Raw genomic sequence first — 122,695 nt, forward strand, 5'->3', positions numbered from 1 at the left:
GAAAATAAATCAACCATTGGAGATTTAGTAAAACTTTAGATATCAGAACCCCGTTAATTATTCTGGCCCAAACCCCTTTGGGAACTTGAGAAGGCTGAGTTAACAAGCCACCATCCGATACACAGAGGACGAAGACCAAAATGAATGAACCATTGACAGCCTAAGATGAGCTTCTGATTCATGCAACTCCGCCAAACACGTCCCCCACTTCTTAGCCTAATCCACGCTTTTCCAAAGACGGACAAATGTAGGTGTGTGGACTTCAACTTCCAGACTTCAAAGAGGTTTGGGAAACATCGGCGCAACTGGGCACTGGGAGCTGCGTTTCAGCTCCATTTGCGCCTGCCTCCCAGCAGCCTCTCCCTCCTTTGTCTGCCGGCAGAGGCACTTTCAGGTCGGGGGGGAAAGGCAGGGAAGCGACACCCCAATCCCGGCTCACCTACCCGGGGCGCCGGCCTTCCACCCAGAGCCGGCAGACCCCCTCCCCCCCATGCAGAGGCTCCCCTAGTGAGGGGAAACGGCCCCTCCCTTCGGAAGATCCCCCTTTCTCTCCTTTGCTCCCCCCCCCGGGCCCTTGCCGGGCCCGTGCATGGGAAAGGGCGGAAAGGGAACATGGGGCCGCGACTCCCACCCCGGGGGAAGACTTGGCCTTTCTCCACACTCGCCTCCAGCGCGGAAGCCCTTTGCACGTGCAGAGCCGCCACTCAAGGAACTGGGGACTCCCGTCGATATCCGGGTGCCCGCAAGAATTCCCGGCAGCCTCAGCGCCTTCCGCAAAAGCCCCGCCCCCGCCTCACAGCGGAGGAAGGGGGTGAATAGAAAGAGCAGCTACTCACCCCTCCGGGTGCCTGGTTCCAAAGAAGAGCCTCGCGCATGGGCAGTTACTACCTGAGGCTGAGAGCACTCCCTGTTGGATTCTGTGCGAACTAACACAATTACCCGAAAGGGCGGGAAAGCGGAGAGCGCCTGAGGGAAGTGGGAGGACAGGGTTGATGGGTTGTATGGTAGAAGGAAAGGTTCCCTGCCCTAGAAAGGTGTCGGCGTTTACAGAGGTGGCAGCTTCTCCATCTTCCTGTCCAGGAAGCGTCTGTGGAGATGGAGAGAAATCTCCCTGGAGGATTTGGACTCACTTAACCTCAAAAACAACTGCTCTGAAGGTTCTGCAGAGATCGGAAAAACCTCTAAAAAATCCTGTCAGAAATGGCCAGGTGGTCAAAAGATGAGGACCAGAAGCCTCTCTGGGAAATACAACTTATGTCTTGCTGTTGTCGCAAACTCCGGCCTGAAGGGAAAGAAGATTGCCAGGGAAGCCCCAACTGGAAAAATGGAAATTTCTCCTGTTTCTGGTTCTCTGCTTCTGTACCCGCAGCTTCCCTTGTCCAATTCTTGGCTCCGGGTGCCTCAGGATCACTGGGAAGGCCAAGCAGCTGCTTGTGCCCAAAGAAAGGATGCTGAAAGGAAGGAAAAAGCCACCCCAAGCTGGAGAGGAAAGCTGAACGTGGTGGATGTTCCAGAAATTTTACCTCACGAGGCTCTTATCTGTGACTGGAGAAAACGTGGAACTGTAAAAGCATGGAAAGCAACTACGGAAGAGAGAATATAATATTAAAACACCACAGCAGGCAAAAAAGAAGTGATTTTTATTTGGCGATTGAATAGCACACTCTCAGAAAATATGATTAGGAAACTTCAGACCTTTGTAGAGTTTAAGGCAACTTCTAGATAATGAATACAAAGAAAAATACAATTGTTCAATATGTAAATGGTATAAAAAGTTCCCTGCTTCTGCATTTGTACTGGCTGACTTAGGCCTCAGTGTTTCAGTGGACAGAAGAGTTGGATTATTTTTTCATATTCCTCCTCACACTCCACAGGAAGTTCCTATTCTCACTTCTGCTATAGAGGAAGAAAGATTTAAAAAGTTTTGTCTTGAAGAGATGCCTCAGGGAGATGCAGCTCCTTCTGCTTCTTGCGGAAGCAACGCCTATTAAATGTCTGCCTGATTACATCCCTCTTAAAGCAATCATTTTTCAGCTCAATACTGGGATACATTCTCAAGTGAGTCCCTTGCCCAAATTGAATAACCAAGGTAGAGACTGTAAATCCAATGAAGTTTTTGTAGTATTAAGTATAATTTAGAGGATCTGATGTTACACTGTCAGCAAATGTTGCCTTTTTGAACATTCTTTTAATTTAGCACAATATCCCAAGATGTTTCCAGTTTCAACAACTTGCAAGTCATTATATAACTTCGATTGACAGCTATGCAAAGCTTAACTGCAAAACAATTGCTACTTAAACTATTCTATTCATAAGGTATTTTCATTAGCATTACACTTAATTTGGTCATTTATATTTAGCTAAAAATTCTGCAGGTTTTTCCTGATTTATGCCTTTCCCATAGTATGCCTGAAATGACATTTTGTCAACAAAACCCTATGCTTCCTCTGAAAAATTAAAGTTTTATTGGGGATTTGGGCTTTCTTTATTAAGATCCAATTGACAATGGGATAAACATAAAAGAAAAAATTATGTTCTTATTCATGTGTATTGGCATTGGTGACCTTTAAATGACAGTACCTACAAAAATCCACTGTTCATAATTAAAACACCACATGTCTAGCGTTTGGTTTCCATTAGTAAATTCATGTCTCTGGGGCTTTCAGTTGTGAAGTTCATACTTGAAAAAACCCTTTGCCAATTCAGTAAATGCAGTTAGGTAATGCATATATTTCAACAATTAACCTCACATTTAAACAGATGTATATGGAACATTTGGCCACTGGTCCTCTTGAAGCTTTTTCCTTATTTCACAGATTTATAGGGCTTCTACACTGTGTGAGTCCTTTTATGGGAGTTAAGATAACTGTTTGTAATAAAGCCTTTTCCACACACCATACATTTATACGGCTTCTCCCCTGTGTGGATCCTTTTATGGGTGTTAAAATAACTGTTCGTAGAAAAACTCTTTCCACATTCAATGCATTTATAAGGCTTCTCCCCTGTGTGAATCCTTTTATGGTGGTTAAGGTTACCAGAGAGAGAAAAACATTTTCCACACTCCATGCATTTATAAGGCTTCTCCCCTGTATGTATCCTACTATGGTAAATAAATTGGGAGTTCTTAATAAAGCTCTTTCCACACTCCATGCATGTATATGGTAGCTTTTCCCCTGTGTGGATCTTTCTATGGAAAACAAGGTCACTGTTCTTAGGGAAGCTCTTTCCACATTCTATGCATTTATAGGGCTTCTCTCCTGTGTGGATTCGTTTATGAACAGTAAGAGAAGAATTTTCATAGAAGCTCTTTCCACACACTGTGCACTTAAATGGCCTCTCCCCTGTATGGATCCTGTAATGGGAAGTAAGAGAATTACTATATAAAAAGCTCTTTCCACACTCCTTGCATTTATGGAGGTTCTCTCCTGTGTGGATCCTTTTATGTAAATTAAGATGAGTTCTCTGAATATAAGTCTTTCCGCATTCCGTGCATTTATAAGGCCTTTCCCCTGTGTGGACCATTTTATGGAAAGTAAGTCTTCTCTGTTCACTGAATCTCTTTCCACACGCCATACATTCATAGGGCTTCTCTTCTGTGTAGTTCTTATGGCTTGTAAGTTGACAGTCTGTAGTAAAGTTCTTTCCATTGTCCTTGCAGTTATACATCTGCCGCTTGTGGGTCCTTTGATGGGAAGTAAGACTGCTGCTCTGAGTAAAGGTCTTTCCACACTCCATGCATTTATAGGGCTTCTCCCCTGTATGGATCCGGTAATGCAAAGTAAGGGAACTACAAGAAGTAAAGCTTTTTCCACACTCCATGCATTTATAGGGCTTCTCTCCTGTGTGGATCCTTGTATGTGAACTAAGATGACTTCTACAAATAAAGGTCTTTCCACACTCCGTGCATTTATAGAGCTTCTCTCCTGTGTGGATCCTTTTATGTAAATTAAGACTAGTTCTCTGAATAAAAGTCTTTCCACACTCCACGCATTTATAAGGCCTTTCCCCTGTGTGGACCATTTTATGAGAAGTAAGTCTTCTCTGTTCACTGAATCTCTTTCCACACACCATACATTCATAGGGCTTCTCTCCTGTGTGGATCCTTTTATGTAAATTAAGACTAGTTCTCTGAATAAAAGTCTTTCCACACTCCACACATTTATAAGGCCTTTCCCCTGTGTGGACCATTTTATGAGAAGTAAGTCTTCTCTGTTCACTGAATCTCTTTCCACACACCATACATTCATAGGGCTTCTCTTCTGTGTGGATCTTCTTATGACATGTAAGTTGACAGTCTGTAGTAAAGTTCTTTCCATCGTCCTTGCATTTATACATCTCCCGCTTGTGGATACTTTGATGGGAAGTAAGACTGCTGCTCTGAGTAAAGGTCTTTCCACATTCCATGCATTTATAGGGCTTCTCTCCTGTGTGGATCCTATTATGGGAAGTAAGACTGCTGCTCTGAGTAAAGGTCTTTCCACACTCCATGCATTTATAGGGCTTCTCTACTGTGTGGATCCGGGAATGCAAAGTAAGAGAAGTACTAAAAGTGAACGTCTTTCTGCACTCCACGCATTTATAGGGCTTCTCTCCTGTGTGGATCCTTGTATGTGAACTAAGACGACTTCTACGAATAAAGGTCTTTCCACACTCCATGCATTTATAAGGTCTTTCCCCTGTGTGGATCATTTTATGGAGAGTAAGATTTCTCTTTTCGCTGAAGCTCTTTCTACATTCTGTACATTTATAGGGCTTTTCTCCTATGTAGATCATTTTGTGACAAGTAAGTTGACTGTTCTTACTAAAGCTTTTCCCACACTCCATGCATTTGTAAGTTTTCTCTGCTCTGTGGATCCTTTTATGGTAAATAAGTTGACTGTTCTTAATAAAGCTCTTTCCACACTCCATGCATTTATATGGCTTCTCTCCTGCATGGGTCCTTTTTTGAGATGTACGGAAGCCATTTTTATGAGGAAGAGACAAGGTCCATTTATAATTTTTTCCATTGTCTCTACATACATAATCTTCTCCTTTGATTTGGATTTGATCATGTTTATTTACATCTAATTTCTTCATGAATGGTTTTATACATTTTCCAATATATTTGTTTTCTATTTTTCCCTGCTGGGCCACAGAGCCTTTCATTGGTGCATGAACAGAAGATGAACTTTCCTGATTGCAATTTGACTGGTTTTTCTCATGGCTTTCTACTTCCATCTGAATTGTAGGGTTCTTCATATTGTATCCACGAGTGATCATTTGGAATAGTTCCCAGGAATCTTCATATTCCTCCAGATTATTACCTTCACAAGAAAGAAAAATGAAAATAACTTTAGGAAAAAACAGGAAAGCATAGTAAGTATGAATATAATGAAAAACAAACTTCTTCAATCTTCTAAGATGCAGAGAAGGCATTCAAGAATTTGAGGTGGACTTTCTTGATTCAAATTTTGGAAGATAAATCTAGGTTTGTATGGCAAGGGAAAACCATGGATTAAATATCACATTCTTCAAGTTTCCAAGGAAACGGGAAGATGTGGTTTGCCCAATTTGAAATTGGACTTTGTAGTCTCCTGTGCGGTTGGAATAAGAAATGGAAGTTGATCAGAAATAAGAGAAATTTAGAACTAGAAAGGCATGACAGTGGTTTTGAGGTGATGGATATTTGTGGGAAGATAAATTGACTCTCACTTGTGTAGAATAGATGAATATGCAATTGCTAAAACCTCTAAACAGGCTGAAGAATATGAAAATCAACAGAAAAATATTGAAAAGTGTATAAATTTACCTCCAACTTATATTGGAAATGTGGACAAGACTGAGTGGATAATAAAGAAATTGGATTTTTTAAAATGTAAATCAGATTTTTTTTTTTTATTAAATTTATTTTAATAAAGTGCTTTTGGAGTAAAAATCTATCTAAATATAGTTTTCCATTTAATATGCATTAATAATGTAGTTTTTTCAGCATAAAATGGACTTCAGTTATTTGGCATGAGGCTGTATATTCTGCAATATTTACATTGTTGGTAAACTCATTCAATGAATCCAAGCTCTGTAAGCTGAGATAACATGCACTGCATTGATACATTCACACAGAATTAGAATTAGAAGAATTAATAATAAAGTTGGAAGAGACCTTGAAGGTCATCGAGTCCAACCCCTTGCCTAGGCAGGAAACCCTACATGATAGCAGTGTTCCAATATCTTAGGGGCTGCCACAAAGAAGGAGTCAAGCTATTCTCCAAAGCGCCTGAAGGCAGGACAAGAAGCAACAGATGGAAACTAACCAAAGAGAAGCAACCTAGAACTAAGGAGAAACTTCCTGACAGTTAGAACAATTAACCAGTGGAACAACCTGCTTCCAGAAACGGTGAATGCTCCAACACTGGAAGTTTTTAAGAAGAGACTGGACAGACATTTGTCTGAAATGGTATACGGTTTCCTGCCTGAGCAGGGGGTTGGACTAGATGACCTCCAAGGTCCCTTCCAACATCATCATCATCATCATTATTATTACTACTACTACTACTACTACTACTATTACTACTATTACTTTGAACAAATGGCTGTCCAGTCTCTTTTTAAAAACTTCCAGTGTTGGAGCATTTACAGCTTAGGGAGGTAGGTTGTTCCATTGGTTAATTGTTCTAACTGTCAGGACGTTTCTTAGTTCTAGGTTGCTTCTCTCCTTGATTAGTTTCCATCCGTTGCTTTTGTCCCGTCCTACAACAGGGGTGTCAAACTGCCAGCCCGCGGGCCGGATGCATCCTAGCGAAGCTGTGCCCCCGATTGCTGTCAATGGCAAAAAAGTCACGATTCATTGAGACACGCCATGTGACATTGTGAGTTTGACACCCATGCTGTACAATAATAGAATGATGGAATGATTGGGGAAGATGATAGAATTCTCAATAATGACTAAATTAACTCTGATTAGGCAAAGGATCGTATCTATATTTATTAGTGATTGTAAACCTGATGCACTTTTTGCTGAAAAAAAGAAAAAATGAACGTGTGATCAAACTTGTTTGAAGATTAGAAAGGATAAATTATGCAAAGAAGCAACAATAATGTAACCTTAGAAAGTGGAGACCAATTATAACTTCTTTATTACTTTGTCTCTTCTCTTTTCTAATTTTATACTTCTTTCTTATTCATTAATCACATTACACTATCTTCTTTATTTCCTCTTCAAAATTTGTAGTTTTTATTCTGATAAAATTTCTTGCATATTCTTACCCAAAGAGGCCACGTTCCTATGATTTTCCAGCATTACTTCCCGATACAGTGCTTTTTGGTCGGCATCCAGCAGAGACCACTCCTCGTTGGAGAAATACACAGCCACCTCCTTAAAGGACACAAGACCCTCCTGAATAAGAAGCAAACAGAATAAAAATCAGGAGGATTTTCAAAATCTATCCTCTTATTTAAGCGATTCCAAGCAAAGACATACATTTCAGGCTATTCAAGAAAAGCACTGCCACTTTTCATCTGGGTCTGTCTGTCTGTCTCTCTTACCTATCCATCCCCATCCATCAGCAAGACTTTCAGCATCTGGAGAGCATCAACTGGTATGTGACTTGGAATCCCCACCTGTCACTCATTCCAATCAAACCAATGTTTGCAGAAGAAAATGAGGGGATTGTGATGGTAGTTCTTTCTACCAATTCAGTAAAAGGCTTGTGATGTCCCCAGAGCAAACAATACTATCCATGCCCAAAACCTTCATTAAAGTTGTTTGAGAGGCACCCAGCGATTTACATGGGTGTCATCAATAGACAATGGCATACAAGCCCTGTTTCGGCTGCTCCTCAGATTACAAGGAATCCACTGCTTGTACTCCAACTCAATGGTTGAAGAAAAGAAACCTGCTTGGGAAAAGCATTTCTCATCCTTTCCAAAGCTGGATTGTTTGGCCCCAAATTCCAGGCACAAATCAAAGTATTAGAAATTCCTCTAAAGGCTGAAGGACAACTTGCCTCCAGAAGTTGTGAATCCTCCAACACTGGAAGTTTTAAAGTTTTTAAGAGACTGGACAGCCATTTGTCTGAAATGATATAGGGTTTCTTGCCTGAGCAGAGGGTTGGACTACTAGATGACCTCCAATCTCCCTTGCAACATCATAATCACTATCATCATCATCAATAATAGTAATAGTAGTAGTAGTAGTAATAATAATAATAATAATAATAATAATAATGGTTTTTCTTTCCAACATGCCATCAGGTACTAAGTCATGTTTTGCGAAGGAGTCAAATACTTATTTCACTCATTAAAATGCAAATCAAAGTATAACTTTTTTGAAATGCATTTTTCTGGATTTTTTTATTGTTATTCTGTCTCTCACTGTTAAAATAAACGTACTATTAAAATTATAGACTGATCATTTCTTTGTCAGTGGGCAAATATACAAAACCAGCAGGGGATAAATACATTTTTCTCTCACTGTATCCTACACTTAGGGTTCATAGAGATGCCAGAAGTCAAGGAGCTTAAGAAACTGGAATGGAATACAAAATGTTATCCCTGTTTCTTGTGCTTCATGTTATTTAGTCATTAGACATTCATTAAGGGTGTTCCACACTCTTGTTTTTAATTTTGTATGGTTGCGAATAACTGGAGCCATAGAGAAGAGACGAGGAAGTTCCAAAAATGGTTCATCCCAAGAAAGAAAGGTTTACCTTTTGTCAGTGAGGAAAAGGAAGAAGACCCCTAACACGGAATAATACTGAGTGAAATGATCCTGGGAAGGAACAACATTCTACCGATGCCATGGAAGTTGCGTTCACATCAAATGAAAGGACTCTGTTTTTCAGTGCTTGCTTTTTGGGAACAAAGTCATACTATAACACAAAGGCTGCTTCACACAACTGGTTAACCAACAATAAAGGCAAAGTTCACATAAAACATACCTTAAAATGTTGTTTACCCATCCTCTTAAGCGTGGAGGTAGTTTATTCTTTGTTTCCAGAAAAAGCAGGAAAGATTTGCAGCTTACAAATCCAAAATGGAAAACCAAAGAAAGTACCAGAAAAACAGGATGTCTAATTCAATTAGTGAAAATCCTTCCCTAAAGAAAAAATAACAAGAAAATCTTATATATCCACTAATGTCAGGGAAGAAAGTGGGGAATCCTATTAGGTACTTTAACTTCTCTGCAGGTGGGGCATATTCTGACAAATCCTTTGTGGGAAGTCAATTCCTTCTCCCCCAGAGAAGGAAATATTAAAAGGGCAGAAAAATATATTTCCTCAAAAGGATTTTAAAAGTAAAAACCAACCCTGCCCCCAAGTCTCTGTCCGAAGCAGAAGCCAGCTCTATACAAATGCAAATGTAAGCTATCAGGAAAGTTGGAGCTAGAAGCTAGAAGACAAAGACACCTAAAATCTGCATACCCCACCCAAGTTCTAGGAGTCATTAGCCCTAGCACCAGGGAAGCAGGATATATAATAGGATTAACCCACCAACAACAAGAATACCAGAAAGACACACTCAGGTCAGAATACGTGACACAGGAAATACAAAGCCTGAAATAGGAACAGGAAACTATTTTAAACAAATGGCTCCAGAGGGGTGTAAATACCTACTAGCCACATGTGCTCAAGCCCCTTTTTCCCCCTTCTTTCCTGCCAGAACCATCTTTCTGCCTGGCTCTTCAATAAACTGCAACCTTCTTTCTAAAGCAGTCGCCATGTTGCTTATTTATCCCTGGCTTGGATGAACCAGGATGAAGACTTTAATCCATCACCTTCTCGATCAACTTCTATCAAAGACTCAAAATACTGGACAAATACATTTAAAATATGTTTTGGATTTCTATTTCCCAGTTATTTATTCCAATAATTTCAAGAGAAAGAGTTAAGAACAATGCTATAAACCAGTGGTTCTCAACCTGTGGGTCGGGACCCCATTTGGGGTCGAACGACCATTTCACGGGGGTCACTAAACAAGGCTGTCCGCCATTTTTTCCCCCTTTTATTTGGCCATGCCCCTGGCATCCAGTGATGTATAAGTGGTTGGGGGTCAGCACAACATGGGGAACTGTATTATGGGGTCGCGGCATTAGAAAGGTTGAGAACTACTGCTATAAACAAATGTCTCAGGTCAGAAAACAGCAATTGAGATCTATATAAATCGATTTTATGAGAAAATAAATCAACCTTTGAACATACAATAATGGTTTAGACAGCAGGACTCCATTAATCATTCTGGCCCAAACCCCTCTGGGAACTTGAGAAGCCTGAATTAACAAGCCACCATCCGATACACAGAGGACCAACACCCGAATGAATGAACCATTGAGAGCCTAACATGACCTTCTGATTCGAGCAACTCCGACAAACACGTTCCCCACTTCTTAGCCTCATCCACGCTTTTCCAAACACTGGACAAATGAAGACAAATATGGACTTCAACTGCCAGGCTTGAAAGAGGTTTGGGACACATCGGCCCAACTGGGCACTGGGTGCGAATACTGCGTCCCAGCTCCACTTGCGCTTGCCTCCCAGCAGCGTTTCACTCCTTTGTCTGCCGGCAGAGCCCCTTTGAGCTCGTGGGGAAAGGCGAAAGCAGCACCCCAATCCGGGTCCTCCCACCCGGGCCCCCGAACTTGCACCTAGAACCGCAGGGAGATATCGGGCCAGCCTCCCCCTCCCCCCCATGCAGAGGCTCCCCCAAGAGATAGGGCGAAACAGCCCCTCCCTTCGGGCAATCCCCCTTTCTTTCCTTTGCTCCCCCCGGCCCCTTGCCCGGCCCCTGCATGGAAAAGGGCGGCAGGGTTCATGCTCACCTCCAGCGTGGGACCCCTTTGCGCGGGCAGAGATGCCACTCACGGATCTTGGGAGTCTCGTGCGGATCCGCGTCCCCGCAAGGATTCCCGGCAGCCTCTGAGCCTCCCGCAAAGGCCGCGATCCAGGCTCACAGCGGAGGGAGCGGGAGAACAGAAAGACGATCCTCTTGCTAGGATCATTCCTTGTGCCAGAGGAGGGACCCCGCGCATGCTCAGTTCCCTCCTGCGATCGAGAGCGCCCCCTGGTAGACTCTGCGCGATGTGCCAGGATTCCCCGAAAGGGCGGGAAAGAGAAAGAGCTTCTGAGGGGATGGGAAGGGCAAGGATGATGGGCATGGGAGTAGGCGGAAAGGTTCCCTGCTCAAGAAATGGAATGGGAATGGGAATGCGAATGGAAATGGGAATAATAGAATAGAATAGAATAGAATAGAATAGAATAGAATAGAATAGAATAGAATAGAATAGAATAGAATAGAATAGAATAGAATTCAATTCTCTATTGGCCAAGTGTGGTTGGACACACCAGGAATTTGTTTCCGGTGCATAAGCTCTCAGTGTACATAGTGATAGTGATAATAGTGTAATAGTGATAATCACGATCATATACAACATGAAAATACATTCATCATAAATTGTGAAATACAACACTTCATCATAAATCATAAGGTGCAGCACTTAGTGATAGTCATAGAGTATTAGCTAAGCAAACAACATAAATCATATTGGTACAAAAAAAATATAAATTGTAAGATACAAGCAGCAAAGTTATAGTCATAAGATAAGGATAGGTAATAAGAAATATAAGTATCATATTAATACAGCTTTACTAAGTATTTTCACAGTGTTGTAGGAATTAGTTAAGTAGAGGGACTGCATGGGGAAAAAAACTGTCCTTATGTCCAGTCGTTCTGGTGTGCAATGCCTTATAGGGTCATCTTGAGGGAAGAAGTTGAAATAGTTTATGTGCAGGATGTGAGGGGTCTATAGATATTTTCACAACTCTCTTTCTTGTTTGTGAAGTATATAGGTCCTCAATGGAAGGCAGGCTGGTAGCAATTGTTTTTTTTTTCTGCAGCACTAACTATTTGTTGAAGTCTATGTCTGTCTTGTTTGGTTGCAGTTCTAAACCAGACAGTTATAAAGGAGTCATCTCCAGGGATGGCAGTTTCCCCATTTTCCTGTCCAGGAACTGTCCTTGAAGATGGAAAAAAATCTCCCAGGAGTATTTGAACCCACTTCCCTCATGAACAGCCGCCATGAAGGCTCCGCAGAGATTAGAGGAGGCCTCAAAAGGGCCCTAATCCTGTCAGAAACAGCCAGGCAAAGACAAGGACCAGGAGCCTCTCTGGGGAACACAACTTGTGTCTTGCAGTTGTTGTGAACTCTAGCCTGAAGGTGAGGAAGATGGGACACTGGCAGGGAAGCCACAATCGGGAAAATGGAGATTTCTCCTGCATTTCTATTTCTCTGGTTCTGCATCCGCAACTGCCCTTGTCCAATTTTTGGCTCAGAATCACCGGGAAGGCCGAGCCTGCTTGTGACCAAGGAAAGGATTCTGAAGGGAAAGAAAAAACTGAAACTGGTGGATGTTCCAGAAATTTTACCTCACAATGTGGCTGCCATGGTTCCGATAGATGAAACTCTTCAAAAGAACTTCACGGCATTGTTTACCTTAAAGAATCTTTTATTCTAGAAACAAAGTATTGGCACTAGATAGTTGAAACCAGAAACTAAATTTCCCCCCTAGATACAAAGTAACAAAGTGCATTTCCTCCTCCAATAAACAGTCATAAATCCCATTCCCCAATTAGCTTGAAGCACCGGCTTTCTCCCCAGCTCTCCAGCCCGCCAAAACACTATCAGCTCTGGGCCCAATATCCTTAGGTTGCCACGATTAAGTTATTATTGTTATGGCTAGTTGGATTCTCATCCCTATTCCCCCTTCCAGCAGCAACAAATTCTAAAAACAATAGAGAAAATGGCTGCATTTCCATCTGTTATCAAAGCAAAAACATCCTTAGCAGTTGAAAGAAGCTCCTTGGAGAAGAAATGAAGTGGGGGGGAATGGCATGTCATCTGTAAATGAAAAGGTGGAATTGCAAAAGGATTGAAAGCAACTATGGAAAAGAGAATACAAGATTAAAATACCATGGGGGGGGGACTAAGAAGAAAAATGTTTTTTATTTAGGGGTTGAATACCAAACACCCTCAGGAAATACAAGTAGGAAATTTAAGATCTTTGTAGAATTTAAAGCAACTGGGATATCTCTAGATCAGATATGTCAAACACAAGGCCCGAGGGCCGGATGCGGCCCGCAAAGTGGTTTCATGTGGCCCGTGAAAGCATCCTGGAAACAGTGAGGGAATGGCCCCTGTTGCCTTGGCCCTGGCTAGCCAGGAGCCAATGTACAATTTTGTGGTGGCCATCTTGGCACTTGCCCCGGTGGGCCATGCCTTGATACTTACCCTGGTCCCACCCCCTTCTGCCAGAGACACTCAGATCTATCCCACTCCTGCCCAGGCCCCCACAGGCACCCTTGACAAGAATGATGTAGAACTGGCCATGCCCACCCAGTAGGCCACACCCACTCCATCCACGCCCACCCAGTAGGCTGCACCCTTCTGGCCACACCCACCTGGCCCCCCAAGGACAATCGCAATGCTGATGCGGCCCTCAGTGAAATTGAGTTTGACACCCCTGCTCTAGATCATGAATAAAAAGAAAAGTACAATTCTCTAATTTTGTATGATTGCCACCCTGATTTCCATTTCTTTAATGAAAAATTGGACCGAGTGATTTTTTTTTTGTCTATTTGCAGTTGTTAGGGCTTTTCTTATTATGGTATAGTAAGCAGATGTAAAGGTAAAATTTTTCCCCACACACAAAAAAATATTAGACACACTTAAACTCCAACTCCTTACTTGCAAACTGAATCTAACCTCACCTTTCTTATTTTACTCTTTCTATCACGATGGATTAGCAACTATTTTTATCTTACTTGAAATATCTATTTCTGTATCTTCTTTCTCTGTTTGTATTTGAAAACCCTTATCGCTCTCTGTACATTTGTCAAGGAGTTCCAAACATACATTTTCAAAAGGCAACTGGACTTTTTCTATTTTCTCGACATTTCCAAGAGGCTTCTTCAGAATAGAAGTTGCTTCTTAGATGAGAAGCTAAACATCTTCAAGAAAATACAAAAAAGTCTAGTATCTTTGGGATGACCTGGATGACAGAATCTCCATAGACATTTGTCAAGGGGCTTTCCTCTCCCTTCCCCATGCATAATCCTCTATTACTGGAGCTGCTTTGGGAAATTCTGCAGCCTGGCCGGCTGCATGAAGGACATTCCCCTAAATTTTCAGATGGTGAGGTATCATTCTTTTCTTGCAGTTCTTTCAGCTGTCTCTTAGCCACTCTTGGAGTTCCACAAATTGCATTTTTCCCTCATTGCCAACTTTCACCTTCTGTATAAATTCTCCACTAAAGGAGGGGTTGCAGCTGTTGTATACAACTCGTTGATACACATTTTCCTTTATGTTAAATGTAAACTTTTTCTTAGCCCTCATTGCACCATAGAAAGATAAATTATGGTCCTAATGATTGGGAAGCCATTTGCATATGCATTTCAGGGACTTCTCGTCATTCTGGCTCCTTTTTGCGAGAGGGGAACTCTTCAACGTGAAACTTTTTTCACACTCAAATTAATATCTATGTGATTATTCTCTCACATCATGGGAAGCCTTTGATCAAAAAAAGTTCCCTGCTTCTACATCTGGTTGACTCAGGTCTCAGTTTTGCATTGTGGATTGAAAAATTGGTGTCATGGTTCCCAAAGATGAAACTCTTCAAAGAACTTTGAGGCATTGTTTACCTTAAAGAATCTTTAATCGAGCAGCATAGCTTTGGTACTACATAGTTGAAGCCAAAATCTGACTTCCCCTCCCTTCAGCACATAGGTCAAAGCACAATTCCCTCCTACAACTAACAGTTATAAATCACATTCTCCAATTAGTTTGAAATGCTGGCTTCCCACTCAGTTTTTTCTCCCACCATTCTTTATCAGCTCTTGTTACCATACTATATGTCTAACTAACTCCCATCGCATTCCTCCCCCTCCTCAGATCATCGAATTTTAAGAGTAGAGTATAAGAAAGAAAAGGGCTGCATCTCCATCTGTTGTCAAAGCAAGAACATCCTATGTTAGCAGCATTGACAATTGGATTATTTTTTTACATCCTCACACTCCAGAGGAAGATCCCATTCTCATTTCTGTTATAGAAGATTTAAAAAGTTTTGTCTTGAAGAGATGCATCAGGAAGATGCAGCTCCTTCTGCTTCTTGGGGAAGCAACACTTACTAAATGTCTGCCTGATGACATCCCACCTAGAGCAATCATTTTCCAGCTCAATACTAGGATACATTCTCAGGTGAGCACCTTGTTCAGACTGAATACACTGAGGTGGAGATTGTAAATCCAGTGGCATTTTTATAGCATTAAGGGTAAATTAGAGGATCTGATGTTACACTGTCACTAGATGTTTCCTTTTTGATCATTCTTGTAATTTAGCACAATATCCAAGACCTTTCTTCTTCCAATTCAATATATAACTTCTACCGACAGCTGTGCAAAGCTTAACTGCAAACCAGTTGCTACTTAAACCATTCTGTTCATGATAACTTCTTCAGCATCACACTTATTTTGGGAATTCATAGATAGCTATAATTTCTGCAACTTTTTTGTCAGACTGGCCACAGTTTACTTCCTAGGAAAAAATGACCCTTGACTCCATGGATGTTAGAGAAAAGGTACTTTTACTAGAGATACTGAGTGCAGCGTGAGCGAAGCAAGCTCTGAAGAAAAACTGCGTGAAAACTGTATATTGAAAGCAATCCCCAAATCCCTCCCCCTGCCCAGAACAGTCCAATCCAATCCTGGTCCGATGTTTTGGGAACCTGGTCCTTAGGAGCGGTTATAAATTCCTTTTGCAGCATCCTTGAGGGCAGGCAGATGGCTCAGTTTGGCACCTCTGGTTCCTGTTAATGTCCATACTCAAATTCTCACAATATTCTTTCACACCTCTAGCACTCTTCCCCTGCGAAATGTCTTCCCTTAGTTATGGCAGTTGCTAGCGAGCTTCAAAGAAAGCAAAAATAGCTATCTGAAATCTTTCCTGATTTATGCATTTCCCATGCTATTCCTGGAATGACATTTTGCTACCTAAGGCCCTATCCTTGCTCTAAAAAATTAAACTTTTATCGAACTTTTATTGGGGATTTGGACTTTTTTTATTATGATCCAATTGGAATTTGGATAAACGTGAAGAAAAAAAAGATGTTCTCTTTTTTATGTGAAACGGCATTGGTGGCCTTCAAATGACAGTAGCTACACTGTTCATAATTAAAACACCAGATGCCTAGCATTTGGTTTCCATTAGTGAATTCATCTCTCTTGGGCTTCACCTTGTGTCAGTCAGACTCAAAAAAAAACCCTTTTCTAATTCAGTAAATGGAATTAGGAATTGCATATATTTCAACAATTAAACCTAACAGTTAGATTCTCACCCAAATGTATCTGTATATGGAATGTTCGGCCATTGGTCCTCTTGAAGCTTTTTCCACATTTTAGAGATTTATAGTGCTTGTATACTGTATGGGTCCTTTTATGAGAGTTAAAATTGCTGTTTGTAATAAAACCTTTTCCACATACCATACAGTTATATGGCTTCTCCTGTGTGGATCCTTTTATGGATATTAAGATAACTGTTCATAGAAAAACTCTTTCCACACTCCATGCATTTATAAGGCTTCTCTCCTGTATGTATTCTACTATGGTAAATAAGTTGGGAGTTCTTAATAAAGCTCTTTCCACACTCCATGCATTTATAAGGCTTCTCTCCTGTATGTATCGTACTATGGTAAATAAGTTGGCAGTTCTTAATAAAGCTCTTTCCACACTCCATGCATTTATATGGTCTTTCCCCTGTGTGGATCTTTTTATGGAAAACAAGTTCACTGCTCTTAGGGAAGCTCTTTCCACATTCCATGCATTTATAGGGCTTTTCTCCTGTGTGGATTCGTTTATGAATAGTAAGAGAAGAATTTTCACAGAAGCTCTTTCCACACTCTGTGCATTTATATGGCTTCTCCCCTGTATGGATCCAGTAATGGGAAGCAAGAGAATTACCATGCAAGAAGCTCTTTCCACACTCCATGCATTTATAGGGCTTCTCCGCTGTATGAATCCGGGAATGCGACGTAAGATAACATCTAAAAGTGAAGCTCTTTCCACACTCCATGCATTTATAGGGCTTCTCCCCTGTGTGAATCCTTTTATGGGAAATAAGTCTGTTGCTGTGATTAAAGGTCTTTCCACATTCCATGCATTTATAGGGCTTCTCTTCTGTGTGGATCCTTTTATGGGAACCAAGACTGTTGCTGCGAGTAAAGCTCTTTCCACATTCCGTGCATTTATAGGGCTTCTCCCCTGTATGGATCCGGTAATGTGAAGTAAGAAAATTACTACTAGCGAAGCTCTTTCCACACTCAGTGCATTTATATGGCTTCTCCTTTGTGTGGATCCTTTTATGGGAAGTAAGACTGTTTTTTTGAGTAAAGCTCTTTCCACATTCCATGCATTTATATGGCTTCTCCCCTGTGTGGATCCTTTTATGGGAAGTAAGATGGCTACTCTGAGTAAAGCTTTTTCCACACTGAGTGCATTTATAGGGCTTCTCCCCTGTATGGATCCGGTAATGCAAAGTAAGAGAATTACTACAAGCGAAGCTCTTTCCGCACTCCATGCATTTATAGGGCTTTTCTCCTGCGTGGGTTTTTTTTTGAGATGTACAGGACCCATTTTTATGAGGAAGAGACAAGGCCCGTTTGTAATTTTTTCCACTGTCTCTAGATATATAATCTTCTCCTTTGGTTTGAGTTTGGTAGTCTTTATTTACATCCAGTTTGTTTATGAATAGCTTTATATGTTTTCCAATAGATTTGTTTTTTATTTTTCCCTGTTGGGCCACAGAGGCTTTAGTTGGTGCATGAATAGAAGATGAATTGTCCCGATTGGAATTATTTTCCTGCTTTCTCTCATGGCTTTCTTCTTCCATTAGAACTGCAGGGTTCTTCGTATTGTACCCACGAGTGATCATTTGGAGTAGTTCCCAGGAATCTTCATATTCCTCCCCATTACCTTCACAGGAAAATAAAAATAAAAATAACTTTAGGGGAAAAGAGCAAGGCATAGGAAGTTTGAATATAATGAAAAACAAACTGCTTCAATATTCTTAGATGCAGAAGAATTTGATCTGGACTTTCCTGATTAAAATTTTGGAAGATAAATCTAGGTTTGTATGCCAAGGGCAAAAACCATACATTAAATATCAAAATGTACAAAATTCGAAGGAAAGACTAGGATTTGGTTTGCCCGATTTGAAATTGGATTTTGTACTCTGCTATGTGGTTTGGATAAGAAACAGTAGTTGCTCAGAATTAAGTGAATGTTATAATTAGAAAGGCATGACAGACTTCTGGTTCCGGGTTGCTGCGCTCCTAGTCGTACGAAGAGACTCGTCTCCTCGTCGGCTAGCCTCCCTCTGCCGGTAGACCCTTATGAGGGTCTAAAGTCGCCCTGGAGGGTGCGACTTCTGTTGAAGAGGCTTCACTCAGGTGTGGAGGAGCGGCGGCTCCTCCAGCTGTCCGGGCCAACTCTGAGGGCAGATGGAGAAGAAGATCGGCCAGTAAAATAGCCGATCACTCAGCCTCTAGAAACCGCAAGTCAAAGAACAGCTAAGCTTGAAAACCCACTGTGGTGAATCCGGGTGAGATCTTTTTTTTTCCTCCTCTCTTTATGCCTTTTTGCTTCTTTTTGCCTGTAAGAGCCCTGTTGGAATTATTTCCCTGGCTTGGAAAGGCAGCTTTTACATATTTGGGAAGAAAGGCGAACAAAAGAATAGAACAAACTTTAAAGACTACGATATATATAGAGTAAGTTTGGCTGAAGAGAGTTAAAGGAACTCGAAATAGCTATACCATTCTCTCTTTATTCTATGTTAGCAACCTATATATATATATATATATATATATATATATATATATATATATATATATATATATTAGAAATAATGCTAAAGATAAAGAATGACTCCTGGGTGTGTGCATATTGAGAAATAAAATGTGAGCACCAGGAAGAAGTAAAACATTAAAAGTTTTACAAAACGCTAAAAGTTTAAATATAAAACATTTAAAAGTTTTTAAAAAGCAGACCTAGCTTTCGTTGGCTCCTGCCAACATCATCAGGGTACAAAAGAATCAATGGGAGAGACATTGCAGGATCTCTGCAACAGGGAAGTCAGATAATATGAGTGTTTGCAGGATGTCTGCAACAGAACCTCGGAGCAGAGAGCAAGAACATGACGGTGATGGATGCTGAAAGGGTGTAGGGGAGAGGAAATCCAGCTGTGCAGAAGGTTCCAAGACAGTGAAAGAGCGGGGGAAGCAGCTTAATGATGATGATTACATACTGGATTGGGGAAAGATCAAATGCCCTCTTGAATTACAGAGGCGGAGAGGTGGGAAAATGAAAGCTAGTGTGTATATGGATGGGGGGAATGAAGACAAATTGGATGATGACTGATACAGGCACAATGATTGGCCGGTTAGGACCTGTTACACGATCCAGGAGCCGGGCGCAGGTGCTGGCCTGATTATAAATGTCTCTCCCATTGATTCTTTTGTACCCTGATGTTGGCAGGAGCCAACGAAAGCTAGGTCTGCTTTTTAAAAACTTTTAAATGTTTTATATTTAAACTTTTAGCATTTTATAAAACTTTTAATGTTTTACTTCTTCCTGGTGCTCACATATTATTTCTCAATATATATATATTGAGGAGTTGCTCAGAATTAAGAGAATGTTATAATTAGAAAGGCATGACAGACTTCTGGTTCGGGGTTGCCGCGCTCCTAGTCGTACGAAGAGACTCATACAACTAGGAGCGGGTATTTGTATGTAGGTCTTTGGTTATTCGGGTTTTCTCCCGCGTCAAATTGGAAGCAAGGAGCAATGTGAAATTGACATTGCTCCTAGAAGCACAAAGCCGAAAACACCAGCCTGAAGATGACGAATGAGACTTCATCGAAACGTCGCCAAGACACTTCCAATTTGACGTGGGAGAAAACCCGAATAACCAAAGACCTACACACACACACACACACACATATGTTTTGGGGTACAGGAAAAAAAAATTTCCTAAGAATTCTGCTATCAGTCTATGCTGCTCTGCCCTTTTTTTTTGGAGTATTTCTTCCTCCACCTTTCCCTGAAAAAACAGAAAAAAAAGGGAAAAGAAAAAATGACTTTTGAAAAAGACTGAGGACATCTACTGCTTAAAAGCTAATATTGTAAGTATTGTCTATCTGGAGAGGAGATGGTTTTGGTCTTCACACTGTTCTTCAAGAGAAAGATAATTTGATGTAGCTGAACAATTTTTAAAATGGAGTTGCACTCACATTTAAATTGTAAACTTATTTTGGAAAAGATCTATGAGGCTAAAAAAGAAATATGTGCTACAATGAAAGAGCTTACTACAGAATTAAGAACCAGAATCTCTCCTTCAAACTTCAAAATTGACTTTCAGACTACACCTGATTCTTCTATAAAACAGATTACACAAGAAGAGGACTTAACTGAGAATAAAGAGAAATTGATTTCACCTTATAAACAATTCACTTATGGTACAAAGGACCAGAAAAAGCAAAGACGGAGGCTTGAAATGTTAAAGCAACGAAACTTTATGGTTAAGAGAGTCAGAGGGCCACTCCAGAGGCCAAGATGGTTCTCACTGATCCAACTGATATTACAAGCAATAAAGAGAGACTTATCAGCTGGAAAGGAAGCTCTGTTATGGAAACCTACTTGGCATAAGAAGAAACCCAGAATAAGACTGAAAAAAAGTTAAAGTTAAAGTTTTATGTAATGGATTAAAGGCAACCTAGAATTATGGATTTAAGATTATGAGCTAGATGTAAGAGAAACAGGCGACTAATGGAAAACATATAAAGTTTATCTATATGAAAATTACTATTTCTAACAAAATGATTTATTTGTTTGATGTTCAATGAATTGAAATAACTTAAGGTTTGATGCTATCTTGTCAGCTTAAAGAGACTGATTGATGGATTAGATAGGTCTAGGGTAAATCAATATTTTAGCTTAAAAAGGAGATATTTTTAGGTAATGGATTAAAGGTAATCTAGAATTATGGGTTGATTTTAGGATTAAGATTGTGGGTTAGAAGTAAGAGAAAAAGGGGTGATTAATGGAATATATATTAAATTGATTAAGAGTGTGTTCTTTTTTCTTTTTTAGGACGATAGGGTTACTTGTAAGAAAATTATTATGTAATGTTGAGTTAATCTAATAAGATGATTTGATTGTTTGATTACACGGATGTTATAACCTATGACAATTAACTGGATGTAATTTGAATTTTGCTTAATGGATTGAAATGACTTAAGGTTTATTTTTTTCTGTCAGCTTAGAGAGATTGATTAATTGATGGACTAGATACATACAGGATAGATTAATATTTTATTTTAATTAAGGGATATTAGTGGAAGAAGAATTAAATAAGATTTATGATAAAATTAAGGAGCTAGAATATATTTGGAAGGGATACCCGAATTGATAATGTTTGTACTTAAAGCTAATTTGATTATGGTAGTGTAAATTTCTAAAGCTTTAAAATCAGGTATAGATTGAATAAATTTAAGCTAGAACTGGACTATTTTAAATAAATTATGTTACCTAAGGGAAAAAGAGAGGGAATACTAGATGTATTGACTGAATTATGTATATATGTTTTGTCTTTGGATGTTTGACTACCCTAACACCATGGTGTGTCTTGAGCATTTTGTATTAAAAACTAAAAAACCAATAAAATTTCTTCCAAAAAAAAAAAAAGAAAGAAAGAAAGGCATGACAGAGGTTTGTATGCCATGGATCCTTGCGTTATGATAAATTTAGGCTCAATCTAGATTTTAAAACCATATTAGAAATATATTGAGAATATGAAACAGACATAAAATCAAGCTGTGCCCCAAAACATCTTAATGACTCTCAGCAGAAAAAAAGCAACAGGAAAAGACAATGGATCACATGTCGAGAGCCATTAGAACTTGAGATATGGGAATCCAAATTAAGTCAAGAATGGCTAAAGGATATAAAGGGAAGAATAGTATTCAACAACATAAAGCAGAATTTGAATCTCAGTTGTGTAGAAAAGATGTGTAATTGTGAAAACCTCTAAGCAGGCTGAGGAATATTAACAGAAAAATATTCAAAGTGAATAAATGTACCTCAAACTAATATTGGAAATGTCGACAAGATAAAGGATCATTTTGTCGTGCTCTGGTGGACTTGTAAAAAAGCTAGAAAAGTTTTAATTCAAAGACATTCAGTGATACAGAGAACTTTAAAGATTAATATCCAATTAAAATCAAAACTTTATGTTGGCACTAATCAACAGTCATTGAAGATTGTTTCTGAGTATGACAGGCATAGTGAGACTATTATACACAAAAAGCTGGAAGGGCTCTAGAATAAGTAGAATGGTGGAATGGTTGGGGAAGATGATAGAATTCTCAATGATGACTAAATTGACTCTGATTAAGATAAGGATAGTATCTATATTAGTGATTGTAAACCCGATGGACTTTTTGCTGAAAAAAAGAAAAAAATGAACATGATCAAACTTGTGTTTAAAGATTAGAAAGGATAAATTATGTAAAGGAGGAAACAATGAGGGAACAAATTATAACTTACTTATTATTTTTTCTTTTTTAATTTTATACTTTTTTTCCTATTCATTAATCACATTATTCTATCTCTTTATTTCCTCTTCAAAATTTGTAGTTTTTATTCTGATAAAATTTCTTGCATATTCTTACCCAAAGAGGCCACGTTCCTATGATTTTCCAGCATGACTTCCCGATACAGTGCTTTTTGGTTGGCATCCAGCTGAGACCACTCCTCATCGGAGAAATACACAGCCACCTCCTTAAAGGACACAAGACCCTCCTGAATGAGAAGAAAACAGAACAAAAATCAGGAGGATTTTCAAAATCTGTCCTATTATTTAAAGTGATTTCAAGCAAAGACATACATTTCAGGCTATTCAGGAAAAATCCCTTTTCATCGGGATCTGTCTGTCTGTCTCTCTACCTACCAATCCCCATCTATCAGCAAGACTTTCAGCATCTGGAGAGCATCAACTGGTATGGGCCTTGGAAACGCCACCTATCACTCATTCCAATCAAACCAGTGTTTGCAGAAGAAAATGCGATGGTGGTGGTTCTTTTTACAATTTACGTAAAAATTTACATGGGTGTCATCAATAGACACAAGCCCTGTTTCCGCTGCTCCTCAGATTACAAGGAATCCACGGCTTGTACCCCAACCCAATGGCTGAAGAAAAGAAACCTTCCTGGGAAGAGCATTTCTCATCCTTTCCAAAGCTGGATTGTTTGGTCCCAAATTCCAGGCACAAATCGGAGTATTAGAAATTCCTCTAAAGGCTGAAGGGCCTTGATCTGCCCACCCTCTTTGGATTTTAACCGTCTGCTTCATCTTTTAACCTGGTGCTATTATTTTTCTTATCACTAAACAAGGCGTTTTAGAAGCTGTGAGGTGCCAATGTGATTCTTTCCGTTATTATTGCAGAATTCCGTGCCAAAGGATTACTAACAGGATTACTATTCAGAAACGCTAACATTGAGAACATTTTATCTTTTATTATACCTCTCTTACTTGAGTTGGAACTTCAACCACTCTTTCAGCACCACCATAGAAAGGAGTCAGATTCGTTCCATTCTTCCCTGTGAGGGAGACAGAATTTTTAAATGGATAATTAATAAAATGGCAGGAGGCCTTCTACAGAAGAGAAGAGAGAGAAGGTAAGACAGCTGGGACCTCTCTTGGGAATGGGTGGATTTTTGATTACCATCTGAGATGTCCTGACTTGTGGATTCCTGATAGATCCTCCTGGAAAACAGCTCCTGAGGAGAATTTGATGGATTCCCGATTCTCATAGGATCTCTGGTCTGCAGAGGGAAAGACTTGAATAAGACATTACACAACATGAAGTGGATTCTTGTTCTCTTAAAAACAAGTTCAATGCCCCAATATCAAATGTAAGAAAGAAACAGCTGTCTTCAGCCTACCAATAGTCACTGATTTACGACCACAATTGAGCCTAACATTTATGTTGTTAAGTGAGACATTTGTTAAAGGAGCTTTCCCTCATTTTATGACCTTTCTACCAACAGTTGTTAAGTGAATCATTGCAACTGTAAAGTTAGTCATACAGCTTCCCTATGACTTTGCTTGTCAGGTCACAAAAGCTGTTGAGATGACCCTAGGACAGTGGTGGAGAACCTATGGCATGGGTGCCAGAGGCGGAACTCAGAGCCCTCTCTGGGGGTATGCACACCGTCGCCCCAGTCCTAGGCCTTCAGCTGGGTTTTATAAAACCTTTTTGCTTTAGGCCTCCGCCACAGTGTGCAAAAAAAAAAAAAAAAAAGGTTCAGTCAATTTCAACTTCTCGCGGGAAAAAAAAAAGATCTTCAAAGTTGGAATTGATTGATTGAACTTTAGTCCCACCCAGACTGCCTTTACCACCGCAGCCACGCCCACCCAATGGGCCACACCCACCCGGCATCCGCCGATGCATAAGTGGGTTTTGGGTTGCAATTTGGGCACTCAGTCTCTAAAAGGTTCGCCATCACTGCCCTAGGACAGTGCAACCATCATAAATACGAACCAGTTGCCAAGCCTCTGGATTTTGATCATGTGACCATGGGGATGTTACAATGGGTGTAAATGTGAAAAATAGCCATAAGTCACATTTTTCAGCTTTGAACAGTCACTAAATGAACTGTAATAAGTTGAAGACCACTTGCATATTCTAGAATGCATAATGGAACAATGTCCTGCAAAAACTTACTAGTGAAACATCTCCACATATTATGAACACGAGAGAAGTATAGAAAGTAGTGGTAAAGAATTCAAACACATTTTTTATTCCCTTCTGGACTTCCAAGATGAAGGACCCTCACCTGCAATTCAACCTGCTCCTCTGACTGACTCAGGAGGAAGCCTTCCACCAGGGCCACCGCTTGGCAACTGGTCTCTGCTCCACACTCCCACAACCATTTTTCCACCTGTGGGGGCAGAAGGGCCAGCAGCTGCTCCAGAACAACCAGGTCCAACATTTGGATTTTAGTGTGCATTTCTAACCTCAGCCATTGACTATAAAAATTGTGGAGTCGGCTGCAAAGTCCTCGGGGACCTTCAGTCTCTTGGTATTGGATGTCTCTGAAGTTCCAGGGCTGAATCTCTGAAGGGATGATGGGTTTCTTCTCCAGCATCTTCTGCCCAGTTCTTGCCCAGATCTTCCCACAGCTGCCAGGCTCAACAGTAGAGGGGCCTTTTCCAGTTCCCTCACTTGCTAACGGTTGTTTTTGCATCCTTTGTCTGTCCTGGAAGGAAATTCCAGATAGGTCAGAGGAATCTTGTGGATCTCCAAACACCTTTCCATTCATAGGACTATTCCTGTAGCTGCAGGATTGACCTCAAAGGCTACCCATGCCGCTTCACTTAAGAGTTAACTTTTTGTTGTTAGGAAGGTTCTTGAGATGACTCTAGTTTCTGTCTCTGAGATGGAAAATAAGACAAATTCAAAGAATGAGAAGGTGTTGGAGTAAACCACTGAAAAAATATTCATCCTCATGGAAGGGAGTCCTTTCCTGAGCTGGTAAAGGATTGCAGTGGCATCGTATCAATGGATTCTCTGGGTGTTTGTGTGTCTGTCTGTTCATCAAGTGTGTTGATGAATTCTATGATTAAGTACGGTTCTAGTTTCCATCAAGAAGTTGGAATAAAAAACAAATGTTTTACATTTGGAAGATTTTCTATTTGTTTTTTTCTCAAAGGGAAGGCTATTTTTGTTTTCAAATTTAAGATCTACATTTACCCTACCTTTAGCTTTCATACAATTCCCCCAGCAAAGCTGACACACATAAGATAAAGACTTCACCCTTTTAAGGCTGGCACACCGTAGATAAGGAGGGAGAAAGCAGCAGTAGTTAGCATGTTCCCTTTTGGGTTTTCCCCAAGACACCAGATGTTCCTGGGTGGATTAAAATATTGGGTGTTCCTTTGCTACAGCGGGGGCCATCTGCACGTATTCACAATTGATACTGTCCCCTAAGTCTGGGTCATCAATAGATTTTAAACCAGAATTATTTTTGTTAGGAATAATAGAAGCTAATTATGAGAAAGATTGCAGATATCGAATACTACACATATTAACGGCAGCAAGAACTGTATTTGCCCAACATTGGAAAAATTAAAACTTACCAACGGAAGAAGTACTAATTAAGAAAATTCTAGAATGTGCAGAAATGGATGGATTGACTTTAAAAATTAAAGAGAAAGAAGACTCAGTGTACTTTAGAACATGGGATAATTTCTATCAATGGCTAGAGCAGGGGTTCTCAACCTTGACAACTTTAAGACTTGTGGACTTCAACTCCCAGAATTCCTCAGCCAGCTTTGCTGGCTGAGGAATTCTGGGAATTGAAGTCCACAAGTCTTAAAGTTGCCAAGGTTGAGAACCCCTGGGCTAGAGAGAAAGGAACATGATATGTGAAAGGGATCTTGGAGTCCTAGTGAACGATCATTTAAACATGAGCCAGCAACGTGCTGCAGCAGCCCAAAAAGCTAATACAATCCTTGTTTGTATTAACAGAGTCATAGAATCACGTGAAGTATTAGTACTGCTTTATAAAGCCTTAGTAAGGCCACACCTGGAATACTGCATACAAATTTGGTCACCACATTACAAAAAAGATACTGAGATTTTGGAAAAAGTGCAAAGAAGAGCAACTAAGATGAGCAACTAAGATGAGCAACTAAGCAACTAAGATGAGCAACTAAGAGCAACTAAGAAGAGCAACTAAGCCTGGAGACTAAAACATATGAAGAACGGTTGCAGGATTTGGGAATGGAGAGAAATTTAGAGAAAAGGACTAGGGGGGACTTGTTAGCAGTAATCTAGTATTTAAGAGGCTGCTCTTGTGGAAAACGAAAGGACTCTTACGAATTCCAGAGGGTTTTAGCAGAGAGATTTATTGCGCTGGTTCAGAAGCAATAGCAACAAGCAATTGTGAACCCGGAGGGGTTCAGACTTCAGTTTTATACTTTCCTTTTCTCAGGAACGAAGGAATACACATTGAAATACACATTGTAACACATTAGGTTACACACATTAGGTGGAGAATTTGCTACATACGCTGTATCCAAGTGCAATGCGAATTAGGTTTAGTCACATACTACTAACACAGCACTATTCCAGTAATTATGTAGACACACCATTATTCTAGTGATTGTTCATTATTCCACATTACTGCCACAAGGAGGAGGGGGTCAATTTATTTTCCAAAGCACCAGAAGGCAAGACAAAAACAATGGATGGAAACTAAGCAACGGGAGAAGCAACCTGGAATTAAGCAGAGACTTCCTAACAGTGAGGACAATTAACCAGTGGAACAACTTGCCTTCTGACATTGTAGGTGCTTCATCACTAGAGGTTTTTAAGAAGAGACTGGACAGCCTCTTGTCTGAAATGGTACAGGATCTCCTGCTTGAGCAGGGGGCTGGATTAGAGGTCTCCTCCAGCTCTATTCTTTTTGATTCTGATTCTTTTTGGGAACAAAGTGATACTACGACAATTTGCCCTGACCCTAAACTGGATAACCAGCCGGACAGGCAAAGCTCACATGAAATACAGGGCTGAAAGAACACACCTTAAAATGATGTTCGCCCACCCTATTAAGCTTGGAGGATCTGATCCTAGTTTATTCTTTTTTAATTTTTTTTAATTTTCTAATATTACATTAGCATATTCGAAAAGCAAGGTGGCAGCTGAGTACAATAATTCCATTACATTTAAATATCATCAATACAAATCTCAAAGTATTACGACAACTAATTTCCTCTCTTTCCCCCTTAATGTATACGGTCTCATATTCAAACCAATACAATTCGTATTCTATCAAACAGAAAATAACTTTCTAGCATTCCTCAATCTTCAGTTTATACATATTTTAATTAATTTAACATTCCACCTTTTTTCCCAGGCTTCAAAGAAGTTTGGGAAACACCGGCCCAATCGGGCACTGGGTGCGAATGCTGCGTTTCAGCCCCACTTGCGTCCCCCTCCTTTATGTGCCGGCAGAGCCCCTTTGAGATTGTGGGGAGAGGCGAGGGAAGCAGCACCCCAGTCCCGGTCCTCCCACACAGGGCCCCGGACTTGCACCCAGAGCCGGCAGGGGGACTTCGGGCCAGCCCCCCCTCCCCCATGCACAGACTCCTCCAGGAAATGGGGGGAAACGGCGCTTCCCTTCTGGGGACCCCCATTTCTTTCCCATGCTTCCCCTCCCTCCAGCCTTGGCCCTTGCATGGGAAAAGGCGGCAGGGGAACATGGGACCCCGGACTCCGAAAGAAAACTTGGCTCTTCTCCACGCGTGCCTCTAACGCGGGACCCTTTTGCACGGGCAGAGACGCCACTCACGGAACTCGGGAGTTTCGTCGGGATCCGCGTCCCCGCAAGGCTTTCCGGCAACCTCTGCGGCTCTCGCAAAGTCCCCGATCTAGGCTCACAGTGGAGGGAGGTGGAGAAAAGAAAGAGCAGCCTCTTCCCACGGACGCCTAGAGCAAGATGCGCCTTGTTCTATCTAGCAGCTGCTAGCAGAAGATCCAGCGCATGCTGAGTTCCTGTCTAAGATTAAGAGCACCCCCTGGTGGACTCTGCGCGACGTGCCCGGATTCCCCGAAAGGGCGGGAAAGAGAAAGAGCGTCTGAGTGGAACGGGAAGGCAGGGATGATGGGTATGGGAGTAGGAGGGAAGGTCCCTTTCACTGGTTCTCTATCCAAGAAAGGTTTTGGCGTCTCCACAGGTGGCAGTTTGGTGCATTCAGCTGCCCCTCTCAAATTTCTTGGCTTTAGATGCCTAAGAACCATTTGAAACACCAATTGACAGCCCATGGTGAAGAAAAATAATGCTGAAGGAAAAGAAATATGAATAGAAAACCCATTCCAAAATGCAGTAAAAGGTGAAACCGGTGGACGTTCCAGAAATTTTATCTCACAACGAGGCTCCTGGGTGGAGAAATGAGGAAATGGGGGAAACAGCGTCTCACCCGCGACTGCAGAAAAGGTGGGACTGCAAAAGGATAGAAAGAAAGTAGCGGAAAAGGGAAGACAAAGCTCAAAATGCTGTGAGAGAAAATGAAGAGGGGAAAAAAACCAAATTTCTTTTGTTTATAAGCGGAATAGGGGATTCACCTTGTGAAATGTGACTAGGAAGCTTAAAATATGGTTTTTGCATCAGCCCATGTTTAACATCTTTTAAGAGCAAATAAGGCAGAAGGAACTGAGTCATGGAGTGAAACATGAAACTTAAATGCGTGTATTACTGTCATAAGACAAGACATGAGTTATAAAGTGGAACATGAGTTTTAAATACGTGTATTAGTTAGAAGAAGAACAAAAGGTTCATTTGTCGGTCGCACAGAAGTGCTAAAGTTTGAAGCTCTGCTACAGCTAACCATATATGTCACTATGTCTCATCTAGCTAACCACAAGTACGTTACAGGAAATTTAGACAGAAGTTTAAGCAAGATATGTTAGCTACAGAAAAGGGGGCTATATGCTGTAAGGGGGCTATGATTCAAAGCAACCAATCCATGCTACCTGTTCCTTTTGCGTGTTTTGCTGTTTCTGACAAGAATATATAAGCTTGTGTTTTGTTATGAGAAGCTGTTCAGATGTGGCTACAAATATAGTGCTCTGAACCTTTTGTGCAAAAGAAAGCAACTTCTTTTGATTCCGTGGTCTGAGTCCTGTGATTTTCTGCAATACAAATACTTGGAAAATGAACGTGACTTAGAATAACAAGAAAAAGCAAATTGTCTGCAGTCCTAAAGCCAAGTCAGTTTATCAAAGCAAGCTAGTTGACAATTTTAACCACACAAGTTTGCACATAATAAAGAAACTAAATGTGTATTTCAGTTTCTTATGCCTATGCAGATGGGTTCCAAGAAAACAGGATATGGCTGCACAGGTCCTACACCTGTGCACCTGGACCTGTGGCATCCAGTGAGACAACTCTCCTCAGAGAACTACACAGCCACCTCATAGGACACAAGAGTCTCCTGAATGAGATGAAAATAGAACAAAAAGCAGGAGGATTTTCAAGATCTATTGCTTAAATTGTCCCAAGCAAATGTATACACTTCAGGGCCATTCAGTGAAAGGAACCACAGTTTCCTTCTGCATCTGTCTGTCTGTCTCCATCCATCAATCCATCAGCAAGACTTTCAGCACCTGGACAGAATTGCTTGGTAGATGGACTTTGGAAGCCCCATCACTGACTCCCATCCATCCTGAATTTTCAGAAGAAAATGTGGGGAGGGGATTCATTTTGCCATTTAAGTAAAAGCTTGTGGTGTCCCCAGAAGGAACAATCCTACCCATGTTCAACACCTTCATGAAAGTACTGTGAGATTTAAGTGGGGTACAATCAGTAACAGCACAAAAAAATTGCCTAGGAAGCACATTTCTTATCCTTTCCAAAACTGGATTGTTTGGCTCCAAATTCCAGGCACAAATCAGGGTGTTAGAAAATAGTTTGTAGGTTAAACGTGCCTTGATCTGGCCACCCTTTTTGGATTTTAACAGTGTGCTTTATCTTTTCACATGGTGCCATTATTTTTCTTATCACTGGTTATAAACAAGGCCTTTTAAAAAATTGTTAAGATGGCAATGTGATTATTTTAGTTATTATTGAGTAGCATTGAACTTTCCATGTCAAAGAATTACTATAGGATGAATGTTTAATAAATGCTAATACTGTAATAACTGAGCTCCATCATAAGTAGGAGTCAACTTCATTCTATTCTTCCCTGTGAGGGAGACAGAATTTCAACATGTATAATTAATAAAATAGCAGGAGGCATTCTAGAGAACAGAACACATAGAGAAGACAGCTGCGATCTCTGTTGGAAATGGGAAAACCATCTGAGTTGTCCTTACTTGGGTCTTCCTGAAAGATCCTCCTGAAAAACAGCAATTGGAGTGGCAGAAGGATATAATTGTAGCTTGGGGTTGAAATGAGGAGTCCTTGGTGTTCTCTGAGCTTGCTTGTTTTCTTGCAGACATTTCATTACCCAAACTAGGTAACATCATCAGTGCTAGTAAGGGAAGTGTTTGGAACATGGCTCAAGATCCCAAAACTCACTTAGAATTCCAGCAACAAAGTTTTATTAAAAAAAAAAAAGTGTTTGCAACTCAACACCCCTTACAGTATCTCACCCGACACCTTAATCCAGACCGCCTAAAACCACGGCCCTCCCCATGCCCTTTGTATATCTAGCATCATCTATTTTTCAATCAACAAAGCTTACTTCTCATCTGTCTGCGGTTATGCCTTGAGCTCTAAACTTTATATACAGTTGTTTTTCCTCTACTTGCGGTTTCAGTTAGCTAGCAACTCCTGCTTTTCACATTTGTACTTGTCAACGTTTAGATAAGATAGTTGTTGTTGTTGTTAGTTGCGAAGTTCTGTCCGATCCATCGCGACCCCATGGACGACGTTCCTCCGGGCCTTCCTGTCCTCTACCATCTTCTGGAGTCCATTTAAGCTCGTGCCTACTGCTTCAGTGACTCCATCCAGCCACCTCATTCTCTGTCGTCCCCTTCTTCTATTGCCCTCAATCTTTCCCAGCATCAGGCTCTTCTCCAGTGACTCCTTCCTTCTCATTAGGTGGCCAAAATATTTGAGTTTCAACTTCAGGATCTGTCCTTCTAAACAGCAGTCAGGGTTGATCTCCTCTAGGACTGACCGGTTAGATAAGATAGACAACCTTTATGATTTTCAGATGGCTTCTTCTAACAACCTTTAGGCTCATTAGAAATTTCTGAATAATACTTTATTCCTTCCAGAAGCAAACCCCACTCCTGACTTGCTGATGATGTTATCTAATTTGGGTAATGAAATGTCTGCAAGAAAACAAGCAAGCTCAGAGAGCACCAAAGATATAATTATCCATAGTTTTCATGTTGTCATCAGAAAAATCCAAGGTAGATAAAGGTAAGTATGGTATTCAACAATATAAAACAGAATTTGACTCCTACATGTATAGAAAGGATGAACGTGTAATTACTAAAACCTATGATAACCAGAGGGAGAGTAAATGCACAAAGTTGGAAGGGCTCTACAATAACTAGAAAGGTGGAATGGTTGGTGAAGATGACAGAATTCTCACAGGTAAGTAAATCAACTTCTTTGATTAAAGAAAGGATAATATCTATATTTATTAGTGATTGGAAACTTCTGATGGACTTTCTACCAAATGGAATGGAATAACTTGCAACCAACTTGGTTTGGATTATCTTGCCATGGAAGAATTCAACATGGGATAACTGAATGCCACATAAATGTATTGTTATCTGCCAGTTCCTCTGACGTTGTTTTGTCATTCACATTTGCCCCTCTTTTAGCATCCTTTCTTTGATTCTATTCCATCATTTCTTTGATTTTAGTGTGACTCTTGTACTACAGATTTTAATTTTTGTATTTCTTGATTCACTTAGTTCCTTTTATTTTTTATCAGAGTCCATTTCTTTAACCTTTGTATTAATAGTTTCATCCTGTTACTTTTATTATTGGTGACCATGGTTTTGTCAACATTATTTTATCTCTTGTATTTTTCTAACCACGTTCCCAATTTTATTATTATTTGAAATGGTTTTGTCAAAAACTAAATTTTGTAGTACACATTTTCAGTTAGTTGTCATCAACTCACAGTTGTGTTTTTAAAAATGTTTTGGAGTTTTGTATTGTGCATCTGACATGCTGTTATTTGAGATTGCTCACTGTACGGAATAATTTGTAATGGTACAAAATTTTATTTAACGTAACACTACATGCTGATCATCATGGGCCATGGGAGGCAAATTTATTGACCGGCACTGAAATAAACAGTGTTCAGATAAAACATTCATCACCAAAACACAAAATTCATCAATTTTTGATACCATGGGAAAAACAGAGAACTTGATTACAATTGTATATTTTTCTGAAGAAACTTAATTATGTACAAATTCATTTCCGCAAGCCAAACGCTGGAGGAACTGCACATCAGATACTGCTGCTGGTGCATAAGCTGCAATCTGTTCCTATGGACTTTGCATATCTAGAATACCCTTGGTAATTCGAATCTTCAATACATGCTTAAAATCAGTGTAGGAACTCACTTTGTTCCAAATACCCTCACTTGAGGCACACAAGAGTGCCTTTTGGGTGGTTGCAAATACACCCGCTACCATCAGATAAACCCATTTTTTTCAGCCGGATTCACTACGGACCACTTGGTTTTGATGTGTTTTTTTTTTTTTTATTGAAAATTTTTTAAATTTTACAAAACAAATCCCCTCCCCAAACCCCCCCTCCCATACCCTCCCCCAGCTCCCCAAACCTCCCTAACCCTCCCCTAGACCTCCCAGAGTTGATTACAGGCTTGTCCTAAATATTTCAAAAAAAAAAAAAAAGAAAAGAAAAAAGAAAAAAAAACTTAAAACACATATAAATCCTAAACAAGTCTAATTAAATTAGATAGATTATCTTCTCTAAAAAAATAATAATTGGAATCATTAAACACATTATAATATATTCTAAACATCTTCTAATCATACTTATACTATCCATCATTCTATATAAATTCCTTCCAAAACACAATTTTAAACACTACTTTCTTTGAACATCTATACCTACAATATAAAATCTAATATGAATAAACAAATCTGAATACATTTAGTTAAACAAGTTATACTCCCTCCAAAACACAAATTTAAACATTACTTAAAACTTAAAACATTAGAATAAACAAGTTATACTTCCTTCAAAACACAAATTTAAACATTACTTAAAACTTAAAACATTAGAATCCCCTTATACGCATTTAATCAAATTCCATCTTATAAATAATAATAATAATTACTGATATTATTATCATTCTTTATAAACTCCCTCCAAAACACAAATTTAAAACTTAAAACATTAAAATTCCCTTATACACATATCCACAATAAACACATTAAACATTTAAATCTTCACCAATAACAAATTCCGTCCACAAGAAACACAGTCCTTATCAGTCTCAATTATACTGATGTTATTATTATCAGTCTCAATTGTCCATTTTCATTCTCGATCCTTATCAATCTCTAATTTTCATTCTCCGTCCTTATCCTTATCAAGCTCGAAAGAAATGCTTTGAGATCTGCCTTTAAAGATTGCTCCAAAATTCCTGAATCTCCCAACGACTCCGAAGCCAATACATATGAGGATTCCTTAAACTCCTTATTCTGTTGGTCTTTACAATTATATGTTGCACGAGTTATCCTCTGCTGAGGCCCCTCAGACTGAAATTTCCCCTTTTCAATTAATATAGGCTCTTCACACTGCAATTCTGCCGTTAAGGGTTGCTCCTTGTCCTTCTTCTGTTGATTACAATTATATGTTACACAGATTGTCTTCTGCTCCTCCATCTCTGTTTGTTGAGGCCCCTCAAACTGAAATTTCCCAATTTTCATAAGTGTGAGCAATTCAGACTGCAATTGATCCTTTTCTTTACTATTATGTGTTGCACAGGTTATCCTCTGGTCCTCCATCTCAACTTGTTGAGACCCCTCCAACTGAGGTTTCCCAATTTCCATAATTATAGGCTCTTCAAACTGCAATTCTACCTTCTTTTCTTCCAACTTTTTAAACTTAATAGATGGCGATGAACATACCCCCAGGATCGAAGTATAAAAGTCTTTTGCTTGAGAAACAGTATTAAGTCTATAACGTATCCCCAAGTAGTTCACCACCATTCCAATCGGAACATCCCATCTGAACGAAATTCGTCTCTTTTTAAGTTCATCTGCTAAAAAGGCAAACTCCTTTCTTCTTCTTAAAATTTTAGATGGGATCTCCTTTAAGATTATAACATCTTGTGAAGCAATTTGGGATCTCTTCTTATAAAAAGCTTGTATAATTTCGTTGCGCAGGGATCTTTTCCCAAAATAAATTACCACATCTCTTGGCAAATTCTTTTGCAGTGCCACCACAGAATTGACTCTAAATAATTTTTCAATTTCACCAAGTATTTCCTCTTTTTCTTTATTCAAAATCACAGCAAAGTCCTTTGCAACCATCTCTCTCAGATCTCCTTGCAAGGACTCTCCCAAGCCTCTAATTCTTAGGGCATATTCCATTTGTCCATATTGAAGCATAAGAATCTCATTTTCCATTTCTTTTTCCATACTTTCAAATTTTCCCTCCATCAATTCCACTTTTTCTTCTATCTCTTCTACCCGAGAGTTCAGCTTTTCAAGAACAGAGGCAACTCCTTTTAGAGCCAGAACTATCTCCTGCCTCAGAATCTTATTATTTTCCTCTAAAATCTCTTTCATTTCTATCTTAATTTGAGATATAGCATTTCCCATCATATCTTGCAAATCCTTCACAATTATTGGCTGGCCCAAGGAAGATGGTGAAGCTATAGATTTAGATTGTTGCACTGATGATAACACCGAAGAAGAAGCCACTTTAGGAACTGTAGAGATCCCTGGACGCTTTGGAGCCATCTTAAAAAAAAAAAAAAATCTTTACTCCTTCTTAAAAATTACAAAAATTAACTCCAAAAAATAAAAAAAGGAGTTAAAAAAACAAAAGATGGAAGAAAAAGAAAGAAAAGATAATAATAAAAGCATAGAGGAAAACACCAAAAAGCTTGCCAATCACCATTTACTTTCCCTTTCAACTAAAGGGAAGCCTTTAAAAATAAACAAAAATAATAATGCTTCTAAAATCCATAAGTCTTTAAGGTAAAAATCCAAATAAAATCAAAGGGAGTTAAAAAAAAAAAAAAAGATCCATTCCATTTTAAACACCAGAAAGCCTGCCTTTAAAAATAAGCAAAAATAATAATGCTTCTAAAATCCAAAAAAGCTGATCGCCATTTTATTTTCACTTTCATCAAAGAAAAAAAAAAGGAAAGAAGAATAAAGCATCCATTCCAGTCATTAAAAAGAAAAGAAAAGAGAAAGGGAAAGAAAAACACCCAAAAACCTACCGATCGCCATTCTAGCTGCCCAAAAGGAAAATAAAATAAAATAAAATAAAACGCCGGAAAGTCTGCCGATCGCCATTTTGCTTTCCCTTTCAGCAAAAAGTAAAAAGTAAGAAGAGGGAATATAAACGTAAAAATAAATCTTTAAACTAAAAATCCATATAAAATCGAAGAAAGCAAAAGCTAATCCTCTAGTCAACTCTGTCCGCTTCTAAAAAACTCACCAGTTCCCTTTAAGTGCGGAGGTGATTGCAACGGGTTGTTTTGTCCCTAGGGACAAAAGCAGCTGGGAAGCGGAGACAGTCTGAACTCCGTGGGAGCACTCTTTTCACCCCCCCAAAAAAAGAATATTGGGGGTGCATAAGAGGCTCTACCACTATTCAGACCACCCTCTTCCCCCCCCCTTTGCCCGGGAGGGGGATTTTGAACCGCTGAACAGCTGATGTCCGCTGTTCATAGCGATTCATTACACTTACCCAGGAGGATGGCTACAAAGTAGCCGCCATCGCCCATGCAAATCCACCGGAAGTCGGTTTTGATGTGTTTTGTCATGATCATAGAATTCAATAACTAACAAATGTATCTTTGTGCTGATATAGCACATTTATTTATTTATTTTATTTTTAAAATTTATAAACTGCCCCACTCCCGCAGGACTCCTAGCGGCTAACAATAAAAACACCATGTAACATGACAAAACAGACAATACAATAACAGTCATCCAGGGTTCAGATTTTATAAACCCCAGGCCTGCCGGAAAAGCCAGGTCTTAAGCAGCTTGCGGAAAACCAACAGGGTGGGAGTGGTCCTAATCTCCTGGGGGAGCTGGTTCCAAGACGTGGGCGCCATCACAGAGAAAGCCCTCCCCCGCGGCCCCGCCAAATGGCACTGCTTGGCCGACGGGACCTGAAGGAGGCCCAGCCTGTGGGATCTAACCAGATGAAGGGAACTATGAGATAGTAGGCGGTCTCGCAAACATCCAGTTTTGCATCGCTGGGGAACCCTGAAAAGGGTCGAAAGTCGCCCCGTAGAGGTGACCAGCAAGGAGGTGCTCTTGCTGGATTGCAGGAGAGTGGTAGCTCTCCCGCTCCTTCCAAACCAAACTGGTGGACGAAAGACCAATACGGCTCATCACTAGGCTGCAGACAGCCGAAGTCACACTCACCATCTGGCAACTTCAAAGCAGCGTGGAAAGGATTGGGTGAGATCTACCTCTCTTAAATCCTAATTGCTTTATGTACCTTCACAAGCTGCTAAAGTACTTTCCCCCCTGTGGAGAGGGAAGGGGGATTTCAGTTCCCTCCAGAAGTAGCTGCGATTGACTACAGCGGTGTTTGTCTTCCTTGCCCTCTCCTGCCTGGATAACCTATGTAGCTGTCCTCGAACCAGTTCAGTAGAGGTTGCAGCTCTCCTGGCAGATATTCTTCTAGAGCAACAACATATTCTTCCAAGACCGGGACAGGCACAAATGCCAACACTGAAACCATTTTTGCCTTCACAGCAAACTCTGCATTGGTGTTGAATTCATGAGCAGCTCCAATTGCTACCAAATGCTTTCTCACGTTCTGGGTGAGGTGGAACAAACAGAGAATGGTCTGTGGTTGGATATAAGCCACCAGGATTTTCATAAATTCAAACAGCAATTTATATGTAGCGCAGTTTGTTTGGCAGAAGTGCATACAACACAGGATGCACACCTCCATAGTTCTTTGCTAGGATCACATAAACCTGAGCAAAGAGCTTGGGAACAATTGCAAAAGTGCCATCCAGTTGTCAGATGACTGCAGAATGTACAAGCAACTACTTCTGCCAAATATTAGGATCCTCCTCAATCCCTCTCCGAAATCGCCAAGTAAGAATGGCTCTTCTACGCCTGGAGTTGGTCAATAGATATTGTATTCCCTGGGTAATACGAGGTAATCCAAGCTCACTGTGTCCAAAGGTGCTGCCTGCATTTGTTTTCATGTCCGCTGGATAGTTTTTTGCAATGCTGAAGTTCTAGGTACTGCAGCATAGACCGCTGGGCTCACTTGGCCAGACAGGTATTAATAATTTGGGATATCCCTTTCACTGTCTCTTCAGCTCGACGCTTCATCCTAGTCACAAATCCTGCCACTTCCACATTCACTGTTGAAGGCCAATGGGAATGACTGTTGATCCTCTTTATTACTTCTCTGTTTCTGGTGTGAATTCTAGCCTTGCATTTTCTATACTGATCACAGCGCCAAAATGTAACGGGAAGAATCAACTTCACTCAGCTTATCGAATACACAGAGATATCCATCAGAAGCAAACTTTTCTCTTCCTCTCTTGCTTATAACAGCAACATCCACCTCGCACGTCAAAATGGGACAACCAGACACAGCCAACTTGCCGCAACCACCTCGCCATGGCCATCTTGGCACAGTCAACTCACCATACTTTGCTAAAAAAAGAAAAAATGAACTCGTAATCAAACTTGTGTTTTAAAAAAGACTAACTATGTAAAGAAGAAAACAACTGTGTAACCTTAGAGAGGATAAGTTATAACCTTTTATTATTTTTGTCTTTATTTTCTTTCCTTGTTTAATTATATTATACTTTTTTTGTGTTCGTTTATCACCCTATTGCCTTACTTCCTCTTCAAAATTTGTATTGTTTTGTTCTGATAAAATTTCTTTAATAGAATTATAATAATAAAAAGAAAGAGCTGAGGAGCCAAGGTGGCACAGCAGTTAGAGTGCAGTACTGCAGGCCACTTTAGCTGACTGTGTTCAGCAGGTCAGCGGTTCAAATCTCACCGGCTCAAGGTTGACTCAGCCTTCCATCCTCCCGGGGTAGGTAAAATGAGGACCCAGATTGTTGGGGGCAATGTAAATATATATATATACATTGCTTACTGGTGTACACCGCTTAGAGAGTGCTTGCAGTTAAAGCGGTATATAAGTCTCATAAATAAATAAATAAATAAATAAATAAATAAATCTAATAACAGAACGTCTTCCCAAATACACTGACTGGGGAGTAGTAAATTCTTACCCAGACAGTCCACATTCCTATGATTTTTCCAGCATGACTTCACAATGCAGTGCTTTTTTGGTGAACATCCAGCTAAGACCCCTCCTCCTCGGAGGAATACACAGCCATCTCCTCGAAGGACACAAGACCTTCCTGAATGAGAAAAAGTAGATAAGAAGAAATCAGGAGAATTTACAAGATTTGTCCAACAGTTTAAATCATCCCAAGCAAAGATATATACTTCAGTGTCATTCAATGAAAATAATCCCTTCTCTTTCTCTGTCCATCCATCCAGTCATCCAGCCCATCCATCACTGACAACAATTCATATTGTGTTTGCAGAAGAAAAAGAGCCGAGGTGGCACAGCAGTTAGAGTGCAGTACTGCAGGCCACTTTAGCTGACTGTGTTCAGCAGGTCAGCGGTTCAAATCTCACCGGCTCAAGGTTGACTCAGCCTTCCATCCTTCCGAGGTAGGTAAAATGAGGACCCAGATTGTTGGGGCAATGTAAATATATATATACATTGCTTACTGGTGTACACTGCTTAGAGAGTGCTTGCACTTAAAGCGGTATATAAGTCTCATAAATAAATAAATAAATAAACTGAGGGGGTGGGTGGGAATTCTTTTTACCATTTAAGTAAAAAGCTTGCAGTGTCCCCAGAATGAACAATTCTATCCATGATCAACACTTCCATGAAAGTGCTGTGAGAGGCAGCCCAGGAATTAAATGGGTTGCAATGAATAACCACACAACCCTGTTTCTGTGTCTCCTCAGATTGCAAGGAAGCCATTACTAGTAATCTAAGCAATTGGCTGAAGAGGAGAATGCTGCCTTGGAAGACCATTTCTCACCCTTTCCAAAGCTGGATAGTTTGGCTCCTCAAACGAAGCACACATTGGAGGATTAGTTTGCAGGCCAGAATGGCCTTGAGGTGGCCACCTTCTCTGGATTTTTAATAATCTGCTTTATCTGTTAACATGGTGTGATTGTTTTTTTTTTCTCTTATCACTGGTTATAAACAATACCTCTTAAAAACAGTAAGAGGCCAATCTTATTATTTTAGTTATTACTGAGAAGCCTTGCACAATTCCATGTCACAGAATTAATAACTGTCATGGTTCCGATAGATGAAACTCTTCAAAGAATTTCGAGGCATTGTTCACCTTATTTATTTATTTATTTATGAGACTTATATACCGCTTTAAGTGCAAGCACTCTCTAAGCGGTGTACACCTTAAAGAATCTTTATTTGAGAAGCATAGCATCAGCACTAACATGGTGGATTCCCCTCCCCTGAGCCCATAGTATCAAAGCACACTTCCCTCCTCCAATTAACAATCATAAATCACATTCTCCAATTAGTTTGAAATGCAGACTCTCCCTCCATTTCTCCAGCCCAGTTCTTATCATCTCTTATTTCATTAACCTGGGCTCATACACTAAGTCCAGTATTGTTATGTCTATCTAAAGTTAACTCTCATGCACAATCCTCCTCCCCCCCCAGCATCATCTAACTCGTCAAAGCAAAAACATCAGATGTTAGCAGTGTTGACATAATAGGATGACTATTTAGCAGATATGAGCCGAGGTGGCGCAACAGTTAAAGTGCAGTACTGCAGGCCACATTAGCTGACTGTGTTCAGCAGGTCAGCGGTTCAAATCTCACCGGCTCAAGGTTGACTCAGCCTTCCATCTTTCCGGGGTAGGTAAAATGAGGACCCAGATTGTTGGGGGCAATGTAAATATATATATATATACATTGCTTACTGGTGTACATCGCTTAGAGCAGTGGTTCTCAACCTTTCTAATGCCATGACCCCATAATACAGTTCCCCATGTTGTGGTGACCCCCAACCACTTATACATCACCGAGTGCCAGGGGCGTGGCCAAAGAAAAGGGGGGAAAAATGGCAGACAGCCTTGTTTGGCGACCCCCGTGAAATGGTCGTTCGACCCCAAATGGAGTCCCGACCCACAGGTTGAGAACCACTGGCTTAGAGAGTGCTTGCACTTAAAGCGGTATATAAGTCTCATAAATAAATAAATAAATAAATAAATACTGTGATCATCTTATTTTTTTTATGCTTCTTTTACTTGAGTTGGAGGTTCAACCATTGCTTTAGCTCCACCATAACTACAAGTCAACTTTGTTCTATTCTTCCCTGTGAGGGAAACAGAATTTTAACATGCACAATTAATAAAATAGCAGGAAGCAAAGAGAAGACATAGAGAAGGTAAGACAGCTGGAATCTCTGTTGAGAAAGGGAGGACCTACGATTACCATTTGAGGTGTTCTGACTTGGATCTTCCTGAGAGATCCTCCTGGAAAAAAAACCTCCCGCGGGGGATTGGATGGATTCCTCCTTTCCATACTATCTCTGATATCCATAGTGAAGGACTTGAAACAGGAGACAGGAGAAAATAAAACAAATTAATGGGCATTATACAACAAGAAATGGATTCTTAGTCTCTAAACACAACTTCAATTTCTTGAGTGTCCATCAGAGAGTCCGGAACGTAAGAAAGAAAGGGAGGGGCGAAGAATTTAAAAACGTTCTTTATTCCCTTCTGGACTCCCACGACGAAGATCCCTCACCTGCAATTCAACCTGCTCCTTCTGCTCCTCTGCCTGACTCAGGAGGAAGCCTTCTGCCAGGGCCAACGCTTGGGAGCTGGTCTCTGCTCCATACTCCCAAACCCAGCTCTCTATTTCTGGGGGCAGAAGACTCAGGAGCTGCTGCATAACAACCAGGGCCAGCATTTGCACTTTGGTGTGTTTTTCTGGTCTCAACCGTTGATTACAAAAGTTGTGGAGTCGGCTGCAAAGTCCTCGGGGACCTCAGCCTCCTGGTATTTGATGCTACTGAGGTTCCAGGGCTAAACCTCTGAAAATGTGATGGTTTTCTCCTCCAGGATCTGCTGCCCAATTCTTCCCCAGATCTTCTAATAGCTGCCAGGCTCTACAGCAGAAGGGCCTTTTCCAATTCCCTTGAGGTGGGCAGGCAAAGTTCATCAAAATATATCTATATCTTAACAGAAATGCTTGTTGCTGATAATAGTTAATAGATAATATTAAGTTTGGCTGTGCAATGTAACCTAAATCATATAATCTGTGTGTCATAATTATAGAGATGTGTTCATGCTATGTAGAAACCATTTTACAAGAAGTGTCAGTGTCAACTAAAAGTCACAGATGTTGTAAGATAGCACCCGTGCAGAAAGGTGTGGTAAGACAACCGTTTGTGTCAACTTCTCCTTTTACTTATGTAGCTTCAAGATATAAACTTCTCTGTTTTAGTGTGTCAAAGGTAGATAAGAGCCACCCTAAGGCTAAGGCGTGGGTGGTTAATGCTATAAGAATTACTCTCTGAGAATAGCTCAAGGTTCAGAATTTGTCATGTGAATGCTCTGAACCATTGTGCACAAATAAAGCCTGTTTTCTCCAACCCTTCGTGGTCTTGTCTTCTGATGTAAGCATCGTGGTTTTTTCCACAACACCCTCACTTGCTAATGGTTGTTTCTGCATCCTTTGTCTGCCCTGGAAGGAAATTCCAGATAGGTCGGAAGAATCTTGTGAATCTCCAAACACCCTTCAATTCATACGAATATTCCTGTAGCTGCAGAACTGACCACAAAGGCTATCCAGGCCCTTCACCCAAGAGTTAACTTTTTGTTGCTAGGAAGGTTGCTGAGATGACTCTAGTTTCTGCATCTGAGATGGAAAATAAAATAAATTCAAAGAATGAAAAGGTGTTAGACTTAATCACTAAATAACATTCATCCTCATGATAAGGAGTCTTTTCCTGAGCTGGTAAAGGATTGCAGTGGCATCGTACCAATGGATCCACTGGGTGTTTCTGTATTTGTCCATCACGTGTGGTGCAAAATATGGTTCTAGCTTCCATCAAGAACTTGGAATATAAAACGAATGTTTTAATTTTGACAATTTTCTATTTGTTTTCCCCCCCAAAGGAAATTCTAGCTTTTTTCAAATTTAAGATCTACATTACCCTACAGTAAAGGTTCATAGAATATTAAGGATGTTCCTCACCCTTGTCTTTAAATTTGTACTGTGTAAGTAACTGGAACCATAGGGAAGAGAAAAGGAGGAAGCTCCAAAAATGGCTTATCCCAAGAAAGAAAAGTTTACTTTGTGTTAGAGGTCTTAATGACAAAAAGGAAGAAGACCCCAACATGAAATAATACTGAGTGAAATGATCCTGGGAAGGAACAACATTTTAATTATATCCTAAAGCAGTGGTTCTCAACCTGTGGGTCGGGACCCCATTTGGGGTCGAACGACCATTTCACGGGGGTCACCAAACAACGCAGTCCGCCATTTTCCCCCCCTTTTCCTTAGCTGTGCTACTCCCTTTTATTCTATTGGCTTTTGAAAGCCAATAGAATAGACTCTCTTGAATAGAGTCTAATTCTATTGGCTTTCAAAAGCCAATAGGAATTGTCCAGGTTGTCTCTGCCCTGCTGAGCCCGCCAAAAGTCCCATTCTGCAAATGGTGCTGCACCAGTTGAGTAGTCCCCGACTTACGACCGGTTGAGTAGTCCTCAACTTACGACCGGTTGGGTGTCGCGGCATTAAAAAGGTTGAAAACCACTGTCCTAAAGGTTGAGTTCCCATCAAATGAAATGCCAAGGAAATGAACCTAGCTTAGGGTGCTCGTTTTCTGTTTTTCAGGGTTTGCTTTCTGGGAACAGGATAACACAAAGACAGCTCCACACACACGGGCAAAGATCACATGAAACAGAGGGCTTGAAAGAATGCCCCTTTAAGATGATGTCCTGGTTAACTCACTTTCCTAAGGCAGGTTGAACTGGGGAGGATCTGACCCTAGTTTTGTCTTTGTCTCCAAAGGAAACACCGAAGATTTGCAACTTATATATCAAAAATAATAAAAAAACAAAGATCCAGAAAAACAGGGTGACTAATTTAACTGAGAATCCATTCCGAAAGGAAAAAAAAATATCAAGAAGAAAATCTCATGAAAACACTAATGTCAGGAAAGAAAGTGGGGAATCTTATTAGGTAGGTTGACTTCTCTGCATCTGGGGGATATTCAGGAGAACACTCAATGAACTTCTTTCTATCAAGAACTCAAGCCACCATCCAATCATATAGGGCTAACACTCTAATGAATTAACCTTGTTGTTGTTAGTTGCAAAGTCGTGTCGAACCCATTGTGACCCCATGGACAACGTTCCTCCAGGCCTTCCTGTCCTCTACCATCTTCTGGAGTCCATTGAAGCTCACGCCTCCCGCTTCAGGGACTCCATCCAGCCACCTCATTCTCTGTCCTCCCCTTCTTCTATTGCCCTCAATCTTTCCCAGCATTAGGCTCTTCTTCAGTGACTCCTTCCCTTTCATTAGGTGGCCAAAGTACTTGATTTTCAACTTCAGGATCTGGCCTTCTAAAGAGCAGTCGGGGTTGATCTTTTCTAGGACTGACCGGTTTGAACGCCTTGCAGTCCAAGGGACTCGCAGGAGTCTTCTCCAGCACCAGAGTTCAAAGGCCTCCATTCTTTGGCGTTCAGCCTTTCTTATGGTCCAACTTTCACAACCTAATGATCGTCTAACCCAGGGGTAGGCAACCTCAGCTCTTTTATGACTCATGGACTTCAACTCCCAGAATTCCTGAGTCAGCTGACTCAGGAATTCTGGGAGTTGAAGTCCATGAGTCATAAAAGAGCCGAGGTTGCCTACCCTGACCCTAACATGACCTTCTGATTCATGCAACTCCTATAAACAAGTTCCCCACATCTTAGTTTAATCCACTCTTTTTCAAACATAGACAAATAAAGAGGTTTGGACTTCAACTCCCAGACTTGAAAATAGCCAAGTTTGAGAAACACTGGCCTAATCGGGCACAGGGTGCGAATGTTGCGAATCAGTCCCATTTACACCTCAGTCCCTGCAACGTTTCCCTCCTGTCTGCCGGCAGAGCCCCTTTGCGGTCGGGGGGGAAAGTTTGGGAAGCAGCACCCCATCCCGGTCCTCGCATACGTGGCCCCGGACTTGTACCCAGAGCCGGCAGGAGGACTTCTGGCCAGACTCCCCCCCCCAGCACGCAGAGGCTCCCCCAGGAAATGGGGGAAACGGCCCCTCCCTTCGGGCGCACCCCGCCCCCTTGCCTGGCCCCTGCATGGAAAAGGGCGGCAGGGGAATATGGGACCCGGACTCCCACCCCGGGGGAAGACTTGGCCCGTCTCCACGCTCGCCTCCAGCGCGGCATCTCTTTGCACGCCGCCACTTACGGAACTCGGGAGTCTCGTCGCCATCCGCGTCCACGCAAGGCTTCCCGGCAGCCTCTGCGCCTCCCGCAAAAGCCCCGCCCCGCCACAACGGGGGAAGAAGGGCAAGATGCGCCCCCAACCTCTTTTGGCAAGATCGTCGGGCAACACGTGCCTTGCGCCCGCGGAACAAGCCGGCGCATGCTCAGTTCCCTCCTGCAGCTGAGAGCGCCCTCTAATGGATTCTGTGCAAAGTGCCAGCATTCCCGGCAAGGGCAGGAAAGAGGAGCGTATCTGAGGGGAAAGGGGAGGACAGGGATGATGCGTATAGGAGTCGGAGGAAAGGCCTCTCTCATTGTTTCCCTGCCCCATAAAGGCTTCGACGTCTCCAGAGACGGTCGTTTCTCCATCTTCTTTTCCTTCCTGTCCAGGAACCATCTGTGGAAATGGAGAAAAATTTCTCTGGAGGATTTGAACTTGCTTCCCTCAAGCACAGCCACCCTGAAGGCTCCGCAGAGATTGGAGGAAGCCTCAAAAGAGGCTAAATCCTGTCAGAAATGGCCAGGCAGTCAGAAAACAAGGACCAGAAGCCTCGCTGGAAACACAATTTGTGCCTTACAGGTTGTTGCAAACTCTGGCCTGAAGTGGCGGAAGATGGGACAGAGGCAGGGAAGCCACTACCAGGAAAATGGAGATTTCTAATGATTTTTATTTCTATATTTCAATATATACAGTTGCCTTTCTCGAATTCTTGGTTCTGGGGACCTAAGAATAATTGGAAAGACCGAGTGGCAGGTTGTGACCAAGAAATTAATCCTGAAAAAAAAAAAAGAAAACCAGTTCCAAAATAGAGAAAAAGGTCGAAGTAGTGGATGTTGCAGAAATTTTACCTCAGACAAAGCTCCTTGGAGGACAAATGAAGAGGGGGGGGGGGGAAACGGCGTCTCATCTGTGACTGCAGAAAAAGTGGAATCACAAAATGAAGGAAGGAAAAAATTGAAAGGGAATATAAAGCTCAAATACTGAGGGGAAAAAAAGAAATGTTTTATTCATGGGTTGAGTAGGGAATTGACCTCAGGAAATGTGACAAGGAAGCATAAGAGAATTTAAGGCAAGGGGAAAATATTTAGATCATGAGTAAACAGAAAAAAATAAAAAAGCAAAAGAACTTTGATTTCAGGCACAAGACTTGAAGATACCACTAGTTTGAAAAGATTTATTTGCATTTGGAGCTCACAATGTCTGTGGGGAGGGAGATCAACGACAATGAGTGAAAAATTAAATGGAGGGGAAGTGTTTAAAAAGCAGTTTTGAAAGAATGGAGTTAATTTTTTATGTAGTTAATTTATTTATTATCTTTATTCCTTTGTTCTTCGTATTGATCTGGAACCATTAATGAGCAATATTTGAATAAACATTTTTCAACCCAGCAGGAGCCTCTGAAAGTCTAAAATATGCCTCCCAATCAAAACTTTCAAACATATTGTGTCAATTTTTAAGATAACCAAGGGAAAGATAACACTTGTTTACCCACAGCATCAAATGTAGACTTTTTATTAGCCTTTGTCACACCATAGAAAGGAAGAACACCAATGCTTGAGAAAGTCTTTTGCACATCTATTTCAGGGGCTTATCATTCTGGCTCCTTTTTTAAGAGGAATTTTCTTCCTGAAACTCTTTTCACATACTACATTGACTTCTATTTGATTATTGTCTAACATTATGAGAGTCCTTTGACCAAAAAAAGTTCCTTGCTTCTGCATTCATAGTGGCTGACTCAGGTCTCTGTTCTTCACAGTAGAAGCAAGTTGGACCAGTTTATTGTATTTTAGAATAGAATAACAGTTGGGATTCTGTAGGTCATCTATCCAGAAGTCCCCAACCCCTGGTGCGTGGACCGGCACCAGTCCGCAGCATGCCAGCAACTGGGCCATGCAAACAAGCGAAGCCCCATCCACGGGATGCAGGCAGCACACGAAACCATGCCCTCTCCGGTTGGCGGAAAAATCTCTCTCCATGGAACCCGTCCCTGGTGCCCAAAAGGTTGGAGTCCGCTGATCTATCCAACCCTCCACCCAAGCAAGAGACCCTACACCATTTCTGACAGATGGCAGTCCAGTTTCTTCTTGGAAGCTTCCAGGGATGAAGCTCCCACAAGTTCTATAGGCAATCTGTTCCATTGGTTGACTGTTCTGTCAGAAAAATTCTTATTTCTAGGTTGAATCTTTTGTTGATCAGTTTCCATCCATTATTCTTTCGTCAGGAAGGATTGAAGTCATTTTTCTGAAGTAATTTTTACTAATTTCATACTGTTTTATTTTGGTCCCCACAGATTTCCAAAGATCTCCCTTCTTGCTTGATCACTTGTAATGTCAGCACACTGGAGTTGTTTTCATTCTCATCCTCTTGAGTACCCCTAACTTGGGAGTAAAAGAAAAACAAAAAAGGAAAGAATTGTAAAATTATGAAAAAGAAGGAAAGTTTAAACCATGGGAAGTGTCTGTGGATCAGTTGAATTTTTACCTGCGTATCTGCTGTAGTGGAAGAAAGACTAATCGAGCTTTGTCTTGAAGAGATGTATCAAAGAAATGCAGTTCCTTCTGCTGCCTGAGGAAGCAGCACCTATTATAAACCTATCAAGAACTATAATCAACTGGAAACTAGGATAAATGTAAACTTTAAAAAAATATTTTATTGATGTGCAATAGCAACAGCCACTTTCAAATGGCAGTACTTTAAAAAATCCACTGTTCATAATTATAAACTCAACTCTTTCCTACAATCAAAGACGAGCATAAAGAGGGTTGGGTACACTCAATTAAGCATAATTATTTAAAAGTTAACATAATTAAAACAGACATACCCATGCTTTTTTTCCCATTGGTTAATTCATCTCCCTGGTACCATCAGCTGTGAGGGTCAGACTTAAAACCGTAGCTTCATTAGTTCAGCATACACAAATTGGAAATGCAGATTTAATCAAATCAAAAATTTACATAGATTCTCACCCAAATGGACCTGTGTATGGGAAATTAGGTCATTTGTTGTCTTGAAACTCTTTCCACACTCTTCACATTTATATTGCTTGTCCTCCGTGTGGATCCTTTTATGTCTCATAAGAGATGACTTTTGACAGAAACCCTTTTCACACTCCATGCATTTATATGGCTTCCCTTCTGTATGGATCCTTTTATGTTTCATAAGAGGTGCATTTTCACAGAAGCCCTTTCCACACTCCATGCATTTATATGGTTTATCACCTGTGTGGATTCTTTTATGGGAAGTAAGATTACTGCTTTGAGTAAAAGTCTTTCCACATTCCATGCATTTATATGGCTTCTCCCCTGCATGGATTCTTTTATGGGAATTAAGATTACTACTAGTACTAAAACCCTTTCCGCACTCCAAGCAGTTATATGGTTTTTCCCCAGTGTGGATCCTTATATGTTTTGTAAGGGATGCATTTTCAGAAAAGCTCTTTCCACACTCTGGGCATTTATAAGGTCTCTCCCCACTATGCATCCTTTCATGGGAGGTAAGATTACCCTGTTGACTGAAGGCCTTTCCACACTTCACACATTTATATGGTTTCTCTCCTGTGTGGATCCAATTATGGGAAGTAAGTTGGCTGCTATTAGTGAAGCTCTTTCCACACTCCATGCATTTATATGGCTTCTCCCCTGCATGGATTCTTTTATGGGAATTAAGATTACTACTAGTACCAAAGCCTTTTCCACACTCAAAACAATTATATGGTTTTTCCCCCGTGTGGGTCCTTTTGTGCTTCGTAAGCGATGCATTTTCAGAGAAGCTCTTTCCACACTCTCGACATTTGTAAGGCCTCTCTCCACTGTGCATCCTTTCATGAGAAGTTAGATTACCCTGTTGACTGAAGGCCTTTCCACACTCCACACATTTATATGGCTTCTCTCCTGTATGAATCCTTTTATGGGAAATAAGTACACTCTTTTTAGTAAAGTTCTTTCCACACTCCATGCATTTATATGGTTTCTCCCCTGTGTGGATCCTTTTATGGAAAGTAAGGGAACCACACCTACTGAAACTCATTCCACACTCTCTACATTTATATGGCTTCTCCCCTGTGTGGATCCTTTTATGGGAAGTAAGATGACTGCTCTGAATGAAGGTCTTTCCACACTCTCTGCATTTATATGGCTTTTCCCCTGTGTGGATCCTTTCATGTTTCAGAAGGGATGCATTTTCACAGAAGCCCTTTCCACACACACTGCATTTATATGGCTTTTCCCCTGTATGGATCCACTTATGGGAAGTAAATTGGCTGCTTCTTCTGAAACTCTTCCCACACTCCAAACATTTATATGGCTTCTCTCCTGTGTGGATCCTTTTATGGATAGTAAGAGACCCATTTTCACAGAAGCTTTTCCCACAGTCCATGCATTTATATGGCTTCTCTCCTGTATGAATATTTTTTTGAGATGTACCTGGTCTATTTTTATGACAAAAACTCCAAGTCCAATTGAATTTTTTTCCATTGTCCCTATACACCTGATCTTCTCCTTTGGTTTGGATTGGACAGTGTTCATTTACATCTAATTCATTTTTGAATTGTCGTATATGTTTCTCAAAATATTTTTTCTTCATTTTCCTTTGTTGGGCAAGAAAGTCTTTCATCAGAGCTTCAATCGAAGATAAGCTTTCCTGATTCCAATTTTTTAGTTGTTTTTTCTCATGGCTTTCTAGTTGCACTTGCACTGCAGGCTTCTGTGTGCCGTCTCCAGAGCTCACCATTGGGAATGGTTCCCCAGAATCGTTATTCTCCTCCCCATTATTACCTTCAAAGGAAAAGAGAAATGGCCATGAAAGTAGAGAAAAATATCAAATTATAGGAAGTCACACAGAATATAGAATAGGGTTAGAAGGGACCTTGGAAATCTTCTGATCCTGTGGCAGGAATCTTAAACCATTCCAGATAAATGGGTGTCCAATCTTTTATTGTTAAACCTCTACTGATAAAGCTCCCCCAACCTCTTATTTTATTTTCATTTTATTTTCTAATTATCTGCAATTATCAAAGTGAGTTACCCCGTATTTTCCGGCGTATAAGACGACTTTCTAAACCCCGAAAATCTTCTCAAAAGTCGGGAGTCATCTTATACGCTGGAATATACGCGTAGCTGTTCTCTGAATTTAAAACCAATTTGCCCCCTAGTGGCCAGCCTTATTTTTTTTTTTACAGAAATAAGCACTAACAGGACAAAGCTTTCTAGCAGCAAAGGAATGGAGCTCCTATTGTGCTCATCTATAAACAGAAATTCAATATTGTACTGTATTTTCTGGCATATAAGACGACTTTCTAAACCCTGAAAATCTTCTCAAAAGTTGGGGGTCGTCTTATACGCCCAGTCGCCTTATACGCCGGAATATACGGTACCTTTGAATGAAGCAAGACTCAAGGGAAATATCCAAGCAAGTATTAGAAAACCTAACATTTATTGAGGGGAGCCAATTTCAGCAGGGACTTGTAAAAACTATTAATTTTTCTCTTAGCAAAATCATATGGTTGCAAGGAAAAAAACAGTTCTTCAGTTAACCCTAAAAAACATATTTGCAATAGAAAACTGGCCCATTTTGCCCTTAATCCAAAGGCTCAGGGTAGATTGGAAAAGGGAGAAAAGTCATTAACACAAGAGCCTAAACATCATCTATCTCCTATTTACAACACAGTCCTTTCGACAGTTCCAAAAGAACACCCACTTGCACCATTCAGGAGACCCTGGGGGCCCAGATAAACTTCCAAGGGGCCTCAACAACTCTCAGACAGAGTGCTAACGACCAGATGACTGCAAGGAATATAAATCCTTTCATTCCCCACCATTCAGTCAGAACTGAAGAAGCTTCTTGGATGAGAAGTGAAAGATCTTCAAGGAAAAACAAAGAAAGTCCAGTTGCCTCTTGAAAAAGTACCTTTGGGACAACCATGACCGGGATGACTGAGAATCTCTCTAGATACCAAGAGCCTAAAGAAATGATAATCCTCCATAATATAGGTGTGATTTTTATTTATAGGTTCATTTGCTGCCCATTTGTCAAGTGATGGAGTGGAACATCACCTAAATCCAAGGGTTAGTTTCTTACTGACATGCTGAAATAGAAATGAAAATAAATCACCAGATGAGAAATGATACAGAATTCATCTAAACAAGAAGCCAATGACCAGATCTTCTTACTTCTCCCTCACAAGAGATAATATACGGTTGGAGAGTTTTAATAAAAAATAATTGATGGGACTACAAAATGTATTCTTAAACTCTATGATAGGAGAATAGCAAACCCATACACAGAGAGGCCACATTCCTTTGATTTTCCAGCATGACTTCCCAATGCAGAACCTTTTGGTGAGCGTCCAGCTGAGACCACTCCTCCTCGGAGAAATACACAGCCACCTCTTCATAGGACACCAGACCCTCCTGAACAAAGACAAAAAGAACAAAAAAGACCCAGGAGGATTTACAAGACCTGCCCTATTTTGTAGAAACTCCTAAAGCAAAGGTAACAAAGATTTTATCAACATAATATAGATTCTGCAGGATTTTTAATGCCAATCTATTGCCTAGTTTCCTTATCTCTCTCTCTCTCTCTCTCTCTCTCTCTCTCCCTACCTACCCACTCTATCTATCTATCTATCTATCTATCTATCTATCTATCTATCTATCTATCTATCTATCTATCTATGTCTGTCTGTCTGTCTGTCTGTCTATCTATCTATCTATCTATCTATCTATCTATCTATCTATCTATCTATCATTTTAATGTGAAAAAGAAAATACACTCTCTTTTTGTTCTGTGCTTTTACCTATCAGGACATAATAAAAATCATCTGGTCCTAAGCAGTTCTTAAAAGTAGTTAAATACAATCTCAGATGAATATCACATGGCATATTACACCATGCCATCATTTATTTTACAAAAGGAAAGCCAAAATGGAGAAGCCACGTGTGGGGGGAAAAAGCACACTCTATGATTCAATAGCATGTAGAACCATCTTTAGCAGCAATAACTGGAGGTAATCATTTTCTGTATGACTTTATCAGTCTCTCACTCCACGGTGGAGGAATTTCGGCCCACTCTTCTTTACCACATTGTTAACAGTTCATTGAGGTTTATGGGCATCTGTTTCTGCACAGCTCTTTTGAGGTTCTGCCACAGCATTGCAATTGGGTTGAAGTCTGGACTTTAACTGGGCCATTACAACACCTTGATTCTTTTTCAGCCACTCTGTTGTAGATTTGCTGGTGGACTTGGGATCGTTGTCCTGTTGCATGACCCAATGTCAACCAAGCTTTAGCTGTCAAACAGATGGCCTCCCATTTGACTCTAGAATACTTTGGTATACAGAGGAGTTCATAGGCAATTCATTGACTGTGAGGCTACGAAACAAGCCCAAATTTCTCTGAGCACTGCACGATCTGACCTTGGGGTGAATTTGCTGGGATGTCCACTGGGAAAATTCGCAAATGTCTTGAAAGTTTTCTATTGGTGAATAACCTCCCTCACTGTAGATTTTAAATTGTTTGGAAATAGCCTTAAACCCTTCCCAGATTGATGGGCAGCAACAAATTCTCTTCTAAGATAACTGCTGATGTCTTTATTCTTTGGCATTTTGTTAACACATACCGCAACACTGGAGACCAGCAAATTCATAAAGAGATAGTCATGTGGCCAGTGTGACTATATGCCAAAGCACATAGAACACTGCAACCTTCCCACTAAAGTGGTACCTATTTATCTTCTTGCATTTGCGTGCTTTCAAACTGCTATTTTAGCAAGATACTTTCTTGCATTTCAGAAAAAGGCTTATGGTGTCTTCAGAAAGAACAATCCTGTCCATGCTCAACACCTTCATGAAAGTGCTGGGAAAAATCAGCCAGGCTTTTAAGTAGGGTTTCTTCAATATTTAGAGCCACACAATTCTATATTCTTCTCCTCATTTATTATAAGGAAACCATTACTACTAGTCTAAGCCATCACGGCTGAATGGGAGATAAGATAGTGGGGAAAATTTTGCGGGAAGGATAATTTTCAGGCTGTGCAAAGCTGGATTGTTTGGCCTTCAAATCCAGGCACAAATCGGAGGATTAGAAATTACTCTGCAAGCCAAAGGTGTTTTGATAATGTGCTCTTGTAGGACAATATTTATTTAAAAGACTATTCCACCTGGCCACCTTTATAGATTTTAATAGTCTGCTTTATTTTTCAGTTTGATGCACTTATTTTTGTTTTCACTTGTGATAAAAAAGGCTTTTAAAAATTTTAAAGTACTTATTTTTCGGCAATCAAACTAAAGTACAAAAAGAAGGAATCTATTCAATAAGTGTACGGCTATAATAAAGTTATATATTAAATTATTATAAATTTTAATAATAGAAAGAGTAATTAGAAAAACGATATTTAACAGCTAGCCTTGAAAAATATTTCCTAGTAATAATCTAAGAATAGAAATTACAAACCACCAGATCCAAACAAACAACTTCAAAGAAAACTAAGCTGACTGATAGCAACTTGAATCTTCTATTCCCCTTTCCACTTGATCAGGAAAACAAAAATAATCCAGCCCAAACAAGAGGAACAACTGTAAGGAGAAAATGCTTTGTACATCAGTTTCACTTCCTGAAGAAAAGGGAAAATATAAATCTAAAAAAATAATTTTCCCCTCTTACTTGATTTGGAGGTTCAACCACTGTTTCATCTCCATCATAAAAAGCAGACAACTTCATTTGACTCTTCCCTGTAAGGGATACAGAATTTTAAAATACGTAACTAAAGGAATAGGATGAGATCTTATATATCAGTGGTTCTCAACCTGTGGGTCGGGACCCCATTTGGGGTCGAACGACCATTTCACGGGGGTCGCCAAACAACGCAGTCTGCCATTTTTTCCCCCCTTTTCCTTAGCTGTGCTACTCCCTTTTATTCTACTGGCTTTTGAAAGCCAATAGAATAGACTTTCTTGAATAGAGTCTAATTCTATTGGCTTTCAAAAGCCAATAGGAATTGTCCAGGCTGTCTCTGCCCTGCTGAGCCCGCCAAAAGTCCCATTCTGCAAATGGTGCTGCACCAGTTGAGTAGTCCTCGACTTACGACTAGTTGAGTAGTCCTCGACTTACGACCGGTTGGGGGTCGCAGCATTAAAAAGGTTGAGAACCACTGTTCTATATGATAGAAGACATAAAGAAGATGAGACAGCTGGAATGTCTCTGGGTAACAGGAAGACCTTGGATTACCTCCTGAGATATCCTGACTTGGATTTTCCTTAGGGATCCTCCTGAAAAGCACCTCCTGAGAAGGATTTGATGGATTTCTTCTTCCCTCATGATCTCTGATCTCCACCGCAAAGGACTTGAAATAGGAGGCAAGAGTAAAGAAGCAGAATTAACGGACATCCCACACCATGGATTATTGTTCTCTGAACACAACTTCAAAGTCCCCAACGTCAACAAGGAGGCAGTAAAGAAAGGAACTGCTATCCCAATTGATACCTAGTTTGTGTAATGAAACAACAGCAAGAAAACAAGCAAGCTCAGGAAGCACAAATGACTCCTCATTTCAACCCTGAGCTACAAATATTCTTCTTTATTGGTAATTTATCTACTACAATGGATAATGGAACAATGTCCTACACAAATTAGTGTGATATATCCACATTTTATGAGTGCAAGAGACGTCTGGGAGGGAAAGAGAAATCAAACCATTATTTATTCACTCCCAAGATGATGGTCTCTCACCTGCAACTCAGCCTGCTCCTTCTGCTCTTCCACCTGGCTCAAGAGGAAGCCTTCAGCCAGGGCCACAGCCTGGGAACTGGTTTCTGCTCCACACTCTCGCACCCAGTTCTCCACCTCTGGGGAAAGAAGGACCAGCAGCTGCTCCAGAACCACCAGGTCCAGCATCTGCGCTTTAGTGTGTCTTTCTGGTCTCAGCCATTGCCTACAAAAGTCGTGGAGTCGGCTGCAAAGTCCTCGGGGACCCTCAGCCTCCTGGTATTGAAGGCTCCTGAAGATCCAGGGCTGAAATCCTGAACAGATTATGGCTTCCTCCTCCAAGATCTTCTGCCCAGTTCTTGCCCAGATCTCACAGAACCCAGGCTGAGGAGCTGAAAGACCTTTTCCAGTTCTCTCACTTCCTAAAGGTTGTGTCTCCATTCTTTCTCTGTCCTGTAACACAACTCCAAAAGTGCCTAAGGAATCTTGTAGATCTGCAAATGCCTTTTCATTCATAGGACTGTTTCTACAGCCATTGGAATAACTATAGGCGGCCAATGAGCGCTCTTTTCTCAAGGGATAATTTTACATGCCAAGAAGTTCAAATGGCTTCCAGTTTCTGTATCTGAGATGGAAAAGAAAATAAGTAAATAAACTCCAAGAATAAGAAAGTGGAGACTTTAACCATTGAACAACAGTCATCTCCGTGGAAGGATTTTTCTAAACTGGAATGGGATTGCAGTGGCGTTGAGCAGATAGATCCTGTTTTTATGCATGTACGTGTGTATTTGTGTGAGTATGGTACACTATTTTTTTTCGTATATGGAAGGGCTTCCATTTTCATAACCTAAATCTACATTTACCTCGGAGGAGTATTCATACAACCTACCAAACACGTGAACAAACCATGGAAACTCAGTTCACATGAACTGAGGAAATGATTCTGGTCTGAAGATGCCCCTTTTCCCCTTCTCAGAGTGGTCTTTAGAGATCCGAGTCTCCCTCTGAGAGGCAGGCAGGTTCACTTCACACAATGTTGCCTCCTCCTCGCCCGGCCTCTCTCCTCTCCTGTTGGGCCTCCGCCAGGCGGACCCTCCCCTCCCCCCTCTTCTTCCCGGGACACGGGACGGGAAGGAACTCCCGGATCCCAGCCGTCTTCCCGGGATCACCTGTTCTTCTGCAGCTATTGCTGCTCTGGAGCTCTGCTTCCCCCCCTGCACGGAAGGGGCAGCTGGGGAACATGGGACCTGGGATCGGGCCAGGTATCCCCCTCTTCCGCCTCCCTCTGCATGGGAATAGTCCACCCACCTAAGACACGTGTGAATCTCTTCCTCCGCGAGACTGTCTCGCAACCTCTTCGCCTTCCGTGGAGCTCAAGGGATTGAGGAGAGCGAGTGCGGCGTCCTAGAGCGGCAAGCGTTTATAATGCCACGCCTTCTCTGCCAGGCCAGCTGTCACGTTTGCCCTCCAGTGGACCAATGGGAAGGCCGTTTAAATTTGCTTACCCAATGGGGAAACACCCGGTTTTCCCTTCCTTTGGCAAAGGGCGCCGCCTGTCGGATTCTGGACAAAGTGCCAGGATTCCCCGAAAGGGCGAGAAGGGGGAGAGCGTCTGAGGGGAAGGGAGAGGGCAGGGATGATGGGCATGGGAGTGGGAAAAAAGAGACTTCTCAATGGTTGCCTGTCTGAAAAAGGTTGCGGCGTCTCATGAGGGAGGAAAAATTTCCGATCAGGAAAATTAAAGTTTCTGACGGTTTTTATTTCTTCAATATATACAGCTGTTCTTGTCAAATTCACGGCTCTGTGTGCCTAAGAATAATTGGAAAGACCGAGTGGCAGCTTGTGACAAAGGAAATAACGCTGAAGGAAAACAAATATCGAAAGAAAATCAGTTCCAGAATGAGGGAAAATCTGGAACTGGTCAATGTTCCATAAGTTTTACCTCACAAAGAGGCTCCTTGGAGAAATGAAGAGAGGGCAAATGGCGTCTGGTCTGTGACTGGAGAAGAGGTGGGAATTCAAAATGAAGGAGGTCAAGTAGTGAAAAAGGAGGAAAAAAGAACAAAAATCTATTTTACTTTTGAGTATGGGATTTACCTCATAGGGAAATATGAGTTGGAAACTTAAGATCATTATAGAATTTAAGGCAACTGGAAGCATCTTCCCTTTTCTTCACCCAGGTGGATACCGTGCAGTGTGCAGAGAAGAGCAACAAAGATGATCAGGGGACTGGAGGCTAAAACATACGAAGAACAGTTGCAGGAACTGGCATTGCTAGTCTAGTGAAGAGAAGGACCAGGGAAGACATGGTAGCAGTTTTCCATATTTGAGGGGCTGTCACAGAGGAAGGGATTAACCTATTTTTCAAAGCACTTGAAGGTCGGACAAGGAATAATGGATGGAAACTGATCAAGGAAAGATTCAACCTAGAAATAATGAGAAAGTTTTTGACAAAACAATCCATGGAACAGATTGCCTTCAGACGTTAGAGTTTCATCAGTGGAAGTTTTCAAGAAGAGACTGGACTGCCATCTGTCAGAAATGTAGGGTCTCCTGCTTGGGCGGTGTGTGTTGGATTAGATGACCTACAAGGTCCCTTCCAACTCTCTTATTTGAATTCTGTGTGCAATGCAGGCATTCATGCAGAGAAAGAGAGCATTTAAATGGGGCACAGCAAGGAGGAGCCCCCCCCAGTTCAGGAAATTTTCTCAATATAACTTTTTTTTCAACTTTAAAGCCATCTTCACCATTCTATTTCTAAGAATGTTTCTGGAGAAGGTTACATCCCTGCTTAGAGGGCGGGAAGGAAGAGCCAGGAAATAGTATTCAGCAGTGTTTTGTAGAAGATAATCCTACTTTTTCTAAATTGGTATTAGGATTGCCATGGCACTGAACTGTCAAGTCCTTGTGTGTTTCTGTTATACAGAATTTTAGGCTTTATTATTAGCTTTTTTCCAGTAATTTTATTGAAGATTATATTATACAAAGTATATTGTACAGAAGTATGTTAAAAATAAAACTGCAGAATAAAATACAAAAACAATTTTTTTTCTTTTAGTCTCCAGCATGTATAATCAATATTAATGACTTATCACTTTTAAAATTCAGCTAAACTTCTTCATTCCATACCTCACCTTATTCCCAATAAGTCCATCTCTAAATACGTATCTCTTCATGTTAATCAGTAAAAGACCAATAAGAGTTATCTGAAATAATAACATAGGTATTACGAACTATATCTATTACAGGCAGTCCTCCATTTGCAACAGCAATTAGGACCAAAATTTCCATCTTTATGTGGTCTCTAGACATTACTGCATCTTTTAGCAACAGCAGTTCTGGCAGTCCTGGTTGCCATTGTTAACTGAATCTAATGGTCCTAAAGTGTGGCAACTTTGTGCCGGGTTCCCACAACCAAAGTCAGTGGAGAATCCTGCAGGAAGTTGTGAGTCACAGGCAAATCATGAGCAGGCCAACCAGCATACCCTCCCCTCAGTGTGGTGCCATTTGTGCACCCTTCCACTCCCTGAACAGAACATTTCTTGCGTATCCCTACACACCTACACCACATTTCCCATGCATCCACCTTGATTCTTCCCTACACTCCCACTCAGCCCCTTGCTCCTTCCCCCACTTATTTTGCCAATAACATTTGGGGGATTTCACTGGAGAAAGCAATTATGTTTGGAAGAGTTAACAGTAAGAAAACCAGGCCACCAAAGACGACAGTGGCTGAACATCAATACTGACATCACCCAGAGTATAAAACAACTCCAAAAAAAAGTGCAAGATTGGAAGATATGGAGAGACCTGGCCCATAGAAACACCAACAACTGAATGGATAATATCACCATCAACAAATGAGGCTGGAAAAGCAGATGGTAACAAGAATAAGCAGAGGAAGAAAATGAATCTACAAAGGGGATAGAGCAGGGGTGTCAAACTGCCACCCCACGAGCCAGATGCATCATGCCAAAACCGTGCACACCCCAACTCCAGCAATGGGGGAAAAGTTGTAATACGTTGCAACATGATAGAGGATTGAATGGGATAGAGGATTGAATGAATCTCTGCCTGCAAATTCCTGCTATAGAGAAAGGAATAATGATCAAGTTTTGTCTTATTGAGACACACCAGGTATATATTAATCAGACAGAACTCCTTCAACTGATTGGGGAATCTGCTCTTGTTAATTATTGGCCCAGTTACATCACTGTGAGGCCAGTTCATGTCTTTATCTCCACAGAACCTCATTTTTGCTTTGGAATCTCTCTCTTAGCAAAAATCAAAATCTCATTTTCACAAGGAAGGAAGGAAAGAAAGTTAAAGCACAAGTCTTAGTTGTCACTTTTAATTTAGTATCACCATTATTCAATAGGCAGTTCAATACAGGTAATCCTAGACTTAGGACTGGTTGTTTAGTGAACTTTGGAACCCCAGAAGCTACCACAATCCAGTTACAATGGCTGCCTCCCCAAAATCATGCGACCACATTCTGGGCACTTGGCAATCAGCTCACCTTATGGCCTTTTGTAGCATTCCATGGTCACATAATTGTGATTTTTGATGTTTTTGCTAGTTTCTACCAGTTGGCTGCTAAAATGGATTCATTTAATGATTACTCTTTGCTTAATGACAAGTGCCCCCCCCCAAAAAAACAACCACCCCACAAGAGTTTGGGCATATGATGACATGACTAAAATGTAATGATGTACAACCATCATTCCAGGCTCAATGACAGTCATAAATCAAGGACTATCTTATCACATTCCATTTCTCTGTATATTTTGATGGAACTTGAGTTCCCTTTGGATTGTAATATCCCTACAGACCACAGAAACCTTCTCCTGTACCTTTGCCAACTTGTTAGAACAAAGAAGTATACAGTCGTTTGATAAACTGAATGTATTGAGGAAGGGGAAAACAATTATAAAATGACTAGGCAAAAGAAGGAAAGTTTAAATTATGGGAAGGGTCAGTTGAATTTCTATCTGCTTGTCTACTATAATGGAATAAACATAGTAAAGCTTTGTTTTGAACAGCTGCATCAGGGAGATGCAGCTCCTTCTATTGCCTGGGGAGGCAGCACCTGTTAAATGACTGCCTGTTCGTATCCTTCTTAGAACCAGGATCAAGTGGGAAGAGCAAATAATTAACAGTAAATACTGTAGTGAGCCTTGTTAAGGAACAAGGAAATTCACATGTAAAAACACAATAAAGGCAACATCTTTCATAAAATTGCATGGCTCTCAATCTAAGATACTTAAAGTGGCCATTTTCTTGGAAGTGACCTCTAACTAGAACCTGCAATAAACATGAATTTAAGAAAAAAAATAATTCAGTTACTGATGTGGAATTGATACACAGGACCCAAAGCAAATAATCAAGAATCATTGCAGTAATTACTGATAATAGTGCACATTGGAGGAATTCCTTCTGGAAAATAGTGGCATACCTGCAGGCAAAAGGATGCACTATATTTAGAAAATTTCAGAAGGGATGAGAAAATGATAGAGTCATGCATATGCATAAGTAACAGATGATTTAAGCATAAATATTCATAATTAACAAACCTCAAGTCTTCGCTCTACTGTACTTTCTTCAATAAATAATAATTGTCTTAATGAAAAACATGAGTTATGCTGCCATATAAATGCCAATAGGACTTATAGAGAACGGGCTTTCTATGTTTCATTTACTAACAAGTCCCACTCATAAAAATTTGTTTTCCTCACAACCTTCAGATGACAATGCCTTCTGACCATTTTTCACACTTACCACCATTGCAGCATCCCCCTGGTCATGTGATCAAAATTCAGATGCTTGGCAACTGACTCATATTTATGACAGTTGCAGTATCCTAGGATCATCCTTTTGCAACCTCCTGACAAAAGTCAATAGGAAGGCAGATTCACCTAACAACGGTGTTTGTAACTTAACAACCGCAGCAATTCACTTAACAAATATGGCAAGAAAGGTCATACAATGGGGTAAAATTCACTTAGGTGTCTCACTTAGCAACAAAATTTTGGGCTCAATTGCGGTCATAAGTTGAAGACGACCCGTATTCATAATTAAAACAGCATGTGCCCATTCTTTTTATTTTCATTCATAAATTCATCTTTCTGTGGCTGCCACTTTTGAAGATCAGACTCAAAAATATCTTTCTTTCCTAGTTTAGTATATGTCAATAGAAAATGCATAGATATTTCTCTATTTATGAACAGATTATGTTCCGAGAAGCTGTTCTTAAGTCTGTTTTTTTATAAGTCCAAACAAACATAAAAAACATTTACAGTCCAGTTCTTCCCTTACCTAAGCAGTAGATTATGGTAAAACCTTACAACGATATAAGATCCTCTGTCAGAGTCAAAATGGCACATTTATCCATCTTCTTAAAGTAATGGTCCAGTGAACTTTTGACGCCTTGATCTTTTTTTTCCCCCATAGACACTGTAGTACTACACTGCACCACTGGATAGCTACAGACACCTTGGTGAAATGCTCAAAAGACCTGCATCACAAAAACCATGACAGTGCTTTCTTGATCAAGCTGAATTCCTCTGCCATCAACTTAGTCTGGGATCTCCAGTGGTTTGATCACTTTCTCGTTTTCACTGGTTTTGCAATTCCATGAGTTTGTTGCTGAATAGATACTCCATTTGTGTAGCTAGCAATTTCTTAAAGACCTCCAGGTCACGATGAAGCTCCTTATTGAAGGCAATTAAGTTGCTGTGACTCCGTCCCCCATTCAAACCTTTCAAAGTCATGAACAAACTGAGGGCACAGACGTTTCCACATCCTATTCATATTCTCAGAAGTGACCAGATGCCAGGCTGCATCAATATACTTGATAATAATAATATAAAGTTAGAAGGGACCTTGGAGGTAATCTAGTTCGACCCCCTGCTCAGGCAGGAAACACTATATCATTTCAGACAAATGGCTGTCCAGTCTTTTCTTAAAAACTTCCAGTGTTGGGAGTATTCATTGCTTCTGGAAGCAGGTTGTTCCACTAGTTAATTGTTCTTTTAGGAAATTTTTCCCTTAGTTCCAGGTTGCTTCTCTCTCTTTCCATCCATTGCTTCTTGTTGTGCCTTCAGGTGCTTTGGAGAATAGCTTGACTCCCTCTTCTTTGTAGCAGCCCGAGATATTGGAAGACTGCTATCATGTCATCCCTCGTCCTTCTCTTCATTAAATTGGACATACCCAATTCCATCAACCGTTACTTATGTTTTAGCCTCCAGTCCCCTAATCATCTTTGTTGCTCTTCTCTGTGCTCTTTCTAGAGTCTTGACATCTTTTTTTATATCATAGTGACCAAAACTCAATGCAGTATTCCAAGTGTGGCCTTGTATATTTCATAGGATATCCAAAACTGGCACATGGTCATCTGAACATGTGGCAAAGACAGATAATTTTTGAAGGTTACTATCACCCCTTTCTCACCTTCTCCAGCCATCCGGCACCTTTTAGGTTGGAACTGCAGGTTTGTTTGTACCACTAAAAATTTGTAACTCAAAAGTTCATAAGTAGAGGAATGTCCATAGATTTAACACTAAATCTGAATTTTCTCATTCAAATGGATCTGTGTATGGCAAATTAAGTCATTGCTCCGCCTGAAGCTCTTTCCACATTCAGAACATTTATATGGTTTCTCCCCAGTATGGATCCTTTTATGGAAAGTAAGGGAACCACTGTGACGGAAGCTCTTTCCACAATCTCTGCATTTATATGGTTTCTCCCCTGTGTGAATCCTTTTATGTCTCAATAGGGACCCATTTTCACAGAAGCCCTTTCCACACTCCACACATTTAAATGGCTTCTCCCCTGTGTGGATCCTTTTATGTTTCATAAGGGATGCATTTTCACAGAAGCCTTTTCCACATTCCCCACATTTATACGGCTTTTCCCCCAAATGGATCCTTTTATGGAATGTAAGAGAACCACTATGAATAAAACTCTTTCCACATTCTCTGCATTTATATGGTTTCTCTCCTGTGTGGATCCTTTTATGAGAAGCAAGGTGACTGCTCTGAATAAAAATCTTTCCACACTCCAAGCATTTATATGGCTTCTCCCCTGTGTGGATTCTTTTATGGGAAATAAGTTTACTCTGTTGGCTGAATCCCTTTTCACATTCCACACATTTATATGGTTTTTCCCCTGTGTGGATCCTTCTATGTCTCATAAGGGACCCATTTTCACAGAAACCCTTTCCACACTCTATGCATTTATATGGCTTCTCTCCTGTGTGGATCCTTTTATGTCTCATAAGAGACCCATTTTCACAGAAACCCTTTCCACACTCTATGCATTTATACGGCTTTTCTCCTGTATGGATCCTTTTGTGTCTCATAAGAGACCCATTTTCACAGAAGCTCTTTCCACACTCCATACATTTATACGGCTTCTCCCCTGTATGGATCCTTTTATGGGAAGTAAGATGACTGCTATTAGTAAAGCCCTTTCCACACTCTCTGCACGTATATGGCTTCTCCCCTGTGTGGATCCTTTTATGAGAAGTAAAGGAACTCCTTCGACAGAAGCCTTTTCCACATTCAAGACACTTATATGGCTTCTCCCCTGTGTGGATCCAGTTATGGGAAGTTAGTTGACTGCTATTAGTAAAAGATTTTCCACACTTCACACATTTATATGGCTTTTCTCCTGTGTGGATCTTTTTATGAGAAGTATGTTGACTTCTATTAGTAAAGCTCTTTCCACACTCCAAACATTTATATGGCTTCTCCCCTGTGTGGATCCAGTTGTGGGAAATAAGTTGACTGCTATTTGTAAAGTTCTTTCCGCACTCTCTGCATTCGTATGGCTTCTCTCCTGTGTGGATCCTTTTATGAGAAGTAAGATGACTGCTATTTGTAAAGCCCTTTCCACACTCTCTGCATTTGTATGGCTTCTCCCCTGTGTGGATCCTTTTATGGGAAGACAGATGACTGCTCTGAATAAAGCTCTTTCCACACTCCGTACATTTATATGGCTTCTCGCCTGTGTGAATCCTTTTATGTTTCACAAGGGATGCATTTTCACCAAAGCCCTTTCCACACTGTCTGCATTTATATGGCTTCTCCCCTGTATGGATCCATTTATGAGATGTAAGTGAACGGCTCTCACTGAAACTTTTTCCACATTCCATGCACTTATATGGCTTTTCCCCAGTGTGGATCCAGTTATGGGAAGCAACTTGACTGCTTCTTCTGAAGCTCTTTCCACATTCTAAGCATTTATATCGCTTCTCTTCTGTATGGTTCTTTTCACAAGATGTAAGGGATCCATTTTCATGATGAAGGGTGAAAGTCCAATTGTCTCTGGATATATAATCTTCTGCTTCAGTTTCTGTTGAATAGTGTTCGTTTACACCTAACTTGTCTTTCAACAGGTTTACATTTTTCCCAGTATATTTTTTCTTTATTTTTTCTGGCTGAACAAGAAAGTCTTGCATCTGAGCATCAATGGAAAACAAGCTTTCCAGATTCCAATCATTTTTCTGGTTTCTTTCATGAATTTGTATTTCCATTTCAACTTGAGACTTCTGTGTTTCATCTCCAGCATTGAATACTTGAAATGGTTCCTGGGTATCTTTATTCTCTTGCCCATTATTGCCTTCAAAGGAAAAGAGAAATGAAAATGCTACGTTAGGGGAAAAGATTAAACTGTAGAAGTCTTATGAATTTCCTAATGTTATTTTGGCAGATCCCAATATATTATATATTTGTTTATAATTATCCATACATATTTAAATTTCACCCAGAGTCAGCTTTGAGTTAAGAAAGAATCACAGTGCACATCTGAGGAGGTATTAGGAAAAAAATCTAATAATTATTGGATGGGTCAATTTCAGCAGAGATCTGTAAGAACTAAATCAGTTTTGAAACAAGTCTTTTTCTTCCCACCCAAACTACCTTCCTTCTACTATTAAATTAAAAATAATTAAAATTTAATTAAAATTAATTAAATTAAAAAACTTGTATTTTAGTGATTTACCTTTAACAATGAAAAGAAGATATTAACCAAAAATATGAAACAGAAAATCAAATAGAATTGATGGGAAAAACTGGGATTAAGATTGAGAACAAACTAAAATATTTGACTGTTACTATAACCAATAGGAACTCTATGTTATTTCAAAATAATTGCGTTAAGACTTGGAAAGAAATAAAGCATAAGTGAAGATAGGAGAAATTAAAATTGTCCTTGTTGAGAATATTCCTGTGACAAAAATGAATTTGTGGCTTAGAATGACACTTGTGTTTCAAGCAATGCCTTTTTTGAAAAGCGATGTAGCATTTCAGTAATGGCAGAACAACAGGTCCAGGTTTGTATGGGAAGGGAAAAACTACATATTGAATATCAAATTCTCCAAGATGCAGACGAAACAGGAGAATTGGTCTACCCAATCTGAAACTATACTTTGCAGCTTGCTGTTTGGTTTGGGTGAAAGATTGGGAGTTGCTGAGACATAAGATAATTTTAGAATTAGAAGTGCATGACCTGAGGTTTGGATGTCATGGATATTTGTGTTATGATAAAGTTAGGATTCATCTAGATTTCAAAAAACACAGTGTTAGAAATGCCATATTGAGAATATGGAACAGATGCAAAACTAGACTCTGTCCGAAAAACTTTGATGGCTCTTGGCACAAGAAACACATTACAGAAGAGAAGCAAAGATTAATGGATAATATGTTGAGAGCCATTAGAACATGAACAAGGAGAATACAAAATGAAATCAAGAGAGCAATTAACGGCAGAAGGATAGAGTTGTCATTTGTTTTCATATTGTTATCAGAAAAATTCAAGGTAGATAAAAGCATACATGGAATTCAACAACATGAGAGAATTTGAATTATAATTGTGAAGAAAGGATGAACATATAATTACTAAAACCTGTAAACAGGTTAAAAATGTACGATAAAATGGGCAAAGAAGTTTTGTCATAACATATAAATGTAAAAATGGGAAAATATGGGGTTGAAAGGAGTGAAGTGTACATTATATAATAATCCGGAAAGCTAGAAAATTTTGGATTGAAATACAGTGATGTAAAGAATTTTAAAGATCAATATCGAACTGAAATTAGAACATTTTATGTTAGTACTAATAAAGAGTGTTAACTATGATAACTGGAGCAACACTATTATATTCATAAAGATGGAAGGACTCTGAAAAAACTACAATGGGGGAAGGGTTGGTGAAGATGACAGAATTAACAGGGATGGCTAAATCAAATTCTTTGATCTGAGAAAGGACAATATCTACATTTATTAGTGACTGAAAACCCCTACTGGACTTTTTGCTGAAAAAAGAAAAAAAAAATCAGTTTGAAGATTACAAAGAATAAATTTTGGAAAGGACATGATGATGTAACCTTAAGAGACAAAGGCTATAATTGCATTTATAACCACTATTAAGAAGATTGGAAGCCACTTTATTACTTTTTCATGTTTTTTTCTTTTTTTCCTTTCTTCCTTGATTTTTTTTCTTATTCACTTATTACTTTATCTTCTTTATTTCTGCTTCAGTATTTGCATTGTTTTTATTCTGATATTTTTAATAAAACTAGAAAAATAAAGAGGTAGCTGCTGGCATCTAACTACAGAATGTCTTTCTGAACACTCTATTCGGGAGAAGTAAACCCCTTACCCAGAGAGGCCACGTTACTATGATTTTCCAGCATGACTTCAGAATGGAGCGCTTTTTGGTCAGGATCCAACTGAGACCACTCCTCCTTGGAGAAATACACAGCTACCTCCTCAAAGGATACAAGAGGCTCCTGAATAAGGAAAAAAAACAGAATAGGCCAAGGAGAATATACAGGATCTGTCCCACTGTTCACAAATTCCCACAGCAAAGATATGCACTAGGTTAAATGTTTGTGCTTGGTAGGATTCTCAAGTAGTGTTGGGAAAGAGGACAGAGCCAAAAGGCAGTGACTGAAGAAATATATTTGGCAGGTTTTATCAACTTAATTGATTCTGGCACACAATGAAAGTAATGCCACTTGCTGTCTGTCTGTCTGTCTGTCTGTCTCAGAAGCAACCTAGAACTAAGAAGAAATTTCCTGACAGTTAGAACAATTAACCAGTGGAACAACCTGCCTCCAGAAATTGTGAATACTGGAAACACTGGAAGTTTTAAAGTTTTTAAAGAGATTGGACCCCCATTTGTCTGAAATGGTATAAGGTTTCCTGCCTAAGCAGAGGGTTGGACTCCAAGGTCCTTCCAACTCTTGTTCTGTTCTGTTCTCTCTCCCCCCTCCCCCTCACCCCCCCTCTATATATAATCTATCTATCATCTATTTATCGATTGATCAATCAATCAATCAATCACTCTAATAATCCACCCACCCATCCATCCCTCATCAAAGATTCTGAGGATCCAAGAGACTTGCAAATGGGCCTTGGAAACACCATCTATCACTGACTCCAATCCTTTCTGTTTTTCCAGAAGGAAATGGGGGGGGGGAGGTGAATTCTTTCTAGCATTTCAGCAAAAGGCTTATGGTGTCAACTTGAATCTTCTATTCTCCTTTCCATGCTCAAGAACAAGAAAACATCCAAGCCAAAAGAAAAGGGAATAATGGAAAGAGATAATGCTATGTACACCAATGTGACTTCCCAAAGGAAAGGGAGAATACAAATTTCATAAATAATTTTCCTGCACTTACTTCAGTTGGAGGTTCAACCACTGTTTCAGCTCCACCAGAAAAATCAGAAAATTTCATTTTATGTTTCTCTGTGAGGAAGACAGAATATTGAAATGCACAATTAATAAAATAGTAGTAGGTATTCTACAGAAGAGAAGACAAAAAGAAGATAAGATAGCAGGGATCTCTCTGCGGAGTGGGAGACCATTACCTTTTGAGGTATCCTGATTTGGATCTTCCTCAGGGTTCCTCCTGAAAAGCAGCTCCTGATGGGGATTTGATGATCCCTCAGGATCTCCAATCTCCACAGCAATGGACTTCAAATAGGAGGAAGGAGAAAAAAAGAATTAACTGACATCAAACAACATGAAGTAGATTCTTGTCCTTTGAACATAATATCAAAGCTCCAATATCCATCAGTCAGGCTGAGGGAGAAATGAATGGAACAATGTCCTACAACAGTGGTGGCGAACCCATGGCACAGGTGCCAGAGGCGGCACTCAGAGCCCTCTCTGTGGGCACGTGCGCCGTCGCCCCAGTCCTAGGCCTTCAGCTGGCTTTTATAAAATCTTTTCACTTTAGGCCTCTGCCTCCATATACACACAAAAAAAGGTTCAATCAGTCAATTTCAACTTCTTGCGGGAAAAGATCTTGCAAAGTTGGAATTGATTGAACTTTTTAGTCCCACCCTGTCTGCTGTTACCACCGCAACCACACCCACCAGGCACCTGACGATGCATAAGTGGGTTTTGGGTTGCAGTTTGGGCACTCGGTCTCTAATAGGTTCGCCATCACTGTCCTACAAGAGTTAATAAAAATATAAATATCAATATTGTTGTAATATATTAATCAGCATTCAACTAGGGAGGACAATATGTGTATGTGTGTTAGTCTTTTAATGCATTTTTTTCTTTTTAAGGTCTTTTTTTTTTCAAAAAAATTGGTGATTTGTATTTTATATTTTTTTGAATAAAATAAAAAAGGATTAAAAAAAAGAATTAGTAAAATGCCTCCAAGTAGTCTGAAAGCTAGAGAAGTCTGGGAGGGAGGGGTGAACAATTCAAACCCATTCTTGATTCCCTTCTGGAGTCCGGAGACAAAGGTCTCTCACCTGCAACTTGACCTGCTCCTTCTGCTCCTCTGCCTGGCTCAGGAGGAAGCCTTCCGCCAAGGCCACCGCTTGGCAGCTTGTTTCTGCTCCACATTCCTGTACCCAGCTCTCCATCTCTGGGGGCAGAAGGGCCAAGAGCTGCTCCAGAACAACCAGGTCCAGTATCTGCTCTTTGGTGTGGTTTTCTGGTTTCAACCATCGCCGACAAAAGTCGTGGAGTCGGCCACAAAGTCCTCGGGGACCCTCAGCTTCCTGGTATTGGAGGCTCCTCAAGTTCCAGGGTTGAATTTTTGAAGAGATGATGGTTTCCTCCTGGAGGATCTTCTTCCCAGTTCTTGCCCAAATCTCCCCACAGCTCCCAGACTGAACAGAAGAGCCTTTTCTAGTTCTTTCACTTGCTAAAAGTTGCGTCTCCATTCTGTCTGTGTCCTCTAACATAACTCTAAATTTGTCCAACGGTTGTTGCGGATCTCCAAATGCCTTTTCAATTATAGGACCGATCCTATAGCCACCGGAATGGTCGCATCAGCTCCCCCCACCAAGAGATGATTTTACACACCAAAAGGGTCAAATGGCTTCCAGCTTCTGTATCTGAGATGGAAAAGAAAATAATTTCCTAGAATTAGAAAGTGGAGAATTTAACCATTGAGCAACAGTGGAAGAAAGTATTTTCCTAAACAGGAATAGGCTTGCAGGCATTAAGCAGAGAGCTCCTGTTTTGTTCATATACGTGTGTGTATGTTTGTGTGAGCGTGGTGCGCTATTTTTCCTTACAAGAAAGGACTTTCTTTTAAAAACCTAAATCTGTATTTACCTCCAAGCAAGGTTCACACAACCTGCCAAACCCCTCAAAAGTGAACAAACCCGGAAAGCTCTGTTCCCATCCAATGAAATGCCAGGAAATGACCTTGGCTGAGGATGCCTTCCTTCTTCTGGGTGGCCTTTGGGCCGCCGAGTCTCCCTCTGACACGCAGGCAGGCTCACACAATCTTGCTTCGCCCAGCTTCTCTCCTCTCCTGATGGGCCTCTCCCAAATCGGGTTCTTCCCAGGACACGGAGCGGGAAGCCCCCCACCCCCCCAATCCCCGCCGCCTTCCCGGGATCCCCGGTTCTTCTTCTGCTGCTGCTCTGGAGCTCCACTTCCCCCCCTGCATGGAGAGCGCGGCTTGGGAACATGGGATCCGGGATTGGACCCGGAGGAGGGCCGGGGCCCGGGTCTCCCCCTCCCCCGCTTCTTTGCACGGGAAGAGCCCCCACCCTCACCTGGGGCATGTCTGGAACTCTTCCCCCGCGAGACGCTCCCGCAGCCTCTTCGCCTCTTGCGGAGCTCCAAGGGTTAAAGGCAAGCGAGTGCAGCTTCCTAGAGCGGCAGGCGTTTGTGATGTCACTCACTTCGCAACCGCCTCTGGAAAGCCGACCGTGACCTTCGCCCTCTAGAGGCCCAATGGGGAAGCGCCTGGTGTTTCCTTCTCTTGGCAGTGGGTGCCCCCTGGTGGATTTCCTTTGCAATGCCAGGAGACTCTAGAGCAGGGGTAGGCAACCTTGGCTCTTTTATGACTCGTGGACTTCAACTCCCAGAATTCCTGAGCCAGCCATGCTGAGGAGAAATGGAGGGGTTTCCAAGCTGAGTCATGCTGGCTCAGGAATTCTGGGAGTTGAAGTCCACAAGTCATGAAGGGGCCATAGTTCCCCCATGTTGGCTCAGGAATTCTAGGAGTTGAAGTCCACGAGTTATTAAAGGGCCAAGGTTGCCTACCTCTGCCCTAGAGCAGTGTTTCTCAACCTTGACAATTTTAAGGCACGTGGACTTCAACTCCCAGAATTCCAAAGCCAGCAATGCTGGCTGTGGAATTCTGGGAGTTGAAGTCCACGTGCCTTAAAATTGTCAAGGTTGAGAAACAGCCCTAGAGTCTCAACATCTATTTTACATCCTGGTGACCCAAACTGGATGCAGTATTCCAAGTGTGGCCTTACCAAGGCATTGTAAAGCGGTATTAATACTTCACCTGATCTTGAGTCTATCCCTCTGTTAATGCAGCCTAGCACTGTGTTGGCTTTTTTGGCAGCTGCAGCACACTGCTGGCTCATATTTAAGTGACTGTCCATTAGGACTCCAAGATTCCTCTCACAGTTACTACTATTGAGCAAGGTACCCCCTATACTATACCTGTACATTTGGTTTTTCTTGCCTAAATGTAGAACCTTAATTTTTTCACCATTGAATTTCATTTTGTTAGATAGGGCCCAATGTTCAAGTCTGTCCAGATCCTCCTGTATCCTAAACCTGTCTTCTGGAGTGTTGGCTATTCCTGCCAGCTTGGTGTCGTCTGCAAATTTGGTGAGTTCCCCATCTATCCCCTCGTCCAGATCGTTGATGAAGATGTTGAAGAGCACTGGGCCTAGAACAGAGCCCTGGGGCACCCCACTACACACTTCCCTCCACATAGATGCAGTTTAATTAAATATTGAACTAAAGCAGTGTTTCCCAAACTTGACAATTTTAAGGCATGTGGACTTCAACTCCCAGAATTCCACAGCCAGCGTTGCTGGCTGTGGAATTCTGGGAGTTGAAGTCCTCATGCCTTAAAATTGTCAAGTTTGGGAAACACTGAAATTGTCAAGTTTGGGAAACACTGAACTAAAGAAATAAAAACCGACAGAAATCTTTGTATTTTCCTAACCGGAAAATCTTTCCTTCCTCAGGAGAAGCCGCTATCTTTCTCAGACAGGCAACCAAAGAGAAGCCCCTTTGTTCCTACTCCCATGCCCATCATCCCTGCCCTCTCCCTCCCCCTCAAGGTGCGCTCCTGTTTCCCGCCCTTTCGGGGAATCCCGGCACTTCGCCCAGAATCCACGAGGGGACGCTCTCAGCCTCAGGAGGGAACTGAGCGTGCGCCGGAAAGGAACGAAGGAAACACCAGGAGCTTTCCCCCACTGGAGGGTGAAAGTCACGGCTGTCTTTGTAGAGGAGGCCGGGAAGGAAATGACGTCACAAACGGTCGCCGCTCTAGAACGCCACACTCGCTCGCCTTAACCCTTCGAGCTCCGCGGGAGGCGAAGAAGCGGTGGGAACCAGACGTGCCCCGCGTGAGGGGGGAGGGGCTCTTCCCGTGCAAAGGAAGGCGGGGGAAGGGGTGATCCCGGGTCCCATGTTCCGCAGCCGCCCTCTCCATGAAGTTGGGAAGCAGAGCTCCAGAGCAGCAGCAGTACCAGAAGAACCAGGGATCCCAGGAAGGCGGCGGGGATCCAGGAGTCCCTTCTCGCCCCGTGTCCGGGGAAGCCGAGTGGAGGGAGGGTCGGGTCGGCCTGGCGGAGGCCCAGCAGGAGAGGAGAGAGGCCGGGCGAGCAGGCAGGATTGTGTGAACGCGTATCAAAGGGGGACACGGATCTCCAAAGGTCACCCAGAAGAAGGGAAAGGGGGCATCTTCAGCCAGGATCGTTTCCAGGCATTTCATTGGACGGGAACTGAGCTTTCAGGCTTTGTTCACCTTCTTGGGGTTTGGCAGGTTGTGTGAACCTTGCTTGGAGGTAAATATAGATTGGGGTTTCCTGTAAGGAAAAATAGTGTATCACGCAGACCCAATACACACATACAGTATATGCACAAAACAGGACCTACTTGCTTAATGCCACTGCAATCCTATAACAGTTTAGAAAAATACTTTCTTCCACTGTTGCTCAATGGTTAAATTCTCCACTTTCTAATTCTTGGAATTTATTTTCTTTTCCATCTCAGATACAGAAACTGGAAGCCATTTGATCCTCTTGGCGTGTAAAATGATCTCTTGGGGGGGAAAAGAGCTGATGCGACCATTCCAGTGGCTATATAGGATCGGTCCTATGAATGAAAAGGCATTTGGAGATCCGCAACAATCTTTGGACCGATTTGGAGTTATGTCAGAGGACACAGACAGAATGGAGACGCAACTTTTAGCAAGTGAAAGAACTGGAAAAAGCTCTTCTGCTGTTCAGTCTGGGAGCTGTGGGGAGGCGTGGGCAAAAAGTGGGCAGAAGATCCTAGAGGAGGAAACCATTATGCATTCAGAGGTTCAGTCCTGGAACTTGAGGAGCCTCCAATACCAGGAGGCTGAGGGTCCCCGAGGACTTTGCAGCCGACTCCACGATTTTTGTAGGCGATGGCTGAGACCAGAAATGCACACCAAAGCTCAGATGCTGGACCTGGTTGTTCTGGAGCAGCTCCTGGCCCTTCTGCCCTTGCAGATGGAGAGTTGGGTACGGGAGTGTGGAGCCGAGACCAGTTCCCAGGCGGTGGCCCTGGCGGAAGGTCTCCTCCTGAGCCAGGCAAGGGAGCAGAAGGAGCAGGTCAAGTTGCAGGTGAGAGACCTTCAACTAGGGAGGCCAGAAGAGGGTTGAAGGTACTAAATTGTATGTTTGAATTTTTCAACCCTTCTTACCACGCTTTTCTTGGCTTTCATAATATATGATGTGTTCCATTAATTCTTGTAGACATTGTTCCATTATACATTTTGGAAATTATATTTGGCACAACTGTTCCTTTCTTTCCAGCATCACTGACGTAACAAAGGGCTTTAAAGTTACGTTTGGAGAAAAAGAATCTAATTCATGTTGATTGAGGTCAATTAATTCCTCTCTTATTTTCCTGCCTCCTATTTCAAGTCCTTCAATATGGAGATCAGAGATCCCGAGGGAAGGAGGAATCCATCAAATCCCTTTCGGGAGCTGTTTTTCAGGAGGATCTTTCAGGAAGATCCAAGTCAGGACACCTCTGAAGGTAAACTAAGGTCCTCTCATTCTCCAGAGAAATTCTTTTTCTAATCTTCATTATGTTTCTGTCCTATAGAATACTTCTTCGTATTCCTTCAATTATGCATTTTAAAATTCTGTCTTCCTTGCAGTGAAACGTAGAATAATGTCTGGACTGTATGGTAGTGCTGAAACAGTGGATGAAACAGCTGAAACTCAAGTAAGAGCGGGAAATTTATTTTATTAGATTTGCATTCTCCCTTTTCTTTGTGAAGTTAGCCTAGAGTACAATCTCTCCTATTTTTTCCACGTCTTTTGGCTTCGATATTTTCTTTTTTCCGTAGCAAAATTGAAAGGGGACTAGAAGATTTAAGTTGCTTTCAGCCAGGTTAGCTCCCTATCAAGTGCCATTTGGCGGGGCCGCGGGGGAGGGCTTTCTCTGTGATGGCGCCCACGTCTTGGAACCAGCTCCCCCCAGAGATTAGGACCGCTCCTACCCTGTTGGTTTTCCGCAAGCTGCTTAAGACCTGGCTTTTCTGGCAGGCCTGGGGTTTATAAAATCTGACCCCTGGATGAATGTTACTGTATTGTTTGTCTTGTTAAGTTATATTGTGTTTTTATTGTTAGCCGCCCGGAGTCCTGCAGGAGTGGAGCGGTTTATAAATTTAATAAATAAATAAATAAATAAGTCTGTATTTAAGATACATTGTTTTGTTATTTCAACTCTAAGATTCTTAATAGGAATTTTTTAAAGACTGGTTCTTAACTCTCTTTGCACTAGCTACCCTCCCTACTTTATAACGTTTAATTTTTTTTAAAAGGCTTCAATGGATCGGAGCAGCATTATCATAAATGTAACAACTGCTAAACAAAGACCCATTCTTTTGCTAATTCTTTAACTTGAAATTGAACGATGTGGTTCAAAAATAACTAAATACTCAACAATGGCACATTTTTTAAAAGCCTTGTTCATAATCAGTGATAAGAAATGTCAAACTTGCAACGTCACATGACGTCGCGCAACATATCGGGCGGTTTTGCCATTGCCGGCAATGGGGTGGGCGCAGGTTCCAGATGATGTATCCGGCCCATGGGCCAGCAGTTTGACACCCCTGGATTAAATGATTATGCAGACTATTAAAATCCAAAGAAGGTGGCCAGCTATGGCTTGCAAAGTAATTTGTATTCCACTGATTTGTGCCTAGATTTGGAAGCCAGACCCAAGATCTCCCAGTACTTTCATGAAGGTGATGAACATGAACAGAACTGATCCTTCTCGGGACACCCTAAGCCAGGGGTAGGCAACCTTGGCTCTTTTATGACTCGTGGACTTCAACTCCCAGAATTCCTGAGCCAGCCATGCTGAGCGGAAAGGGAGAGGTTTCTAAGCTGAACCATGCTGGCTCAGGAATTCTGGGAGTTGAAGTCCATGAGTCATAAAGCGGCCTAGGCCTAGGCCAGAGGTAGGCAACCTTGGGTCTTTTATGACTCGTGGACTTCAACTCCCAGAATTCCTGAGCCAGCCATGCTGAGGGGAAAGGGAGAGGTTTTCTAGCTGAGCCACGCTGGCTCAGGAATTCTGGGAGTTGAAGTCCACGAGTCATAAAAGAGCCAAGGTTACCCACCCCTGTCCTAAGCCAGCTGTTTGCTGGAATGCTGGAAAGAATTCCCCTCCCCCGATTTCCTTCTGCATAGGAAGGACTGGTGTTTCTGAGAGGCCTGTCTGCAATACTTCATCACGTGAAGTATTAATGCCACTCTACAATGCCAAGGCCACACTTGGAATACTGCATCCAGTTTTGGTCACCACGATGTAAAAAAGATGTTGAGACTCTAGAAAGATTACAGAGAAGAGCAACAAAGATGATTAGGGGACTGGAGGCTAAAACATATAAGGAACGGTTGCTAGAATTGGGTATGTCTAGTTTAACGAAGAGAAGGACAAGGGGGGACATGATAGCAGTATTCCAATATCTCAGGGGCTGCCATAAAGAAGACGGAATTAAGCTATTTTCCAAAGCACCTGAAGGCAGGACAAGAAGCAACGGGTGGAAACTAATCAAGGAGAGAAGCAACATAGAACTAAGGAGAAACTTCCTGACAGTGAGAACAATTAATCAGTGGAACAGCTTGCCTCCAGAAGCAGTAAATGCTCCAACACTGGAAGTTTTTAAGAAGAGACTGGACAGCCATTTGTCCGAAATGGTGTAGGGTTTCCTATCTGAGCAGGGAGTTGGACTAGATGACCTCCAAAGTCCCTTCCAACTTTACTATTATTATTGTTATAAGTTGATTTTCTCCAGATCCTGAGAGAGTATGATAATTGATGATGGGTGATGGATGGATGGAGACACATAGATAATTATACAGACAAGACAGATAGACAAATTGATCCGTCCAGAAGGAAACTGAGGCTCCTTTCACTGAACGGTTTTGAAAGTCCTGCAGAATCAATCAATGAGGGGTCCTGGGTGGTCTCTGAGCTTGGTTGTTTTCTTGCAGATATTTCCTTACCAAACTATTTATTTATTTATTTATTTATTTATTTATGAGACTTATATACCGCTTTAAGTGCAAGCACTCTCTAAGCGGTGTACACCAGTAAGCAATGTATATATATATATATTTACATTGCCCCCAACAATCTGGGTCCTCATTTTACCTACCCTTGAAGGATGGAAGGCTGAGTCAACCTTGAGCCGGTGAGATTTGAACTGCTGACCTGCTGAACACAGTCAGCTAAAGTGGCCTGCAGTACTGCACTCTAACTGCTGCACCACCTCGGCTCTAGGTAACATCTTCACTAGCACTGATGAGTTTGTGTAGTGAAACGTCTACAAGAAAACAATCAAGCTCAGAGGCCACAAGGATCCCTCATTTCAACTCTCCTTTATTAGACTGAGACAGGTTGATAAAAACCTGCCTGAAATATTTCTTCAGTCAAAGCAGTGGTTCTCAACCTGTGGGTCGGGACCCCATTTGGGGCCGAACGACCATTTCACGGGGGTCGCCAAACAACGCAGTCCGCCATTTTTTCCCCCTTTTCCTTAGCTGTGCTCCTCCCTTTTATTCTATTGGCTTTTGAAAGCCAATAGAATAGACTCTCTTGAATAGAGTCTAATTCTATTGGCTTTCAAAAGCCAATAGGAATTGTCCAGGCTGTCTCTGCCCTGCTGAGCCCGCCAAAAGTCCCATTCTGCAAACGGTGCTGCACCAGTTGAGTAGTCCTTGACTTACGACCGGTTGAGTAGTCCTCGACTTACGACCGGTTGGGGGTCGCGGCATTAAAAAGGTTGAGAACCACTGAGTCAAAGGCTTTAGGCTCTGTCCGTTTTCTCACCTAAAGCTTGGAATTCAACCAGGCACAGACATTTAATTTGGCCCATATCTTTCCTTTGGGGATTTCTAGACTATGGAACAGATCTTGCAAATCGTACTGAGCCTGTTTTTTTTGTTCTTTTGTTTTGTTTTGTTTTGTTCAGAAGGGTCCTGTGTCCTTCGAGGAGGTGGCTGTGTATTTCTCCAAGGATGAGTGGTCTCAGCTGGATGCTCACCAAAAAACATTGCATTGGGAAGTCATGCTGGAAAATTATAGGAACATGGCCTCTCTGGGTAAGGCTTTGAAGAGATACTCAACTCCATCAGGGTGAACATTATTTGGATGGGAAGAAAAGGACTTGTTTCGGAAACAATGTAGTTCTTATAAGTCTCTTCTGGAATTGGGTCCCCTCTGATAAATATTAGCTTTTCACCTAATACCTCCTTGGATGTTCTTAAATCATGAACTAGAAGCTCATTAAAACTAGTTTATGGCATCAGCTGACAGATTTTAAGTACTGCTGCATAGAACCTGGCAACATATGTTTTAGCAGGATTAGTATATGAAGGCAGCAGGGTTTCTTCTCCAATTTTTCAGCATTAGGACGTAATCCAAATTTCTAAGGTCGTCCTTCAAGCCCTAAAATGTGTTATTAATGCCACCCCAAGATGGGAGACTGGCCTCATGAAAGTGCAGACTAGACTTGGTGGCTCAACTGTTGGCACATCTTTTCTTCTCTTTGGCCTTGCCTCATTAACTATGAGGGATGATTTTTCTGTCCATATTGAAAAAGGCAATAGTAACTAAACTCTTAACTTTGGGTGTCTCTCCAATCTTTTCCTCAGCATTAAATATGATTAAGACAAGGCATCCATTAAATGGGTGTAACAGACACAAAGTGCAATTGTCAATGAACTCAACAGGTACTCGGCCTCCACTATGGCATACTAAACCAACCTTGTAGTATGTTTCTCCCCCAAAAAGCCCAGGTCTTATATTTATTTTTTGTCCAAAAGACCCATTAAGGCTTATTTTCAGGGATGTCTTATTGTTTCACTACAAGGCATAGCCCCCCCAGGTGACTCAGGTTTCCCTCAGTGGGGAAAGGAAGGCTTTGGAAACTGCCTTTTCATTTATATTCATAAATATCGTAATCCGTCCCTTTATTTTTTAAAAGAAAATGATTTGTATTTATTGCTATTAGCCTCCTTGAACGCCAAAGGGAAGGCGTGGTGTGATTTCTGTGCATGAGCCACGGAAATACAGACAGTCGCATCCTCAAAGCTCATGCCACTTCCTGGTTCGGAGCACACCACTGCTTTGCAGGGCGTGTGCAGATCCCTACAGCAGCTTCTGGAGGCTCCGAGTGCTGTTTTTGGCACCGTGTGTGTGGGCACATCTGCCTCATTGTTTGCGATGGCGCTTCGGATCAGCTGCAGCACGTCGTGGAGAGGATGACTAAGGTTTAGGGGATGGTCTATCCCCATTCATAGCGTGGCCACTATCCAATCGCTGCACCACCTCTCAGGAGGGCAGCATTAGCTGCCAAACCAGTGACAGGGAAGGCGAAGGCAATTCCGCTGACCAGATCAGCCTGGCAGGGATGGGGTGGAAACCAAGCACTGCCGAAAACAGCGAGGCAGACGCATACACACATGCGGCACCAAAAACAACGCTTGGAGCCTCCAGGAGCTGCAGGGATCCATGTGCGCCCTTTGCAGTCATCCTCCTGCAATGCACAACCTCTCCCTGTAAGCAATCTGGCTCGCCCAGGGTCAGGTTGACCGTTGCGGGCAGCTTGTCCTGAATGTGCGGCAAACCTGGAGGATAGGGATGGACCATGCCTCCCATGATGGCCAACCTGATCCCGGGCGAACCGGATTGCTTCAGCCACAAGGAACTGGCCTAAGGTTTCCATTGCCCAGCCTTCCTGGAGATAATGGGAACAGCGGCCCGCTGCAGCAGAAGAGTTTAGCTGAGCCGCAAAGTTGAACGCACCTGTGAAGCAATGGTGCGCCCTGAACGAGAAAGCAGCGTGAGCTTTAAGGGTGCAAGTGTTTGTATTTCCGTGGCTCATGTGCAGAAACCATAACGTGCCTTCCTATTGGCATTCAAGGAGGCTAATCGTGGTAAATACAAATTATTTTTTTGAAAAATAAAGGGATGGATTATAATATGGATGATGAATATAAATGAAAAGGCAGTTTCCAAAGACTTCCTCCCCCACCGAGGGAAACCTGAGTCGTCTCCCAGAGTGGAACGTCTCAGGACACCCAGCTTTCTTCCCTGCCCTTCTGCAGAGGAAGAGAAAGTGGCAAAGCCTGCGGGGCAGTGCAGGCTGCCTCCAGAGGATGCATCGGGGTGAGGGTGAAAGAGAAAAGCTGATGGTTGAGGTCCCGGCCAGTCCCCACCCCCGTCTGCCCGCTGCATTCCTCAATCCAGGGCAGGGATAGAAAAAAGACAACCTCTGCTTGCCTCAGGCCCCAGCTCTCTTATCATTCAGGCCATCTCACAGCGGCGGCGCTGGCAGCAGGCGGGGGGGGGGAGGCACACGATCCGGCCTGCCAAAAAACCTATGGTAGGGTGAAGTAGGCGGGATCTTAAGTAGGGCTTATTTTTGGGGTAGGGCTTATATTAGACCCAACCCCAGAATTCAAGGTGGGTCTTATTTTCGGGGAAACACAGTATCTAACTGGACAACATTTGCTCTGACAAATGTCATGATTGCCTCTCAGCTATCCTTGAAGGCTAATGCAGGAAAATTCCCTACCTGGACAGACAATGTCCCTATGACTCTGCGCATGTGGAATAATACAACATGCACATCTCCAGTGCCTGTGCCATGTTTCCCTGAAAGTAAGGCCTACTCCGAAAATAAGCCCTAGCTTGATTTTTGGGGGTGGCCCTAATGTAAGCTCTACCCCAAAAATAAGCCCTAGTTTTCGAGTGAGGCACAAACCTAAAAAACAAGCTAGGGCAGGGGTAGGGATGTGGATCTGCCCCACATACCCTGCACCCACTTACCTAGCAGCCAGGCCTCTCCTCGCAGGCCCACTTCTTCTGCAACATCTTTTGCAGCCAGGCCTGCATTTTTCAGTCACAGGCCTTTTCAGAAGGCCTGTGCAGCCAAGAACCGAGCTATGGATTCAATCCTTAGCTGGGTTCTGCAAGACCTATATAGCCAAGGACCGAGCTATGGATTCAATCCATAGCTTGGTTCTTGGCTGCATAGGCCTTCTGGAAAGGCCTTATTGCAAAATGCAGGCTGGAATGCAGCTGTAGAATAAAGCTCCTTCAGCCCCAGAAGAAGTGGACCTATTGGGTGGGGCTGTCAGTGCTGGAGGTGAGTAAGACCTACCCCGAAAATAAAACCTAATGCCTCTTTTAGAGGCAAAAAAAAAGAAAGATCCGGTCTTATTTTCAGGGAAACATGGGTACCACAGAGACAGTCATACTAATTTAATTTCACCATTATTGTATAAATTTCAAGCACATAAGACAATTCTATATCTCGCTGCTGCTTGCAGATAAGCAACCCTGCTACAGTGTATAATGCAGCCATGTTCTGCGCAGTAGTGATTACAATATGTTAGATGATGATACCTTAGGCCAGTGGTGGCGAACCTATGGCACGGGTGCCAGAGGCGGCACTCAGAGCCCTATCAGTGGGCACGTGCGCTGTCGTCCCAGTCCTAGGCCTTTAGCTGGGTTTTATAAAACCTTTTCACTTTAGGCCTCCACTGCCGTGTACAAAAAAAAGATTCAATCAATCAGTCAATTTCAACTTCTCGTGAGAAATAAAAAAAGATCTTGCAAAGTTGGAATTGATTGAACTTTTTAGTCCCACCCAGTCTGCTGTTACCACCACAGCCACACCCACCCAATGTGCCACATGCACCCAATAGGCCACACCCGACAATGCATAAGTGGGTTTGGGGTTGCAGTTTGGGCATTCGGTCTTTAAAAGGTTCGCCATCACTGCGTTAGGCAATAGACTAGTTTTAATGAGCCTCTAATTTTTTATAGAATAATAATTTCTATTGTGATAGATTCATTTTGCCATATATTGTGTTCACCTCTCCCTTTAGATTTTTTTCCTCTTTAAACTCTTTAGATTTTCTATCTATTTCTTTTATTTTTTTTTTTAAAAATTAGACTTTCATCTACTTTTATGCTTTTCAATAGAATAACAGAATAATAGAGTTGGGAGGGATCTTGGAGGTTTTTCTAGCCCAACACACACACATACCACGTCGCTCAAGGAGGATATCCTATACCATTCCTGACAAATAGCTGTCCAACCTCTTCTTAAAAACCTCTAGTGATGATGGACCCTCAACCTGTAGACAACCCATTCCACTGATTATATGTTCTCGCTGACAGGAAATTTCTCCTTAGTTCTAGGTCAGTGATGGCGAACCTTTTAGAGACCGAGTGCCAAAACTGCAACCCAAAACCCACTTATGCATCGTCAGGTGCCGGGTGGGTGTGGCCCATTGGCTGGGTGTGGCCCATTGGCTGGGTGTGGCCCATTGGCTAGGCGTGGCCCATTGGCTGGGCGTGGCTGCGGTGGCAACAGCAGATTGGGTGGGAGTAAAAAGTTCAATCAATCAATTCCAACTTTGCAAGATCTTTTTTTTTCCTGCAAGAAGTTGAAATTGACTGATTGATTGAACCTTTTTTTTTTGGCACACGGCGGCAGAGGCCTAAAGCGAAATAAAACCCAGCTGAAGGCCTAGGACTGGGGCAATGGCGCGCATGCCCACAGAGAGGGCTCTGAGTGCCGCCTCTGGTACCCATGCCATAGGTTCTCCACCACTGTTCTAGGATGAATCTTTGATAAGTTTCCATCCATTACTTTCCCTCAGGGGCTTTGCAGAACAGGTTGTTTCTCTCTTCTTTGTGACTGCCCTTCAAACATTGAAAGATTGTTATGTCACCCCTAGTCCTTCTCTTCATTAGACATATCCAGTTCCTGCAATGGTTCATCATACGTTTCTGCCTCCAACCCCCTAATCTTCTTTGTTGCTTTTCTCTGCACTCCTTCTAGAGTCTCAATATCTTTTTTTATATCGCAGGCACCAAAATTGGATGCATATTCCAAGTGTGGTCTTACTAAAGCAGTGTATAGCAGTACTAATACTTCACATGACCTTAATACTATTCCTCTGTTGATGCAGCCTAGGATTGTGTTGGCCTTTTTGGCAGCTTCAGCACACTTCTGGCTCATATTTAAATGGTTGTCCCCTAGGGATCCTAAATCCCTTTCACAGTTACTGTTGTGGACTCATGTGCCACCTAGTCTATACTTGTGCATTCAGTTTTTCTTGCCTGTGTAAAACTTTACTTTTCTCGCCACTGAATTGCATTTTATTGCAGAGAGGCCAGTGTTCCAGATTGTCTAGATCCTTCTGGCTTTTGAGCCTATTTTCTAAAGTAGTGGTTCTCAATCTGCGGGTCGGGACCCCAATTGGGGTCGAACGACCATTTCACGGAGGTCGCTAAACAACGCAGTCCGCCTTTTTTCCCCCCCTTTTCCTTAGCTGTGCTACTCCCTTTTATTCTATTGGCTTTTGAAAGCCAATAGAATAGACTCTCTTGAATAGAGTCTATAGGAATTGTCCAGGCTGTCTCTGCCCTGCTGAGCCCACCAAAAGTGCCATTCTGCAAACGGTGCTGCACCAGTTGAGTAGTCCTCGACTTACGACCGGTTGAGTAGTCCCTGACTTACGACCGGTTGGGGTCGCGGCATTAAAAAGGTTGAGAACCACTGTTCTAAAGTGTCAGCTATTCCTCTTAGCTTGGTGTTGTCTACAAATTTGATAAGTTCACCTTCTATGCCCTCATCTAAATAGTTTATGATATAATCATAATCATTAGTAGATAATTAAATTAATAATTTAATATTTAATCCAGTATTTTTGTTCTTATGTACAAATTTTATATCTTTTAGCATTTTAAAGAAATTACTAATTGGTTGTATCTCACTCATAATGCTGGTCAGTGATTATAATAAAAGTTTGACCTGATTCCTTGGATGTTTCCCCATGATTCTTCCTTAATTCAAGCTATGAATAAGATTTGAATATATATGAATAATTATCAAGAAAAAGGATCCTATAGATCTTTTCAGGATGCTTTAGGTCTTTTCAGAATGTTTTAAATGTTTACAATTTTTTTCTGAGTCGTAAATGTAGAAATTATATCCATACCATGCCACTGCAAGCATGAAGAACTTAAAGATATTGGAATGATGGAATTTGGCAGAGTTCCGTAAGGAAATTCATAGGACTTCCCACAGTTTGATCTTTTTTCTAACCTTATTATCATTTTCATTTCTCTTTTCCTTTGAAGGTAATAATGGGCAGGAAAATGAGGATTCTGGGGAACCATTCCTAATGAACACTTCTGGAGACAACACAAAGAAGCCTGTAATGCAGACAGAACTAGAAAGCCATGAGAGAAGCCAGTCAATTAATTGGAACAAGGAAAGTTCATCTTCCATTGATGCTCCAATGCAAGACCTTCTTGCTGAATATGGGAAAATAAAGAAAAACGACTTTGGGGAAAGTGTAAGACTATTCAGTGATAAATTAGATGTAAATGAACATTATCCAATCGAAACAAAAGATGAGTATATATGTAGAGACAATGGAAAAAGTTACAATTGGACTTTCACTCTTTCTCATGGAACTGGATCTCTTACCTCACATAAACTGACCCATACAACAAAGAAGCCATATAAATGCATGGAGTGTGGAAGCAGCTTCAGTCGAAAGAGTTACTTTACTTCCCATAAAAGGATCCACACAGGGGAGAAGCCATATAAATGTGTGGAGTGTGGAAAGACCTTTATTCAGAGCAGTCATCTTACTTCCCATAAAAGGATCCACACAGGGGAGAAGCCATATAAATGCATGGAGTGTGGAAAGTGCTTTACAAATAGCAGCCACCTTACTTCCCATAAAAAGATCCACATAGGGGAGAAGCCATATAAATGCTTGGAGTGTGGAAAGGGGTTCGGTGACAATTCATCCCTTATAAGACATAAAAGGATCCACACAGGGGAAAAGCCGTATAAATGTGTGGAGTGTGGAAAAGTCTTCAGTCAAAATAGCTCTTTCACTTTCCATAAAATGATCCATGCTGGGAAAAGACCATATAAATGCACAGAGTGTGGAAAGACCTTTATTCAGAGCAGTAATCTTACTTGTCATAAAAGGATTCACACAGGGGAGAAGCCATATAAATGTAGAGTGTGTGGAAGGGCTTTTACTAACAGCAGCGATCTTATTTCCCATAACTGGATCCATTCAGAGGAGAAGCCATACAAATGCGTGGAGTGTGGAAAGACCTTCATTCAGAGCAGTCATTTTAATTCCCACAAAAGGATCCATGCAGGAGAGAAGCCATATAAATGCATGGAGTGTGGAAAGGGCTTCAGCTACCACAGTACTCTTACTTCTCATAAAAGGACCCACACTGGAGAGAAACCTTATAAATGTATGGAGTGTGGAAAGAGCTTCTGTGAAAGCGGGTCTCTTACTGTTCATAAAAGGATCCACACAGGAGAGAAGCCGTATAAATGTATGGAGTGTGGAAAGAGCTTCTGTGAAAGTGGGTCTCTTACTGTTCATAAAAGAATCCACACAGGGGAAAAGCCATATGAATGTGTAGACTGTGGAAGGGGGTTCTGTCAAAAGGCTTCGCTTATGAGACATACAAGGATTCACACAGGAGAGAGACCATATGTATGCCTGGAGTGTGGAAAGAGCTTTACTAATAGCAGTCATCTTAATTCCCATAAAAGGACTCACACAGGAGAGAAGCCATATAAATGCCTGGAGTGTGGAAAGGGCTTTACTAATAGCAGTCATCTTAATTCCCATAAAAGAACTCACACAGGGGAAAAGCCATATAAATGCCTGGAGTGTGGAAAGGGCTTTACTCAGAGGGGTAATCTTAATTCCCATAAAAGGATTCACACAGGAGAGAAGCCATACAAATATGCGGAGCTTGGAAACAGCTTCAGGATGAGCAATGACCTAATTTCTCATACACAGATCCATTTGGGTAAGAATCAATGTCAATTCCGGAATTAGTTGGTAAATTCTATGTATTTCCTTTATATACTGAACCTCTCGGGCATGGGTGTCAAACTCGCCACGTTACGTGGCATGACATATCATGATTTTTTTCATATTGCCGGAACTGGAGTGGGCGCAGCATCCATATGATTTATTTATTTATTTATGAGGCTTATATACCACTTTAAGTGCAAGCACTCTCTAAGCGGTGTACACCAGTAAGCAATGTATATATATATTTACATTGCCCCCAACAATCTGAGTCAACCTTGAGCCGGTGAGATTTGAACCACTGACCTGCTGAACACAGCTAAAGTGGCCTGCAGTACTGCACTCTAACTGCTGCGCCACCTCGGCTCTTGATCATGCACTTGGTCCACGGGCCGACAGTTTGACACTCCTGCTCTAGGAACTTTCGAGTTTTTAATCTTTTTAGTCTGGTCTATGCAATTTTATGAAAATGTTTTTATTGTTTTTTACAAGTGTGTTTCCTGCTCCCCAGTTGTTTGTTCTTCCCATCTAATCATGGTCTTGGGAGTGATCCACTATCATTTCTCATAGTTTAAACTTTGCTTCTTTTCCTTAGTCTTCTTACATTTATTTTCCCCTCCTTTTCTCATTCCTTAATATGTTCACAGTTTATCAGAGGACCCTACGCTTCTCTGTTTTCAGAAAATATTAGAAATGTTGTAGCAGAGATTCTGGGAACTGAAGCAATATTATAATTTAAAGGGAATTCAAATTCTATCGGTATACAGAGTGGGATGGAATGTGATATTGCATTTTCCCATTGAATAATTCTTATTAAATTAAAACTGACAACTAAAAGGATATTTGTGCTTTGAATTTTTCATAATTTTCTCTCTGTGTGTTTTCTGTCTCTCATCCCAAGTTAGGGATACTCAGTGGAATGAGAATGAAAGTGATTCCAGTGTGCTGACATTGCAAATGATCAAGCAAGAAGGGGCACCTTTGGAAATCAGTGAGGATCAAAACAACATGCAATCAAGAAACATTATTACAAAAAATATTTCAATTCTTCCTGACCAAATAGACAGAAATGAGAATGGGAACTTCCTCTGGGATGTGAAGATACCAAAAAACTAATCAAATTCACATCTAGGGCATAGAATTGAAACCTCAAACAACCAGTATGAATGCAGAAGCATGGAATCTTTTTCAGTCAAAAATCTCTTATGATACAGGAATATTGTCACATACATTTCAATATACAGTGTGAAGGACTTCAGGATGAAGAATTCTTTTCACAAAAGATGTCAGAATGAGAAGCCTCTGAAATACATACACAAAGAACTTTTTCAAACATTAGGGCCTTATTTCCTTTGTATATTGTGATGTGGGCTAAGATGTCTGTAGTTAATTTCAATAAAGTTAATTAAACATCAATGACACGGTTACTTTCCTGGCATGTATTAAATTCTTTTTGGCTGTATTAATTAGCAGTCAGTAAGAAGTAGGATTTTGAATTTGTACACTAAAACAGTTTTTTTGTGGGAAAAAGAAATGCTGTCTATGTTTGGATTGTGTATGATAATAAGAATTACCCTAACAATTACACATGAAATTTTTGGAAGTATTTGGGTGGGAGGCAAATTTCAGGGTTTCCAGGGCTATTTATTCAAATATTGCTCATGGATGGTTCTGGGTCAAACTAAAGTAAAAGTCACTAATTGGAAAAACCAAAGAGATCATTGTCAATTTTAGAAAAAGCAGGCACAGCGACAGTTCTCTGTGCATTAATGAGTCACCTGTGGAGATGGTTACCAGCATCAAATTCCTGGGTGGGAAGTTAACAAGTAGGCTGGCTTGCACAGCAGTATCTGCATTTTCTGCGTCGCAGAAAATCCTTACCACTTTCTTCAGAGAGGCGATCAAGAGCATCCTGTCATACAGCATCACGGTCTAGTTTAGAAGCATCACTGCTTCAGACAGGAAGGGAGTGCAGAGTGAGGATGGTTGAAAAGATTATTGGCAGTTCCCTCCCATCCAGGACATGGCACGTAAGCGTTGCTTGAGCAGGGTCCGTAAGATTGTCTGGGACACTACACATCCTCTTCATGACCTGTTTTCCTTGTTACCTTCTGGGCGGAGGCTCCGCAGTATCCAAAGCAGAACATCCAGATTCAGTCAGTTTTGTTCCATACAGTATTACCTTAGTACAATTGTCGTCTAATTTTGTATAACTGCCACTCTTATTCCTATTTCTCTAATGAAAATTGAACAATAACTGGCAGAAAAATGGAATTGGTACCTTTTCTCCATTTTGACAGAGAATCATTCAGGGGTAATATTTGAATAAACAGCTTCAACCCAGCAGGAGCCTCTGAAAATCTTTTTGAATGTGTGAATAGAAATGATTGAAAGTGCAGACCCAGTGTCTAGCTCCATGACCAATGGAACTCCTTGCAACTTCACCCTAAGTGACAATTTCTTTTTGAGTGGTCTGTGTGTGCCTGTCCTATAAATGCTTCTTCGTGAAGTACAGAAACCCACCCTGTTTTGGCTGGGGACCCTGGTACCTTTCAGGCGCAATTCTTCTCGGGGTTGTACCTTCTGTCGGCCCAGACATACAGCTGCTATGTGGCCTTGCTTCCCACATGCTCTACAGATTGCAGAACGGATCTTGCAGTTGGTCCTCTTGTGGCGACCTCCACACCCGAAGCACTTGGGTACAGTTGAAGACTTTTCTTTGCCTTCCCTCTGCTTTCCTTCTTTGGTTGGGTAGAGATGATCTATTTCTTCATCAGGCTCTTCTTCTGAGCTTCCTTGAACTCCCTCTTGGTGCACGGAAACAGCTTCTGGAGAGCTTTTGATAGGCCTCATATTCTTGATTGCCCCACTTGCTGCCTCTTCTGCAGTAACCTCTCTCAAGGCATCTTGGAATGATATGTCCTCTTTGGCAAAAAGTCTTTGTTGTATATCTCTGTTTCTCAGTCCACATACAAATCTGTCTCTCGGTCTTTCCTCTAAATCTTTAAATTCACAATGCTTAGCTGCCCTTCTTAATGCAGCAATGTACTCTTTAGCTGATTCACCAGCCTGTTGATCCCGCTGTTCAAAAGTATGTCTCCAAGCAATAACAGACAACTTGGGTTGAAAATGCTCTTTCAGTAAATTCTTAAGATCTGTGTAGGTAACAGATTCAAGAGGTGCAGGGGCTACTAAGTTTTCAGCAATTTCAAATGCATCTTGACCACAAACACAGAGTAGGGTGGCAGCCTTTAAGCCATCTTCTCTTACTTGATTAACTCTGAAATAATTTTCTGCTCGGGCCACGTAAGATTCCCATCTTTCGGGATGTGTAATATCAAACTCTGAAAGTTTTCCAATCTTTGCCATCTTTAGTAAAGCAGGAAGGGTCTATCAGCCAGCTTACCTCCAACGAAGCTGTATTGGCAGGCAGTTGCTGAATTTAACACCGTTTCCTCGCTGTGCTGGACTCCAGGGTAAGCTTACAATTGTCTGCGTAATTGCAAGGCAATCCCGCCTTCGTCGCCAGTGTTGAGTCCTTGGTTAATGGCAATGACGGCGCGAGACATTCTTGTTGTTTCAGGAACGCTTTATTGGTCTTCAGTAGCCCCGTTACAACTCAAGGCAGCACAGATCTCTCAGCCTCTCTTAAGGACGTTCCCCGGGCCAAAAAGATACATTTTGGTGTGCTGAGCACCTCGCGCATGTGCACGAGTGCTGGCGCTGACCAGTCTGGTCCCGGGCAGCTTGCAGCTGCCCGGGACTGTTGCAACGTCCCGAGCCTGCCTTCGCAGGCTCAGGACACAACACCCATGGTCATGTGATCAATATTCAGATGCTTGGCAACTGGCTCCTATTTATGACCATTGCTGTGTCCTGGGGTTGTGTGATCCCCTTTTGTGACCTTCTGACAACCAAAGTCATTGGGGAAGTCAGTTTCATTTAATAAACATGGGACTAATTTAATTTCAGCGACTCATATCTGTAGCAAGAAAAGTCATCAAATGGTGCAAAGTTCACTTAATAACTATCTTGCTTAGGAACAGAAATTTTGGCTCAGTTGTGGTTATAAGTCAAGGGCCATCTCTATATGTTGATAAAACCTTTGCAATGTTTTGGTTTGGAAATTTCTAGACAATAGGATAGATCTTCCAATTCCTCCCTCCGTTCTGCTTTTTCCTTGTTCAGGGGGGTCCTGTATCCTTCGAGGAGGTGGCTGTGTATTTCTCCGAGGAGGAGTGGACTCAGCTGGATGCTGACCAAAAAGCACTGAATTGGGAAGTCTTGCTGGAAAACTATAGGAACGTGACCTCTCTGGGTAAGAGAGTGCTACTCCCCAATCAAACAAAAAAGATGTTTTAGATATTTTCAAAGTTTGTAGCTCATGAATGTAGACATTTTTTTCTATACCACACTACTGTAGCTAGGCAAGCCTCCAAGATGTTGGCATTTGGAAAATTGCAAAAGGAAATGTATTTGTCTTGCTATAGTTGGATCCTTTTCCTTCACCTTGCTATCATTTTCATTTCTGTTTTCCTTTGAAGGCAATAATGGGCAGGAGATTAACGATTCCAAGGAGCCATTCCAAGTGATCTTACATCTTGGTGACAGAACACAGAGACCTGCAATTCAAACAGAACTAGAAAGCCATGAAAGAAATCTGTCAAATAATTGGAAACAAAAAAAATCATCTTCCACTGATGCTCCGATGGAACATTTTTTTGCCCAACGAAAAGAAAAAGAGAAAAAAAATATTAGGAATACTGTAAAACTGCTAAAAGACCAATCGGATATAAAGGAAAGCCATCATGACCAAAGCAAAAGGAATTATACACGCACCATCAATGGGAAACATTACAATTCGGCTTTCACTGTCCTTTGTGAAAATGCATCATTTCTATCTCATAAAATGATCCAGAAAAAAGAGAAGCCATATAAATGTTTTGAATGTGGAAAATGTTTTAGAAGAAGCACTCAGCTTACTCGCCATAACAGGGTCCACACGGGGGAAAAGCCATATATGTGCCTTGAGTGTGGAAAGACTTTTACGCAAAAGGGTAGTCTTAATTCACACAAGTGGATCCATGAAGTGACCTTACTTGCCATAAAAGGATCCACACAGGGGAGAGACCATACAGATGCAAAGAGTGTGGAAAGACTTTTATTTACAGCAATCACCTTACTTTCCATAAAAAGATCCACACAGGAGAGAGACCTTATAAATGTGAAGAGTGTGGAAAGGACTTTACTTGTAGAAGTCAACTTACTTACCACAACAGGACCCACATGGGGGAGAAGCCATATAAATGCACGGAATGTGGAAGGACCTTTTCTCAGAGAAGGTCTCTCACTTCCCATAAAAGGATGCACACAGGGGAGAAGCCGTGTAAATGCATGGATTGTGGAAAGAGCTTCACGGACAACTCAGCCCTTAGGAAACACAGAAAGACCCACACAGTGATGAAGCCATATAAATGCATGGAGTGTGGAAAGAGCTTTCATGAAAATCGATCCCTTACTAAACATAAAAGGATCCACATGGGGGAGAAACCATATAAATGCAGAGAGTGCGGAAAAGCCTTTACTCATAGCAGTCTAGTTAGCTCCCATTACTGGATCCATAGAGGAGGGAAGCCATATAAATGTGTGGAATGTGGAAAGGATTTTACAAATCCCAGTTTTCTAAATTCACATAAAAGAGTTCACACAAGGGAAAAGCCATATAAATGTGTGGAGTGTGGGAAGAACTTCAGTAATTATTGTTCCCTTACATTTCATAAAAAGATCCATACAGACCAATAAAGGAGATTATTTGTAGCTCAGTTGAAATGAGGAGACCTTTGTGCTCCCTCAGTTTGGTTGTTTTCTTACAGATGTTTCATTGCCCAAACTAGGTAACATTATTAATGCTAGTCATCAGTGTCATTAGCCCTGAAGATATTAGCTAGTTTGGGTAATGAATCATCTGCAAGAAAACAACCAAACTCAGGGAGCACAAAGGACTCATCAAGCTATGCAGAAGAGAAATCATATAAATCTGAGGAGCTTGGAAAGAGCTTAAAGAGCAATGAACTTCATTATATTAAATACTAGCTGTTCCCGGCCACGTGTTGCTATGGCTCAGTCTGGTTAAATGGAAAAGAAAGAAAAGAGAAAGCGCATGTTTGTAATATGTTTAATTTCACAATGCTTGTGGGTATACAATATTTTTTTTTTGTTCCACTGTCTGTGCAGATATAGAGATTGTCTAAAATCGTAGCGTGTGTTGCTTTTACGTCCAACAGATGGTGCTGTTTGTCACAAAAGCATTTTTTTACCTGTCACAGGTGTGACATCTGTATAATATAGGTATATACAAACACATGTATTCGAATGCAACATTGTGTCAAAATTTCAAAGCAATCAGTGAAGAACTTTCAGAGATTTAAGATTTTGAACAAACGAACATTTACATTTTTATTTATATAGATATAGATGAGGGAGAGATGGAATGTGTTATCGAATTATTCCACTGATTGGTACATAATTAAAAGTGATTTCCTTCCTCCTTTCTCTTTGTCCCGAATTAAGAGATATGTAGAAAATGAGAATGAAAACAATTCTATTTGCCAAGATTGCAAATTATCAAGCAAGAAGGGAGACATTTGAAAATCTGTGGGGATGAAAATAAAATACAATATTCAAGAAAAAAAAATCAAGAAATTACTGGAGTAGACAGCAATGAACAGAAAGTCACCAAAAAAGCCAATATAATCCTAGGCTGCATTAACAGAGGGATCATGTGAAACATTAGTACTGTTTTATAAAGCCTTAGTCTAGGCTAAGGAGCAGGGTGGGTGAAGCTGCCTGTGGACCTCGATAGCTGTGACTCAATCGCAGAAAGCTGGAACACCAGTGTGGAAACTTGTGAGCAAACAGCGAGTGGGAAGATAAATGCCTCAATGCTTGAGCCCATCTCTCGCGTCTCGGGGGCCAAAAACCTGCACAGCTTTGCAATAGTGGCGAATATCTGTAGTTCCAGTGTAGGATGGGGGTGAAGGTTCATTCTCTGAGCTTGTGAATTGGTTTCCAAACGTTACGTTACCAGGCTAACATCTTCAGCTTTGTTTAGGGGATTCTAGATGTTACCTAATCTGGTAACGAAATGTTCAGAAACCAACTCACCAACTTGGAGAACGAACCTTCACTCTCAACTTGCACAGCTCTTTGAAGAAAAGCAGGGGCTGTGCAGAGCTTAGGGAAGTGGGGAGAAAGCAGTGTTGCCTTGTGGCTCTTCCCAGCGCAAGTAGCAACTCTGGCTTTACTTCCTCAGGCAAACCTATGAAATTAGACAGCGATTACAAGTAATCCTTGATGTACAACCACACTTGAACCCAATATTTCAAAGTGAACCATTAAGTGAATTCTGCGCCACCTTACAACTTTTCTTGCCACAGTTGTTAAGTGAACTACTGCAGTTGTGAAGTTGGTAACATGGTTGTTAAGTGAATCAAGCTTCCCAGTGGTGGGATTCAAATACCTGAACAACCGGTTCTATTATGTGATACAGGCCTGGGCCTCCAATGCCCAGAACATTCTGGAAGTGACATCAACACACTTCCGGTGGGCTGTTCTAGGCCTGGGAGGCCTCCAAGGCCTAGACTGGGCTTCCAGAAACCAGCCAATTCTCTACATTTAGGTAAATTTAGCTATGGGTTCTCCCAAACTGGTGCAAGCCAGCTGAAACCCACCACTGTCGCATCCTCATTAATTTTGCTTGTCAGAAAGTCACAAAAGATGCTCATACAACCCTGGGATACTGCAACTATCATAAATATGAGCCAGTTGCCAATTGTCCAAATTTGATCATGTAGCTTTTGGATGCTGCATTTGCCTTCTTTTAAAGAGTCGTTGAGGCCATCTGGAGGTTTACCTGTGTCCTCAGGGTCACCTGAGTAGTGCAAATGGATGTGGAGCCTTCTTGCTTGCAGGATGTTTTCTGCCCTGCGTCCCTTCACTGTCAAAGACAGGTGCAGGCTGTTGGGGATGAGTCTGTGTTGTCTGTATCTCAAACTGGAGCGCAGATGGTTCCTGTAGTCTGCAATGTTTTCTGGAAATCCGTTCATACTCCTGCACCATTTGAAGGGTATTTATTCCAAAGTGCATGCTACATATCTGTGGAGATTCTCAGTCTTCCAAGCCACGGTTGTCCCAAGGTATTCCCCCCGCCCCCAGTAGGCCACTGGACTTTCTTGTTTTTCTTCGAAGACATTTTGCTTCTCATCCAAGAAGCTTCTTCAGCTGTGATTGGATGGTGGGGAATGGAAGGATTTATACTCCTTGCAGACAAAAGTAGTGTAAAAAGTAGTGCCAATGTGTGTGGAGCCTTCTTGGCTGCGGGATATCTTCTCTAAGAATGCAAATGATCACCCGTCTGCAAGGAGTATAAATCCTTCCATTTCCCCCACCATCCAGTCAGAGCTGAGGAAGCTTCTTGGTTGAGAAGTAAAATGTCTTCAGAGAAAAACAAAAAAGTCCAGTTCCCTCCTGAGAGAGAAAAAAAAAAGCACCTTGGGACAACCATGACTTGGATGACTGAGAATCTCCACAGACATTCCTGATCATGAGAATATGACAGTCTCCTTCCTCCTAGCCCCCTCTTTGCATAACCACCTGCAATGCACACAGACTCCTCTAGGGGGCTCCCTGCGGCAAGAGAACACCAGGCGCTTCGCCGCTGGAGGGCGAAAGTCACGGCTGCCTTTGCAGAGGAGGCCAGAAAGGGAGATGGGTAACTGGATTTTGCCGCTCTAGGACGCAGCCCTCGCTCTCCTTAACCCCTGGAGCTCCGCAGAAGGCGAAGAGGCTGCGGGAGTGTCTCGCGGGGGGAAGAGATTCACACGTGTCTTAGGTGGGGAGGGGGACTCTTCCCGTACAAAGGGAGGCGGAGGAGGGGGAGACCCCTGTCCGGCCCTCCCCCGGGTCCCATATTCCCCAGGCCGCCCTTTCCACGCATGGGGGGAAGCGGAGCTCTAGAGCAGCAGGAGAAGAGCCGGGGATCCCAGGAAGGCGGCGGGGATCCGGGGGTCCCTTCCCGGCCCTGCTCGGGGGGACCTCCGCCCTGCGCTTGGCTGACCCTTTTGAGGCTCCGGCCAGTTGTGTGACTGTCAGGGCGACTCGGCTCCCCAAAGACCACCCAGAAGAAAGGAAAGGGGTCATCCCCAGCCAGGGTCATTTCCTGACATTTCATGGTTTGTTCACCTGTTTGGGGTTTGACAGGTTTTGTGAACCTGCCTGCGTGTCAGAGGGAGATCTGTCTTCCCAAAGGCCACCTAGAAGAAGGGAAAGGGGGCACCTTCAGACTAGGGTCGTTTCTCAGCATTTGAGAATAGAAATAAAAACTAGATTTATTGGGTTTTGCATGCCCTTGATGGAAGTCAGTCCCGTGTTTTGCACCACAAACACACAGACACATAATCAGACAACTCATTTGCTCAAAGCCACTTCAATCCTCTATCAGAAAAAAATATATCTTCCCATGTTGTGTCAGTGCTGTTCAATGGTTTAAATTCTCCATTTTCTAATCCTTGGGATTTATTTCCTTTTTCATCTCAGATACATAAAGTGGACGTCGAAGTCATCCAGCATTCTCTCTTGGGCAAAGAGGGCTGAATCACCTTCTGTAGCTAGTCCGGCAGCTGCAGAAACGGTCCTATGAATGAAAAGGCGTTTGGAGATCCACAGGATCCTTTGAACCCATTTGGAGTTGCATTTCAGGACAGAGAAAGAATGGAGACAGAATGTTTAGCAAGTGAATTGACTGGAAAAGGCCCTTCTGCTCTTCAGTCTGGGAGCTGTGGGGAAGTGTGGGCAAGAGCTGGGCCAAAGATCCCGGAGGAGGAATCCATTGTTCATTCAGAAGTTCCACCCTGGAACTTCAGGAGCCTCCAATATCAGGAGGCTGAGGATCCCCGAGGACTTTGCAGCCAACTCCACGACTTTTGTAGGCGATGGTTGAGACCAGAAAAGAACACTAAAGCCCAGATGCTGGACCTGGTTGTTCTGGAGCAGCTCCTGTCCCTTCTGCCCCTGCAGATGGCGAGCTGGGTGCTGGAATGTGGAGCAGAGACCAGCTCCCAGGCGGTGGCCCTGGTGGAAGGCTTCCTCTTGAGTCAGGCGGAGGAGCAGAAAAAGCAGGTTGAGTTGCCAGTAGGTTTGATTGGGAGCCCAAAAGGGATTTAAAGGGAATAAAGAATATGTTTGATTTCTTCACCCCTCTCCATCAGGGTTCTCTGCCTTTTGTAATATGTGAAGATGTCTCACTAATTCGTGTAGGACATTCTTCCGTTATTCTTTCTAGAACAGTAGTTCTCAACCTGTGGGTCGGGACCCCATTTGGGGTCGAACGACCATTTCACGGGGGTCGCCAAACAACGCAGTCTGGCATTTTTTCCCCCCTTTTCCTTAGCTATGCTACTCCCTTTTATTCTATTGGCTTTTGAAAGCCAATAGGAATTGTCCAGGCTGTCTCTGCCCTGCTGAGCCCGCCAAAAGTCCCATTCTGCAAACGGTGCTGCACCAGTTGAGTAGTCCTCGACTTACGACCGGTTGAGTAGTCCTTGACTTACGACTGGTTGGGGGTCGCGGCATTAAAAAGGTTGAGAACCACTGATCTAGAAGATAGATTTGAGACAGTTGTTTTTTTACTCAGTTTCAATGACAGAACTGGGCGGGCTTTGGAATTGTGTTCAGAGAACAAGAATTCGCTTCATGTTGTGTGATGTCCACTAATTCTTCTTCTTTTCTCCTTCCTTCTATTTCAAGTCCTTCGTTACGGGGATCAGAGATCCTGAGGGGAGGAGGACTCTATCAAATCCCTCTCAGGAGCTGTTTTTCAGGAGGATCCCTCAGGAAGATTCGAGTCAGGACACCTCAGGAGGTAATTGAAGGTCCTCCCGTTCCCCAGAGAGATCCCAGCTGTCTCATCTTCTCTATGTATTCTATTCCTATTCCCTTAATTATGTATTTTAAAATTATGTATCCCTTACAGGGAAACAAAGCATGGAGTTTTCTGATCTTTATGGTGGAGCCGAAACAGAGGCTGAGCCTGCAAATCAAGTAAGAAAAAGAAAAAAAATTATATTCTCCCTTTCCTTCAGCAACTGAAGCTGATGATGATGCTGCAGTCTCTTCTTCCATTTCTCCCCCATTTGGGGCTGGATTATTTTCATGTTCCTGAGCAACACAGAAAAATTCAGTTGGGATTCTTATTAGGAAATTGTTTTTTTTTTTTTAAGACCAATACTTAACTCACCTTTGGCTAATTATTTAGTCACTCACATTTTCAAAAACTGATTTCTTACAGAAGCTTTCAAAGAGATCCCAAAGATGCTTTTTTCACGAGGCAACTGGACTTTCTTGTTTTTCTTTGAAGACATTTCACTTCTCATCCAAGAAGCTTCGGAAGTCCAGTTGCCTCGTGAAAAAGCAATGGTCTGTATTACGTACTAGCGATTGGTTCCTTATATTCTGAGTAGAAGCAGAAACAGTATTTCTCTGGATATGGGTGGCATCCACCCAAATCCCTAGCTGTCTCTCCCAGCACTTTCACTTGTTTTGAGAATGAATAGGACTATTCCTTTTGAGTTACCATAAGCCTTTTGATGAAATGCTAGAAAGAATCCCCTCCATCAGTTTTCTTCTGCATAGATCAGTGGTGGCGAACCTATGGCACGCGTGCCAGAGGTGGCACTCAGAGCCCTCTCTGTGGGCACACAGGCCATGCCCTGGAGATGGCAACCGTCCCTCTTCAACCAGCCACCCACTAACTCGCTGAGGTCCCACATGGCCGGATGCATCCTAGCTCCCATGCGCTCCCTGGCCTCTGTGTGCAGAGGTCGATGGTGTCAGGCAGCAGCCGCCCCTGCCACACCTTGCCCTGTGACAATGGCACCCCGACCCTGCCTCGCCTTGCCTCACCTCACCCTGCAGGACGAGCCTTCTGCCCACTGCCCCACCTGGCAGAGACCCCTTGGATCTCCCCCAATCCTGCCTGGCCCCCACAGGCGTCCCTCCCCATGAACAACATCGAGGTGATCACGCCCACTTTGGCCACTCCCACCCAATCTGCCATGACCCCAGCCATGCCCACCCAGTGAGCCACGCCCACCTGGCACCTGGTGATAAATAAGTGGGTTTTGGGTTGCAGTTTGGGCACTCGGTCCCTAAAAGGTTCGCCATCACTGGCATAGACAGTAAGGATTGGAGTCTGTGATAGATGTGGATTCCAAGGCCCATCTGCCAGTTGAATCTCTCTAGTTGCTGAGAGTCTTTTGATGATTGATGTAGGAAGAGAGGGAGAAAGAAAGGGAGGGATGGGCAGACAGACATAGATCTCGAGCAATCCAAAGGAAACTGAGATTCCTTTCACTGAATGGCATTGAAGACATTTGTAATATGTTACTCCCCTGAAATGAAATTGGCTCCCATCCGCCTGACTTCTCACAAGAGCCTTAAGACTTGTCTCTTTCAATTCAAATTCAAAGCACACTGAAGATGTCTCCCCAAATGGAGATGAAATGTTTATAGCTAAATCACCAAGCTCAGCGATCAAATCAACAGCTCTATTACCAACCCAAGCTACTAATACTCAAACACATCTCAACCTGTCTTTGCCAGAAGATGTGGAGTCCCAGTGGGGGAGCTTCACACAGGAGGTTGTTGACTAAAAGATAACATGCACTCCCAATTCGGCACCCTCCTTCTCCATCTTGTGTTAATGATTTTATCTCATTTGCTTTGTCATTTTATATCTGATGATTTTAATGTGTTTGAATGTTTTTATAGCAATAGCACTTAGATTTATATACCACTTCATAGTACTTTACAGCCCTAAGCGGTTTATGAGTCAGCCTCTTTCTCCCAACAATCTGGGTCATTTTACCGACCTTGAATGGATGGAAGGCTTGAGTCAACTTCGAGCCGGTGAGAATCAAACTGCTGGCAGTCGGCAGAATTAGCGTGCAATACTGTTTATTTATGGTGCATTTATCCTGTAAGCTGCCCAGAGTTGTTTGACACAAGACGGGCAGCAAATAAATTTCATAATAAATAAATAAAGTCCTGCAGAATCAGTATTTCTTTAATTAAAAGTTTTGGTTCTGTCCATTTTCTTATCTAAAGTTTGGAATTTGACCAAACAAACATTTAACTTAATCCATATCTTTGTTTAGTGTTATTTAAATATTATTTTGCGAATTTGGCTGGGTCTGTTTTCTTCTTTTTTTTCATTGTTCAGGAAGATCTTGTATCCTTTGAGGAGGTGGCTGTGTATTTCTCTGAGGAGGAGTGGTCTCAGCTGGATACTGACCAAAAAGCCCTGCATTGGGAAGTTATGCTGGAAAATCACAGGAACGTCGCTTTGCTGGGTAAGGGTTTGCTACTCTCCAATCAGAGAATTTGGGAAGACATTCTATATAAAATATCGAAACTGGGCAAAATTTCAGAAGGAAATTCTTATGACTTCCTACAGATTGATCTCTTTCCCTAACCTTGCTATCATTTTCATTTCTCTTTTCTTCTGAAGGTAATAATGGGCAGAAGAATAAAGATTCCTGTGAACTATTTAAAGTGATCAGTGCTGGAGACAGAATATTTCCAATTCAAATGGAAAAAGAAAAACATCAGAGAAACCAATCCGATGATTGGAATCAAGAAAGCCCTTCCATTGATGTCCCGATACAAGACTTTGTTGCCCAACAAGGAAGAATAAAGAAAAGCTATATTGCGAAAAGTGTGAAGCTAATCCAAGATAAAGTTGATGTAAATCAACATTATCCAACCCAAGCCAAAGGAGATTGTGTATCTGGAGACCATGGGAAAAATGGCAATTGGACATTCACTTTTTCTTATGAAAATGGGTTTCTTACATCTCATGAAAAGACCCACACAGAAGTGAAACCGTACAAATCCATGGAGTGTGGAAAGGCATTCAGTCAACACAGAAATCTTACTATCCATAAAAGGATCCACACAAGGGAAAAGCTATATAAATGCATGGAGTGTGGAAAGAGTTTTACTCATAGCAGCCAACTGATTTCCCATAATAGGATCCATACAGGGGAGAAACCATACGAATGCATGGAGTGTGGAAAGCGCTTCTGTGAAAATGCATCCCTTATGAGACATAAAAGGATTCATACAGGGGAGAAGCCATACAAATGTCTGGAATGTGGGAAGGGCTTTGCTAATAACAGTCAACTTACTTCCCATAAAAGGATTCATACAGGAGAGAAACCACATAAATGCAAGGAATGTGGAAAGAGCTTTAGACATACTGTTTCTCTTACTTACCATAACAGGATCCATACAGGGGAGAAACCATATAAATGCATGGAATGTGGAAAGGGTTTTGCTAATAGCAGTCATCTTACTTCTCATAAAAGGGTCCACACAGGGAAGAAACGATGTAAGTGTATGGACTGTGGAAATAGTTTCAGTGATAGCTGTTCCCTTACATCTCATAAAAGGATCCATACAGGAGAGAAGCTATATAAATGCCTGGAGTGTGGAAAGACCTTTACTCATAGCAGTCAGCTTATTTCCCATAAAAGGACCCACACGGGAGAGAGGCCATATAAGTGCAAAGAATGTGGGAAGTGCTTTTGTGAAAATGCATCCCTTATGAAACATGAAAGGATCCACGCAGGAGAGAAGCCATATAAATGCATGGAGTGTGGAAAATCTTTTATTCAAAGCAGTCATCTAACGTCCCATAGAAGGATTCATACAGGGGAGAAGCCATACAAATGCAGAGAGTGTGGAAAGTGCTACAGCCACAGTGTTTCCCTTACTTACCACAACAGGATCCATGCAGGGGAGAAACCTTATAAATGTTTGGACTGTGGAAAGACTTTTACTCAAAGTAGCCAACTTACTTCCCATAAAAGGATCCACACGGGAGAAAAGCCGTATCAATGCATGGAATGTGGAAAGGGCTTGTATGACAATGTATCTCTTAGGAGACATAAAAGGATCCACACAGGGGAGAAGCCATATAAATGTAGAGAGTGTGGGAAGGGCTTCACCCAACAGGGTAACCTTAGTTCCCATGAAAGGATGCACAGAGGGGAGAAACCATATAAATGCAGAGAGTGTGGAAAGAGCTTCAGTCATAGTGGTTCCCTTACTTATCATAACAGGATCCATACAGGGGAGAAACCATATAAATGCTTGGTGTGTGGAATGGGTTTTACTGTTAGCAGCCACCTTACTTCTCATAAAAGGATCCACACAGGGGAGAAACCATATAACTGCAGACAATGTGGAAAGAGCTTCAGTGAAAATGCATCCCTTACGAGACATAAAAGGATTCACACGGGGGAGAAGCCATACAACTGTGTGGAGTGTGGAAAGAGCTTCAGTCATAGTGGTTCTCTTATTTCACATAAAAGAATCCACACGGGGGAGAAGCCTTATAAATGTATGGAATGTGGAAAGAACTTTACCACAAGTAGTGATCTTACTTCCCACAAAAGGATCCACACAGGAGAGAAGCCATATAAATGTGTGGAGTGTGGAAATAATTTTACTAATAGCGGTCATCTTACTTCCCATAGAAGGATCCACACAGTCTGGAAAGAGCTTCACTACTAGCAGTGATCTTACTTCCCATAAAAGAATCCACACAAAAGAAAAACTATATAAAAGTGTGCGCGGAAGGAGCTTCAGAAGGAGGAATGATCTAATATGTAAAAGATCCATTTGGGTGAGAATTCATGTAAACTCTATATTTAGTTGGTTAAATTTATGCATTTCCTATTTACAAATAAAGGTAGTTCTCGTGACTATTCACTTAAAAATTGTTCAAAGTTATTGGGGAGCTCCCCAAAGCTACTTACAACCCAGTCCGTGTATTCCAGTAGTGGCACGTACCCCTGCAATCAAATGATGTGATTTATGTTATATTTTGCATTAAGATGAGTCGGCTGCAGCATTCATGGTAATATGAGGGAGATTACACATTCTGTGGTCACATGAGGGATGCAAACAATACATAGGAATCCATTGATTTGCTTAACAATTGTAGTGTATGGGTTCTTGGTACTCTCCGAGCTTGGTTGTTGGCTTGCAGATGTTTCATTACCAAACTATGGTGTTCCTTTTGACAACTCCCACATTAGAACAGAACAGAATAGAATAGCAGTGTTGGAAGGGACTATACCATTTCAACCAAATGGTCGTCCAATCTCTTCTTAAAAGTTAAGAAGAGCGCTAACGTGTTTAATATCAATAAACAATTTTTTTTCTTAAGTTTACATTTATCTCAGTTACTAATTGATTTTGGTTCTGGGAGGGCTGTCAATAGGCAGACATTTAACAGGTGCTTCTTCCTCAGAAGAAGGAAGTGCATCTTCCTTATGCAGCTCTTCAAGACAAAACACGATTAGTCTTTCTTCTGCTACAGTGGACCTGCATGTAAAAATTCCCATAGTTTAAATTTTTGTTCTTTTGTCTAGTCTTCTTACAGTTGTTTCCCCCTCCCTTTCTCATTTCTTAATATATTATTTTGGCAGAGGAACCTACTGGGTCTATGTTCTCCCAAAAACTTGGAAATAGTGCAGCAGATAGATTCTGGGGTCTGAAGGAATATTATAATCCAAAGGGAGTGCAAGTTCCATCATTGTAAACAGAGAGAAATGGAAAGTGATATTGAATTGTCCAATTGAATAATTACAATATTGAATTAAAAATGACAACTAGGAGGATTTGTGCTTTGAATTTTTCCTTCCTTCTTTCCTTCCTTCCATCCATCCATCCATCCATCCATCCATCTCAAGTTAGGAATATTCAGGAGAATGAATGAAAACAACTCCATTGTGCTGGCATTGCAAACAATGAAGGAAGTTCTTTGGAAATCTGTTGGGACCAAAATAAAATAATCTGACCGTAAGAAAAACTACTTCTCAGAAATGGCAACAGGAACTCCCTCTGGGATATGAGGATACCCCCCAAAATAATCCAACTTGCATTCACAGTGAAGAAATTTGCTCTGAGTCAACCAGTATGACTGGAACACTTTTCAAAGGCCTCTCATGATGTGAGAGAATTCCAGAGGTATACTGTGTGTGTGTGTGTGTGTGTGTGTGTGCAGACAAATCTCTTGTGCGGTGAAGTTTTAACTCTTTTAACTATAACAAAATTTGGGCTTTCCGTTTCTGTTTATTAATGATCTAAAGGTATCCCTGTTGCCTTAAATTCTCCAAGGGTCTTAAGTTTCCTAGTGATACTCCCTGAGGTTATTCCTTATTCAATTCCTAAGTAAAACATACTTTTTTCTTTAATCTCATGGTATTTGAACTTTATATTCAATTTTCACTTTTTTGCTTCCTTCATTTTGAAATTCTAGCTTTTCTCCCGTGATAGACATGTTGTCATTTACCCTCTCTTCATTTCTCCATCAATGAGGTAAAATTTCTGAAACATCCACAAGTTTTCATGTTTTTCTCCATGTTGGAACTGATTTTTTAATATATATTTCAAAATATCAATTCATAATAATTCAAGATTATTCTTATCGTTAGGAGCTGCCACTCATCGTTTCCAGTTGTTCTTAGGCACCCAGACCAAAGAATTTGAGAAGGGCTGCGGTATATACTGAAATAAATAAAAATCAAAATCTCCATTTTCCCGGTTGTGGATTCAACTGTCCATGTCCCATCTTCCTTCACTTCAGGCTGGAATTCGCAACAACCAGAAGACACAAATTGTGTTTCCCAGAAAGGCTCTATGTCCTCGTCTTCTGATCGCCTGGCCATTTCTGAGAGGATATGGCCCCTTTTGAGGCCTCCTCCAACCTCTGCAGAGCCTTCAGGGAAGCTGTTCTTGAGGGAAGTGAGTTCAAGTCCTCCAGACAGATTTTTTTCTCCATATCCACAGACGGTTCCTAGACAGTAAGGAAGATGGAGAAACTGCCGCCTCAGAAGATACCGCCGCCTTTCTCGGGCAAGAAGCCATTGAGAGGGACCTTCCACCCTACTCTCATGCCCATCATCCCTGCCCTACCCCTCCCCTTCAGACGTTCTCCCTTTTCCCGCCCTTTTGGGGAATCCTGTCACATAGATTCCTTCAGGGGACGCGCTCGGCAAAGAGAAGGGAACGTCAGGTGTTTCCCCATTGGTCCAGTGGAGGGCGAACATCACGGCTGGCTTTCCAGAGGAGGCGTGACGTCACAAATGCTTGCCGCTCTGGGAGGCCGCACTCGCTTTCCTTAACGCTTTGAGCTCCGCGTGAGGCGAAGAGGCTGTGGAAGCGTCTCGCGGGGAAGAGATTCACTCGTATCTTAGGTGGAGGGGGGGGAATATTCCCGTGCAAAGGGAGGCGAAGGAGGGGGAGATCCGGTCCCGGCCCTTCTCCGGGTCCAATCCCGGGTCCCATGTTCCTCAGCCGCCCTCTCCATACAGTGGGGAAAGCGGAGCTCCAGTGCAGCAGAAGAAGCACCGGAGATCGCAAGAAGGCGGCGTGAATCCGGGGGTTCCTTCCCGCTCCGTGTCCGGGGAAGAAGAGCCCGAGTGGGGGGAGAGGAGGGTTGGCCTCACCGAGGTCCAGCAGGACAGAAGAGAGGCAGGATTCGCACCTGGGGCTGGAGCGGCAGAGAAGCAGGGCAGCATCTCCATCTGCCTCCTTTCCCAGCTCTGCTGTTGGGGCTCCGGGCAATTGTTCAATTCCCCATTTTGTAATTGGTGGAATTGATTTTCTTTTCCATCTCGGTTACACCCATTGGAAGTCAGCTGGAAATCAGTTCCATATTCTGCACCACACACACAAACACACACACACACACACAGATAACCCATCCGCTCAATGCCTCTGCACGCCTGTACAGGTAGTCCTTGACTTACAACACTTCTTTTAGTGACTGTTCAAAGTTGCAACATGATTGAAAAAAAGTGACTTGTGACCATTTTTTTCACACTTATGACCTTTGCAGCATTCTCAGTGGTCATGTGATCAAAAATTCAGATGCTTGGGAACTGACTCATATTTAGGACGGTTGCAATGTCCCTGGGTCACGTGATCATTTTCTGTGATGAGCAAACTATAGGGAAGCCAGATTCACTTCACAGCTGTGTTACTAACTTAACAATTTCAGTGATTCACTTAACAACTGTGGCAGGAAAAGTCATAAAATATGGCAAAACTCAACTAAATGTTTCACTTAATCACAGAAATGGGCTCAATTGTGGTCGTAGGTTGAGGACTACCTGTATATGCCTCCCCCACGTGGTTGTTCAATGATTTTATATCTACTGCATGTAATTCTTGGACTTTTTTCTTCCCCGTCTCAGATAACACACTGGAAGCCCTTTGTTCCTTCATGTACAAAATCATCCCTTGGGGAAAGAGAGCTGAAATTCCTTCTGCGGTCATTCCTGCAGCTACATTCATGGAGGTCATTCCTATGAGGGAAAAGGTGTTTGGACATCCATAAGATTCCTGGGACTTGTTCAGAGCTGCCTTACAGGACAGAGAAAGAATGGAGACACAACCTTTTGCAAGCGTGGGAACTGGAAAAGGCTCTTTTGTTGTTCAGCCTGGGAGCTGTAGGGTGATCTGGGCAAGAACTGGGCAGAAGATCCAAGAGGAGGAAACCATCATCCATTCAGAAGCTCAGACCTGGAACTTCAGGAGCCTCCAATACCAGGAGGCTGACGGTCCCCGAGGACTTTGCAGCCGACTCCATGACTTTTGTAGGCAATGGCTGAAACCAGAAAAGCATACCAAAGCCCAGATGTTGGACCTGGTTGTTCTGGAGCAACTCCTGGCCTTTCTGCCCCCACACATGGAGAGCTGGGTGCGGGAGTGTGGAGCAGAGACCACCTCCCAGGTGGTGGCCCTAGTGGAAGGCCTGCTCCTGAGCCAGGCAGAGGAGCAGAAGGAGCAAGTTGGGTTGCAGGTGAGAGAGCCTCGACCTGGGAGTCCAAAAGGGCATAAAGAATGTGTATGATTTCTGTTTCTCTTCCAGACTTCTCTGGCATTCATAATATGTGAAGATGTCACACCAATTCTTGTAGAACATTATTTCCTACTCAACCTCACTGATGGATATCTTGTTATGTGGTGCCCGCTAATTCTTCTTTTCTTCATCCTCATATTTCAAGTCTTTTACTATGGAGATCAGGGATCCTAAAGGAAAGAGGAATCTATCTAATCCCCCTCAAGAGCTGTTTTTGAGAAGGAGCTCTCAGGAAGATCCAGATCAGGATACCTCAGGAGGTAATTAAAACTTCTCCCATTCCCCAGAGAGATGCCCGCTTTCTTACCTTCTGTATACTTTCCATCCTGTTAATTATATATTATAAATTTTATGATCGTCCACAGGGAAGAATAGAACAAAGTCGCCTCTTCCTTATTGTGGAGCTGGAACCGTGGTTAAAGCAACAACTCAAGTAAGAGGGGGAAATCAGTGTATTAAATTTGTACTCTCTTTTTCTTCAGGAAGTCAAGCTGGTGTACAGAGCATTCCTTCCATTTCCCCCCGTTGTTTGCACTGGGTTATTTTTGTGTTTCTGAGCAATGTGGGAAGGGGAATAGCAGGTTCAAACTTTTTCAGTTAGCTTCCTCTGAAGACTGTTGTTGAGACATAATATTTAGCCATTTCTATCAGATTCTGTTTAGGAAATTTTTTTTTTTTTGAAGATCACTAATTAACTTGCTCTGCTGGCTACTCTTCCTACTATGAATTCACAAGAAGCAGTTTTTTAAAAAGTCCTTCAAGAAATAGGGATAAAAGTACCACAGTGGCAGCAATTGCTAAAAAGAGACCAGTTCATTTTGTAAGTCTTTGACTTAGAATGTGCACAGCTAATCAAAAATAACCAAAGACCCAGACTGGCTTGTTATCATTTTTATAAGCCTGGTGTGCAACCAGTGATAAGATAATTGAATCAGATTGAAAGATAAGGTGGACAATTAAAATCCCATGAGTAGCATTATAGAGGAATTGCTTAAGTAAAAATGGTTTTGAAGGAGCACGTGATCAAGGCACTTTCAGCCTGCAAAGTAATTTCTAACCCTCGGATTTATGCCTGGATTCGGAGATAAAATCCTCACTTTGCAAAGGCTGAGAAATGCCCTTCCCAGGCAATTTTCTCCTTTCTTTTCTCCTGTTCAGCCAATGGTTCAGACAGACAGACATGGATAGATAGATGATAGATCCAAAAATGAGGTTACTTTCACTGAATCGCACAGAAAGTCCTGCAGACTCAATGAAATTGATAAAACTTGCCCAAAATACCTTTTCAGTGACACGTTTTCAGTTCTGTTTATTTTCTCACATAAACCTTATCCTACCATGTACAGCCATTTAACTTGGCGCATAATTTTACTTTGCGAACAGTGGAACAGACCTTGCAAATCTTGGACCTGTTCTGTTTTTTTTTTTTCCTTGTTCAGTTGGGCCATGTGTCCTTCGAGGAGTTGGCTGTGTATTTCTCCGAGGAGGAGTGGACTCAGCTGGATGCTCACCAAAAAGCATTGTATTGGGAAATCATGCTGGAAAATCATAGGAACGTGGCCTCTCTGGGTAAGGGGTTTGCTTCTCCCTAGTCAGAATGTTTGGGGAGACATTCGGTTGTTAAACGTTATTGGCTATTTCTTATTTAAAAATCTCCAACCAGACCTCATCTTCTGGGAAGGAGAAGGAAAAGATCTGGCCTTCTGCTCCAAGGAAGGAAAGTGGTCAGTCGCCTTTTCCTTAGATGTGCACACAGTTCCATTTCTCATCTATCTTTTCCATTTCTATTTCAACCTATCAGTGAGAAACTAATTTCTTGGCTTGAAGAGTTGGTCAATTCCATCAAATCTATTTCAGCTATTTGGGCCCAGATGCTTCCTTATCTGTCCTAGGAAGGGTGGTTATTTCATCAGGTTCTTGGGTCAATGACTTTTCTTCCTTTTCATTTCTATCCTGAGCCTTGAGATTAGGTGCTAAATCAGTGATGGCAAAGCTATGACACACATTTCAAAGGTGACGTGCCCCCAAAATTTTTTGGGGGGAACATGCCAATAGTCCCCCAAACCTGACAACTATTCTTAAAAGCAACCAAAATTCTTGTTCAATTTTCAGACACTTAGAAGAACAAGATGTGTTCTCATGCAGCCACCGGAAGACATTTTGGGAGGAGTGTGCTCTTATGTGGCCCTGGGTGTCTCCAAAAACCATGCGAGAATGGAATTGTTCTTTCACATGTTTTTTTAAGAAGCTGCAGAGGCCACAGAACAGCATTCTGTGAAATCATTTCTAGAACGAGGATCTTGTGCAGTGCAGAGTAGCTTCTAGCAGGCCTCAAGGGCCTGTCAACAGAGAGAGAGAACACTATCTGAAGGTAAGCAGGCCGCAGTAGACCCCGGTGCTGCATGGCAATCACACCGTTCCCCAAACATTGCACATACTGCGGAATGGTGCAGGGAAGTCTTTTTTGTGTAAAAGTGATAGTATAAGGGTGAAGGTTCGTTCTCAGAGCTTGCGCGTTGGTTTCCAAACCCTTTGTTACGAGGCTAGATAACATCTTCAGTGGAGTTTAGGGGATGTCAGTGTTCTGTTTAAAAGGGCTTCAGGTATGAGTGTGTCACGTGAGGATCTTGTGATAGGTCAGGTATGAGTCACCAGTGAGAGGCTTGTGATGGGTCTTGTGAAAGGGAGATTACATCAGGTCAGGATCATGGGGAATGAACTGCTGATAGGTGGGGGAGGTTGAAGGTCAGTGCTATCTCTGTCTGGCTGTGCGAATTGATTTGGATTCAGAAGGGTTCGTAGGCTGGTTGTAGGTTGATGTGTCTGTTGATGGAATTGCTTGCGGAATTGCTTGTGGAATTGAAAGTGGTAGTGCTAAGGCCTGAAGTTGAGACTGGGCTCCTATTTCAAGCCCAGATTTGATGCTGCTACTAAGTACTACTGTTCAGGGTGGCCTAGATGAGGGAGAGATAGAGAATTGTTCTAGTTTTGATGTGTGTGAGGGTGGAAGGGGATATATATGTTACATCAGCAAAGTCAAGCATTTTCTAAATTTTTGACATGCCCAGCCCAAATATTTCACTCTCACTGGGTTAAATGGTGCTGCTTTTCCATTGCAAAAACTATGTTGAGGGTTTTTTGGATCCCTGTTTTTCTTCTCTGCAACTATGTAATTTTGGCAAAAGAAATTGAATAGTAAAGGGAAATTAGTTTGGATAGGGAAAAAAAGCTTGTTACAAAATTGTTTCAGTTCTCTCAGGCCTCTGCTGAAATTAACCCACTCCAATAAATCTGAGGTTTTCTGCTAATACCTCCTTGGATGTTTCCCCTCATTATTCTTTAACTCGGAATTGATTCTGGGTGAGATTTGCATATCTATGTATAATTGTAAAGAAAGAGATTTTCTAGATATTTTCAAAGCTTTCACGGTTCATGAATATATAAACTATTATGTCTACATCATGCCATTGTAAGCATACAACATACAACATATTGCCGTTTTGGAAAAATTCAAAAGGAAATTCATGTGACACCCTACAGTTTGATCTTTTTCACTAACCCTGTTATCATTTTCATTTCTCTTTTCCTTTGAAGGAAATAATGGGCAGGAGAATAAAGATTCCCATGAACTGTTCCAAGTGATCAGTGCTAAAGATAAAATAGAGAAATTTGGAATTCGAATGGAAACAGAAAGCCATGAGAGAAACCAGTCAAATATTTGGAATCAGGAAAGCTCATGTTCCACTGATGCTCTGATGCAATATTTTCTTGCCCAACAAGTGAAAATAAAGAAACAATATACTAGGAAAAGCGTGAAGCTAATCAACCACAAATTAGATGTAAATGAACACTATCCAACCCAAAACAAAGAAGAACATAACATAGGCAGAGACAATGGAAAAAATTACAATTGGACTTTTCCCCATTCTCATGGTACTAGGTCAATTTCATCTCATAAAAGGATCAACACAGAAGAGAAACCATATACATGTGAAGAGTGTGGGAAGATCTTCAGCCAATACAGAAATCTTACCACCCATAAAAGGATCCATACAGGGGAGAAACCATATAAATGCATGGAATGTGGAAAGGGATTCAGCCAACACAATAATCTGACTTCCCATAAAAGGATCCACACAGGAGAGAAGCCGTATAAATGCATGGAGTGTGGAAAAGGTTTCAGCCAGCACAGTAATCTGACTTGCCATAAAAGGATCCACACAGGAGAGAAGCCATATAAATGTATACAGTGTGGAAAGAACTTTAGAATGAGCAGCTCTCTTACTTCCCATAAAAGGATGCATGCAGGACAGAAGCCATTTCAGTGTAGGGAATGTGGGAAGAGCTTTAATAAGAGTCATTGTCTTATTTCCCATGAAACTAGCCACACAGGGGAGAAACCATATAAATGCATGGAATGTGGAAAGAGCTTCAGTCAACACAGAAATCTTAATTCCCATAAACGGATCCACACAGGGGAAAAGCCACATGAATGCAAAGAGTGTGGAAAGAGCTTCAGTCATAGTAATTCCCTTACTTTCCATAAAAGGATCCATTCGGGGGAGAAACCATATAAATGCATGAAGTGTGGAAAGATCTTCATTCAGAGCAGCCAACTTACTTCCCATAAAAGGATCCATACAGGTGAAAAGCCATATAAGTGTGTGGAGTGCGGAAAGAGCTTCAGTCATAGTGGTTCCCTTGCTTTCCATAAAAGGATCCACACAGGAGAGAAACCATATAAATGTAAAGATTGTGGGAAAAGTTTCAGAACAAGCAGTTCCCTTACTCCCCATAAAAGGATTCATACAGAAGAGAAACCACATAAGTGTATGGAGTGTGGAAACAGCTTCACTAATAGCACTGAACTTATTTCCCATGAAAGGATCCACACAGCAGAGAAGCCATGTCAATGCACTAAGTGTGGAAAGACCTTTATTCAGAGCAGTTATCTAACATCTCATAAAAAGATCTGTTACCTGGAATTTTAGACTTCATGATGACCATTTTAAAAATATGTTATTAGCATTTGGGTTAATATCACTGGACAAAAAAGATTTTGCTTCCTGAATATCTTTGGGTATATCTTAAAAAGATTTTTGATCATGAAAGTAACCTTTAATTTAACCTGTCATGTGCCATTTTATAGAAATTTGTTTTTACACAATGAGGGATTCTTCGTGGTCTCTGAGCTTGGTTTTTTTTCTTGCAGACGTTTCACTGCCCACTAAATAATATCATTAGTGCTAGCACCAAAAACCCCTCATTTCAATCCTGAGCTACAAATATTCTTTATTGGTTTTATACTGTGGGAAGAATCCAGGGAAATAAATATTTTGGGAAATACTAAAAAGGCAGAATATATTTTCCCCAAGGCAGAATATATGTCCCCCAAAGTATTTTAAAGGCAGACCCCCCCCCCAAGTCTCTCTGCCCCAGACAGAAACCAGGTCTGCAGAAATGCAGATGTGATAATCTTGTCAGCAAAATTGGAGTCAGAAAACTGGGATTAGAAAGAAAGATCCTTAGAATCAACAAACTCTCACACTAAAAAAACCAACAGTCATCAGCCACAGCCCCAGGGAAGCAGGATGTGACCTTTGGGACATAATAGGATTAACCTACCACCATCAGAATACTAGAAAGGCACACTCAGGTTCAGGTCAAAGTTCATGTCACAGGAACAACTCCAAACAATAAGGTATAAAAACCCACTCTATACTACATGTCAGTTTTTTCCAGAACCATCTTTCTGTCTGGCTCTCCTCTTCAATAAACTACAATCTTCTTTCTAAAGCAGTCTCCATGTTGTTTATTCCCAGCTTGGACTGGAGAGCTAAATGTAGTAGCTCCACTGCTTGGAATGCAGCCTGAGTACTGCAATAGTGCTGAATATCTGTAGCCCTCCTCTTTAGCAACCTCCATCCCCTAAATTCTGCTGAAGATGTTACCTAGCCTGGTAACCAAATGTTCAGAAACCAACCCACAAGCTCAGAGAATGGACCCTCACCCTCATACTAAGTACTGATGTTACATATGTGAATGGGAAACTGTGCAAGAGAATCACATTACATCAGACATGTCAAACTTGCAACATCATGTGACGTCATGCAACATATCGGAGCTTTTTCGCCATTGCCGGCAATGGGGTGGGCGTGGCTCCGGTATGATGAAACTGGCCCTCAGGCTGGCAGTTTGACAGCCCTGCATTACATTATAAAGAAATGGCCACTTTGAAAGGATTTGCTTCCAGGACAGAAAAATGTGGAACATGAATCACTTGTTAACTGTAGAAAGATATGTTTGCCTCTGCTTCACATAAAACTCATACTGATGAAAACTTTTGTGAATGATTTAAGATTAAAGTATGTTATTTGAGACAGATGTTTCCAAGAACAACTGATGCCAAGATTAAGGAAGGCGGCTTTTTTTTTCCTTTTGATTTCTGACTGCTGCTGCTTCGCTGTAAAATCGGTGGACCATTAATATTGCTCCTTCAGAATTGCTCTTTCATTGGATGTTACAAAGCCTTCATCTGTAGTATTTTTCTCAGGACAGGATCACTTTCACCTTTGTTCTGCTGGGAAATCAGCTTGATGTTCCTCAGATTTCCAAAGTAGAAATCTCATTTCTTTTCCAAATCTTCAACTGTCATCTTTAATAGGTTGATCTGCTGTATCAATTTAGCAAATTCATCCTCTCTAATTCCCCTGGGACCTTTTTTGACCATCCCAGGCCCGGATTTATTAGCCACCAGTGTTCTGTGTGCTACTATGGGCCTCGTAGGAGTGATCGTTGCAATTTTCTTTAAGAAAACAGGAGAGTCTACTCTTGATGCCTTCAGTGCTGATGTTTGCCCAAAACTGTTATCTGTGCCATCAGAACCAAGATTCTTCTTAGTTTGTTCAGCAGCAGGACCACTGGGGCTGAGGCTGTCTTCTGGCCTTGCTGAGCTGCCACAGTCCTTCCCATCATAATTGGCATCAAATAATCTCTTGAATCACTGAACAAATTCAAATTATCTTGGATTTTTCCTGTCACTAATTTGTCCACTGGTATTACTTTATCAACACCCAATCACTTAAAACTTGCTTGTTATTGTTTTGACAATTTAGTCGTGCCTGACTCTTGGTGACTATAGGCAAGTGATCGCCATGCTACCCTGTCAAACACAGTTTCTTTCAATTGTTGGATGTTCAGATTTGATGTTATCAAGCCATCATGTTCTTTGCTTGCCCCTTCTTGTTCCACTAATCATTCCTAGCATCATTGTTTCCTCCAGTGAATTGGAGAAGTTGATTTGGCCAAACTAAATCAGACGAAGTCTTATAATTTAGCATCTAGTGATATGTCTGTTTTATATGATTTAGCACCTCTCTGTTAATTACTCTGGATGTCCATGGTATATGCAATAATTTATGCCAAAGGTGTCAATTCTTCAATCAGCCATTCTTAGTGCCCAACTCTCATACCTGTACATCAGGGATGTCACGTCATGTGTCACGATGTATCATGACTTTTTTTTTCATTGCCGGCAATGGGGTGGGTGTGATTTTTCCATGACGCATCTGGCCCGTGGGCCATCAGTTTGACACTCCTGCCGTACATTATTATAGGGAAGACTATTGCTCTAACTAGCCTGCTTTTTGTATTTGTATCAGTATCTCTGCTTTTCCAGATCTTATTCATGTTAACCATTACAGTGCCACAGAAGGTGTTTGATTTCAGGAGTAGAACTGCCATCATGAACAATTTTGGATCCAAGAAAGATAACCTCTCTAACTGATTCAATATCCTCCTTGTTGATTTTAAATATCTCCATCTGCAGCTGTTATCTTTGTTTTCCTGATGTTTCCTAATTTTTCACTTTTGATTTTCCAAATCATTTTGTCCACATCTTAATTTTCAGCTAATAGTGTTACATCATATGCATACCTCAAATTATTTACAGTTCTTCCCCCAGAATAACAGAGTTGGAAGGACCTTGGAGGTCTTCTAGTCCAACCTCCTGCTCAGTAAAAATCTGCTGTGTTCGAGCACCCATAACTCTTGGAGGCAAATAATTCCACTGCTTAATTGTTCTGTTAGGAATTTTCTCCTTAGTTCTAGATTGATTCTCTCTTTGATTAGTTTCCATCTGTTACTTCTTGTCCTTCCCTCTGGTGTTTTGGACTCCCTCTACTTTGTGACAGCCCTCAAATATTGGAACACTGCTGTCATGGTACCTTGCTGCCTTTTTCACTATCTTTATCTATTTTAAGATTAATTTTAATGCTAATATTTGTTATTGTAATATTTTTAAGTTTTATTCTGTTCCTTTTACTGTAAAACCTAGAGTAACTTCTTGGCAGAAGAAATGGATAAATTGGGAGTTTACAGGTTGAACTTTTATTGCTCAGAACTCCAAAGTTTATGACGAGCAGTATATAAATTTATAAATAAATAAATAAATAAATAAATAGTTATGATGATAGATACATGGTTCAATTTCTGAAGAAATTGATAAATTGGAAATTTACAGGTTGAACTTTTATTGCTCACAACTCCAAAGTTTATGATAGCTTTCTTGTCCTGGTCCAGGAAAAGGTCCAGATTGAACTTTTAAGCCAGGGTATTAAATTGCTATCTATTACCCTAATGTACTTTTAAGATTCAGTTTATTGATAGCCTCTCCTTTTTGCCCCTTAAATTAAACAAACTCCCCAAAGTTATTGGATTTCAGGGCAGCAAGGGGTATTTCCCCCATTTGTTCAGTATAATAATCAAGATTATATGGGGGTTTTCCCTGATGCCATGTACTATGGTCCTGAAACCCTGATATTTGGTGACAGGGAAGAATTTCTAAAATGACATGTTAAGATAAGATAATTTTTTTGGTCATTTTTTACTGGGCACACTGGCACACATTAAAAATGAAATTCTGTTGCCTGCTCTCAAAAGTGTACACATAACACACTTATAGATATGCTATGTACAACATATGTATATACCTACACCCAGGGCTTTGTTTGTCATAGAACACCCAGAAGGGAGTTCCGGCTCCTTTTTTGGATGGAACCTTGTAGGGTAGGCAAGACGGGTTGTATGACGTGTGAGTTCTAGACGTGTTGTAAGGACGGGAAGGAAGATGTACTTTTCTCATGCAATGCAGAAAGTGCAGGCAATGGAAAATGGGAGAAGTAATATTTTCTGAGAACTTTGGTGAGAAGGCTCACATATTGGTTCATTTTAAAAGTTTGAACCCCATCTGCAACTTTCCCTAGAGGGCATGTACCTGTTGAGTCATTCAGAGAAGTGATGTCTCCTCTCCTTGTCATTACCCAAATCATAGTGATTTGTTGTCTTGTGACTAGTCCCTAGAGATATTTCTGCAGACTTTGAGAACTTTTGGCACAAAGATATCAATAACAGGCTTCCTCGTCAATATCCCAGTAGGGTTTGTTGGCTGATGTCATGGCATTGGAAAGTCTTGAGTGAAGACTTAAATGAGTCTGGAAACAGTTAGAACCTGGGAAGGCCTTTATGGTAGACAGAAGCTTTGTTTAATCTACCTTTCAGTTTTGAAGACTCGGCTGGATTCTGTATTAGGAAGGTCCCTAAAGCTTTGCTTTCTTCCACCTCTTCTTATGGTTTGTTCAAAGTAAACACAGAACTGGAGGCTCCATTAGCACTACTTGTCATGTTACTTCTCATCCTGCTTCAGGGGCCCCAGGCAGTCCATAGGAGGCTCGATCTCAAAAACCTCCTGAGTCCAAAGAAGGAAAAGTTGGAGCCAGAGAACCATTATAGGCCAGGAGAGCTTTTCATTGGTGTCATAGTGTCTGCAGTGAAGGTTTTCTTTCAACCACTAAGTTTCAGCACAACTCCTTCATCCCCAGCTCTGGCAAGGGAAAAAAAAGTTGCGATACGTTGTGACATGTCATGTGAAGCAACGAGTTTGACAGCTCTGGACTAGACGACCTCCAAGGTTCCTTCCAACTGTTATTCTGGTAGGTAGGTAGGTAGGAAAGAGAAAAGGAAGGCAAGTAGGAAGGGAACCATAACAAAGAGACATGGAGAAGAGATGATATAGTCCACAGATAGAAGGAGAGGAGGTGAGAAAAAAACTCTGCCTTGATATTAAATATTATCTCAGATGTTTCAGTTAGGCCAGTCAAGAAACAGATACCACAGGGAATCCAGAAGTACTACTATTTTGTGGATTTGGGTAACACCCTCTTGAAGCCTATCCAATTTCTCTCAGTCATATCTCACAGTTTGTCCAGATCATATAAATTTGAAAGGTAAGTTAGTAGGTTAAGGTTAGAGTGAGCCATTGAATTTGGAATGTCCTGACTAAACATAGCCGGTTTTTTTCCCATTCCAGCTCCATTTTTTTCTTCAAAACTTTCAGTATTACAATAATTCCACAAATGGAATGTTTTTGGAGGAAAATGGAGGCCTCTCAGCAGACCTGGATATTGTGAAGTGGGAGGCTATCATCAACAAAACCTTTAGGAGACTTATCTTTGGAAGTCTAGAAAAACAAGGATCCTCAGATTTTAAGTTTATAGAGATGGAAGAGTCAAAGAAGGTGGAGTTAAATCTCGATTTCACTTTTCTTTATGTTTTTACCTACACACTCTTGGGGCAAGGAATGCTTCTGAATGTCATCAAAGAAGGAAAGTCTCCTAGGAAGGCAAGGCATTCATTAGTTAGATGTCCATGACAAATGCACCCTCAACTATTCCAATAAAGAGTATATTAGACCTGTGTAAAGGAAGGAAGATTTGAGCCATGGGGAGAAATGATTTCTATGCTTTTTCTTAGAAGAAACTTTCTATTCAGTATTTAGTACAAAATGTTCAAATCTAGAAATCATTGTGTGTGGAAGAGAAGATCAACAGGAAAGCTTCAGGTAGACTGTTCAACTCAAGATTTTACAGCCTTCAAATTTAGCAAAGCTGAGCCTTCCTCTGGAGATCACCAATTCCTTTCTTCTTTGCCTTCTTTCTGGAAAGAAATTCATTTTCTGGACTTCCCTCTTCTTTCTGCTCAGCTCCTGCCTCCTTCCCGATGTGTGGAAAGCTGTGAACCTGGATTCATGAAGGTAACTCAAGAGGAGAAGCCCATCTGCTGCTACGACTGTCATCCCTGTGCAGAAGGAACCATCTCCACCAAGGCAGGTCAGTGACATCAGGAGAAAAGGGAGTTTTGGAGAACATCAATGAAAGCTTGGCTTTTAAAACATTCGCTTCTTTATAATATGTATATGATTGATAGTGGAGGATAAGAAATGACATTGGAAATTGAACTGGGATGGGCAGGACATGAAAAAATACTGGAGCAAAAAGTACTATATACTGATCAGTACTATATACTGATTTCTTCTATACAAAACTGTTCATTCTACCACCACCAATTTCACCAACTTCATCACTGGAATTGAAGCAATGCTGTATGAGAAATTTTATTATACCTCTTTTTCAGATGCAGAAAAATGCAGCAAATGTCCAGAAGATCAGCATCCAAACATCCAGCAAAATAATTGTGTCTCCAAGATTAAAAACCTTCCTATCCTATCAAGAAAATCTGGGAATCATCCTGGGTTCTCTTGCTTTGTTCCTTTCTTTAATCACAGGCTTTATCTTGAGAATCTTAATTAAATTCCAGGAAACCTCAGTCATCAAAGCCAACAATCGGGATCTCTCCTACATCCTCCTAGTTTCCCTTCTGCTTTCCTTCTTGACCTCCTTCCTGTTCATCGGCCAGCCAACAAGAGCTACCTGCCTTCTCCGTCAAACAGCCTTCAGCATTGTTTTCTCACTTGCTGTCTCTTCGGTCTTGGCCAAAACAATCACGGTGGTGTTAGCCTTCTTGGCCACAAAACCAGGAAATAAATTGCAGAGATGGCTGGGAAAGAGCTTGGCCAATTCCATTGTCCTTTCTTGCACCGGCCTCCAAGTTATCTTCTGGAGCATCTATTTGGGCACTTCTCCTCCATTCCCTGATTCTGACCTGCACTCCCAGCCTGGAGAGATCATCCTGCAATGCAATGAAGGCTCAGTCAACATGTTTTATGGAGTCCTGGGCTACATGGGCCTACTGGCCGCCATCTGCTTCCTGATGGCTTTTCTGGCCAGGAACCTCCCTGGGGTCTTCAATTAAGCCAAGATGATCACCTTCAGCATGCTGGTCTTCTGCAGCGTCTGGGTGACTTTTGTGCCCACCTACTTGAGCACCAAGGGGAAATACATGGTGGCTGTGCATATTTTTTCCATTTTGGACTCCAGTGCTGGCCTGCTGGGCTGCATCTTTTTCCCCAAGTGCTACATCATTCTGCTAAGGCCAAATCTCAATAGGAAAGAACATTTGATGTCAAAATGTTCAGGCTGAAGTAACCCCCAAACTTGTCAAATAATAATTCTGGTAGAGAGCAATAGAAATAGTACTTAGACTTATATACCACTTCATAGTGATTTACAGCCCTCTCTAAACCAGGGGTCCCCAGCTTCTGGGCTATGGCCCACTACCAGGCCGCAGCCTGTTCAAAACTGGGCCGTGGGAGAGATGGGCAGATGCACATGCACTCATGTGAGTGGCAGGCAAGCGCATGCAAACCTGAAGCTCCATTTCTATGAGCAGAAGATGCTTGTGCGCAAAGCTTCATTCCCACAAATAGAGCTTTGCATGCAAGTTCAAGCAGCTTCCGCTTGTGCAAACGGAGTTGTGCGCGTGTATGTGCGCCTACCACTCACACCACCACCATCCTGGTCTGGGCCAGGCCACCAAGCTGAAAGATTGGAGACTGCTGTTCTAAATAGTTTATAGAGTCAGCATATTGCCCCCAACCATCTGGGTCCTCATTTTACCAACCTCAGAAGGATGGAAAGTTGAGTCAATCTTGAGCTGGTCAGGATCAAACTCCTGGCTGTGGGTAATTAGCCTGCAATATTGCATTCTAACCACTGCGACACCACAGTTCCTAATAGCCTTTGACTTTGAAAAAAACAGAAGAAAACAACAAGTCGTGACAGAAATGAATAATCATTTCTTAATAAACATGACTTTTGTCTTTTCCATTTGATTTTGAACTTGTACAAAACTGTGAATATTTATGAATGCTTTGGATGAGTGAGGCAGAATTTTCTCAAGGATAGATTGGAATCAGAGACCTGGACACAATTTTGTTGGAACACAAATAGGTATATTGACAGTGCTCTTGTGGGTTCATCAAGCTCTCCCTGGTTCCCAGACTCTGGGCTTAACTCCTTGGAGCATCTTCCAGTCTTTCAGCATCATTTGCCTTTCTGGATGTTTTGTGAATGACAGGAGAGTTTTGTTCCCGGGAAAATGCCTTTGGGGAGGGGGAATTTGCTTCACTAGATACCTTGTAATTGAGTCAATGCTTTGTTTTCTCTGTGACTGTGCCTTTGGCTAGATCCACAAATTCCCCCTCAGAAGATGTCAGGCCCCAGGAACAAGTTACTTATGAGTAATTTCTTTATTGTCGTTCACATATAGACAGAATCTTGCCAGACTAAAGCAACTATTTGTACAACTACAGATATACTGTTTGAACTGCTGGGGGAGGCATCTTAGCCTTCTTCCTGCCACCAGCTTTTCTGAACTCTACTGCCTCTTTTCACTCTAGGGGAAAGCAAGCCCTCCCTCCTGGGACTCTAAATTACTTTCCATCACAGTAGTATTCCTTGAACACCTGAACAAATGTAACTCAAAGAGGCAGGATCTGAGGCTATATTTAACAAGCAGTTTGTATTTATAAAGTGTTGTGAGAGTTTTCAATAAGTTGCATCCTTGTAGGGTCCACAACATGCCCCCCCTTTTTATTAAGCTTGTCTGCCTTGGTCACTGTATTTTTACTGCAAATAATGCATTCCTGCAGAGTATAAAGGGCCCTGTTTCATTAGCTCTGAGCATGCAGATAACCAATTCCAGACTAGGTAGCTCTTGGGGCAGAAGGCAAAAAACATCATCACATTGCAAGGAGAAGAATGTATCAAAATTGGTGTTGGCCAAACAGATATCCTTCCCGTCCCATTACCTTGGAAGCATCTTTTAAGGCGCTTCTGGGTTAAAAGTATTAGCCAGTGACATCACCATTGCCTGGGGGATATTTGTGACGGCTCCTTTCATGTCCTCAACAAGGAGCTAGAGTGAATGACAGGAGCTCACCCCGCCACACAGCAACACTCAGGTCTTGAATGTTGGAGGTTTGCTAATCTCCAACCCAGCCTCCTAACCATATGAGGCACTGCACTCCTACAACAGATATATCAGGCCAGAAACAAACTCCACAGGAAAATTAGAATTCTACTTTATTTAGCCAGGATATAATAGCTGAACCTTGCAAGCCCAATTCTGCTTTACACAGATAGTCCTCGACTTGCAACAGTTCATTTATAACTGCACTGAAAAAGTGCAGCACTGAAAAAAGTGACTTCTGATCATTTTTCACACTTATCACTGTTGCGGCATCCCCTTGGTCACATGATTTACATTTGGAGGCTTGACAACTGACTCATATTTAGGATGGTTGCCTCTCTATATCACTTCCAAATATTATCTTGCTTCCCAGGATGTTTCGTCCCTTTTCACTTCTGCAATGGTTGTTGCATATTTCTGCCAAGTTTCACCTCTTTTATTCCCCACAAATTGTCTTGTGTGTGTGCTCAGGCCAGGGGAGGAATTACCGTGATGGTTCACCCCTTGAATCCCAATGAAAGACTGGAGAGCAATCCTAAGGAGTGAATCTGCAGCAAAAGGCATGTCTAGAACAGTGGTGGCGAACCTATGGCAAGCGTGCCAGAGGCGGGAGTCAGAGTCCTCTCTGTGGGTATGTGCACTGTTGCCCCAGCAGAGTTCACCAGAGTAGTGAGCACGTGACATTTGGAAGCGATATGGTAGGAAGTGAGCGAGCAAGCGGTATTGCCCCCATCCCCAGGGATGCCCCGGAAATGGTGAGGAACTGGCCCCGACCACACACACTCAGTCTGCCATGACCACTGCAGCCATGCCCACCCAGTGGGCTACGCCCCCACACACCCCGAGGGCACCACAATCCTGATGCAACCCTGGCACTTTGAGGTAAATAAGTGGATTTTGGGTTGCAGTTTGGGCACTCGGTCTCTAAAAGGTTCGTCATCACTGGTCTAGAATCTGAAAGCACACAAAACCACATCCCCTCCGGTCCACAGAAAAACATCTCCCCAGGTTGTAACGATGCTAAGAAAAAGACTCAGGCATGTCTTGGGCAGAGGTTTGAAGCTGCATGACACATCGTCACACAGCTTGACAAACTCTGAGTTTATTGTTTCTTATATACTTTTTACATACATAGGCTTTACCATTAACTGCTGACATTTTACATTTAGAAGTTTAATCTTTAGCTGTTGACATAAAGTAATTGAAAAATTCCTTCATATAAGCAATTATTTTCTAGTAACACATTACCTGTTGAGAGCAGGTAAAAACAAATACGGGTAAATTAGAAAAGGAGAAAGAACTGATAAAGACAAGAAGAGATAAAGACAGGGAGAGATAAGGGGGAACTTATTATTTAGGTAGGTAAGATATTAAGTCAAAAGGGGGTGATCTTTTGGCTGCTTCCTTGGGACAAAGGGTATCAAAAGGTTATAAGGTTTGTGGGGGGCAATGCATGGCAGTTTGCTGCACGTGCAAATTCTTCCACACCAGGTAACTGGTCCCTGGATGCAGCACTCTTGAGATTGCTAAGATCATGAAGCGTGATCACAGAACCATCAAAAGTTTTCTTACAAATAATCAGGGTCGCAAGATACGTGTTGAGAAAAAAAGATGCACATTAACTGACAAAGATTTGAGAAGAATCGAACATGAAGTTACCAGGAACCCATGTTGCTCCAGTACTGTCATATCCCAGAACTGCAACCTACCTGGAGTGCCCAGAAGTACAAGATGTTGAAAAAGCTCTTTCAGATAAGGCGCTTCCCCTTTGGGCCACTGGAGGGCGAAGGTTTAGACTGGCTTTCCAGAGGAGGCTGCCATCCCTGAGCCTTGCCTCTCTAGAACATAATGTAGTGGAAACCCCAATACTTACATCAGAAGACTGGCTCTCCTTAACCCTTGGAGCTCTGCAGTAGGTGAACAGGCTGCTGGAGAGACTTGCAGGAGAGATCCAGAGGTGGTGGGAGGGGCAGTTCTTTCCATGCAAGGAGAGGCCAAGGAGACAGAGACACATTCCTGGCCGTCCTCCTGATTCAATTCCGGATTCCATGCATATGAAGTTGAACCCTGGAACTTCAGGAGCCTCCAATATCAGGAGGCTGAAGGTCCCCGAGGACTTTGCAGCCAACTCCATGACTGTTGTAGGCGATGGCCGAGACCAGAAAAGCACACCAAAGCCCAGATGCTGGACCTGGTTGTTCTGGAGCAGCTCCTGGCCTTTCTGCCCCTGAAAATGGAGAGCTGGGTGCAAGAGTGTGGAGCAGAGACCAGCTCTCAGGCAGTGGCCCTGGCGGAAGGCTTGCTCCTGAGCCAGGTGGAGGAGAAGGAGCAGGTCAAGTTACAGGTGAGAGACTTTCATCTTGAGAACCCAGAAGGGAATAAAGATTTTCTTTGAATTCTTCACCCCTCCTTCCCAAACTTCTCTGGCATTCATAAAATATGTGGAGCTGTCCCACCAATTCTTGTAGGACATTGTTCCATTGGTTTCTCCCTCAATCTCCTTGATAGATATTGTGGGGGAGGGACTTTCAGGTTGTGTTCAAAGAACAAGAATCCACTTTAAGATATCCATTAATTCTTCTTTCTTCTTCCTCCTATTTCACTGTGGAGATCAGAGATCCTGAAAATCTCTGAACTCCACAGCACTATTGGTAGTGACCATGTCCATCCAGTTTTTTTACTGGTTGTCTTAACATCCCAGCATTGGAGCCCTTTCTCTTTGCAAGCAGGTTTAGGATGAGTAGAAATCTGCCTAGTTTTTACTGCAAAGTTATGACACCCTTCTAGTTTGAGGAACTGTTAGCTTATTAATAAATATTAGAGGCTTTTATAAGTTTTGAATTAACTTCAGTCAAAATTACTAATTGTGCTTTTATCTGCTTGAAGTAACATCTCTTTAACACTTTTCTGCACAAGCTAGAAGGGTCAACTGCAGTAGTAGAGCAATGGTGGAGCAGAAAGAAACCTAGCAAACATGGCCTTTGCTGAAATCAGGGAAGGTGACCTGATACATAGCTTAAGCAGCAGTTAGAGGTGTCCAGAGGAGTTTAACATTAGCATAGTAGAAACACACCCAAAGGTAGTAGTTACCAACTACAAGATAATGAGGTAGAATTAGTTAATGGAGTATTTACTTGGTAGCTTTGCATTGCTATAGCGTGCAATTCATGTAGCTTTCTAATCAATCAGAAAATCTTAAAAAGTGTGGAAAGAGCTTCAGGATGAAAAGTCCTCTCTAACAAAAGGAGAAAGAATGACCAAAAGCCTCTGAAATGCAGAAGCAAAAGATTTTTCAAGCATATTTTGGCCTTCTGTGGTGTGCTAAGGGCTAGGACAAAGTATAGATTTGACTTCAATACAATCAATTAAATATCAATGGTGTGATTCCTTTCCAGGCATGTATTAAATCCTCTGTGGTTGAATTAAAAATTACTAATATATACAAATATTTGAAGATTTTTGGGTGGGGGACAAATATCAGGGTTTGAGCAGCTCCTGCTGAGTGGAGGATTTTTTTTTTCAAATATTGCTTACATTAAAGGTTATGTGACAAATTGGATATATAGATATATAAAGAAAA

The 122,695-nt window shown here is 41.7% G+C and overlaps 2 protein-coding genes, 1 long non-coding RNA gene and 2 pseudogenes across 14 annotated transcripts; 1 reads left to right on the top strand and 4 right to left on the bottom strand.

The window, feature by feature from the left end:
- Positions 1–1,624: 1,624 nt before the first annotated feature.
- LOC120301605 lies at positions 1,625–28,856 on the bottom strand (annotated as a pseudogene).
- Positions 28,857–36,959: 8,103 nt separating this feature from the next.
- Positions 36,960–46,101, bottom strand: LOC120301607. Of its 2 annotated transcripts, XR_005554949.1 has the most exons (4): positions 45,305–46,101; positions 41,319–42,749; positions 39,055–39,186; positions 36,960–38,461 (listed from the first exon to the last, which is right to left on the bottom strand). It is a non-coding gene; the product is annotated as an uncharacterized LOC120301607 (long non-coding RNA). The 2 variants fall into 2 exon arrangements; XR_005554948.1 differs by lacking the exon at positions 45,305–46,101 and having other exon boundaries at positions 41,319–43,386.
- A 717-nt stretch (positions 46,102–46,818) lies between these two features.
- On the bottom strand, positions 46,819–70,196 carry LOC120301590 (zinc finger protein 91-like). Of its 7 annotated transcripts, none has more exons than XR_005554947.1 (7): positions 56,329–56,452; positions 55,045–55,645; positions 54,544–54,658; positions 53,980–54,047; positions 51,600–51,729; positions 48,144–50,094; positions 46,819–47,700 (listed from the first exon to the last, which is right to left on the bottom strand). XR_005554947.1 is itself a non-coding variant. In XM_039329032.1 (7 exons), exons 2-7 carry the CDS (start codon positions 69,231–69,233, stop codon positions 48,260–48,262), a joined length of 4,245 nt encoding a protein of 1,414 aa, XP_039184966.1. In that variant the 5' UTR covers positions 69,234–69,386; positions 70,059–70,196; the 3' UTR covers positions 46,819–48,259. The 7 variants fall into 7 exon arrangements, 5 of the variants coding, with proteins under 5 accessions (XP_039184966.1, XP_039184961.1, XP_039184962.1 ...); XR_005554946.1 differs by having other exon boundaries at positions 47,804–50,094; XM_039329032.1 differs by lacking the exons at positions 51,600–51,729; positions 53,980–54,047; positions 54,544–54,658; positions 55,045–55,645; positions 56,329–56,452 and adding exons at positions 62,604–64,641; positions 66,682–66,811; positions 67,706–67,773; ... (1 more) ...; positions 68,796–69,386; positions 70,059–70,196 and having other exon boundaries at positions 46,819–49,724.
- A 1,670-nt stretch (positions 70,197–71,866) lies between these two features.
- LOC120301580 (zinc finger protein 420-like) lies at positions 71,867–110,706 on the top strand. 5 transcript variants are annotated; one of them, XM_039328997.1, is made up of 11 exons: positions 71,867–72,144; positions 72,532–73,130; positions 73,434–73,548; positions 73,673–73,740; positions 77,003–77,132; positions 83,194–84,912; positions 89,843–89,939; positions 90,056–90,647; positions 98,874–100,526; positions 106,807–106,810; positions 108,886–110,706. In XM_039328997.1, the coding sequence occupies exons 1-11, from the start codon at positions 71,967–71,969 to the stop codon at positions 109,899–109,901; spliced, it is 6,171 nt and encodes a 2,056-aa protein (XP_039184931.1). In that variant the 5' UTR covers positions 71,867–71,966; the 3' UTR covers positions 109,902–110,706. The 5 variants fall into 5 exon arrangements, with proteins under 5 accessions (XP_039184931.1, XP_039184927.1, XP_039184928.1 ...); XM_039328993.1 differs by lacking the exons at positions 71,867–72,144; positions 72,532–73,130; positions 73,434–73,548; ... (5 more) ...; positions 106,807–106,810; positions 108,886–110,706 and adding exons at positions 93,674–93,807; positions 94,512–95,105; positions 95,721–95,835; positions 95,947–96,014; positions 98,194–98,323 and having other exon boundaries at positions 98,482–101,577; XM_039328994.1 differs by lacking the exons at positions 71,867–72,144; positions 72,532–73,130; positions 73,434–73,548; ... (5 more) ...; positions 106,807–106,810; positions 108,886–110,706 and adding exons at positions 93,674–93,807; positions 94,512–95,093; positions 95,721–95,835; positions 95,947–96,014; positions 98,194–98,323 and having other exon boundaries at positions 98,482–101,577.
- A 724-nt stretch (positions 110,707–111,430) lies between these two features.
- LOC120301571 lies at positions 111,431–114,365 on the bottom strand (annotated as a pseudogene).
- Between the last annotated feature and the right edge of the window lie 8,330 nt (positions 114,366–122,695).

Source organism: Crotalus tigris, unplaced genomic scaffold (genome assembly GCF_016545835.1).
Source record: "Crotalus tigris isolate CLP2741 ecotype Arizona unplaced genomic scaffold, ASM1654583v1 scf7180000024386.1433019, whole genome shotgun sequence".
Taxonomy (NCBI): domain Eukaryota; kingdom Metazoa; phylum Chordata; class Lepidosauria; order Squamata; family Viperidae; genus Crotalus; species Crotalus tigris.

Bases quoted from the DNA above. Each gene is read 5' to 3' on its own strand.
- LOC120301590 (XM_039329032.1), bottom strand. From the start codon at position 69,233: ATGTTAGAGGACACAGACAGAATGGAGACGCAACTTTTAGCAAGTGAA. The intron at 68,002-68,795 runs GTGAGAGACCTT...TCCTATTTGAAG, and splicing joins AGGAGCAGGTCAAGTTGCAG to TCCATTGCTGTGGAGATTGG. The intron at 66,812-67,705 runs GTAAGTGCAGGA...TTCCTTATTCAG, and splicing joins TGGTTGAACCTCCAACTGAA to GAGCCTCTTGTATCCTTTGA.
- LOC120301580 (XM_039328997.1), top strand. From the start codon at position 71,967: ATGAAGTTGGGAAGCAGAGCTCCAGAGCAGCAGCAGTACCAGAAGAAC. The intron at 73,549-73,672 runs GTAAACTAAGGT...TCTTCCTTGCAG, and splicing joins AAGTCAGGACACCTCTGAAG to TGAAACGTAGAATAATGTCT. The intron at 90,648-98,873 runs GTGGAGTGTGGG...AAATCCATGGAG, and splicing joins GGGAAAAGCCATATAAATGT to TGTGGAAAGGCATTCAGTCA.